Source organism: Leguminivora glycinivorella, chromosome 5, assembly GCF_023078275.1.
Source record: "Leguminivora glycinivorella isolate SPB_JAAS2020 chromosome 5, LegGlyc_1.1, whole genome shotgun sequence".
Taxonomy (NCBI): domain Eukaryota; kingdom Metazoa; phylum Arthropoda; class Insecta; order Lepidoptera; family Tortricidae; genus Leguminivora; species Leguminivora glycinivorella.
In genome coordinates this window covers 8,340,459-8,484,637 of record NC_062975.1, presented here as the reverse complement: position 1 = coordinate 8,484,637, position 144,179 = coordinate 8,340,459, and the positions used below count along the sequence as shown (strand labels likewise).

At 38.5% G+C, this 144,179-nt stretch overlaps 7 protein-coding genes, 2 long non-coding RNA genes and 1 other non-coding gene across 11 annotated transcripts; 2 read left to right on the top strand and 8 right to left on the bottom strand.

Moving 5' to 3' along the window:
* Positions 1 to 14,001: 14,001 nt before the first annotated feature.
* On the bottom strand, positions 14,002 to 15,410 carry LOC125226207. The gene is made up of 3 exons (XR_007177057.1): positions 15,242 to 15,410; positions 14,726 to 14,840; positions 14,002 to 14,525 (listed from the first exon to the last, which is right to left on the bottom strand). It is a non-coding gene; the product is annotated as an uncharacterized LOC125226207 (long non-coding RNA).
* A 16,898-nt stretch (positions 15,411 to 32,308) lies between these two features.
* On the bottom strand, positions 32,309 to 33,131 carry LOC125226206 (ubiquitin carboxyl-terminal hydrolase isozyme L3-like). The gene has a single exon (XM_048130125.1). It carries the CDS (start codon positions 33,028 to 33,030, stop codon positions 32,347 to 32,349), a length of 684 nt encoding a protein of 227 aa, XP_047986082.1. The 5' UTR covers positions 33,031 to 33,131; the 3' UTR covers positions 32,309 to 32,346.
* Positions 33,132 to 42,171: 9,040 nt separating this feature from the next.
* LOC125226208 lies at positions 42,172 to 45,608 on the bottom strand. The gene is made up of 4 exons (XR_007177058.1): positions 44,883 to 45,608; positions 44,557 to 44,627; positions 43,992 to 44,087; positions 42,172 to 42,357 (listed from the first exon to the last, which is right to left on the bottom strand). It is a non-coding gene; the product is annotated as an uncharacterized LOC125226208 (long non-coding RNA).
* Positions 45,609 to 59,220: 13,612 nt separating this feature from the next.
* Positions 59,221 to 80,204, bottom strand: LOC125226473 (dedicator of cytokinesis protein 4-like). Its single transcript, XM_048130458.1, has 22 exons — positions 80,106 to 80,204; positions 79,245 to 79,380; positions 78,566 to 78,813; positions 78,128 to 78,472; positions 76,980 to 77,141; positions 76,039 to 76,167; positions 73,349 to 73,493; positions 71,881 to 72,109; positions 70,638 to 70,794; positions 69,973 to 70,086; positions 69,352 to 69,480; positions 68,763 to 68,957; positions 67,421 to 67,562; positions 66,718 to 66,878; positions 65,399 to 65,506; positions 64,825 to 65,138; positions 64,275 to 64,364; positions 64,024 to 64,123; positions 63,328 to 63,506; positions 62,241 to 62,338; positions 60,630 to 60,797; positions 59,221 to 59,470 (listed from the first exon to the last, which is right to left on the bottom strand). The coding sequence occupies exons 1-22, from the start codon at positions 80,202 to 80,204 to the stop codon at positions 59,301 to 59,303; spliced, it is 3,618 nt and encodes a 1,205-aa protein (XP_047986415.1). The 3' UTR covers positions 59,221 to 59,300.
* On the bottom strand, positions 80,155 to 90,147 carry LOC125226472 (dedicator of cytokinesis protein 3-like). The gene is made up of 12 exons (XM_048130457.1): positions 90,109 to 90,147; positions 89,588 to 89,757; positions 89,171 to 89,291; positions 87,206 to 87,305; positions 86,231 to 86,466; positions 84,960 to 85,119; positions 84,073 to 84,196; positions 83,562 to 83,713; positions 82,215 to 82,383; positions 81,490 to 81,624; positions 80,972 to 81,218; positions 80,155 to 80,290 (listed from the first exon to the last, which is right to left on the bottom strand). Exons 1-12 carry the CDS (start codon positions 90,145 to 90,147, stop codon positions 80,249 to 80,251), a joined length of 1,695 nt encoding a protein of 564 aa, XP_047986414.1. The 3' UTR covers positions 80,155 to 80,248.
* LOC125226749 lies at positions 82,836 to 82,997 on the bottom strand. The gene has a single exon (XR_007177124.1). It is a non-coding gene; the product is annotated as a U1 spliceosomal RNA (small nuclear RNA).
* On the bottom strand, positions 89,549 to 109,947 carry LOC125226471. Its single transcript, XM_048130456.1, has 4 exons — positions 109,931 to 109,947; positions 97,581 to 97,695; positions 90,871 to 91,157; positions 89,549 to 89,757 (listed from the first exon to the last, which is right to left on the bottom strand). Exons 1-3 carry the CDS (start codon positions 109,945 to 109,947, stop codon positions 90,930 to 90,932), a joined length of 360 nt encoding a protein of 119 aa, XP_047986413.1. The 3' UTR covers positions 89,549 to 89,757; positions 90,871 to 90,929.
* Positions 104,907 to 130,727, top strand: LOC125226204 (innexin inx3). The gene is made up of 9 exons (XM_048130122.1): positions 104,907 to 105,176; positions 111,372 to 111,544; positions 122,663 to 122,877; positions 125,978 to 126,100; positions 126,559 to 126,654; positions 127,091 to 127,201; positions 127,541 to 127,677; positions 128,037 to 128,184; positions 128,938 to 130,727. The coding sequence occupies exons 2-9, from the start codon at positions 111,382 to 111,384 to the stop codon at positions 129,121 to 129,123; spliced, it is 1,179 nt and encodes a 392-aa protein (XP_047986079.1). The 5' UTR covers positions 104,907 to 105,176; positions 111,372 to 111,381; the 3' UTR covers positions 129,124 to 130,727.
* A 1,937-nt stretch (positions 130,728 to 132,664) lies between these two features.
* LOC125226470 (dedicator of cytokinesis protein 5-like) lies at positions 132,665 to 135,978 on the bottom strand. Its single transcript, XM_048130455.1, has 4 exons — positions 135,848 to 135,978; positions 134,541 to 134,624; positions 133,234 to 133,427; positions 132,665 to 132,688 (listed from the first exon to the last, which is right to left on the bottom strand). Exons 1-4 carry the CDS (start codon positions 135,882 to 135,884, stop codon positions 132,665 to 132,667), a joined length of 339 nt encoding a protein of 112 aa, XP_047986412.1. The 5' UTR covers positions 135,885 to 135,978.
* A 650-nt stretch (positions 135,979 to 136,628) lies between these two features.
* Positions 136,629 to 140,239, top strand: LOC125226664 (basic-leucine zipper transcription factor B-like). Of its 2 annotated transcripts, XR_007177102.1 has the most exons (3): positions 136,629 to 136,905; positions 137,859 to 137,978; positions 140,221 to 140,239. XR_007177102.1 is itself a non-coding variant. In XM_048130715.1 (2 exons), the coding sequence occupies exons 1-2, from the start codon at positions 136,726 to 136,728 to the stop codon at positions 137,964 to 137,966; spliced, it is 288 nt and encodes a 95-aa protein (XP_047986672.1). In that variant the 5' UTR covers positions 136,629 to 136,725; the 3' UTR covers positions 137,967 to 138,056. The 2 variants fall into 2 exon arrangements, 1 of the variants encoding a protein (XP_047986672.1); XM_048130715.1 differs by lacking the exon at positions 140,221 to 140,239 and having other exon boundaries at positions 137,859 to 138,056.
* The last annotated feature ends 3,940 nt before the right edge of the window (positions 140,240 to 144,179 follow it).

Genomic DNA, 144,179 nt, shown 5'->3' with positions numbered 1-144,179 from the left:
CTGTACCTACTTGTTTACAAATTGCATTTATGTTCTTAAATGGTGGTAAGACATATTCGATTAGCATAGGTCTTACTTGCAAGTGACTTGCGAGTTGCGTGGCTGAACATGCGACGCGCTCATCCCGCAGGTGACGCGGCGAGCGTGACCAGGTTTCCCAGTTTTTCCACAGATACTCGTAACCTGAAGTAGGATAACGTCAAAGCCCACACGTCTCTTTTATGCCGATAATACATATTTATTAACACCTGACTTGAAAAAACTTGTAAGCCTTTAAACGGCTATGGCACGACAGCACTAAAACCGTAATGAAGAAGAAGTTCTTTCGCACATGAATCAACGCATAAATCCTTTGCTTATCTTAACGACGTCAAATGCTAAGCTGAGAAAACCTCTTCCAGACTGGGCACATTAATTATAGTGAAATCATACATATGAGAAAATATGACATAAATTGTGACGAACTGCAGCTTTAAATCAATCAATAATAAAAATATGAATGTCTGTCATAACTGAGTCCCAATTAGGATCTCGTGCGGTTCATCTCGATGTTCGTAATTAATTTTAATAAATTAATTACAAAATATTAACTGAAACGAAGCGGAGATCGTGCCGTATCGAGAGCGCGTCGCAAAAAGGGGTATGCCGGAGTGGGTAATAAAAACGTAGTTCAGACAAATATGTAAGTGGCAGCAGGGTGAAAAACCCGGCTCGCTCGAGCGTCGTATTAACATGGTTAATTAATTTATTAATTAGCATCAATTAATCGTAATGCAGCGGCGGCGGTGATGCGCCCTCGATGCGCGCGGATAGTTTTTCCGGCGAAGGTTAGTTTTTAGACTGCAATTATGATGCTGCTAGAGGAAGCCATCTCAGAGAGCGCCGCACCGTCGCCGGCGTCTGATGCCGTTTGTTATATGGCTACTGATACCTGGAAAGTGCTATTAAAGCCATAAAGACCATTAAAACATGGCATATTGAGAAACTTTGGTTTCATCATCATTCTCCTTGCGTTATCCCGGCATTCGCCACGGCCCATGAGAGCCTGGGGTCCGAGAAACTTTGAGTTATTTTTGGTTAATCATAGGTTAAGTATGAATAAATATAACAAAACTTTAAAGTTCTAGTAGGTATAATGCTTTAAATGTGCTACACTTGTACTTATATTGAAATAATGTTGCAATAACCTGTTTCCTTCAAAGCCAGTTGAAGGGGTTGCTGTTACAACTAGGACCTCACGGATAAAAACGGTTTTTATTGAGAAAGTTGTTAATATGATGTATGATTGACTTGTGTATAATTACTGCAAGGAGGTTCGTAGTAAAAAAGGTGCTTACATTTGCGATAGCACAGGGTTATGAGGTAAGCACTAACTTTTATAATGGTGGTTAGCAAATTAAGTAATAAAGAAATGGGTATTTGTATTTTAATTGGGTTAGATATGATTAGATATGTAATAAAAGTTCTAGGAAAAAAGGTGCCTAAAAGGTAAAAGTGATTTGTTAATTTTTATATGTTATGTTATAGGATACCTACACACCTAAATAACTCAATTACTAAGGTACAAAGTAGGTAATAAAGTAACCATCTGTCTTATTACCTCACTCTATGCAGAAACGCCTGATACTTAACAAACATACAATTATTTTACATTAAAGAAAAAAAGTAAAAAATTAGGCTCGCTTTTAGGTAGTTAAACTTATGTACGTAGTACCTAGTTCTTACGAAAATGATTATCTAAGTACTCTAACACAATCTGACCATCCTGATTGACCTGATAGAGATTATCAATTTCACCATTCATTTTATACCGCACTATGCCACTATACGTCGTATATTATGACAACCTAGTAATCAAGTAATTTATTTGCTTTCATGTAATACATTGGGTGTTATACAATAAAAGTTTAATACATGGCAATTCTTTAAAGTAAATATTGAAGTAAAATATAAAAAGGTAGTACTTATACTACCTTACACTAATATTTTTGTTTTACACTAGGTTACCACTATAACATACTTATATATTATTATCTACACCGTGTTTCACTTAACACTAAAAACCTGAAAACAGTTTGTTCAGAATCGAGAGTAGAATCGAATGAGATATATCTTGATGGGGGTAATATTTTTATTTAAATTTGTATTATTAGTTATTTTTTACGTGCCTATTCTATTGTACTCGTAAGACAACATTGTGTATATCGCATTGCTAGAGGTTGTTTACCTTTTTCAGTATTTAGGGGTATTAATACTGGCTGGTTACTTGGACGATTATTTTTTCCGCTACGAGTTTGACGTTGTTTGTCAGTTTAATCTTAATGTTTATCATAAGTCACAACAAATTGAACTCGTACCTAATTACAACCTTGTCATTTTGGATATTGGGTTTAAATTTGCTTACTGCTACAAAGCTTTCAAGTGTTTTACAGTGACATCTTAGCTGTCTATTGGTAAGCCTTATGTCGTTGCAGTAACGTACACAAATAAATAGTTTTATGGTTTATGGTGGAAGTTAGCAATTATTTTATTGAGTGTAGAGCTAAAAGTCAAGTAGAACTGTACAGAAAATTAAAAATTCAATTAAAAAAAAAGTATTATTATTATGTTTGTTCTTTACATATCTCGGGACCATGGGGTCCCGGACCTTTGTAAGGCATACGTGGGGCCGAAGCCAACAGCGCAGAGGCCCTTTAGAACAATTTAATCTAAATGTAATGTGACACAAACCAGCGATTATCCCTGTCCACACTATAGTAATGCACCCAAGGACAAGCCCCGGTTAGTGTAGAACTATTGTAAGATAAAGATACAAAAAGAAACCGGGCTATTATGTTGAGTTGCTAGTGGATTCGTAACCGGTGCTATTGGAAAAACTATGGCACCTGCCTTACTCATATGTTACAAAACATGACAAAATAGGCAGGCGGTGACTCGCCAACTCACTATATGGGTCCCCGAAAACGGCCGCTCGCACGGAGCGACAAGGGGACAACATTTCGTGAGCGGCTCAGGGTGCGGAGAGGTGTGCGCCGCTTTCTACCCAGTCTGTACGAAACAGCCACTGTGCCAACTCGCGTCTTATGCATATTTCACTTCCACCCTGCAAGCATATAGCTCTGGCACCCCACTCTGGACGGCCGGTTAAGGCAAGCCAGAGGTGAGAGTCCTGCGACCCCTGCTCAGTGTTCACTCCGGCCGGCCAATGAAGGCAAGCCGGAGGGAGGGATCTGACCGACTCTCGGGGGCATGGGACCCAAGGGACGCCACTTCCCATTCAGCTCGCCACAAGCTGCCCTGGGGGCTTATTATTATTATTATTATTGTTTGTTATAGTGGGCCTTTGTGTGTCACGTCGACCAAGAGAGATCTATTGTGACGGCCCTTTGTGGTTATATATCCTTACTTATGCCCGTTGAATCCAGGAAATTCCAGATTCTTTGGGCTGTAAGGTCTTGTACCTCATAGGGTTGCAGTACCTGCCGCCCTAAGTAGATACTTCTCTTTGACATTAGTGGACCGCAGGAACAAAGGATGTGCATTGCAGTCTCCTCCGTTTCCTGGCAGAACCTGCATGTCGCCTCTTGTTTCAACCCCAATTGGAACATGTGTTTGTTCAGCTTGCAGTGTCCAGTCAATATTCTGGATACCGCGCAGATTTTGTGTCTTTTGAGCCCTATGAGCTCTTTAGCATATCTGCTGTTGAACGGTTTTATTAGGGCTTTCGAGTGTTCTTGTCCTCTCACGAACTTCCACCCATCGATTGCCCTTCTTTTTTCCAGGTTATTTAGCAGAGAATATGCTTCTCGTTTTGTGATTCCACAAAACGGTTCGGGGCCGATCAGGGGTGTGTCTGCGCCCTTTCTAGCAAGTTCGTCTGCTTCGTCGTTTCCGGTAATGTCGGAGTGCCCTGGTACCCATCTAAGTGTGACTTTGTTGGAGTTGGCCAGTGCGTTTAGGTTTGTTTTACAGTTCTGGACTAGCTTTGAGTTGGACTCTAGAGAATCTAGTGCCAGCAGAGCAGCTTGGCTGTCTGAGTTGATGTAGATATGTTGGTGTCTTAGGTTTCTATCCAGGTTAATCTCCACGCATCTGTTAATGGCGAAGACTTCTGCCTGGAAGATTGAGGCCTGTCTGCCCATGCTGACGCTGGCCCTGAGCTTGGGTCTCTCACCATAGATCCCACATCCTACATCATTTCCTTTTTTGGAACCATCCGTGTACCATATGTGGCTTCCTCTTCGACGTACATTTGGTCGTTAGTCCATTTGTCTCGAGGAGGTATTTCCACCGTGTACAGTTTGGTAAAGTTGCACTCTGTGTATGTGTCATCGGTGGGCATGCTAAGTGTTTTATTTGCAAATACCCAGGCCTTGAGTTTGGCTAGTGCTTGGGAGCGCCATTTTGGCCTATTTAGAGTGCATATCCTGTAGACACACTGCTTGGACTCCTTTTGCACTTGCAGGGGGAGTGGTAAAATGTCAAGCAGTGCATCGAGGGCCGCCCCCGGTGTCGAGGAGAAGGCACCTGTTGCTGTAATGCAAGCAGTGCGTTGCAGGCTGTTTAAAGCTTGTATTGCTGTCGTTTGGTTGGTTTTGTCCCACCATACTGCGGAGGCGTAGGTGATTATGGGCCTCACTACCGCTGTATATAACCACATAGCAATGTTGGGTCTTAAGCCCCATCTTGCTCCTGCCATTCGACAGCATGACCACAGGGCCATCTTTGCTTTTTGAGTGATGTTTCTCAGGTGAGGGTTCCAAGTCAGCTTTTGGTCGAAAGTGACCCCTAGATACTTGACCTCGACCGAGAATGGTATTATTTGTCCATTCAGTTTTGGTTCTTTTAGTTTTCCGAGGTCCCGTTTCCTTGTAAATGGAACGATTACTGTCTTGCTCGGATTAATGGACAAATCATTTTCTTTACACCATTTGATTATTGTGTTAAGAGCTCCTTGCATTAGATTTGATAATGTAGATAGACAGGGGCCTTTTATAATTATCACAAGGTCGTCGGCGTATCCTTGTGTGTCATAATGTTGGCCTGACAGTATTGCAAGAAGTTGGTCCACTGCTAGGGTCCATAGTAACGGAGACAAGACGCCTCCTTGCGGGCACCCTTTAGTGGTATGAAACTCATGCTCTACCGGGTTTAACGTCAGAGTTGCTACCCTGTTTGAGAGCATGCTGTGAACCCATCTGGTGGTGGTTTCGTCTACACCCTTTGATTTCATACCATTAAGTATGGTTTCTGTGGGCGTGTTGTCGAAAGCACCTTCTACATCAAGGAACGCACATAGAGCGGTTTGCTTGTCCTCTAGGGTTGACTGCACCTTGTCTACCAGGTCGAGTAGGGCAGTCTCCGTGGATTTTCCCTTTTGGTAAGCATGTTGGTTAACACTCAGCGGTCTATCCGCCAGGTATGCCGTCCTAATGTGCTGATCAATGATTCTTTCCATCGTTTTAAGTAGGAACGATGTTAGACTGATCGGTCTGAAGGATTTGGGCTGTGAGTAGTCCTTTTTCCCTGCTTTTGGTATAAAAAGTACCTTGACCTTAGTCCATTGATCTGGTATTATTCCCATTGCAAAACTTGCTCTGAATATTCTGGCCAGATGCGGGAGGAGGAGTTCTTGTCCGTGCTGCAGTAGCGCTGGGAACACTCCATCCATTCCTGCTGACTTAAATGGCTGGAACTTTCTAAGTGCCCATTTAATTTTGTTTGGTCTAAAAATGTTAGTTGCCAAATTCCAGTCTATATTTCGTGCCCTGTGTATTTGAATATTCCTTTGGGCGCATAATAGCTTGTTACTGGTTGTATACGAACCGGGGAAGTGTGTGGTTCTTAGTACTTCTAAGGTTTCCTCCTTTGTGTTCGTAAATGTGCCATCTGGTTTCCTAAGAAGACCGAGATAGTTTGTTGGTGCCTTGGAGAGTATCTTGTGGATTCTCGCTCCTTTATGAGTTTGGGCGATCTCCTCACAGAATTTCCTCCAGGACTTCCTTTTGCTTTCCTGATTTGTTTGTTATATTCAGTCAGAGCTTTACCATACCTTTTCCATTCCTCTGGCGTGGTCGAGTGATTGAATATGCGACGTGTAGATCTACGGAGGTTTTCTAGTTTTTTGTTCCACCACGTCGTTTTCCTGTTGCAGGTTGACTCCTTCACCGGGCAGTTTAGTTCGTAGGCCCTAATCATGCCTTTTGAGATTTGGTTGACCGCCATGTTGAGAGAGTCTGGTGTTTTGACATATTTTGGGACATCCTTTAGACTTGTTTCAAGGTCTGCCTTGTAGGCTTCCCATGAAGTGTCTTTTGGATTTCTTCGCATAAGTGGTACCGTGTCTATTGATCCTTTAACGCTGAACAAAATATGTCTGTGATCCGACATTGAGTTTTCGCTGCTGACGCGCCAATCGGCTAGGCAGTTTGCTGCCTTTTCAGTAGCGAAGGTAATATCTAATACTTCTTGTCTGGCCCTAGTTACAAAGGTTGGCGTGTTGCCATTATTTAACAAGTGCAGACAATTAGTAAAAATAAATTGGGATAGTAACTCACCTCTTTTGTTGATTCCTGTGCTCCCCAGATGGTGTGGTGGGCGTTGGCATCACATCCCACAATGAGTTCCGCCTTTTGTGCCTGAGCGTACTCGAGCACTTTAGTCAGTTCTTCTGTGGGATCTTGCTTCTCTCCGGGAAGGTAGGCGGAGCAGACTATTACCTTGAGTGCTCCTCTCCCTTTGAGATCGACATACGCGACTGATATGTCTTCATTGCATAGTTCTGTAACAGGCAAGAAGTTAATGTTTTTGTTAAATACGATGCAGGCTCTTGGTCGAACACCTTTTTCGTAGATTAGTACCTTTCCTGCTCTGTTGAGACCTGATGCCATGTGTTTGGTGTTGATCCATGGTTCTTGTATGAGGGCGATGTCCAGGCCATTTTCGCCAAATACTTTTTCAACGACCGCTGTGGCCGCTACGGCGTGGTGGAGGTTGGCCTGGAGGAATTTCACCCCCTACCCCTGCTGGCGTCGTCTTGCCTACTTGCCGCGGCGGTGGGCACCGCTGTGCCCCTGGTGGCCGCCTCTGCTCCCCTACCCCTTGGGCGGTTGTTGCCCCTGTTGCCTCCCCTGGTGGTGAGAAACCGCTGTAGCCCCGAAGGTCCCGGTGTTGGGTTGGCGGTGGTGGAGGTGGACGGAGCCGACCGTTTTGGGCCCGGAGGCACCTTTCGGGCGGGTGTTTGTGGGATGGGTGTTGCAGGGATTTCAGGCTGCGGTGGTGGGGTTTGGGTGTTTTGAGTTTCGGACTGTTGGGCCTGGGAGTGGCCCTTTAGCCGAAACTGGACCTCGCGGAAACCTAGGTTAGCCTTTAGGTCCTTTTTTTAAGGTTCTCCACAGATTCGTCGTCTAGAGAGAGTGTGACCATGACACCACTCTTGTCGACCTTGGTGTGGAGAATCTTCCACAACTCCGTGTGCAGACCCTGGTTCTGCGCATAGAGTAGAGAAAGGGACTGCTTGACATCTTGCGTCCCAGGAATGAACACCATCCCAATTTTTGGCTTGGGAAGCTCATTTTCGGGGATGACCCTGAGGTTGGCTTCCGGCCAAGGTTTTAGGGAGGGTGTTACTTCCTCAAGCCAGGTTTTGGATCTTTGATCGCTGCAAGTGATGAGCAACCAGCCTGGCTTGTAAGCGTATCCCTTAAACTTCGGTCCTGCGTCCATTTCCAAAGTCGCAATCTTTTGCAAGATGGTATTGCATAGGGACTCCTGTTGCGCGATACTCATCGGCTTGGAGTCCTTGATTCCGACTCGGACTTGGCTCAGGACCTCGTTGTAGGGTTGTGAAGGTTGGGGTTGGGTTGGGGGGGTCTCACTCACCCTTGGGTTCTTGTTGGAGTTACCCTGCGGTGAGGTCTCCTCCGAGCGTGGCCGTTTGGCCGATTTTGGCTCAGGTTTGGATTGTGAGGTCCCGAACTTATACCCCATCCTTTTAAGTTCCGCGAAGCTCTTCGTGGATAGTCGTAACGCTTCATCATGCGGTACGCCTAATCCTTTAAGAGCTTTGAAGCGGCCCTTCGCAGATCCCCCCAGTTGTTTGACGGATCTGGGTACATCAGGGTTGGAGGTCTCCGTTTGGTTGTTTGGGCAATGAGAATCGCTCCTTTCAACCGTTTCGGTACTCTCCACTCCCTCCATGGCATGCTCTGATGTTTGGGCAGAGTTATCCGCACCTTCCATCAGTGGCAAAAGTTCCTGGCATAGGTCTTCCAGGGTACCTTCATTATTTTTATTTTTGTCAACTTCCATACGAATCCCACGAGAAGCTAGGGAAAATACGTCCATTCCGACAGAGCCCCGCTTGCCAGAATAAGGCAATTACACCCTCGAGGTTGCCCGGTATCGAGGGGCACCGTTCGCGACTGAGCTCCCCCTCAGCCACGCATCTATCGGCACGGTGTGGACCATATATTAGATTGGGGTTTTTTTAAAGAGGTTGACTCCTCTTGGAATGGAAGAGGGAGAAAGGGAAGATGAGACAGGAGAAAGAGATAGGAGGTGAGTTGAAGGATCAAGGGAGTTTGTTTGAAGGAAATTAAAGGGTAAGGGAAAGGAACACCTGGCGGGTGGGGATGCCACGCTGTTAAGCGTGGCCCACACCAGGCGAGGCCCTCATACTTGGCTACTAGTGGTCCGGGGTATGTTGGTAAATATAGCGACGCCCGTACCGACCACTAGCATTGCCCAGGGGAGACGACCCACCCACCAATGGAGCCCTGGGTGGGCTCGAACCCGGTCCGCGGCGGCAGACCTAGGAACGACGGGGACGTGTATGATGGACTTGAGGTGCAGGCCAATAGCTTAACGTCGCATACCTAAGCGTACCTACTTCCTCCTCCCCCCCTAAAAAAAAAAAGTAACCATCAGATTAAAAGATGAATACTCTAGATGAGTTTAAAAAAATAAAAATCAGTTGGGGTGTCTGAGGTTTTTGAGTGTTACCGGAAACACGGTGTATAGTTGGTCATTTAAGTATTCTTTCACAGAATACGTTTTAGTTACTAGTATTTTTTTTTATTTATCTACAAATATATTAAATTTTACTTCTTTTTTAACCCCCGACGCAAAAACGACGGGGTGTTATAAGTTTGACGTGTCTGTCTGTCTGTCTGTAGGTATGTCTGTCTGTTTGTTTGTCTGTCTGTGTGTGTGTCTGTCTGTGGCATCGTAGCTCCCGAACGGATGAACCGATTTCGATTTAGTTTTTTTTGTTTGAAAGCTGAGTTAGTCGGGAGTGTTCTTAGCCATGTTTCATAAAAATCGGTCCACTATGTCGCGGTTGGAGGTTTTTTCAAAATTTTAATTTTACCTAAGCCAAATAATCCGGCAACTTGTTTTACGAGTTGACAAAGTCCTACAATAGATTTACAAGAAATAAACACCATTGCCAACTTTACCACCCAAAGAAAAAAAATACCGGATGCCACCACCGCATACATCCCAATCCAAAACCCAGTTGAAAATATTCGCAACCGATGATGCGTCCGTCGAAGTGGACATTGACAAATAAAGAGCTGTCAACACTGTCCGACGTCGGACGCCAGTGGCCTGTTATTAATAACCAGATTGGAGATGCTTATTTATTCGAGCTACCTGTGTTGGACGGCATGCTTCTATGATGATTATCAATTGAAGATTTGAAATATCTAATTACATTAATTTTAGAGTTCCTTATCTAAGGCACAGTCTGAGAGCTGAGGCGGGTTCGGTAAAGCTTTAGTGTTTGTTCTGAAAGAGAAAGAGAAGAGTTAGGTACAGAAGGTATAATAGGGCCCAATACATTTTACAATTCTTCTCTTTCCGAACAGACTTTAACAACTACGGAATTGGAAGAAATGAACTAATTTATTGCCTGTACCAACATACTTTGATAGAACTACCGTGGGTAGAGTAACCCGATAGATTCTAACCATGCCTTTTATGATGCCAACATTTTTTTATAATGGGTATAGAAGTGGAACTAGCAGGCGGATCGCCTAATGGTAAGCGACTACAGCCGCCCTTGGACATCCGCAACTTTTTTTCTTAAAGTTCGTATCGAATGTCAAATATTTTTCATTAACTTAGCTCTGTCAGTGGTTTTGTAAAAGCATATAAATAGTAGTAAATAACTATATAAAACAACAGAACCTGAGTTTAATTAGTTTGTTGGAAGAATACTAGAGTCCGCAATCAAAGCTTGTACTTATGTTTCATAATTATTAACATAAAAAATCTCGTTTTAGCTATACGTATGCCCACGGTATGCCAGCCATACCTTCACTCTAAAAAAAATTTGTTTGCTCCTATCAATATTTTGATCGTCGTAGTCAAGCATCTTGATTCCATACGAGCCTGATAAGATCTTAGACAAATGGAATAAGGTAATTTTGATTGCTCTTACTTTTGCAACGTAACTGAGACAATTAAGATCTTGTTCAATAATTACATGAAAAATAATTAGGCGAACTAAATTACCTTAGTAAGTTCAACTAAGCACTTGATAATTATTATCATGATACGTAACTGTATCAACTAACGCAAACCAGTTAGTTCAACTATGACGTTGCTCAATATTAACATGGAGAATGATTGTATTAATTATTTGACCTAAATAAATTCAACTAAGAACATGATTACATCTACTTACGAACCTTGTGAGTCTGAACTAAGATATTGGTCAATTTGAATATTAATTGTTTAATCAATTCAACTAAGACATCTGTCAATATTAACATGAAGCATTACTGTATTAACTATTTAATCCAATAAGTTCAACTAAGAACATGATTACATCTACTTACGCACCTTGTGAGACTGAACTAAGATATTTTTCTATTTGAACATGAATTGTTTAATCGATTCAACCAAGATGTAGGTCAATATTAACATGAGGCATTACTGTAGTAACCATTAAAACCAAATAAGTTCAATTAAGGACATGATTACATCGATATACACACTTTGTGAGAGTGAACTATGATATTGTTCAATTTGAATCTTTGTTTTGTTATACATTTCAACTGAGAAGCTTGTTCAGTACTATCATTCATGTTCAATTGTACTATGACTTACTTTGTCTCATTTACTAAGACAACAACCCCTTATTGATAATTGTCATAAAACACCACGGGACTGAATTAGACAAATTATGTTTTATACCTATTTACAAATACATACGTTAACTTGACAGATAACATAAAACGATTCATATCTAATTCAGGCTGGTGATGCGTTTATGAATAACGCCATAAATAAAACAAAAGTTATAAAAAAATGACATTTATTCATAATATACTTGGCACCTACTACTACTACCTACTTAGAATAAATAGTTTTTTTCTTGCGGCGGTTATCACATCACAGCTAACCTAACAACTTACAAGTTCAATGGAGGAAGAAATCGAAATTTTAAAAACATGGGAGTTGGAGAACTTAAGACGCTACAGGAGCGAAAATGCTAAAATGGAAAGGAGCCCCCCTTTCAATTTGGGAATTCAAATTTAATATACAAGTGTTATTAACTAGATTTATCGAAAAAAAATGTCCATTAAGAACTCAGTTAAAAAATATTGCGAAAAAAATCTTTAAAATCGAGGTTCCGCTCTCGACTGTTTCCCCTTCAAAATTAAGTCAATCGTAACTAAATTTGAGAATCTGAATAACAATGAAATAATCAGTGTCGGACCGTTCAGTTTTTGTGGCTAATTGTTACCAATTTTGAATACCACACCTTTTTTACGCCATAATCAATAACACCGTTTTTGAAAATTTTCGATGGGCTCTAGCGTCTTTAAAAATAAGAATCTCAAAAAATCAAAACGGTCCGACACAGATAAAAATTATTATAATCTGTCTTGAAAAAAATCATTGCTGTATCTTGAAAAACCAGGGAGGAAATAGTCGAGAGCGTTTGTATGGAGAATAGATCACTCCTGTATCGTCTTAATACCAGAGTTCACCAGTAAGTACAATGTATTATATTTTCATTGTATTATATATTTTGTAGCACGTATCTACTGCGTTCATAATGGACTGTCTTTCATAGATTATCGATCTGCTGACAACAACTAGAAATGATTCGATTTTTTCAAGAGACTCACCCACAACAATTATGTATGGCTGGCATGACAATCCTATTTTTTGAAGTGTGGCTATGCGAAGTTCTCTGGCTAATTTCTACACTAGAGCGGATATGCTTTATGAAACCTTCCCTTACTTCCATTTTACTGGGCTTCCAATTTTGACTTGCACCGGAACCTCGCTTCTTCTTTTGGCGGACTGCCGCAGTATTCAGCAAAAATGGAATGGTGAGAAATCCGGCTATATTCGTTGTTTCCTCATAGGGCGGTATAAAAATGGGACTAGTTAGTAAAATATTATTACAAACGATATAATATAAGGAAAGATCAATGCGGGTAAGTGAACAGTGGGGCAACTGAAACGAGCCACGAAGGGCACGAAGGTTAAACAAACTTTGCCACCGAGTGAAATACAAAATTTTACACTACACCGACACAAACAAAATATTAACTGTAAAACATCTAACTAAATCAAATCTATCAAGCTTGAGACATCCAGTTAAAATTTGTATGAAATTTCTTTGCACTCTTGTGGACAAAATGCAGTTTTGCTATCTGTTTTTGAAGACTAAAGAGAGCCTTTGCCAGTCGGTGTGGTGAAACTAACTATTTTAACATAGACAACATCTGCTTTATCAATTTTATCATATACTTACAATTGGTAAGTGCAGTAAGTTCGACTTTTTGTATTTCAGCTGTTCCTGAAGATTTATTTTCATTGATGGAAAATTTATAAACAAATTGTCCTAGTAAATTTCATGTGCTTTTGAAGTCGTTAAGCCGCTGGAATGATAAAACAAACAATTAAAAACAAAAAGTAAAAAGAAACGAATGCAGTATTCAGTTATACATATAATAATTATTTTAAAGTTACATAGTAAAAAGTGACTTAGCTAGTTAATGTTATTATATTTACCAAAGAATATCCTTGTGGTTTTTTGAGAGCAGAATATTTTCAAAATAGTGATGCAGAGTCCAATGACTTTTCCACAATCTGAAAAATATTTAGAAACTTTACTTTTCATTTGCCTCTTTAATTAATATAATTATAATACAATTAATTACAGTCATAACCTATACACTCACAGTATAATGTATCATAATAATAAATAAATTAATTAATGTAATAGGACATTCTTACACAGATTGACTGGGTCCCACAGTAAGCTCAAGAAGGCTTGTGATGTGGGTACTCAGACAACGATATAATTAATAAACAAATAATTATATAAATAAAAAACATCCATGACTCAGGATTTTCAGGAACATACCTGTGCTCATCACACAAATAAATGTCCTTACCGGGATTCGAACCCAGAACTGCGGCTTAGTAGGGACGGTCACTTAGTCACTACTCGCTAGGCCAGCCCGGTATCTTGCCTAACAATGCAGTTATATTAAAAATATTATTGTGATAAGATGAGTATGTTACTTCAAAAATGGTTGGAATAAAATCTCTCTCTGGTATGTTGGTCTGCCTATGCAGTATTCATTTATTGAATTGAAATTCTTATAATGTTTTTTACAATAAAATACAGAACCTCCTCCTTCTAGGTAAAGAAGTCTGTTAGAAACTGCTTACCCTGGAATTATAACTGGGCTCTGCTTTCTTCTCAGCAATTGCAGATGGCACATTTTCCTTTTCCGAGGACAAGTTTTCCTTTTCTGAAGTTTCTATAACTATTAGGTCTGTGCTTATGTTAAACTCAGAAAAATCCATCAGAGTCTGGAAATGAATGATACAATTAATATCACATACCATACTACAAAATTATGAACAGCGTGGAAAAATATTTGGCCCTAGAGGAACCGTATTACATCTTTTTTTAACTCAAAGTTAATATTTTTCAATATTGCTACAATATCTATAATTGGGGGCCATTATGCTAGCAGACAAGATTTAAAATTGAAACAACTCTTAAGGGCAAAAGGTAATTATTTCTCTGTTAATTAATCTATTACAAAGGACTCCACTGAGCCTTGCCTTATATTATGAAATTACTCTCTAATTTACTAAGTTTACAGAGCCGAGGGCTAGCTACACTTGAACATGAGACTAAGGTTTTAAATTATTTAAGGGAACAAACGTGGATCAGCGAACTCTTGAGTTAAAACTACGGGTAGAAACGGTGTACGGCGGATATTAAAATAAAAGGTATAGTAACACGGAGGGTGCCAGAACCATAATTATGCCGGTTCGATGATGTAGATAAGAGTGATTGGAAAGGTCTAACCTCAAACGTGCTACGTCAGCCGCCTCAGACCACCACGACTGCCACGTCAGCCGCCTCAGAGATGGTGTCGTGTGGATGACGGCAGCGTCAGCTTGCCGCCTGTAGGTTACCGGAACACAGCGGGGAATGCTGGCGACCGGCGCGAGGATTAGGCGACGCGGCGTGAACCCTGAAATGTGTATACCAGTCTTTAAGTAAAATTCCAAAGACGGCGTCCGTGAGACTTGGATCGCCCGTAGGACAGGGGAATTGCCCCGGAATTCGAATTCCGAACGTCAACGCGTTCTGTGAAACGACCTACTGCTAATTTGGAATTACACATAACCTAAGTGACAATTTGACAAGGTTTTTAAAGAATGTACAATTTACCGTTGGTGGACAAAAGGCGAGCGGAGAGCAGTTTTGCACTTATTTCAACACCCGGGCACGCTGGGCGTCGCCTATTACCATCGGAACATGGTTTTATTAGCGTCCGATTCCGGGGCTGGAAAATATGCAACGCTTTGTTAGAAACTATCCAACTATAAGAAAATACACAACAGAATCACTATCAAAACTCACTCAAACGGGCGATTGCGCCCGATTTTGACTCGGGCTAAAGATCCCCTCGCAATTCTCTCCCTGGCAAAAATAATTCCGGTCTCTCTCATTTTGACGGAACTATAGTTACCATACCAAGTCTAAATCGGCTCGCGCCGCGAAAGCACATGCCGGACGTTCAACGAAAATTGAGCCAACTTAAATGTGTATTTTATAGACAAGAAATTTAAATGTGTATTATTACGAGATTGCATCCATTATCGGCCGGGGCCGCAGCCCAGCAAGCTATTGGCCTCGTGTCATTAGCAACTTGACTAAATAATGAAAAAAATACATTGTACTTACTGGTGAATTTTCGTATTAAGTTCTCCAACTCCCATGTTTTTAAAGATTCGATCACTTACTCCATTGAACTTGTAAGTTGTTAGATCTGTGATGTGATAGATAACCGCAAAAAAATTAACACAAGACGCGTTGACAAATCACTTCGGCGTCAGTGTTGCCAACTCCGATTTTGAAAAACGCTAGGCTAATGTATAGAAGATGTCTAAAATAGGTTAACATTTTTTTTTAAATGAGTCTACCTCGAATTAAAGGCATAAAGGTACTTAAAATAAATGATTAAAAATAATTCATAAATGATTAAAAATAATTCAGTACCTATCTAAAATTGAAATGCCGTCAAATGATACCTAAATGTGCAGTAAAATTCACCTTTGTTATTTGGTTACGAGTCTGTTGTTTTTTAGCAATATATTTGATGGAATTTTTATTTTAACTAATATATAGTAATCAATAGTAAAGTAATCAATAGTAAATTACGATACAAGTGCGAAAAATGGGAAATTTGAAACGAGTTGTGATTAAAACACGAACGAAGAGAGTTTTTTAAATCGACAGGAGTAGTGAATTACCTATAATACTTATTCTATTCGTACATGTATCGTACAACGTTTTACAATACATACCATAATTATGTAATAGTACATTACGATACAAGTGCGAAAAGGTGGAAGTTCGAAACGAGTGGCAATAAATTAAAACACAACAGAAGGGAGTGTTCTAAATCAACACGAGTTACGAATTTCCTTTTCGCACGTGTATGGTACGACGTTTTTCAGTACAGATGGTCCTCCGAAGTTTCGACCTGACAAGAAATGAATCACTTTTCACACTAGTGCGTAAAAAACGCAACATCTGTACTGAAAACTATATTATAAGTCAATAAAAATATATATTAGCCCCAGTGTCAATATATTGTAAGTAATATATTATATGTTGCCCGTGTGGTGACGGGTTAAGAATTTCACAACCCCTTTCTTCCCGTGGGTGTCGTAGAAGGCGACTGTGGGATACCTATGGGTTAAATTGTGGCGTAGGCGAGAGGCTGGCAACCTGTCACTGCAATGTCACAGTTTCGTTTTCTTTCAATCCCTTATTTGCCAAGAGTGGCACTGAAACGAGTAGATTCATGTGCTACCCCTTCATGGGATACAGGCGTGATTGTATGTATGTATGTATGTATATTATAAGTCATAATTTATTGATTATTTCTCCTCATTTCCTCGCAAATTAGGACAAATTAAATAAATATACTAAAGCAATCTAAGCCTTGGAATGCTTGAATTTTCTGCCTTAACATGTACCTATATAATTATATGCTTAAAATCCTTGCACTTTAAGATGAAGCCTCACGCGCCACGCCGAGTCACGTGATCACGCGTATATATATAGCGTAACCGAAATTGCTCTAGTGTGGCTTCACCCTTTAGGGCTTCTAGATAGAACTTGCTACAGGCTCTGCGCTGCTTTATCCGGCACTGCGTCTGAGCTGAGCCAATTATAGCATTTTTTCTGGGAAGGGGTGGATCCGTTCCTGACTTGGATACTCATGAAGAATACAAAACTGAACCCATATCGAGTCCGGCTATGCTAACGCTGCAGCGTTTTTGATAACAGTGTGCAAGCGTTATTGCGATTATTAAATAACTTTAACGATTCTGACAACACTTTCATAGTGGGCTATCAAATATGAAAAGCATGGTTAGCTTAATAGGATCAGCATGGCAATCCGTAAATAACTCACCCTTCCATTTATTTTGAAAATTGTTATATTACATCGACGTCCGCCACACACGAAAATTCATAATAAAATTGAATACCATATGGCGATGACAAATATGGTTGCTTTCAAGTTGATGCCTTAGACCAAATATGTAAAAATATGTGCCCAATGCTAAATAAAAATTTTCGATGAAAGAGCCGTGAAAATATCCCAGATCTGGTATATTTTATTCCGAGTTGGCAACACTCGCACGCGCTGCGGGAGGGGCGCGGGCGGAAGGCGGATGTACAACAGTACAAACGCTTACCCCTACTATTCACTTGATTGATCAGATTACCAATTATTTAATTTCAATGTATGGATCTGACGTTGACATTTTTTAGAGCATGTGACGTTGACGTCACGGCGAACAAACGTGACATGTAACCTCAGCCGTGCCGGTTTATTTGTTCGGCTAGCCAGTGACCACCTCTTTCCAAAAAGTCCGAAGCCACTCTCGCATCAACGCTAAGCTAAACTCCACAAGGTCGGATTTTTTATTGCATTTTTACAGTCGATTAGCATAAAATTTTGCGCGTCTTGCCATTTCGTTTTTATTGTGTTAGGTACTTTATGTCTCGCGTTATAAATATTGGCAGTTTCATCCGCGCGAGCACCGCTTAGGAGCGATTAGGAGCTAGTGTCGCATTTTGTACTCATTTATGGCTCGTATTCTCGTTTTATCGACGCCACGCTCTAGATAACGGTATATTGATGGCTTTTAGATTAGGCTTTCGGTAGGAGAGCGTAATAAGGCAGTGGATGATCAATAAAATTAGCGCGCACAATGTCCGCGCCACGGCCGGCCCGTAAGTGCCTATTAGCTGCTCGGTTTATTCTCTCGCCGCCGGAATGCTCGAATGTCAATCGCACGTTTAATAAAATGGTGTTCAATAAAGTATGGAGGTTATGGTGGTGTGAGTGACCGCTCATCTGGCTACCGTCGCGTATCAGATTCGGTAGCCGCGGCTCTATCTCGACCATTACCTTATCGTCACTTATCGATGGCCCGTACGTTCCGAAGCGAACGTCCCCGACGTATCTGTCGATGTTTAAATATGATAGATAATCATGATGCTTTTATAGCCGGGCCCCAAAAAACAAACATTGCCCGTCTATCTCAATGATCTGTGTTGGGCTCCGTAACTAGAGGTTAGAATTCGAAGACTTCAAATAAAAAACATGGCATCGTTAAAGAAATTCTTTGCATGTTCTCGTTTGAGATATGGACACTCTGAATGTATTGAAATACGTTTGTGGCTTCTGAAACCCCTGAAGATGATAAGTTATTATTTCAATAAAAGTGAGCATCGTTCTTCTGTATGTATTACTAAAATCCATTCCTCTATAGTGTAGTTCCTAGATGAATAATGTTGTCTTAGGTATCCTAAGAACGCTGAAGACTGCTCTAGAGAATATGAGACTTCAGTGGACACAGTATACCATTTTCGTCTTTTTTACAAGTTCTCTTAAAAAAAACATTTTCAATCCAACTTTGTTCACAATTCACTAGACAGTTGACCGAGATAGACATGGATGTTTCTGGCTTTTTAAATATGTTTTTAATTATAATTGTCAGGTAATTATCATGCATTGGCTCAGTAATGGGGCGCGAGTGTCGCGGCCCGGGGGGCTGCGCGGGCGCTACCGGGGCGGCGCGGGAGCCCCGGGGGGCGCTCCCACGGTCCCATAACACCCACAACACTACAGGAATGTCCTTTTTTCAAACATTTCTTTCTAACTTACGGAAGTCCAAAAAATTATTAAGCAGCAAAAACAAAAGAATGATAAAACGGTGACAGCTCAGAAAAGTTATGATACTCTTAAAAATGTTCAAAGAACAAAAGGTTCATTGTGTTTTGTGGTCCTCCTCAATGATTTACCATTCTTAATTTAATAAATTATGTCACATAGAGGCTGCGCCCGTACGCATAGTAAATGCACAATACTGCGTAGAGGCGGTTCCCAGAACCTCGGGAGTAACGAGCCCGGGGGACGGGTCATCACTCATGGCTTTTCACTTATAATGATGTTAAAAATGTTACCTAACAGCCGTTCGTGTCCACCCATTGTAGCACTGCTCAATACCCAAACAACAAAAAAAGAGACACTTTTAAAAAATGACTCCCAATTTATTTGAAGTATAAAAAGTCACATTTCCCATGACACCGGCCTGGGCGATCGGCCCGTTGCGTCCGAGCGCCATCCTTCTTTATTATATTTATTTTCTTTGTCGTTTTTTATTTGAATCACTTTGACATTTTCGAGTCGGGTCACTTATTAAATTAGCCTTTGTATTTAAATGAACAATTAATTATTGCGTGAGGTGCTCCCGGGCTTCTGTCCTGTGGTAAGATTGTGCTATATGGCTATGTATTTACATTGCGTTACAGGCTTATGTTATGTAGTTATAAATGTATAAAGTGAGTGTGAATAAATCTGTGTATTGCCAACAGTATATCTTTGTTGAGATTAAGTACGGTTAAATCTACAAACTCTTGGGTTATCTTCTAGAGGCTTATTAGGTATGACATAGAATAAGACTTAGTGTTAAAGAAATCTACACAAATCAGATTTGATTCCAAAAACTCTTATTGATGTAGACATGTAGACATAGTATAGGTAGGTATGCATATTTGATAAATTTCCCTTTTACACACCGATACATAAAACATAAATATTTTATTTCAAGACGAATAAGACCAAGTTAAACTTTAAATATAATGATTGGCCAAGCTTTAACTCACAAAAACGCCACATATCAAAATCAAAGTGCTCAGTCACTCAGATCAGTTCCCATGACCGATCCCTCAATAGCACAACAATATAAACCATCGGGACAAACAGGTAAGTAACTGATGTCCGACATTAATCCTAATGTAGCAACCTACTGGTTAAACGACGTTTAATCTAAACAAAAATATTTCAATGCGCCCAATAAAACTATGAAGCGGAGAAAAAACCTCGGCCGACTGGGCCACGGTGCTCGTAAGGCATTCGATGAGTATGACTTCTGAGAAGCAGTGCCTGGCTGGGTACTGTCATATCACGGCGATAGGGCTGTCAAGCAGGTGTCGATAAAACCACACTCTACACATACCAGTGCTCAAACTAGCTACTAGTACGTACCTTAAATAGCTAATTAGATGTAAAACACTATTCCAGGCCTTCTGCAGCAAAAGAGCAGATCTATCAACAGATCTTTAGATGCGCCCCATCTAGATTGTAGTCGATGTTTATTGGCTGTGAAAAAAAATTGGCTGTGAAAGGACACGGTACTTAATACTTATTTGTCAAATAAACACCTATTCAGTCCAGAAAAGGCCAATACTGGTGAAGAACTGGAATACCAGCCTTTCTATGAATACGAGTACATAATAAGTACATAAATTACCTACTTAGCCTGTTGAAGTGTTACTTATATACGGGGCTGTCTTTCCTCGTACTTAGTATAAGATTGGCTCTCGAAGCTTTCCTTGACGACCTTGGAAGATTATGTTAAGATATTGAGGTACTTATGAACCAAGAAGGAGGAGAAAATTTGGATCCGTAACTATGACATTTCTTAACTTAAACAAATATCGACATCACCATAGATCGAGCACGACCCTAGCCGCGAGCGCGCGCGCACGACAGATGATCAGTCATGCGCCAGATGCTGCGCGATAAGCCCGCGGTAGCCGTTCATTAATCTACCCCCCCTCCCTCCCCCCGCCACTCACCAATTAACCTGACACGGCGATACGTACACAGATTCGAGGAATCTCCGGTCTTATCCGAAACTATTTTGTTTGGATTAACTGATCGGTAGTTAATATGCTTTAGATAGTATAATGTTAAAGTCGAAAGAGAAATCATATGTTGTGTATGCATAGAGGGAAGGCAGTGACCACGGATTTCCACTTGTTACGACAATTTACTATAATACCCATTGCAAGTTACATATTATCTGTAGGTAAAGAAATCCAATAAAATGCAGATTTTTATTGTTATTTTTAACAAAGCGGCTAAAGTCCATGTCGCGGTGTGATGTTAACGATTATTTGACTGATTTAAATAAAGGTATTTAACCGTAACGACTTCAATATTATGCAGATCGCGAACGAGTCAAAGGTGCCCAGAGCGCTGCATTCTCGAAGTGGTCCAGTAGCGAGTGTAGCGACCATTACGCGAACGTCGCCCGGTCGTTATTTGCCCAGTATGTATCAATCAAAAGCAGAGTTTATGAGTGCTGTCGAGCTAATGCAGTAAACGCAGTAAGTGCTGTTTGTTTTAAGAGGAATTAATTCGAGCTATAATTGGGGGAGCACTGCGGGAGGCCAGTCGTTGAAACACTATGTGCTTACTGTGTACCGCGTGGTGCCGCTACCGACCAAGTACCGACGGACTTCCGAAGTTTGTAGTCGCGATTCATGCACATTCATGAATAAAGTTAATATTACTAGTTAGAAGATGAAATATTATGTTTTATAGTTTTATGACATGCATGGTATGGCAATCCATAGGTAGAGTTGATAAAAATAACAAAGATTTTCCTGAGGTCGAATTTTTTTAACTATAAAATAATGATTCTCAGAATTAAAGTATTAGGTACATCTGCATGTAAAGGAAGGGAAAATAGTACGAGTAAGTAATCCCGTAATCCGTTTTATGACCCACGTAATTTCATAGCCTCGCAGGCTTCACGTGACACCACCTATAAAGAATTTAAGAAATGACCAGATGAAAAAACGTCATGATAACATTAAATCCAATCTCACGTCACGAGCGGACATCTACCTACATTTAATTTAGTCAATTTACCGTTTCCTCGTCGTGCCTTACCGCTGCCGTTCGTGGAAATCGTAAACGCAGCGCCGGCGCAAGATATCATCCCACTTCACTACTTCACGCACACACCGATCTATCTTCCCTTCAACGAGTTTCCAAATTTAAACACTGTATGTCAAGACAATGGGTTCCTTTCCTAACCATTTAGTCCGTTTATATACGAGGTTGCATAAGAAAACACTAGGCTTTCTATATACCAGTATATTCGGCAATGGAGAGGATGTTTTATTCATAAAGACGGTAATGTTCGTTGCGAATCCGCGATGTCGTACAACTATGATAAATTTAGCGACGATTTATAAACGTGGGCGAATTTCTGAGGTTTCGTTGGAAAAAGCTTAAGTAACAATAGAGTGAGATGGAAATTGTTGTACTGGCACTTCGACAAAGGGGAATTCTCAATAAAATCAGCATTTTCATATGTAAAAAACAAAAAGTGGCAAGACTGGCAAGTGCCACTAATGAGGAGGCACACTCAAAGGTTATGACAGATGGCGCCACCCTATTAGTCCATTGCACTTGCATTGCACAGATAAAGAATTTCATACGTGAGAGCGAGAAGATGACATATTTTTCTCTCTCTCACATATGAATGACAGTGACATGACTAGACACTTGCACAGGCGCCGCCTGGCGGGATAAAAATGTCAGTGTGCCTCCTCATTGGTCGCGTCGTCAGTTCTAGTCATTTGGCTTTGGCCACAACAGATATAAGAAGAAGGCAGTTCCCATTGTGGTACTAAATCTAGAACTCCTATCAACTTAGAATAAGTAGAAAGTTCACATAACTAATACTCCCCCATAATTGGAATCCATTCAACCACTCGCTCATTCAGACACCATGCCAGAAATCAATACACACTGCTTAAACGTTTCCTAGCCAAATGATTAGTATTACACCTAACCCCTAGAGAGATAAGAAACTACAATCATATGAAATCTAAACGTCTTTACTACTATTCTACACTGAAGAACGCCTCGAGCACAGACAGCTTATTAATACGCACTCGGTCAAAAGTTAACCGGGCTTAAGTCGCTCGCATCGCCCACGAAGATTCATCACAATCGTCATTATTCACACACAAATTATGTAATTTCAATAAATGGAGCTTATTGAATAGTGATGAGCGTCGGTAGGCCTGCGTAGACTCCCCGTCGAGAGCCTCGCGCTGGGCCCCTAGCGACTACCACAAGGAAAACACCTCCTGATTTCATTATATCCATTGCTTCTTCAAAACTGTTCTTAAATTTTTATTACCTTACGCGTCCGCCGTGGAAGACGTACAATTTAAAATGATTTGCAATTCAAGTCTCATATTTCAATGGTAGTTAACTCTCCCAATAAGCACTTAGATCCTCATTGTGGGTGTTGTGTCTAAAATAAATGTGTTTTGTTTGAATAAATCGAGCGGGTGCCGGCAGAGGTCGCGGCGAGTGTTAATGAATGCCCACTTTAGGTACTGACAAATATAAACTATGAAATGAACTATAGGTACTATCACAATATACGAGTCTCCCCTTTGTTTATTTTATGTAGAGAAATTTATTTCCTACGCTTTTTAATTTAGTAAAAAAACACGTTTTTAGGGTTCCGTAGTCAACTAAAAACACGGATAATCTCAGTAACCGTTAGCACTAGAAACCTGAAATTTGGTACCAATATGTATATCAATCACGCCAACAAAGTGCAAAAATAAAAAATGGAAAAATAGTTATTTGTTATACAAGGGGGCAAAGTTGTATTTTAACGCCGAGTGTGAAATTGAAAAACGAGCAAGTAAAAGGATTCTATAGTTGAACCACGAGCGAAGCGAGTGGTTCGAAAATAGAATCCTGAATTTGCGAGTTTTTTAACACACGAGAAGTAAAATACTTTTGCACCCGAGTGTAACACAAAACTTTTCCCCTCACTACAGCGAGGAAACTACAACGCAAAAAATGCGTTTATCACTGCTTCCAGTAGTTTCACAGGTGGGAAATCATCTTTATTACTAGATTCACCTACTTTTATCAATTTTAAAGCAGTTAATTTGACTTTATTCAAGGTCAAATTACTTTACCCACTAGTGGATAAAATGCGTTTTTACCCGCTGGTATTAAAGGACAAAACACGTGTTTCCGAGCTAGTGAGGGGAAAAGATAATATTAATATTTTTTTTAAAATACGATTAAAGAACTTTATAAAGAGAAAATATTTTTGTTGATAAAACTGCAGTTTCGATCATAGACAAAAGCGGTCAGCAGCATGAAGGGGAAAGGAATACAGCAATGGTAAAATTTTACAATTTAGTTTTTTTTCAGTTAGAAATAGCCTGCAAACGAACTATACTGAAGCGGGGTCTCTCTGATGATTATAGAATTTCCTTTTCTATGTCTTTTACAACAAAAATGACAACGAAAAATACCTAAGTAAAAATAAACTTTTGTAAATAAAGCAAATAATATTCTGTTCTCTCCTCGTTATGACTGATGATTGTGGCCAACATGGTTAAAGGTTGTGCTTGTTTTGCCCTTCTGTAATATTTAATACTCCATCTTCTTATACTTACCTACCTAACAGTGGCGGCTGGTGAAAATTTCTGTCAGGCAATACTGAGCAAAACATTTAAAGGTACTTTACTAGTAATCAATTTTAGGTAAGCCGGTGGGAATCGGCTTGTAATGGATCAGCCGCTGCTGCTACCTAAGTACCTACTTTTATTTTATAGGATGTTTGCTATGCATTGAGTTCTAGCTACCTACTTGAAAACACCATCAGATTTTTTTCCATTCGGAAATTATGTTTTGAAACTTACCGTGAAATTCTGCATTCATAGAATCCCATGGGCAATCTGAAGCAAATTTTGCACTTGTTAATTTCATTTTATTTCGCCTGTGTGGTGACGGGTTAAGAATTTCACCACCCCCTTTCTTCCCGTGGGTGTCGTAGAAGGCGACTATGGGATATGGGTTAAATTGTGGCGTAGGCGAGAGGCTGGCAACCTGTCACTGCAATGCCTCAGTTTCGTTTTCTTTTAACCCCTTATTTGCCAAGAGTGGCCCTGAAGCTTTAGTAGTTTCATGTGCTCTGCCTACCCCTTTATGGGATACAGGCGTGATTGTGTGTGTGTGTGTGTGTGTGTAATTTCATTTTATAACTGCCTCTAGGAACCAGTTCAGGAATTGTGGTTTTCAGAAATCTCATGGCCGCTGTACACATATGGCCAACGGTTCCACCAACCCCCTTAGCCAAGCGTGTAGAGGGCTACTTGGCCGTAAGTTGGCAGTTGGCGCTTGCGCTTGCCGGCCAACCGATTGGTGTCGGTTTTTTGTCCACACATCAAAGGATCTTGGCGCCAATGGCCAACTGCGTTTACACGTTGGCGCTTCATTCAGTTGGTCGTCAGCCGTCAGAGAGGACAGTAGTGAAATATTTACGAAAATAATAAGTTTATCTATGCCAATAATAGTGTAGATTTTAGGAAATAAAATAACCTTGCAAATGTTTAATGTATTTCCTAACTACGGAACCCTAAAAAACCGGCCAAGAGCGTAGTAGTTTTCCGTATTTTTCTCAAAAACTACGGAACCTATCAAGTTCAAAACAATTTTCCTAGAAAGTCTTTATAAAGTTCTATTTTTGTGATTTTTTTCATATTTTTTAAACATATGGTTCAAAAGTTAGAGGGGGGGGACGCACTTTTTTTTCCTTTAGGAGCGATTATTTCCGAAAATATTAATATTATCAAAAAACGATTTTAGTAAACCCTTATTAATTTTTAGGGTTCCGTACCTCAAAGAGGAAAAACGGAACCCTTATAGGATCACTCGTGTGTCTGTCTGTCCCTCTGTTATAGCCGATTTCTCCGAAACTACTAGACCGATTTACTTGAAATTTGGTACACATATGTAAACCTGTGGCCCAAAGACGGATATGTAATTTAATTAAATTAAATTTAATCATAGGGGTCACTTTTGGGGGGTAAACTTCAAAATTAAAAATCAAAGTTATTAAAACTATATTGTGTTATATATCAAATGAAAGAGCATTTTATGAGCATTTGAAATATATTTTTTTTTTAATTTTTTATTTTGGTACTTTAGAAGTAATTTAAGAAAATAGACAAAAAATGACCATTCCCCCCCCTTATCTCCGAAACTACTTAGCGTAAAATTTTCAAAAAAATACACGAGATAGCCCTCTACCTGTAGATTACAGGAAAACCTATTAGAAATCTACAGTCAAGCGTAAGTCGGACTTATGAGAAAAAAACTCAAATTAAGATTTTCACTCACTGACGCTGCAAGTAGTTACTAAACGTCTTAAAATTTTGTAAGCGTGATGGATAGGTAGAAAGAAATTCATTTCTGTCTTTTTATTTTTAGAAATTGTTCAATTTTTTTTTCATTTTCCAAAATGACTTAAGTTCCTACTAAAAAGGAGGCGCTTAAGACCGTTTGTAAGTGGACTGAGCAAAATTTTGTTCAAATCGGTCCAAAAAAAGGTCTCTGTTGACGAAAACATAGAATTTGTGCCACCGACAGCCCAAATCTGAGGTCCATTTCGTTTCCGAGATATATACGTAAAGTCTTGAAAGTGCGAAAAGTTAACTTTGCCATCACAGTCGTTCAGGCGCTCATGAGTTCTTTGTATGGAAAAGTCGAAAACCGACTCGCACTTGACCAATGTTCATAGAACGTTGTGGTTTTTTACGCGGGTCCGCGACTGACGACGTTCGAATGTTTTGTTCGGAAATGTTTGAGGGTGGTTTCTCTGAAACGTCGCCGGCGGCGGGTGGTTCGACGGGCGAAGGTCACACGCCGCACGCGACGGTCTGTATTCGTTTTGCACAATAGCAACGGACGGCGGGTGGCGTCTTGATATGGAAAATGACTGACTTCACTAAAGATAATGATGAACTAATGGATGAATTGTACTTCTGTGAACTGTTTTCGATATAATCGAATATATGATGTAAATTTTTCTTTACTACAATGCAAGTGTTTGAGTACCAAGTTAAAAATTTCACTTTCTTTTTGCCGGTTTCATACAAAAATATCGTTTGACTGTCTCTTTTTTTGGGTAAAATCAATATTTATATGGAAACGGATTAAGTCGCGTATAATCTTCTTCCTCTAAGAATTACAATGTAAGTATGTTTGCATTCATTTTGATCAGAGCACAACACAACAGTTCAAAAATCAGTCTACCAGAGCTTCTGAGTTCCGTCGCCGGCGACGGGTGACCAAGGGTCAGAAAACCCACGCACCCGCGACCGACGGCGTGTGGCAGAGCGGCACATGTGGCTCACATCCAGATCCAGACGCCGCCGGGCGCGTGTGACGGGCCAGAGAAACCAGGGCCTTAGGCCTAGGTGATTATCGCCGCGCCGCAGAGGACGCGCTGAGGGGGGGCGGTGCCTACAGCAGTTGTAGTTGTATGCATACCTAGCTCACGCACACAGACGCGTCCGCTGGCGCCGCCAGGGGCGGCTCACTCCGCTATCCTATCGCCGCGCTACAAGTATATCCTGGCGGCCGCGAGCTGTGGCCGCGAGTTCGCGGCCTACTCAGGGGTGGCGCACATTCTCACGGAATGCACGTTCGCACTTTCTATTGTTACTTTACGTCGCGAGGTTTTTTAAGCGATGTCCGCGGGTGGAATGGCTAATAATACTTAGTTAAATAGACATATTGTATAAAATAAATACCAAAAGATATTCTTATACAGATCTACTACTGATTAAGTCCCACGGAAAAGTTCAATAAGGCTTGTGATGTTGGAACCTTGAACAAAAATATATAAATACAGCGTATATACCTAGAAAGTACTCAAGACTTGAATATAATAATATAACATTTAATGTGAGTATTTATTCGTTTGGATCCATTGGTAACCCTATCACCGGACGCCGCGCACGTGCGGCTCGTTTCTTTGTAAGAATGTTGTAGGTATTTAAAAAGGCGGCATTTCGGAAACATCAAAGCAGTGGGCCTTCTTTACTTGTGCTATTATAATATATTCTGTGGCGCCGCGCCGGTGTCCGCGTGCGCTCTTTGCAGTGTGCGCTGCCGCTGCCACGAAACGTTTACCTACTCCGTGTAATACTGATAAAAGAAAGTATTGACATGAATTCACACGTTTCGGAAATGACTGTAGGTATTTTAAATATTTTAGCACAATATGTTTTTTGCCTCTTATTGCCTATTATATAATATATACATACCTACTATGGCAATTCTATCACAGCGCAGAATATGCAGAAGCCGTGCAGAAGCCACATGGTGGTCTGTAGCAGAAACTCAATATAGACATTTTTAGAGTTTTTAAAATAAGTACCTAAGTAGGTACGTGAAGTAACATGGTAAATTAAAAAAAATATCATTAGATACTTATTGCGAAGGTGTAAACAATTTCCTTCGTTTTGCCACATATCAATAATTACCTATCTATATTAAATTCATTAATCCGTATACATTACATTTTTACAGTACGGTAATACTTATAGAGCAGGCTCCAAGGGGATGTTCGTTTGCAAAAATAGCGCACCTCATTCTGACTTCAGGTATATATTTTATATATCCCGGACACCATATAAACACATGTTGCCAACCAGTTTTGTGGTCCCCTTCCCCGCACCCCGGCAATCAAAAATCGCATACAAAGAAAATTTTTTTTTTCATCAAACCATGCCGTGTGGGGTATCAAATAAAAGGGCTTACTGAGTAGTTCACGAATATATAGCATACTATAACATTTATTACACTTCCTCTAAGAATTTTTTTAAAGTTTACTAAAATGCTCGATTTTCGAGTTAACTTTAAACCACTATTGCTTGAGAAGTTATGAATCTATTTTAATCATTATTATTTTAAATAACTAACAATAGTCCATTGTATACAAAATAATAGTTAATACAGTCAAAAAGTTGCATGGGAGAGCGAGGGGAGCAATCAAAGATGGCGAGTTTCGATATTTCTCTCGTGGCCAAACGTTGTGTATAACTGTTGTTTTAGATATTTTTTCTACTCCCGAACTGTTATTCGTCATTTACAGGGTCGTGCACAGATCTTTAAAACCCTACATAAAGGTCTATTCCCCAAAGCCAGCGTCCGCCGGCTTTCCGCTCATGCGCGCAGTATCGAAAAAACTGAAAACGCATTGTTTGGCTCTGTAACCATGGCAACGCCTTATAACGACACTGCGGGCGTGCGCGGAAAGGCTTTGCGCAGCCGAGCTGACAGTACAAACCTTTGAGTCAAAATACAGGAAACAGTGTGAATTTCACGAAATTTATTCAAGAAAACTATTAAAAACTAAGTGCATGGTCGTAGAAAAAGTATTGTATGCAACGGTGTTTAACTGAGTCAAAAAATACTCGTGGCGTCTCAATAACAATTTTCGGCCTCGCCTCAAATTGTTACTCATGCCACTCGTCTTTTTTGACCTCCTTTAAACGCCTGTTGCATAAAATACTATTTTCTACTCCTGCTTTCCTCCTCCCACTTTAATCTGTCAATTATATTGTCCCGCAATCAAATTCCACTCAGAAACCGAATTTTAAGAACCATATTGAAACAAAAATTTTTGATTGCTCCCCCGCTCCTCCATGCAACTTTTTCACTGTACGAACTATTGGTTCGCAAACAATAGACTATTGTTAGTTATTTAAAATAATAGTGATTAAAATATATTCATAACTTCTCAAGCAATAGTGGTTTAAAGTTAACTCGAAAATCGAGCATTTTAGTAAACTTTCAAAAAAATTCTTAGAGGAAGTGTAATAAATGTTATAGTATGCTATATATTCGTGAACTACTCAGTAAGCCCTTTTATTTGATACCCCACACGGCATGGTTTTATAAAAATTTTTTTTTTCTTTGTATGCGATTTTTGATTGCCGGGGTGTGGGGAAGGGGACCACAAAACTGGTTGGCAACATGTGTTTATATGGTGTCCGGGATATATAAAATATATATCTGAAGTCAGAATGAGGTGCGCTATTTTTGCAAACGAACATCCCCTTGGAGCCTGCTCTATTACCCCGTTATTCATAAACGTACACTAAAGTTATCAAGCCGATAAAGTTCGTTTGTCCCTTTCCGACGTATTGGTGTGATAGAAAGGGACAAACGAACTTTATCGGCTGGATAACTTTAGTGTACGTTTATGAATAAAGGTGTTAAAATTTATAGCTACGAAATTTTACATAAAACACCTACTTTAAAATAAAATAAAAAATGTTGAATTTGGTTAACATTATAAAAGACCTCACGCAAGCTGTGCTAATTAGTTCGCAAATTCGTCGAGAGGTGGCGCTAAATACAATTATGCTCATTAGAGAACCTATACTTCTAGCCTAGCCCAGTCTTTAGACTTATGTGAGTAACGTAAAAGTACCTAATAGTTTTGTAGGTACGGAACCCTCGGTGGGCGAGTCCGACTCGCACTTGGCCGGTTTTTTAAATACCTATCCAACAATATATCACACGTTGGGGTTGGAATGAAAAAAAATATCAGCCCCCACTTTACATGTAGGGGGGGTACCCTAATAAAACATTTTTTTCAATTTTTTATTTTTGCACTTTGTCGGCGTGATTGATATACATATTGGTACCAAATTTCAGCTTTCTAGTGCTAACGGTTACTGAGATTATCCGCGGACGGACGGACGGACGGACGGACGGACGGACGGACGGACGGACGGACGGACGGACGGACGGACGGACGGACGGACGGACGGACGGACGGACGGACGGACGGACGGACGGACGGACGGACGGACGGACGGACAGACAGACATGGCGAAACTATAAGGGTTCCTAGTTGACTACGGAACCCTAAAAAGATAAATGTTCTTATCAGAATATTCAAAACATTGTTAATATTTCAAATAATTTAATTTTACTACGGGGTTATTATTTTTTAATCAAATTTTTCTGACAACGTCTATGACCTAGAATTTCCTAGACTTTTCCATTCCACGTCCATCTTTCATGAAGAGCCAATGCCAAGTGATTGGTTCGCCAATGTGTAAACAGCGGCTCTTATCTTGGCCAAGGGGTTTCATCATTTTAAGTATAGGAAACTAGCCTATTATGAATGACGGAAGTGCTCGGGTAACTTCGAAAGGGAAATTTTGATATGATGGAAATAATGGTGATTCTTATGCGACTTTTGAAATTAGACGACATTCGGAATTACCCTAATGCACCTTATATCCATGATATACCTAAGATGGTTGTGAAACTGCTCCGATTTTCTGTGAATTGTTAAGTCCATGAATTTTATATTAATAAAAATAAATACGAGCCATGTTCAAGGTGCAAGTGCCTCGAGGAATCCATCGAATTCCTCGCAGCAGCGGGCGCGTATCGATCACCGCTGTACGCGGAGTGTAAACGTCAACAAAACGTCGCGCGCCCCGGCCCCGGCCATCACACTTATCAAAACAGTACAAAACGCAGGTTGTTATCGATAGGGATCACCGCGACAAGCCTCTAAATCCGTTTTTTGTGGGTTGACATCGCGCTAATAATACTCATGAGAAAAATGCGCGCCGGACCCCCGTCATCCTCCTTTTGTTTTTAATTTCTACCTCAGTGGCACCGATTTAATTGGGCTCAACTCGAGCGAGCGCACCTCCGTATTTCACCTCGGCTCGCTTCATTTGAATATTTAAAGCATTTCGGGTCCCCGCCGTATTATTTTCTTTGGTTACACATATTTATATATTTATTTCAGACCCGGCGTCATTTATTTGGTGACGTGACTTACCGATGTCGCGTCCTTCCCAGTATCGACATAGTTAACGCGGTGAATTCTCTCGCGTTCCATTTAAAAGTTTGAAGTTCCCCGTAGTTTTTCTTTTTGTCGCGCCGGCTGTGGCTGCGGCTGCGGCTGCGGGACGGAGGCGCGGCGGCGCGGGCCGGCCGCGTGCGGCGCGCTGCTCTTCGTTGTTTTCTCGTTCTCGCCAGCCTTTATCTTCAACAAGATTGCTCGTTTTTAAATGAAGTTATATCGTCCCGATTGAACACCGGACCAAGAAGGCGAGGCGAATTTTTAATTAGTTTCCAAAGATAGAGAATTCTAAGGAGGAATGCGGGAGCCGTGTTGCGAGAGTGCGCCGATTTCTTAATTGAGACGTGAACATAGCGTTTCGAACAGCGAGAGGCGATTTGTTGAAAACAAGAAGATTAATTATGAATGGAAGTCTTAAATCGACGGCCGGTGCAAGCGGCCAAGTTGCGCGTATTCGCTAATGAAGAGAATTAATGAACGCCATTTTTCGTAGTGCCATATCGAAGAATCGCGTGACGCCGGCAAGCGCGCGTCACTGCCGACGATTATTTCATTAGCGATGATACTTTCATCGCAAAAGAGAAGAAAAAGGTTGGGTAATGGCATGGCTATCCTACGCTGAATAAAATTACGTTAAACTCATAATACGTGTAATTAGCGCGTTTAAATTATAATAATGCATTAAGGAAGAAAAAACGTAGGTAGTTTAACTGACAAACAAGTGCTATTAAAATATTACTGGGCTGGTACTAGAGCCACAACATTGAAGCCGATGTTGTCAGGTTCTCTTTTGATAAATTCACGGCAAACCTTAGCGGCATCCTCTAAGAGCCCTTCGGCAGTGGTGGGGCCGTGGTCGATGGGTCGATCTTTACGCCCGTCCAGCTCGTACAAGTGGCCGTCCTTATGAATGAAGGTGACGAAGTGGTAGTTAACAGGTTCTTCGGTCTGCTCAGTTTCGTGGCTAGTGCTACGAACTAAATCTTTGTACGCCTCAAGGATGGCGGTGGATCTCTCTAGCAGCTCACCTTTGGCCGCGGAGTTGAGGCCTTTGGCTTCGTCGATGTAACTCTTCAGGAGTCCGTCAACGAGTTGTATTTTATTGTCGTTGTTGGCGATGCTGTGTACGAGGGCAATCGTGCCGCACACGTTGCTTAGGACTTGTTTAAGGTGGAAGACGTTTTTAGGGAGCTCCTCCTGCGATGTTTTCAGTTCGGATTCCTCTATGGTGCGGTGCACTTCGTAAGCATCGGAGAGCGGGAACAGCAGGACGACGGCGAGCACAGGTCGCGGCACCCACCCCAGGGCCTCTTCTTCCAGTCCTATGACGTCCACCATCCGCCAGTTATCGGGCACCCCTAGCTTTTGTAGGTACTTGTTCATAGTGTCGGGGTTCGACTCCATTGGAAGTGCTTCCATTTTTATTTGGTATATGTTATCGTGAAATAGCAACCAAAATAGAAATTCTTTTTCCAGCAGTTTTAAATTGTCAATGTCAATCAATTAGTCTTTAGCCAAGATTATTTGAAGATTATAGATTTCTGTCTATGGTCTTCAATAGAAGCTGTCCGTCAGGTTATATATTTACAAATTTAAAAAAAATCAGCAAAAAGGTAACTATCGGCAACTATCGGTGATAAAAGTATGCACCATTTTATTGTTTTAATATATTTTAATCTACGATTAAGGACGATATATACTACCGGGACTGTCAGCCCATACAAAAAAGTGTAGGTACCTACCCTGAAATGTATGGGCCTTTTAGGGATAAAATTAGATGGCGCTGTCTCGCAGCCTGGAAGTGGAAAAATCATATTTTCCCTAAATATTCCTGCGTGTTTTTATTTTTTATAAGAACAAACGACATATTTCTTTATTTAATTTCTCTTCTATCGGCCCTGGGATCTTAGAACCTAATTGGATTCAATAAGTTTTTCATCCCTATATTTACAATCACAAAGAAACAACCTAGTCCAGGCAATTGTAAACCACTTTCTCTAATAACAATTCAGTCTTTATTTGCAATGCAATCAAGGCACTAATACTAGTTTTGGTTTGACCTAATGTTGACTAGCAGAGCATGCCTGAAGGGTTTAAGTCGTGTCAGAAAGTTTTACCCCCTTATTCATAAACGTTCACTAAAGTTATCAAGCCGATAAAGTTCGTTTGTCCCTTTCTATCACACCAATACGTCGGAAAGGGACAAATGAACTTTATCGGCTTGATAACTTTAGTGAACGTTTATGAATAAGGGGGTAAGTAAGTAAAAACAAATATAATTAAGTAGATACCTATTAATGGTGTGATATTTAACGCCATCAACGTAAACAAATACAATAAAAACTTACGGACAGCAAAACAAGCGTAGCGTCAACATAAAAAGGCAATAAAAATAATGAATTCAGAATCATTCCATTTTTTATAGCTGTGAGATGGCCTACAAGAACTGAAAACGCATTTCTAAGAAAACATATAAAACTAAATGGTTTGTGTAAATTACTATAACAAATAGCAGTCAACATTTCTTTATTTCTTCGACTTTGAGTAGCTTGCTTACTACACTAGGTACCTATTTACTAACACAGATACGTTAAGCATCGTATTTTCATCTTTTTCCTACGTGGATATTAGATATTAAAGTAGGCAAGTCATTATAACCGAGTAACAACGAATGGTACACACAAAAAGTACAAAAAAAAATCGCTCAATGCCTCCAAAATTAACAAAACCGAACTTTAGTCACTTACGGTTCACTGACCTACCAGTAGATACCGCAGGTAACACTATATACAGGGTGGGGCCTGTAACAAAAGCGAAAAATCAAACTGTAGGCTACACTCCTTAAACTGACCAACATTTGTTCAGTGACTTTTAAAAATTATGAAGTCTTTAAATTTTTAATATTTCATACAAAATAAATATTAGCTTCAATGTACGCCATTATTGTTGTCATTGACGTTGTCTGTCACACTTTAGACTTAACAGAATTCGCAATACATTACCTCTTAGAAAAAACTTTCAAGGGTGATAAAATTCTAAATACAAGTTATTTTTAAAAGTCGCTGAACAAATGTTGATCAGTATAAGGAGAATAGCCTACAGTTTAATTTTTTGCTTTTGTTACAGGCCCCACTCTGTATTTTTTTTCTAATGGGCAAAGGCCTCTCGACATTCTATTACCAAACAATTATTCCTTCCCCGTCGATAATCGCACTAGGTGTTCGAGTTCACGCGATCTCAGTAGATAGCGCATTGACGCGATCGTATCACCGTATTGACACCCGGCGTAATTGATATTAATTGCAAGATGCAGGTGCTTTTTGTCTCGTCACGTGCTCGACGGCTTATGATTGTAATTTCTTTTTTATTAATTCACTGTTATTATGAGTTCGACTTCTCAAATTAAAGTAGCACGTGCAGTTTCGAAGACAACTCGTAACTACAGTCTAAGAAAAAGTATAACAATTTGAAAATGCCAATACTGTAGCGTCATCCCTTTCAAAAATCAATGTAAGAAAATGAAACGACACTATAGTGTTGCCACAAGCTTTTATTTAATTTGTGTTGTTTTTTTTGTTACACTAAACATATTACCCGTGAGTGTAGGTATAGAATTGTACGCTTGGGTATATATTTTTCACTAATACAGCGCGTAGATCATATTTATTCATCAAAAACGTATGAGGCTTGACAATTCTTCATGGCATATCTCCTCCATGTTATAGGTAAGATTACTTATCACTAGGCTTAGGACTTTTTATGGCATACCGTGGTTCTAAAATCCGTGGAGTCGACATCTGAAAAATTTTCGAAGTCAAAGTCAAAGTCCAACAGTATGAAGTCATATTAAATATAAGTATTTATACATACTGTCACTAGTTAATTTTTTTTTAATACTACGTCGGTGGCAAACAAGCGTACGGTCCACCTGATGGAAAGCGGTCACCGTAACCTATGGACGCCTGCAACTCAAATAGTGTCACATGCGCGTGCCACCCCATTAGAAACTTGTACATTCCCTTTTGCTGTGTTAAATACACAGCAAAAAGGAATGTTACCTAGTTAATTTTAATCGAACGACCGAACGTGGTTAATATTAACTAATAATGTTATTTATTAGTAAATTTTATCATAATCGTATATAATAATACCAAAAAATTACTATTAAGATAAAATCAACCACGTTCGATTAAAATGAACTCAGTGACGATGTGACAGTGTGTATAAAATCATCAATTACTTGGGGTCGGCGCAGCATGTCTTTCTCTTCCATACATCTCTGTCACTCGTCATCTCATCATTAACTTGTTTTAGTTCCATATCATCACAGTCCATCCACCTCTTCTTCGGTTTTCCCCTCGTTACTTCCACCACCTTCCACATTCATTCGTAATAAATGCCTTTCATCCCTCCGCATTACATGTCCATACCATGCTAGTCGATTCGCTCTTACTTTTTCAACAGTGTGTATAAATATTTATATTTAATGTGACATCATACTTTTGGACTATGACTTTGACTTTAAAATTTTTTCATATGGCGACTCCACGGATTTTAGAACCACGGTATGCCATAAAAAGTCCTAAGCCTACTTATCACCCTTGAAGAACCGAGTCTGGGTCTGGGACAGAATTATTATACTGAATCGCACTTAAAGCAAGTACATATATATCTAAAGCAAATATAAAGTATCTATTGTGGCGGAGTACCTGATGATCTGGAGCAATAGTGTAAACATGCCATAAATACCCAACATCTTGATGATATTTATTAGATCCTGTTGTCCCTCATCAGGGGCATATGGCTCTTAGGGAGGATTTCCACTGTTTCCGGTCCGACGCGGCTTCCTCCAGGCGCGCTCAGCCCCACCCACAGAACACCCACCAAAAGCCAACCACCAAACCTATTGAACCTAAAATCTAGACGTGTAAAAAACATAGCTCCACAAAGCACACGATTATACGCGATACCTTACCCAAATCAATAGTGCTTAGCCCAGAAATAAGTATAAGTTGCACGTAACTCCGATTACATTACACCATGTTGTAACACCAGGTCAGAGCTTCTCTCTTATTAAGGCGTCACATTTTGTCAAACAACGTCCATTAGGGCAGCCGGGGCGGGGCTGCTGGTAATAGTGATCATTAGAGATAAGTTTGTAATAGAGACTGTTAATCTCCACGAACAAAGTGAGTGAGAGAGAGAGTTCTGCAACCAGAGTGCAGAAAGAGAGCCTGAAACTAAAGATTTTTTTTTCTAGAAGTGGTAAGTATGTGTGTACAATCTAATATTTTATTTAACAACATAAATCAATATTATTAATCGAGGCAGAATAGGTTAAAATCTATGTAAAAGTGGTACAGAGATTTCAGTATTACTATACTCGAAACGCCATCAAATTTTGTAATAGGGAACTTAACTGTTGTTAAAATAGAATATTTTATACCAAGCACGAAATAAAACATCAGATAATTATAAGAAAAACATGAACAAAAGTTATTTTTAAATCCAATTCCTATTTAATAAGTCAGGTAGAAATATATAAATAAAGTAACTGAGTTGACCGTGACGCCACTCAATATAATTTCATATAAATTCCATATTAGCAAGTCGTTTAAATTCGTTTTGACAGTTCTAAGAAGAAGCTGATTTGACTAGAAGGCAAGTAGCCTATTTGAACAGGCCAGTCTGAGTCATTCCGGAAAACCCCAGTGCACATGGCCTATGTAATCACGACCAGAAAAAATCATAGGTAATATCTATTACCTACACAAAATGGCGACACATACTAGTATTTCAACGTACTTTATTAGGAGTTCACATCGTAATAACAACGAAAACTGAATTAATAAAGAATATTAATCTTTTGTATCACTACCTAAAACGAACTACCTCGCAATCTTGGAAGATTAGCAGTCTTTATAATCAACTAGTCTCTAATCTCCATGTAAGAACAAAGGTCTGCAAGATGACTTACTTAAGTATACATCCAGGCTCCACTTAAAGAGCTTGTAGAGAAAATTATAATGTTTGAGTAGCATGTGAGTAGCCATTTACCCTTTTTCTGCAATTATAGTTATCGACGTTTTAAAACCTGTTTTTAGTTGAACTTATTTAAGTCTTAGCCTTTGGATAAGCAACGAATGATAATGAAAATAAGTTCTATTTAAGGTGGTTCGAAAAAAAAGTTTTGGTGTAAACGATTTTTTTATATATTCTGTCAAACAAAATAAAACTTATGGGTAAACCCTAAAGAAAAGAATGCATATAGTTTTTCTTTGTTCTTATTTACTTTTTTATATTCATTTAGCGCTAATAAATATTCGAAAGAAGATATATGAGCACAGTTTTATGAAATAACAGTGTTTAAGGACGTGATAAAACGCTTTTGTATGGAAAGCGAATCACCACCATAATGAACTTTTCAACATACTTGCTCGTAATAATCGTAAGGATGTTTTTGAACCGTTTTTAGGCGTTGACTTTTACTGTTTTAGCCAATTTGGGGACCCGGAGCACACTTTATTTTCAAGGAGCTGGCGAAGCGCCTCGTAGATGCTACGGGCACACCTCGGACACTGGCGGTTAAATATAAGAAAGAGGCGCGTTCCTAGCACACAGTCTAGGCTCGTGTAGGTGAACACGTACTATGCTTGTATGAGTGAAATATGACATGTCGACTGTTCGCGTTTTTGACAGGCGGTAACTCTGAGGTAACCGAGAGGGGGTGGGCGGCACTTTCAGCGGGGAGCTGAAGTGGCCATACTGTACGATAGTACTCTTTATTATACTGTGCTACGGGTGACCAGAGGGCTGGTTCGTTTCTTGCGGATAAGCAGCGCGGCAATGCTACTAGCCTTCTGGGCACCCTACCATCAGGCGCCGAGTTTATATTTATTCAGTGTTACGAGTATATTAAGTTTAGTACTTTAAGTTCTTTTTATGTTTTATACAACACAACACATGTACTAATTTTATTAATTAATATGCACATTTTGTTCTTTTCCTCGCAAGTGTGTTGAAAAGCATCGTGTGAAACACGTGTGCACTGTGTAACTAAAGCTCCCTCACCTTTACTTATTTACTTACTTGACTAACCAACAGTATAGCTAACCCCCCTTTAAATATACCCCGTAAATTTGGCCTTGTGATCGTCTAGCGTGAATAAGTAGAACCCTTCGATGTGAACCGCGATAACTTAGATCCTTTAATGAGTATCAGCTGTATTTTTGACTAATATTTAAATTTTTATTTATTTATATTTTAAAGAAGAATAAAAGTTATTGTAGCATAATAATGTAGTGTTATAGAAGAGTATTTTATCAGATTTAGGCCTAGAAAGTTATATGTGAGAAAATTAATGACGTGATGAAGAAATTTTAGAATAAAAGTTAGTGAGTGAAACATACATGAAATAAATATTAAAAAATATTTTGGTAATCATCCGCTACGCCTTATTAGTGATCCCGGCTTGGGCAAGGGCTTGCGATACGGTATGGGACCCCTGACCTGATCAAACCACTTTATCAGGATCCTAAGCAAGTAAGCCTGAAGGGCTATCTATCTAAAAACTAACCCCCTTTTTGTTTTGTCTCTTTTTCCCTAGCTAAACCCCCTTTCCCCAATACTGCTAATAGACCATAACTTCTCGATTTTTCTAATGTTTTATCGAAACACCGAGCAGTTGCTAACTTTTATAAGAACTAAGTCTACTAACTTTTCTAAGCTTTTGACTTTCCATCAGTGGACGGCGCTCGCATGCCACTGGGCCCTATAACAAACCTATGCTTTTTATTCCAAAGAATAGTTTGTTTCCCTAACCAACTTGATAGAATTTACCTTGAAAAACCAGTTAGCAACACTAAGTGTCCCGCAGCCACACCGAAAAATCAGAAATTGCTACCACAATTATTAATTTCACTCAAATAAATTAAGTAATAAGAGATTTTATAAATTACCAGTTTTACCACATATTTTAAGATAGTAAACACCACATTTAATTTCCATTTAAACCATATAAATAGTAGTAGTTAAATTATTTCTCCACAATACACGTTGACCAATTATATTCCAAAACCAATCATAAAAGAACTCTACTTTCATAGAAATAGTGTGTGACTCTACCCTAATCCTATCGTTTTCCCTACTCTAACATATCTGAAACACAGACCCTCACTTACCATAGATCTTGTGTTCAGAATATGTACAAGTGTATCCCTACTAGAACTGTACAGTTCAGCCAGCGAAGCTGAGATAGGCAACCTATAGGCTTGTGTTCTGATCCCCCCCTCTGCTCTTGCCCGCGGGCTAGGGTAGCAGAGAGTAGATCGCCCTATCCGTGTATATATCCAGTATTCTAGGACACACCAGTACCAGCCACATGGGAAACCCAGCTGCGATCAACTTTACTTAGATGTGGATCGATCACAACCTAAATCCCCAGCGACCAACGCCAGCATGGACTAGAGCACCGAGTAAATAAATATAAATATATATAGGACCCCAGCCTCAAATACTGCCGACTTCAGTGAGCAAGGATTACTCCTAATGTCTTTCGTCAATCGTGAAAGTCCTCACTTCCATCTAACAGTTGGACTCTTTGAGACCGGTGAGAAAGTACGCCTTTTGTAAGTAAATAAAGACGCCCAAGCCCTCCACTTGGAACAAAAAGACTCCTAAACGCCTTATGTTTAACAGCCGCAAGGTATAAAGCGCTTAGCCGGACAACAGTCTGTCACAAACAATGATCTGGCTTATAACTTTCACAAAATAACCCCATAGAAAATTACTAAATTCAATTTTACTGACCAACTAAACAAACGAATGAAGTTTCCTTTACGTGCTATAATCTAAGCTTAGTTTTGCAAGAATTTCTCCCTACAAAACCAAACACAGACTTATCTCCAAGCACCAGCCATACATCGACCCAGTCTTTGTATTGCTTGACGGCACTCACGAAACAAAGCACAGAAAACTTCACTATACACATCAATTTAAATGTAACACTACACTATAAATAGAACACTAAATTAACCCCACAACTGACAGTAAAGCAATTCCACCACAGGTCTAGGTTCAACTGTACGACGATATTGTCCCCGCACAATCAAACAGAGACACAATTTCAAAGTTTTCCTATCACTTAGAATAATTTCCAAGTAAAAACAAACAGAGAAATAATAGCAGAACAACTTCACTCACCAGTATAACACACGAAAGCCAGAGACACTGTTAGTCTTGTAGATATTTTAAGAATGACGCGCGTCGGCTCGCTCCGACCCTTTTATAGATCTTAATCGTGACATACCGTCGACTATCGACGTACCATCGACATACCGTCGACTATCGACACAGTATCGACACACAATCGACATAACATCGACATACTATCGACATACCATCGACTATCGACACAATATCGACATAACATCGACATACTATCGACTATCGACACAATATCGACATAACATCGACATACTATCGACTATCGACACAGTATCGACATAACATCGACATAACATCGACACAACATCGACTATCGACACAGTATCGACATAACATCGACATACTATCGACTATCGACACAGTATCGACATAACATCGACAGAAAGCCATTAACTTGCGCACATAAGAAAAAGATCACAAGTGCTTTGTTTACACTCATACGCTCTACGCAATAAAGTTCACGATCATCACGCGGATGTTTGCTTATTAACACGTGCAGATTGCAGCTGTTTTAGAGAGAGACAGAGCTATTGGTATTGATACCTATGTAGTCCAATAGTGGAGTGTTCCGTAAATATTTTTACGTAAATATTATTTTGTGAAAGATTGTTTAAATCAATTTAGTAAGTAACTTCGCAATGAAAGATCACACCTATTCCTAATTGTTACACTGAATGATATATTCAGGAAGTATAATAATCAATATTAGTCATTATTACCTCTCTGACTCGTAATTGGAACCAAGACATAATATCGGAACGCTATGCAGTTGACAACTGTCAGTGTCAGTATTTCGTCCATGTGAACGTAGTTTGTTGATAAATACGTTTTTCCAACCTGTTTTACATTTAATAATAGTGAATTTTATCAGTGATGACGTAACTAAACATGTGATTAACCATCAAAGATATTATTTGTTAAAATATTCAATGAAATCCCGAAGGAAATATGCACCAAAAAGTTGGTCAAGGAAAAGTTGATTCGCCGTAAGTTTTATATGTAATAACGAGTCCATTTCCTCGTCATAGACGCTTGTTCTGTTACAACTTATATATATTTAAAGGGGGGTTAGCTATACTGTTGGTTAGTCAAGTAAGTAAATAAGTAAAGGTGAGGGAGCTTTAGTTACATTTGGTGACGTGACCAAGGGATTTAAGATGTGCTCTATAGAACACATCTTGGATACCAAGGTTTACAAATAAATAATAGAAAGTAGCCTTGCCAGGCTACTTTTGGTGCCGAGTAACCAGAATTTTTAATAACCTTATTTTATTAGCCTTACCAGGCTACATTTGTTGCTGCGAAGACGAGTGGGTGTGCTGTATTTCTGACTTATTTCATCTCTAAATAAAACTCATATACCTAATATTTTTATTCAATCGCTATTTCATAAAAACTAAAATAACTTTATTGTTAATAAACACGTCTATAGTATTTTCTTCCATTGTTGGTTCTTGCCGCGTTCCGGGCGAAGTCGTGCATCAGTGGAGGATCAGTTATGTTTTCGTCTTCCTCTGGCATCTGGAAAAAAAAAATAACATTAAAATAGCGTAGTAAAGTTAGACAAAATCTATTTCTAGGAAATTAGCTCATAATCGTAGGGGTTGAACTAAACATCGTCCCGAATAGGCGATTTCAGCATCGCTCGGTTTGCATTGCTACGTAGTAATTGTTGGCATTGGTGCATCTTGACGTTCCCTTGCGCCTGTGCGTAGTACTATTATTTATTCTGTGTCTTAATGTATGTTTTTATGGCTGTTGTATAGGCGGGGCAAGTACTGGAAATACTAGGTACTTATATAGAAAAATACCCATGTATCTAAAATAATAGGAAGCGCGGAACTGTAGCACTTTAGAAGAGTTTGCCACCTAGTGACCGGAATTGGAAACATAAGTGTGTGAACTATGTACAATAGCAATAGAATTCCATGTTAAAACAAATAGTTCTCTATATGTCTAGTACATTTTCATAGCAGGTTCTGCCATCTTCAGGGCTATTTTGAAAGCTATACATCACGTTTGCGCTTTACATTGGAGATCGGATAGCTTCGATGCTGTCTTATATAGTCCATGAACACTCTCTGATGTTATGTATGTTCCTGGAAGGCGTCTGTTATACAGAATTTCATTTATAGGCAGGATAACTGCTAGTTAGGACAGTAAGTAGGTCGTTATCATAATCTAGGTGTAAGACTATATTATCTCAGATAACCTAGGATACCTAAGCCCTAGATTTAAGACCTAGTAATACAAGAAGATAGGCTCTAGTCTAATGGCTATGGGGGCGCGATTATTCATTGTCGCGCTGAAGTACAATATTATATGGGGCGTCCCGCCATTTTTCTATGAATACTGAATAGCTACACGTATGTTATACTATGACAGTACCTCATTCGATGGATGGTTTGTTTGCATTTCAGTTGTAACTCTATAATCTATGTATTGTCTCACAGGATTTCATACATCATACAATAAATTGACAAAGTCTTTATACTGAATATTTTCACTATGAGAACAAATGTCTGTCTGTTAGGTTATACGTATTAATCATGTTAGGACTAATTTAGTTCATTAGCTTATAAGTCATCATATATTTTCATATTACATCCGTAGTAAACAAGCATACGTCCCTCTTGATGGTGAGAGGTCACTGTAGCCTATATCTGCCAATTATTTCAATAAATTAAATGCACAGTGCGAATTTCAACTTTCTATAAGTATATATTTTTGCTATAGTACAAACAAGTATGTATGTATGAACAATATTTTCAACTGGTACACATGACATGTTATCTCACTTAGATTGTGTACACAGCTTTTATACGGAACCTTACACTGTCGCAATATTTCACGGATCAGGCATATGCTAACATACATATTTTATTAGTTAAGTTAAATAGCTACACAATCGTCACCAGATTTCCTACGAAATTACCAGCATCTGGGAGGTCGTACCTCGCCATACCTTAACTCCACCACTGCTTGATCATTGTCACAATTGCTTAATGAATTTCATGAAAATTGATTGAAATTTGTAATACTCTTGTTAAGTAGGCTTACTCGTAGATAATAAGCACTATCATCATTATAAAACCATATTTTACTGAGGTTCAGAAATAGTATGTATGTAGTATGCAGTAGGTATGTAAACTTACCTAACGTGACCGGGTCCAGTCTGATTGTCGGATTACTTTGTTGTTCAGTAACGTTGAACATGAGCTGGTAGTGCAGATCAGCGAGTCCTTAGTACACTGAAAGGAAATAGTCAGACATTAGAAATATTCATATACAAAGAGTAAGAAAAGGGTATTGTTTAGAGTGGGGTTCTGTCAAATTGGGTTCAATATTATTTCATTTATCTATTCACGGGGGCGCGTCGCTTAATTTTGGAACTAAGACACGGCCCTGAGAAATATTGTGTCAGAAAAAACAATGCATACAGCAAAATTTACAAAAAGGAAATTAAAAATAAAAAAGTTTGAGAACCCCTGCCTTGCAGTGCATATCTACACGAGTTAGGACATAAATGAGTTAGTAATAAGTTTGCTTAGCCAATAAAATGATGATGAGTCAGTTAAGTTTGATTTTTATCCGGTTGCTCATGCCTCGCCGTTTTGCTCTACGCTTCATTTCAATTTTTTAGATAAAATATTGATGCCATGAGCTGTTCACTTTTAAATTTAATAATTAGAACGTGTTATTATAATAAAACATAAGTACCTTTCATTTATATGAAGTCAGTAGATATATGGAAGACGGTCCAACCTGAAGCATGGCCTCTCGGGTAAAACCTGAAATTGTATATATGAAAAAAAAATTAGTTAAAAAAGGGTGTATGTATGTTTAAGGAATCTTATTTATAAATACGTATCATTAAGATTGTTTATATTTATCTAGGCCATTCATGGTTAAGAAAAAAAAAGAAGATCAACCATACTCATTTTTCTAAGTCATGTAAGATTTCCTGCCGAGTCGTTTTACTCACTAAGTAGAGTTAATTAAGTTTAAAAAGTAGCTGTTTAGTGGCAATGATTTTTTGTACTTACTTGAGGATAGTGCTAAGACGGAGTACAGTCCATAAAGGACACGCCGGAAAATTGTCCCGTTCAGCTTGCAACTAGTTGGAATTGTTTAGGTGTTGATTACCGATTAGATATACTGAAAATTAATACATACATTGTTTAAACCCATTGTAACAAGAACAATATTTATATTAAGTCTAGATTTTCAGTCTACATAATTTTATTTAAGTGTCCAATCCAACGTCAATCTTTATCTCTGAAAAATACAAAGTTTGTACAAGACTCAATGCTCATTTTTAAATGCCATAACATTTATTTGAAGGCCTACAAATATTACTTTCCATAATCAATAAGCTATTGCCTCAGAAAAATAATTAAGTCATTTCATTGTTTGGAACCGCAAAAATTTTATAAATTCCAAGTACAGTTAGGTAGCCTAGGTCAAGTAAATTAATCGAATATATATTTTTGATGTTTACTCTTTAAACGAGGTGTGTTCAGGAGTTTCGTGTTTCATGACAGATTGAAGAGTAAAAACAAAAGCTTACCTTTGCTGTAAAGTTAAGGATCCAGTTTATTTACGTCCATTGCACTAGGCTAGATTTTACTAGGTCTACTGTACACCTAACACTTATTGCAATGAATTAAAATAACGCGTTTTCGCCTGATTTCCTAACGAATTTATAGGTTATAAAAATTAAAACTGACTTAGTGACACAAACATATTTTACATTGATCTGAAAGTTTATTCTTCGGACCACATTTGAAATTTTAACACTTTCGCTACCAAGAACCCGACTGTCGGGCACACCGCTCGTAGAAGCGTAGCCGATTACATGGGTTTCCCCGTATGTAGCGAAAATGTCGTAGCGCCGCGTAGAGCCCGGTTTCGAAAGTGTTAAATGGAAAACATTTGTTTTAAGTTATTACAGATTCATGTTGTAGGCAGTATAGCGCTAAAATGGTCCAAACATAAATAGATCTGTCATTCTTTCGCGGACAAAGCGGTTTCGCGGTAAACAAGATAGATTGATAGATTAAAGAAAATAATTTAGCCACAGATAACATATATATACGCTTTTCCCCGCCAAAAGGTGTTCTATTGGCGACAATACTCAGCCTGTCATTGTTCTTAAGTTGGTATGGTTGATCGTCATACAATTTTGTAGCAGATGAGATTATGATCAAGGTGTCACATGTTGTCCAATGGTTTGCGGTTAGTAAATACTTTAAATAGTAATTACTTTATAAATGATGAATGTAGGACCTCTTATAAATAAAATAAAATTTTCTTTGTCTTCGAGCCAGGGTAGAGTAGGGTAAAATGGGATAGGTAAACTTTTAAAATTATTATCTAGTTTCTATTTCTATTTTTATTCTTTATTTTGATTACTTTTAAAAGCGCTGGCTTTCTGTAAACAATCGAGTGAAAGCGTAATTGAGGAGGAATGAACGAGTGTATGTGTATTGTGTATAAGTTAGAGGTGATGAATGCTTATAGATGTATGTTTGATAGATTGAATGGCTGGATATGACGGATGTAAGATATGAAAGTGTGTCTCGAATGTTTTATTTTATGGAATGAGTGGATTGATACAGACAGACAGCGCTGGAAAGTAGTCAAAACTAGTTTGGTCGGAATTTGCGGGGAACAAACAAGGGGGGGAATTTTGGGAACACATTAGTCATAAAATTCTTATTGGTTAGGTTAAAATCCAATGGATTCGACCCATTTCAAGGGTAGTTTTTTGTGACTACTACTACACAAGGTAATGAGACCCATACGAAAACCACACACCTCATCTTGAATGGGATGTATTTGACAATCGACATAATTAAGGGCCAAAATCGTCTAGTGAGAACGAGGCTCTTATCAATATTTGTTTCTCTCTTATATGTTCAAAGATGTGAAGTCTAGTAACATCAAATCATTTCTTTATTTGATCAAGGATGTGGTACCAAGTTGAGGTACATGCTTATGTCATTTAAGGTTTGTTTTATAAAAAAAAAAAAACACCCCAGCAAACTTTAAGTCAGTATATTTTATTCAAGTATGAGACATGCGCCAAAACATGTGGCTGGGAGTGATTAGGTAGAGAAATTGGTTTGAGTTCCGACAATGGAGATTGAAGGCTCTGGACTTATAATGAGAGCTCTAAAGGTTTCTTCGTAATTGCGTGGGAAGTTATTGTGAACTCGTTGAAATTATTACGGTAATTATTCCGGTCCAACAGTGTGGATGGAATGAATATTCGCCGCGACCGGGGAACGAGCTAGCAAGAATGGGTTAGTAGGACCTATCAGATTCACAACGGACTCTGAGAAAGGGGTTATCATGGTTCATTGTCGAGATTCTGATGAGCTGATTTCAAAACTGAGTCACTAGCAGTTGCATAGTATTGGAAAACACACCACACGATTAGAAATGGGGGGATATTTCCGACTGATCTAGAAATATTTTTCTTTTATTCTTTTATTCAATTTTATTGCTTCTTTTGCTAAGTGAGATTGGATTTTTTTACAAACCACTTTGTATTTTATAAAAGAAATCCAATCGGGGGCGAGTTGTAACAGAACAAGCGTCTATGACGAGGAAATGGACTCGTTATTACATATAAAACTTACGGCGAATCAACTTTTCCTTGACCAACTTTTTGGTGCATATTTCCTTCGGGATTTCATTGAATATTTTAACAAATAATATCTTTGATGGTTAATCACATGTTTAGTTACGTCATCACTGATAAAATTCACTATTATTAAATTTAAAACAGGTTGGAAAAACGTATTTATCAACAAACTACGTTCACATGGACGAAATACTGACACTGACAGTTGTCAACTGCATAGCGTTCCGATATTATGTCTTGGTTCCAATTACGAGTCAGAGAGGTAATAATGACTAATATTGATTATTATACTTCCTGAATATATCATTCAGTGTAACAATTAGGAATAGGTGTGATCTTTCATTGCGAAGTTACTTACTAAATTGATTTAAACAATCTTTCACAAAATAATATTTACGTAAAAATATTTACGGAACACTCCACTATTGGACTACATAGGTATCAATACCAATAGCTCTGTCTCTCTCTAAAACAGCTGCAATCTGCACGTGTTAATAAGCAAACATCCGCGTGATGATCGTGAACTTTATTGCGTAGAGCGTATGAGTGTAAACAAAGCACTTGTGATCTTTTTCTTATGTGCGCAAGTTAATGGCTTTCTGTCGATGTTATGTCGATACTGTGTCGATAGTCGATAGTATGTCGATGTTATGTCGATACTGTGTCGATAGTCGATGTTGTGTCGATGTTATGTCGATGTTATGTCGATACTGTGTCGATAGTCGATAGTATGTCGATGTTATGTCGATATTGTGTCGATAGTCGATAGTATGTCGATGTTATGTCGATATTGTGTCGATAGTCGATGGTATGTCGATAGTATGTCGATGTTATGTCGATTGTGTGTCGATACTGTGTCGATAGTCGACGGTATGTCGATGGTACGTCGATAGTCGACGGTATGTCACGATTAAGATCTATAAAAGGGTCGGAGCGAGCCGACGCGCGTCATTCTTAAAATATCTACAAGACTAACAGTGTCTCTGGCTTTCGTGTGTTATACTGGTGAGTGAAGTTGTTCTGCTATTATTTCTCTGTTTGTTTTTACTTGGAAATTATTCTAAGTGATAGGAAAACTTTGAAATTGTGTCTCTGTTTGATTGTGCGGGGACAATATCGTCGTACAGTTGAACCTAGACCTGTGGTGGAATTGCTTTACTGTCAGTTGTGGGGTTAATTTAGTGTTCTATTTATAGTGTAGTGTTACATTTAAATTGATGTGTATAGTGAAGTTTTCTGTGCTTTGTTTCGTGAGTGCCGTCAAGCAATACAAAGACTGGGTCGATGTATGGCTGGTGCTTGGAGATAAGTCTGTGTTTGGTTTTGTAGGGAGAAATTCTTGCAAAACTAAGCTTAGATTATAGCACGTAAAGGAAACTTCATTCGTTTGTTTAGTTGGTCAGTAAAATTGAATTTAGTAATTTTCTATGGGGTTATTTTGTGAAAGTTATAAGCCAGATCATTGTTTGTGACAGACTGTTGTCCGGCTAAGCGCTTTATACCTTGCGGCTGTTAAACATAAGGCGTTTAGGAGTCTTTTTGTTCCAAGTGGAGGGCTTGGGCGTCTTTATTTACTTACAAAAGGCGTACTTTCTCACCGGTCTCAAAGAGTCCAACTGTTAGATGGAAGTGAGGACTTTCACGATTGACGAAAGACATTAGGAGTAATCCTTGCTCACTGAAGTCGGCAGTATTTGAGGCTGGGGTCCTATATATATTTATATTTATTTACTCGGTGCTCTAGTCCATGCTGGCGTTGGTCGCTGGGGATTTAGGTTGTGATCGATCCACATCTAAGTAAAGTTGATCGCAGCTGGGTTTCCCATGTGGCTGGTACTGGTGTGTCCTAGAATACTGGATATATACACGGATAGGGCGATCTACTCTCTGCTACCCTAGCCCGCGGGCAAGAGCAGAGGGGGGGATCAGAACACAAGCCTATAGGTTGCCTATCTCAGCTTCGCTGGCTGAACTGTACAGTTCTAGTAGGGATACACTTGTACATATTCTGAACACAAGATCTATGGTAAGTGAGGGTCTGTGTTTCAGATATGTTAGAGTAGGGAAAACGATAGGATTAGGGTAGAGTCACACACTATTTCTATGAAAGTAGAGTTCTTTTATGATTGGTTTTGGAATATAATTGGTCAACGTGTATTGTGGAGAAATAATTTAACTACTACTATTTATATGGTTTAAATGGAAATTAAATGTGGTGTTTACTATCTTAAAATATGTGGTAAAACTGGTAATTTATAAAATCTCTTATTACTTAATTTATTTGAGTGAAATTAATAATTGTGGTAGCAATTTCTGATTTTTCGGTGTGGCTGCGGGACACTTAGTGTTGCTAACTGGTTTTTCAAGGTAAATTCTATCAAGTTGGTTAGGGAAACAAACTATTCTTTGGAATAAAAAGCATAGGTTTGTTATAGGGCCCAGTGGCATGCGAGCGCCGTCCACTGATGGAAAGTCAAAAGCTTAGAAAAGTTAGTAGACTTAGTTCTTATAAAAGTTAGCAACTGCTCGGTGTTTCGATAAAACATTAGAAAAATCGAGAAGTTATGGTCTATTAGCAGTATTGGGGAAAGGGGGGTTTAGCTAGGGAAAAAGAGACAAAACAAAAAGGGGGTTAGTTTTTAGATAGATAGCCCTTCAGGCTTACTTGCTTAGGATCCTGATAAAGTGGTTTGATCAGGTCAGGGGTCCCATACCGTATCGCAAGCCCTTGCCCAAGCCGGGATCACTAATAAGGCGTAGCGGATGATTACCAAAATATTTTTTAATATTTATTTCATGTATGTTTCACTCACTAACTTTTATTCTAAAATTTCTTCATCACGTCATTAATTTTCTCACATATAACTTTCTAGGCCTAAATCTGATAAAATACTCTTCTATAACACTACATTATTATGCTACAATAACTTTTATTCTTCTTTAAAATATAAATAAATAAAAATTTAAATATTAGTCAAAAATACAGCTGATACTCATTAAAGGATCTAAGTTATCGCGGTTCACATCGAAGGGTTCTACTTATTCACGCTAGACGATCACAAGGCCAAATTTACGGGGTATATTTAAAGGGGGGTTAGCTATACTGTTGGTTAGTCAAGTAAGTAAATAAGTAAAGGTGAGGGAGCTTTAGTTACAACTGGCAATGTTATGTAAGCTCTCGTGTGGCATTTGACCAACCTAGCACACTTTGTATCATAAATGTTATAACGTACCAACTGTTAATTTGAGTTAGCTCGGAAATATATGTAGCAGCATAACACTGATTTAAACTTCACGATTTTTACACATAATTATTTTTAAAATCGGGACTTAATCGCGTAGCTCCTACATTGGAGAAACTAAGTGCAACATAGAAGAAAGGGTAAAGGAGCATATCGCGGCTGTAAAAAATCGTCAGGTGAACAAGTCCGCCGTGGCTGAACATTTGTTAGAGTCAGGACCTAACCACTGGATCGAACTGCATGACCCTAAAGTCCTTTCCACGGAACGCCATTTCTACAGTAGAAAAATACGTGAAGCCATTGAAATAAAAAAAACATAGTAATTTCACTCGGGACGACGGTTCTAGGATCTCATCCACATGGAATCCTGTCATTAATAAGTGTAAGCGGAAAATAATATCGACAGTCGTTAAATCGAATATCGCCAGTGTTGTGTGTCGACAGAGTATCTAACATCCCTAGTGCGCAAACAGTTCAAGTTGATAATCAAAATCGAGTGCGGGTACTTCGAAAAACTCGCGCGGATGTCAGAAGGTGTTGATGTCATTTCAAGCCAGTCTTTTCCGAGACCACGGGGACAACGCCGAGACAACGCCGTCCCTGAAACTTTGGAGGTCAATTTAATATGTAGTCATACGCTATTAAGTCCCGATTTTAAAAATAATTATAGCAGCGTAAGGCTACATGCTGCCCATGTTATAGGGAATAAATACATACATACAATCACGCCTGTATCCCATAAAGGGGTAGGCAGAACAATAAATACTAAACTATTGTAATAATGTTAATAAAATCAAACAACTTCTACGATCCATTCTATATATTTATTTCGACCGTTTGAGTTACAAATGGCTACATGTCTTCACTATTTAATAATGTCCATTTAATTTAAGACTAAGCTTTGTACTTAACATTGCATTGGCCTCCACTAGACGCTAGTTTTACACCAACCACTCTATCCATATTCTACACCAATCATATAAACAGTGAAGTTCAAGAATAGCCAAACCAAATTTTATTATTTTATAAAATTCAATAATACTGATAGCGACTTACTTAAGTTATCGATTTTTTATGATAACTTAAGTAAGTCTTTATAAATGTATCGATAAGTAAATCAATCAAATTAGGTTATGTTGTCTTTATAAATGTATCGATAAGTAAATATCGATATTATTTAAATATACGGATGTAGTCAAGAAAATGAGCCATTTTTTTCAAAGTTGTCCACTTTACTTTTTTTGTAACATGGGTATTTTTTACGTCGACGATTAATACAGTTGGCGCGACGCGACGCTCGCGAGACGCTAGATCGCGAGGCGAGGTCTTTCGATCCTGATAGGAAGAAAAAAATGTCCCAAGATTTCCATACATTTTTTCGAACCTTCCATTCCGTTACCGCCATACAAAATGTATGAAAATATGGTAACAGAATGCGAAAAAACTTTGGGACACTTTTTTTTCTCCTATTAGAATTGAAAGAGCTCGCGATTCTGAGTGGAATCCACATAAAAAATTCCAAATAAAAAAAAAATGGGGTGGACAACTTTGAAAAAAAAAATGGCCCAAATATGTCACGACATATTAAGTTATATAGTCATCATCATCAAGTATGAATACTCACGATATATTAACGAGAGTACATCCGTAAATTTAAGTCTTTGAAAATGTCTCACGAAAGTTTAACGTCTTATCGACAGTGTTAATATTTCACCACCAAATAACACGGCCTATTTCGCAATATTGACAATTGTTGCCCGACAGTGACACTTCGCCGTACAGTCAACCGATTGGAACCCTAGGCCACTGTAGAACTATGTCATAGTGACATTATAAATCAGATTGTAAGAAATCTCTTACTGCTTATAATTTTGACATGGTTCCAATTGGTTGACTGTATATTGCCCGTTGAACAAGGAAATATTGACGCCGAGAAACAATGTTACATATCAGCGTAGAAATAGGTACAGAATAGGCTAGTTTCCTATACTTTAAATTAAAATATTTTATGCAGTGCACGAAATAAAGCACACACAGAAGAAAAATATGGACAGTAGTTATGTATAAACATAATTTCTATTTAATAAGTCAAAGAGAAAGATATAAAGTAAATGAATTGACCGTGACGTCACACCTCAGTATTTCATAGTAATTCCATATTAGCAAATCGTTTTGACAGTTCTTAAAAAAAGCTGATTTGACTAGTAGGAAACTAGCCTATTGTCAGTGTCACTGTGGTTGAAATAGTCCACTAGTATTAAAGTTAGTGTTTGATGATTCATAATTATGTCGCCTCGCTAGTTTAAACTACGTTGAAACATATTATTGATAATAAGAATAGTTAAGTGCACAATTCAATTAGTGTCATAAAAATAGTCGACAGGAAATTTGAAACAGTCTGAAATCTTAGTGGAAGACCGTAGCATCTATGCGAAATAATTTACATTCTAAAAGGAATCCAATGGATAGTTATCAATTTATCATTACAAAAATAGCCGAATGAATTTTTGGTTTAATTACGAATAAGGTTTTAGCTATATGGAATAATGACAATAGTCTATCCTAATGAGATAATACATTAAAGGAATACAATAATTACTGGTGTACATACAAACTATCAATAAGATCAGTCAAATTCTTTTCAACTTAGGTAACTTATCAATATTAAAAATGTTAAGCTTGACACTGTGCATAAAACCGTAAATATATATTTAAAAATTGAAATTTCATAGTACAATCGAGGAGTTGGACACTAAGCACTGTAAGTATGTTTTCGGTATTCAATATATTATTTAATTTCAAGTAATAACAGGCTTTCCCACCATGAGAAACAAATTATAATAATATGCCTGAATGTATTTATGAGTATAAACAAATTATGACTGCTTCAAGTTTGCTTTTAACGTAATAATGTTCCCCCTCAGCTTGGCCATTCATCCTGGCTTTTGATGATTTAATTAGACTATAGTTTAACAATTATCAAGTAGAAAATAACGGAATATATAGTACGGACTAAGTAAATATAGTTTACAGTACAATATATGTTTTTTTTCCTGCCCTAGTTCGTAATGGCATTACTTGCCATGTCGATACTTCAAAGGATGATAGGTATACTACACAACGTCGTATAAGATACATGCGATAACAGAAATCATAACGGAAATCGTGTCTTAAAACACACTCTTCGGTTATGTTTTAATTCATTGCCAATCGTTTCGTCCTTTTTCTTTTCTGCACTTGTATCGCTCTAAACTTATTGCTCCCTCACTTTCAAACTTTACCTGCTTAGTCAGCTCAGACAATACGGAACTTGACTGTAGTAAAAATAAAATATTTTATACCATGCACGAAATAAAGCATCAGAAAATTATAAGAAAAAACATGGACATAAGTTATTTTTAAATTCAATTTCTATTTAATAAGTCAGGTAGACATATAAAGTAACTGAGTTGACCGTGACGTCACTCAATTCGATTTCATATAAATTCCATATTAGCAAGTCGTTCAAATTCGTTTTGACAGTTCTTAAAAAGACGCTGATTGACTAGGAGGCAAGTAGCCTATTTTACTAGTTTTCTCAATAGTCTCACGAAGAGCTGTGAAATTTCGATCATAAAAGCAAACTTAAAACAATCAAATTTAGGAACACCTTTACTAATTGCTTATAATGCTGAATATCAAACAGTGACATTGCTTACTAACTATACCAACATGCATGAACTAACCAAGTTGTACGAGCTAAGTGTATAATAACATATGAATAAACATGTATATTGTTCGTTGAAAACGTCAACTTAACATCTAAGTCTTAGTATATGATAAAAAAACTACAGTATTAAATAGAAACGTATAAAAATATCACGTTTTCATGAAAACCTGTGTAAGAATAGTCGGAAACATGTGGTTCATATTTCAGTTTATAGAATGCCAAATTTTTTTTTTTGTATAAATGCGTTAGTTTAAAGACATCTCAAAGAGAATTTTACTAAACGAGATCTAAACTTAAAGCCAAGAAATTGAATGATAATATAATTAATTTAAAACTAAATCACTTTTAAATTTGGAATATCTCACATCAATGTAGTAAGCTAGCACATTTATTGTAAAAAGATCATATAAAATCTTCAAAACACTATGAGACGGTTCATGTACCTAAGTATGTAAAATAATAAAAACATTGCACCATATTGAGGTCTTGGTATATTGCGTCCATTTTCCATGCGTTTCATAGAACAATAGTTATTTGTTATACAAGGGGGCAAAGTTGTATTTTAACGCCGAGTGTGGAATTGAAAAACGAGCAAGTGAAAGTATTCTATAGTTGAACCACGAGCGAAGCGAGTGGTTCAAGAATAGAATCCTGAACTTGCGAGTTTTTTAACACACGAGAAGTAAAATACATTTGCACCCGAGTGTAACACAAAACTTTTCCCCTCACTATAGCGAGGAAACTACAACGCAAAAAATGCGTTTATCACAGTAGTTCCACAGATGGTAAATCATCTTTATTACTAGATTCACCTACTTTTATCAATTTTAAAGCAGTTAAATTGACTTTATTCAAGGTCAAATTACTTTACCCACTAGTGGATAAAATGCGTTTTTACCCGCTGGTATTAAAGGACAAAACACGTGTTTCCGAGGTAGTGAGGGGAAAAATACATTTTAACACTGGATCCTAGAGATCAAATGACAATCATTAAGCCTCAGATACACTTGTACGGTTTTTGTTTGTCTGTTGTTGATGTTTAACCTCCTAGGACCCACCATAGTTTACCCATAAAGAATTTGAACCTTGTTTCAAAAATCAATGTATCAATGGAAATTCTATTTTATTTGGTTCAAGAAAGATTCAAATTAGATTGCAACAATATGTACATTGTAATGTACATTGGGCCTTAAGAGGTTAAGTAAAGACAAAAAGTAGTTGGATATGTATATGTACTTACTTGTTGTGTCCTTAATTACGTAAGTAAAACCATAGAAGAAGAGAAGAAGTAAGGGAAGATTTGTAACATCAGTAAATGCAAGTTATTTGTAGTGACATCCAGCGTCATTCACGCGTCAATCACGCAACTACCGTAAATTATCAGTACCACTACTCGACACTAGGTGTCAACAGTGTCTCGTCTGCCAAAAATGTAATATTAAAACAGTTTACAACTTATATTACAAGCAGAAGTAATTGAAAACAGATTAGCTTAAAATCGTTGAGCATTAGACTTTCTGTTCGTCGGGGCATCTATTGACAAATAGCAGTACTGATAATTTACGCTAGTTGACGCGTGACTGACGCGTGAATGACGCTACAAATAACTTGCATTTACTGATGTATGGAGTTACAACTCTTCCCTTACTTATTCCTCTATGGTAAAACTTGTCATGCGCGGATCCAGAGGGGGGGGGGGGGGTCATGACCCCCCCCCTGGAGCCTAGGTTGGCCATACAAATAGACCACGTGGCCTGGGCCTTTATCACGTGACCCCCCCTGGGCACGAAGCTGGATCCTCGCTTGAAACTTGTACGTGTATTTGAGGCTTATTTGGACGTATAGAACAGATAAATCAATTTTCAAGCAAATGCTGTTGTATTTAAACCCTATTGTACATATACCTACATTTTAATGTTGCAATTTACAAATATGTATAAGTAATGTAGGAATATAAAACTTCATTATTGCTTATTATGATCAGATATAAAAAAGCGAAGATGTGAAGTGTATTGGGGCAATTTCGAAGCACAGAAATGTTCAGATAATTTCGAAATGGGAATTTTGATATGATGGAAATAATGGTGATTTTTATGTGACTTTCGAAATTAGACGACTTTCGAAATTATCCTAATGCACCCAATCGTATAAATTGAAATTGTGTTTTATGCAGCCTTAGTCAAAATAGACTGAAATTGGTTGAGCAGTATCGGAAGAACATTAAAATTATTTGATTGTATTGTCACAAAGTAAAATGTTCTTATAAATAACTTCCTACTTAACTGATTGGGCATTCATAATATCCAGGGAGCGTACTTTTCGTGCCGATGAAATCAATTTGACGTCACGTTCCATATAGGATGATCACAAATTGTTTTATTGTAAATTATTAATCATTAGTCATCAATCATTTTATAAGTTATGAATTTCTTTGCATGGTAATGAATGCAAGAAGGATGGTGTGCTTTACGTTAGAGAGGATTTTTTTTTCTACGTATTTATTGTAATGTGTTGTTAACAATATTATTTAATTAAATTTATGTATAAAAACAAATCATATAATTTTATTCAAGTTTCACATTTCAAGTAGGTATTATTTATGCCACATGTAAATGGACTACTGTATTTGAAGTAATTTCCACGATTAAAATGATTGACGACTAATGATTAATAATTTACAATAAAACTATTTGGGATCACCCTATATGGAGCGTGACGTCAGATTGATGTCATCGGCATGAAAAGTACGCTCCCTGATAATATCATATAAAAAGTTTATAGAAAAATCTACACTCAAATGTTTAATACCGTGAAACCTAGCAGCCAACTCTCTCAATGAAATACTCTCGTTTAGAGGGTACTTTAAAATATTAGTAAATTCTCATTTTATCGTTAAATATAAAGATGTAATAGATTGTAATAGATATACAGGGTGTCCCAAGACTATGGGACATGAACGTAAAGTACCTTAAATATCGTAGATAGGGTATTTTGCTAAAAGAAGACTTTATTTTATTTTTAAAATTAAGTAAAACTGCAATCATAGATTTTTAAATAATTACATGGTTAAACCGGGAATCAAACTCGCTACACGAGAAAAAAAAAACATCCTGTAATTTTGTCATACCGATCGATAGGTTTCATCATAAGGATTATTTTTCTCTAAATAACATAGTGTCGGACATAAAAAGAAGACCATGAATTTTAACATTTTACGTGGCATACTCCTTAGCCTTAAATTTTGTCCATACAATATTTCCAAAAAAAATTTAAAATTTTTGAATGCAGTTTTGCCAAGTTTTAAAAATAAAATAAAGTCTTCTTTCAGCAACATATCCTATCTGTGATATTTTAGGTACTTTCCCTTCATGTCCCATGGTCTTGGGACACCCTGTATAGTATCATAAACAGGCAGGAAACCATTTTATAGTAGATTTAATATGTAGTTACTATAAAATGTATCGATGTCGGCTGAAGTATCATTTACAGGTCTCACGGTGAACACGTAATCGATACAAAAAATAATATGAAAAATCTCCAAAAAATAAAAATACATTTTATATCAAATAAATTAAAATAATAGTATATATGCATAATATAGTGAGAAATCGAAACAATTCCATTACAAATCTCCATGTCATAATCTTATACCTATCTAATAAATTCTCAGAGCTACCATTAAAATAATTTTGTTTGCTACCGCAAAATAAAATGGAGGAATTTCGAGTATCTACATTAGTGGAGCAATTTAATCGATTTTCGCTACGCATCTGAGTTTTTATTTTATTTTTTATCACGTATCATATGGCCCCGGTTAAAAACTAAAGGTAGCACAAAGAAATCGTTACAAATCACTTCGTAGTTACACCTCTAAAATGAATGATATGCACGCCTAATTAAATAATACATTTATTAACTCTATATATCTAGCGAATACGATATCACCTAATAAAATGAAATATCTCATAATACAAGCTTAAAGTTAGGAATCGCAGTGACGGAATAAACTTGAGGAGCAATGATGCGCCGTAAAATCATTGCTATTTATTTTTCATAGGCGCTAATCGTTCTTAGGATTCTCACGGGAAGCAACTTTGAACTTTAATCTCGATGTCACGACTGTCACAGAATTTAATTTACAATAGTTTGGCAGGATACTTTAGACTAAAGCTTAAGCTGGAGTTCTAGCGTATTAGGGAAGAGCTAGCCTCGATTTGTTACGGTAGAATAGTTATAAGTTCTCCTAAGCAATATTGGAAAAAATTTGTTACCATCGTCACGTACAAACACATTTTTTCTTTTAAAAAAATGGCAGGTAAGTACAGAGAGGTGCAAAAGTACTTGGGCGAATTTATCAATGAATTCATTCATAATTTCTCCATCCCATTTCGCAGCTTACTGTACATACCAGTGGTCGCCCTGATCATAATTAATTGATGACAGCCTTCTGTCACATTTATTGACAATGATTTAAGATTTAAAGTGGCATCTCTAGGTCACTGTCGAGGACTGGTACTTTTACCTTATAAATTTTTTTCTGTCATAAGAACACAGTAAAATAATCATCGATTTGAATAAGCGTAAGTCGTATACGAAAAAACGTGCATTTGTACAGGACGGACACCTGTAAAGCACTGGTCCCACCGCGAGCTACTAAGCTATGAGCTATCGGCTATGAAAACGAACAAAAGATAGTCGCTCCCGTGCAAATAAAAGAGACACGGCGATGTTTATAGTTACTCGCCCAGCGGTGAGCTATCAAAATCGCCGTGTCTCTTTTATTTACATGGGAGTGCTTATCTTTTGTTCGTTTTTCTCGCCGTGATGGGACCAGTGCCTAGTGGCCTTACCCAGGTAGGGTTTAGCAGTTGGTCTCGCCGTTTTCATGATGGCCGGAGTCGAAGCTGCTGAGGTGGCCGAGCCCCTTGGGCGGGATGGGCGGCGGAGTCTCGCCCTCGTCCACGCGGAGAGGCTCCGACATCATTGAGATTATTTCCTCGTAGCGGAGGGATTCCACGGTCAGGTCGAAATCTGAAACTGAACACGTTCATTAGTTTCTTAAGTTTCATACACATACATACAAATATAGTCACGCCTCTAGCCCATAAAGGGGTAGGCAGAGCACATGAACTACTAAGTTTCAGTGCCACTCTTGGTAAAAAGGGGTTGAAAGAAATCCGAATTGTGACATTGCAGTGACAGGTTGCCAGCCTCTCACCTACGCCACAATTAAATTATTACGCTGAAGTTCCGAAATTTGAGATTTTAGCGTATATTCTTTGGTAGGAACAAAAACGGTTTGTGGTACGATCACGACTTTAAATACGGTCTCCGAACACAATCAAAAACATCTGAAACACTATTGCTATTGCCAAGGTGCTTGATTGTCGAGAGCAGTTTTCATATCTTAAGATGTAACTAGTGTAAGTAGACTGATGTATACGGGTATACACATCGAACGAAACATGTACGGTTCTCGGGAAAAACCAAGAGATGAAATCGCTTGACAACTCGAATACTGTGGTGTGTCAAAAAAATATTACGGCGAGCGTCCACCGCGTCACCGCAGGCTGCGGCTCCGTCTGAGCAGATTCAGGTCGAATCTGTGGCGACATGAGGTCAACACCTCAGCTAACAAAGGTACTACTGTGATGGCAGCGGTCCGCTTTCCGGCTTGGTTAATGATGTGCAAGTTGCGGAAACTTTCCAAAAACATCTTAAATTTCTTGAAAAATTCACGAAACTTTCACGAAGAATAAAAGGAATTTAAATTTATGAAATGGAAAATTTCCATCCATACAAGTATGGAAAGTTTCCGAAGTTTTCCCATGTGAAAATTTCAGAATTTTGGAAACTTTCCGTCGGCACATCAGTAGGCTTGGTTGGGGGCTCGGCACTTCAGGCTCGAGCTGTAGTTATAGCACAGTATAATAAAAAGTACTATAGTACAGTATGGCCACTCTCTGCTTCGAGCTGAAAATGCTGCCCACCCGCTCTCGGTTACCGCCTGTCAAGAACGCGACCAGTCGACAGGTCGACTTGTTTTATCTCACTCACACAAGCGCGATACGCGTTCGTCTACACGAGCTTAGACTGTGTGCGTAGGAACGCGTTTCTTTCATATATTGAAATGCCGCCATTGTGCCAGGTGTGGCTATAGCGACATGAGTGTGTGTAGTGTGGGTGGTACCGTGGTGGCGGCGGTGGTCCATGGAGTTGGTGTAGGGGTGGTCGGCGTGGCCGACGCTGACGCCGGAGTCGCGCGCGTCGTCGCCGCGAGCCTCGCCCGCGCGCGGGGGCTCGTCGCGCGCCCGCCGCGGGACTGCCGGTGGCGCCTCCGTCCATGATCGACCAGAACCTGAGACAATAATAAAATAAATAAGGTGAACTGGTTACGATTCGGGGACCTCTTCGGAGAAACCGAGGGTTTTGCCTGTGCAATTGCGGACGAAGTTATGATGACGAACAACTACCGGAAATATATCCTGAAGGACGGTACGGTCGACATTTGTCGGGCATGCCGCCGTCCCGGAGAGTCACTCAGGCATATCATTTCCGGTTGTTCTCATCTTGCTAACGGCGAGTACCTGCACAGACATAATCTCGTAGCCAGGATTATTCACCAGCAACTTGCTCTTCAATACGGCCTTGTGGACCGCGAAGTACCGTACTACAAGTACTTGCCTGCGCCAGTTCTTGAAAATGGTCGTGCCACGCTCTATTGGGATCGATCTATTATCACTGACAGGACTATTGTAGCCAATAAGCCTGACATTGTGATAATAGATCGACCGCAACGCCGGGCCGTGCTCGTTGACATCACCATCCCCCATGATGAGAATCTCGTGAAAGCCGAGAAGGACAAGTCCAGTAAGTACCTAGACTTGGCTCACGAGATAACCGCCATGTGGGATGTTGATTCAACGATCATTGTTCCGATAGTCGTTTCAGCGAACGGTCTCATAGCGAAGAGTCTCGATCAACATCTTAAGAGACTCTCGCTAGGTGGCTGGATCAAGGGCCAGATGCAGAAGGCGGTGATCTTGGACACGGCGCGGATAGTCCGACGGTTCCTCTCTCTGCAGCCCTAACCACCGGCAGCTTGGGCCCTGCCCCGCTGCTGGCGGCACCCTAGGTTAGGTTTTTTATAATGTGTTTATATGTTTTTTATATTGTTTTGTATGTGTTTTTGTATTTTACTTTTATATTCATATTATAAAAAGCTTAACCTAAGAAGCAAAATAAATAAATAAATAAATATTGGGGACACCTTACACAAATCAACTTAGCCCCAAACTAAGCAAAACTTGTACTATGGGTGCTAAGCGACGATATACATACTTAGATAAATACATACTTATATACATAGAAAACGTCCATGACTCAGGAACAAATATCTGTGCTCGTCACACAGATAAATGCCCTTACCGGGATTCGACCCGGGACCGCGGCTCAGCAGGCAGGGTCACTACCGACTGAACCAGACCGGTCGTCGAATAATTACTGTAAATAAGTACTATACAGTCAACCAAGAACCCTAGGCCACTCTAAGACCATGTCAAAATGACAAGCAGTAGATATTTCTTACAATCTGATTTATAACGTCACTATGACATAGTTCTACAGTGGCCTAGGGTTCCAATCGGTTGACTGTATAAACATTGACTAAACGCATTAGTTATTTACAGAACACATGGTGCTACTTTCCCACACTTTCTGCAATTCTCTTCAGTCGTGTTTTAATTTATCAACACTCGTTTCGAATTCGTCTTATCCGCAATTGTGTCGTAACTAACTGTACCTGAAACGCGTGGTGGTAATGGCGGCGCGTCGCCGGGCTCGCTCCACGACGCGCGGCTGTGGCGCCGGGTCTCCACCGCCTCGCCGTCCAGCGAGTCACTGAAATGATCGATTATTTTAATGAGTCATGTCATGTTTTTCGTAAAAATAAAATGCCATTAACTAGACACTTGAAGAGAACAAATACTGACAAAACCGGCCAAGTGCGAGTCGGGCTCGCGCACAAAGGGTTCCGTAGCAGCAAATATAATAAACTTATTATGTCAATTTATACACCTGCCAAAATTACAGTTAAATCAACCTATCTCAAAAACTATAAGAGATACTTTGATCAAACCAAAAATCGTTGAAAGAGTTAATTAGCATGCATCACCTCTATTTTTTTTAGAATTTTATACCCCGTAGTTATAAAAATAGAGGGGGGGGGACATACTTTTTACGACTTTGAGAGCTGATATCTCAAAAACCGTTCACTTTAAGAAAAATGTTTTTTAGAAAACTTTATATCATTTTAAAAGACCTTTCCATTGATACCCCACACGGGTATGTACATCGAAAAAAAAATTTTCATCCCTCAGTTACATGTATGGGGGCCCCACCCCCAATTCTTTTTTTTACTATTTAGTGTCATAATTTTGTAGCGGTTCATACAACACATATTCCCATCAAATTTCATCACTGTAGTACTTATAGTTTCCGAGTAAATCGGCTGTGACAGACGGACAGACGGACAGACGGACAGACGGACAGACGGACATGACGAAACTATAAGGGTTCCGTTTTTGCCATTTTGGCTACGGAACCCTAAAAAAGAAAAGCGTCAATGGCAAAAATGGCGCGGATTTGATCATCGAGTCATCGAGACTCAAAAACGCTAGTCTAGATGATCTAGTTAAGAAGGAGTTATTATCGATTAGACCTCGTTGGCAGCGGCGATGCGTACTTGAACAATTGAACGTGGAGTTGTCACCGTCCCTCTTTTCGCCGAACGATGGTAGTAGACTCATTAACATTCTGCTCTCTGTTCAATATTCGAAGTACTCCTCTAGTGTTATATTAGATGCTCTAAAATGAGGAGAAGTTATTACCGATACTTGTCAAGCGGAGGCCTGGTAGGACTCCTGGGGTCACCAGACTTGGGCCTCGTCGGTAGGGGAGGCGCGGACTTGATCATCGAGTCATCACCATCACTCTTTTCACCGCCCAGGGGTAGACTCGTTGACATTATGCTCTCCGTTCGCTGCTCGACGCAGTCTTCTAGCGAGTACTGAAATAAATCAAAACGATGAACTATGTCTAGATGACATAAGTTTGTACTGAGCTGAACTAAAAATGAGAAACGTTGATTAGGGTTCGTTTTAAACAATAGGCTATTTTCCAATACTTAAAATAAAGTATTTTATGCAGTGCACGAAGTAAAGCAAGAAAAATATGAACAGTAGTTATGTTTAAATATAATTTCTATTTAATATGTCAAAGAGAAAGATATAAAGTAAATTAATTGACCATGACGTCACTCCTCAGTATTTCATAGTAATTCCATATTAGCAAATCGTTTTGACAATTCTTAAAAAGAAGCTGCTTTGACTAGTAGGAAACTAGCCTATTGCTACTAGTAAATTACCTTTTTTTAGAGCTTAACGTGAGCTAACAACTGTTAAGACAATTTAGTCCAGTAGGTATAGGTATAATCCTGCACTACACCCGATTTTGAACTTGGTTTGAACATTAATAATAGAATGGATTGTGAGGCAATGAAGTGGTATCGCGTATAATTTACTTACGATAGGCTTGTTATAAAGATGACCATCTTCATAGAAGTTGTCATTCTGTTGTATACTCTGAGATCGTTTATCCATCTGCGGCACCGGAGGTAGCGGAGTGCTGAAATAAAAATATATACAAAGATTAGGTTCACTAGCTAAGCACATAATTTATTAATAATCAAATTTAGCAAGACATCGAAACTAACTGGCTAAGATGAGGTATTTTCTCAGTGGGAGTACGCAAATAGGCCAAGAAAAATTACACTTACTTAACAATGCTTTCCGACAGCTGCCGCCTTGCTCTGGCCAAGCCAGGGCCAAGGTTTTGCCTCAGTTGATTGAATCGTTCCACCAGTCGCCTGTAAAGAGAATTAATAATATAGTTATTTGTAAATTCATGCCCATACATGTCTGCCTACGCAACATCTATGACTGTAATTAGTGAGAAAACTGTGTAAAGGTTTCATCTTCACGTGTCAACCGCTCATGTAGGGTCAACCCCGCATCTACAACAGCCAACTGAGAAGCCACAAGGTATTTTAAAATTAGTTTAGGCACCCTCTCTCGGTGTCGCCGTCCTAGCGAATTTCGATGCGACGAAGTCTTGCTCGTATTTCTTGAGAACCTCACCTGTGCAAAGGTTTAACATCTTCAGGCGCCAGCCTTCCATGCAGAGTCAAGACAACCCTGCGTCAACAACAGCCAGTTGCGATGCCACTAGTCTCCTCAGTTTCGCCGCAGCCGCCGCTTCTCTAGGGGTGGCCGTCCTAGCGAACTCGGACGTTAGGAAGGCTTGCTCGTATTCGTTGAGAACCTCACCTGTGTAACGGCTTAACATCTTCAGGCGCCAGTCTTCCATGCAGAGCCAATCCAGCATCTACCACAGCCAACTGAGACGCCACTAGCCGTCTCAACTTAGCAGCCGCCGCTGCTTCTCTAGGGGTGGCCGTCCTCGCAAACTCTGACGTAAGGAAGGCCTGTTCATATTTAGTGATGCCGCCCTGCACGTTGGCATCGATGGTGCCCTGCAGGCGCATGGAGAAGGGGTTGAGGTTGCGCGCGGGGTCGGCGGTGTACTGTGATATAAGGCCTCGGAGTTCACGCTCGGTTGACTCCATGGTTTCGCAGGCGAACTGGAAAAATTAGCAAGATAAAGTGCATCCTATGTATAGAATTATAGTCACGGGTTATTTTAAAGAAGCAACCTCATAATGTACAGTTGGCACTGGCACTGCTCAGCTCAAAATTTTGTTCATTAATTCCGAGATAGTTTTCGTGAACCTGTTTTTATGCAGAACGCACAATTTAAGAATTTATGGAGCATAAAACCCAATAACGTGGGGATCTTGGACGTGAATATAGGGATAGGTAATACATTTCAAGTCTGACTTACTTCAACAGGTGGAATTTCTTCAACTGATCTTGATACAACTTCAGACCATCTCAATATGCCGGGAAGCGTGTTTTCGGTCACCAGCGTCGTCCTTTCAATCCAAAGACTCTGCAAACAAAGGCGCAAATATGAAATATTATTTGAGAGAGTACTGAAGAGAAATCAATCCATACAGTACTGGACAAAATTCTTCATACACCGACATATAAAATAAACTTTCTATCATAATTTCTTTACCCTTAAACTTAACATCACAGTTGTATTGGAAAACTTTTAACTAATTTCATGGCGTACAACATACAGACAATAACATATCAATGATCGTACAATTATTTTTTTACATGAGTATAAATAATCAGTACTTTTGGCTCTGGACGAATTTGATCATACAGTAATTAAAATACGAATGAAATGCAATGTAGTAGTGTGTATGGCTGTCATCTGCTTTAGATATCGCTGATTGTCTCGGAGGAACATTTTATGTTAGAAACTGAAAGTATTTATCTAACCCAAGCTTTTTCCTGTGTGTCTACTGAAGTAGGCAAAGTGGGTATAATTCAGAATGACATTTGATATTTTCTTTATTTTTCCAAAAACTTCCTTAAATTTTGGCTTGGATTGATTACATGAGACTATGTTAGCCATTCAAGCTATTCATTCCTATTAATCATAACAAACGCATGAGATATACATACTGGTATTATCTTTCAGCCATCGCCCGTCTGAATATATATGAAAAGATGACTGAAAGAAAATACTAGTATGTCTATTTCATGCGTTCGTTGTGATTCATAGGATTAAGTAGCTTCAATGGCTGACATAGTCTCATGTTATCAATCCTAGCCAAAATTTAAGGAAGTTTTTGGAAAAACAAAGAAAATATCAAATGTTATTCTGAATTATACCCACTTTGCCTACTTTAGTAGGCACACAGGAAAAAGCTTGGGTTAGATAAATACCTTCAGTTTGTACCTGAAAATGTTCCTCCGAGACAAGCAGCCATATCTAAAGCAGATGAAAGCCATACACACTAATACATTGCATTTCATTCGTATTTTTCATATAAGGGGAAAGTTCTTCTGTAATGAAGTGATTAGATATTGATGGAAAGTGACAGGTTAAAACCTCAGATGGAACCTAACCAATCAGTAGTATCTTACTTCAAAGAGGTCATATTTCTCTAGGTAAACAGATAGACAGACATTTGCGAGTAGATTAAATGGAGCGCAGATATGAAATCATTTTTTGCAGCTTTTATGTTTTAAATTTTTTCATCGGTACAAGTTTTAATAATGGAATATGAGAAAAGAGCCAGGAACCTTGAACTCATTGTCCTTGTCTATGGGCGGCTTGTGCAGTGGCCGGTCGCACAGGAATGTGTTGACGTCGTTGCAGGCGTAGAACCGGCGCGCTTGCTCGGGCGCGCCTGCGCCCCACTGCCGCCGCGCTGCCACGGGCTTCACGTTGCAGATCTGGATGTCTGCAAGTTGAACACGTGATGAGCTAGCCAGACATTGCATACACGTACGGATTTGTCCGTCGGATCTGCCTGACAGATGTGTCTGGCGGACTCATCCGTCCATGTGTGTCGAGAAATAGACACAGATTTGTCCGCTGGGTACCTGTCCGCGCACGTCCAGCCCACGCTCCCGTTCAGGGTGCATGAAAAACTATGTGACAATTATACAACGATAAATATGTAGTTCATTAGATGTGGAATATCGGCTGAGCAAATTAATAGTAGGTACCTAATAATTGATGGTACCAAAGTAATCTATTGAAGTATGAACAATGTATAATTTAAATTCACTTTTGGAAAATTTGAGGTATTATTCTGAGAATTGCATGATCTTCAACTAAGTGACGAAGGACTTTTGGACACTTACACTGTGAGTCGTTGGCGATGATGAAATCGTCGGGCTGTGTTTTACGCATCATGATAATTGCTACGACGTATTCCGAGCGTAGACGCTGCGTAATGTTTCACATTTCACTGAACTGTAAACATTATGTGCTACTTACATTGCGAGTCGTTAGCGATGATGGAGTCATCGGGAGGTGTGTTGCGCATCATAATATGTGCAGCGACGTATTCCGACTGCAAGCGTTGCGTAAACGCGCCGATTCGTTCGTAATCGTAGCCGCGATACACGAATTGCTTATTCTGTAAAGAAAAAAATAATGAGAAAAATAATACGTTTGAAAACTCACAAAAATGCTTCGTATCTATTCTTATGACGTTGTCACGGTAACAAATATAACTTACCCATTCCAAACATAGTAGCAACACAACTGAGTAAAAGGAGGTTGCATAGCCCCGAACGAAATTAGCGACACACATGTAGTTTAAGTTCAAAGACCAAAATAGGTATATCTGTCGTGGTGTCACCAAATGAGCCCAACGGAAGATCAGCGCTGGCCACAAGGGTAGCATTATGCTGAGTTGGGTCCATTTCATGATGAACACGTTTTGTTCGTGATGAACACTTTTTATATCTTTTTGTTCTTCGTTGTTTTATGTGTGATGTCTGTACATGTCCGTACATGTTAAGAGATCGTCATGTCTTTTATCTTATCTTATACCGTATAGGCATGACTCACCCTCACAAACAGAGGGCATCCTTTCCCGTAAAACCCGACTACTGAAGTTACTCCGTATAGACAGATAAAGTTCTAAGAAAAAACGTACCTCGGAACCATATAGAAAAAGGTACGGTGGCCTAGATGGAGTTACACCTTTGGGGGACGCTCGGCTAGATGGCACTAATATTAATATTTGACATTTTAACACATATCAAACTAAGAATATGGGCCAAATCAAATACTATATAAACTCGTGCGTGCAGCTTCTGACGTTTCCCATACAATTGAGCGGCAACAATTTTACTAGCGCCATCTAGCGGTTCAAGTTGATCAAAGTAGTTGTTCAGACTTTTATTTGAGTAAATTAAAATAGAAAATGCTATTACTTGATCTACTTTAACATTTTTAGACGGAATAAAACAAAAAAATAAGAATTTGTAATTTTTTTTAATTTTATGCTGTATGAAACTAAACTATTTTGATCAACTCATGCCGTTGCATGTTGCCAACTTTGGCACCGAGCTGCACGTATTAACTCGTAGAGTTTACATAGTATTTGGCCAAATTGTCAAAACTGAGGTTCAAAAGTTTTAAGCCTCTGTCGAGAGATGGCAGTCTACGCACTGTGATTACACATTTTACTTTGAGAGTAACTCGATCGACTTTGGTTAGTATGGAGTCGAAGAAAGTCGCATGGGTTCGGAGGCAGTGAGCCAGGCGAGCGTAGCCGCATAGCTTCTATTCTCAGTAGGTTGCCACGGTAACTAACAAAATAACTCACCCTCACAAACAGCGGACATCCTTTTCCATAGAACCCGACTCTGAAATACTCTGGTTCCGGGCGTAGTTGGGTCAGTATGGAGTCGAGGAAAGTCGCATGGGTGCGGAGGCAGTGAGCCAGACGAGCGTAGTCGCAGAGTTTCTGTTCGTAGAGGTTTGCTAGCTCTCGCAGAAGTGGTAGACCTTTTTCCCAGCACTGAAAAATGAACATATTTTATGATATTCATTTAGAGAAGTAGTGTTGATTAAAGTGGCTATACAACAGACGATTACAGTGTTTTAGGCAGGATTTGATACGGCGATTAACGTAAGGGAGACGACGAACCATGTGTAATTGTGTAGGCGTTTAATATAAGAAACAACTTAGAATCAATCTTGTCAAGGCGCCATGAACTTATTCAAGACCCATGACAATACGAGTTGGCTAAGATTTCCAGAACCGATAGCATGGTCGCGCGGTAAACGATATAACGTCAGGACGTCTTTTCGCACTATTTGTAAGTGCGATAGGGACGACCTGATGTTTTATCATTTATCGCGCGACCAATCTTGCCTGTCAGTTAACTTATGATGAAATATGATAGATTTACCTTTCCGCGATCAAAGTATTGTAAGACTTGATTGTATAGAGCTTCCTTTCGCTTCCATTCTGGTGTTTCAGGATATTCTGGGTCAACTCCAACTTGGTCGCTCTCCCAACTCAATGTTTCTGCGTATAGCTGCAAAATGAAAATGGGTTAAATATGTAAAGTTTAGGTACTTAGAAACTCCTGTAAAAAAAACGCTTAAAAGTCTAAGTAGAACATTATGTGACAGATGTGATTCTAAACTTTTTTGCTCTTTATAAAGTGACTAGCTCTTGGCCGCGGCTTCGCTCGCATTAGAAAGAGACAAAAATAGCTTATGTCACTCTCCATCCCTTCAACTATCTCCTCTTAAAAAATCACGTCAATTCGTCGCTCCGTTTTTCTGTGAAGGACGGACAAACAAACAGACACACACACTTTCCCATTTATAATATTAGTATGGATATTTACAGAAAAGTACCACTTTAACTGGAATGATGGCGCTACCAGTCGCATGTTTAAAAATGTAACTGTATTTTTAATATATGTATTTTTCTAAGTTTTGCAAAACAATGTATGTATATCCGATTTTTATATTAGGCACCTATTAGGAATATATTTCTAGAAAATGTGCAGTAAACTTACCAAGAGCGTGCACCCGGCTTCAACAAAGTTATCCGACGCGATGTGCAGATCGTGCAGTTTGTACACGTAGCGTAAGTACATTTCCTTGCGGTCGATCTCGTTTTTGTAAAAACTCTGTAGCATAAATTATAAAGAGCAATATTATAACTGGCGAAAAATAATGCGTAAAGACGTGAGATTGCCACATTTTTCAATAGAGCTTCTGTAGAATACTTGTTTTTAATTCCAAAGAGCGGCCATAGATGGCGCTAGTAGTATCATCTAACACATACTAAACGACAAAGTGTTTTGAAAAGAAAGCTAGCGTTTCGTAATGTTTTGTTGTTACATTGACCCTGTGTCTCTAAAATCTGCTCAGTGTCTACCAGTGGCGGGGCGTGAAAATTTTCGTTGGTAAAGCCGGAGGGGTTTTTGGCATCTGTTTTGTATGGACTTGTACAGATACTAGAGAATTTTAGGGAACCCGTTGGGAATCGAGTTGTATCGACGCTCTGCCACTGGTGTCTACATACATTTAGCAAAATTATAGTAAAGGCTGAGTGAATATCTTATTAAAATACTCTTGGCACGGTTTTCGGAGTCTCGGTAGCCAAGCAGCCTTCCTAGTAAGCGCATCACGCAGCCTACGGATGCCATGCCTAGTAACGACCATATTTACTACTCACAAGAAGGTTGACGGTAGCGGCCATTCTCTTGTCGCGGTGTTCGGCGCCCTGCATGACGGCTCGGTAGTCGAGCAACCGCTCCAGTAAGCGAGTCACGCAGCCTACGAACGCCGCACCAGCCTCGCGCCAACCCTCGGTTGAGACGCGCTCCATAAGTCTGATAATGATATCAATAAAACAGTTGTCATTATTGTAGTTCAAGTAATATGGCTATATTCATAATGTTACATTTCATCAGAACATGGTCAATACTTACACAGAACTTAGATGCTCCCTGCGTTCAATAATGTAGCATGTAGAATGAATATTTATGAAATATTAAATGTAACGAGTCATATACAATAAAACATGTCGACTATGTTAAAATGGATAAAGTTACTGTTTAGCAGTGGCGGAGCGTCGATACAACTCGATTCCCAACGGGTTCCCTAAAATTCTCTAGTATCTGTAGAATAGAAGTCCATACGAAACACATTCCAAAAACCCCTCCGGCTTTACCAACGAAAATTTTCACGCCCCGCCACTGCTGTTTAGTATTGTCGGCAAGACTTTATTATTCATAGAAAACACAGAGTGAAAGAACACATTTTAGTATCAAATTGAATCATCAGTATGCTGCACTTATTTAGATGCTTATGAAATTATTATTAACCCTTAAATTTTAGGCCTTGTAACTCATTATTCTCATTAATGATTAATTTTATGAAGTTGTCCGTGTTACTAGACTACGGATAGTGGCCGTACTTCGTACCTAGCAACTAGAGTACGAGTATCTACCTTGTCACCAAGATGTTCAAAATCTCACCCACAGGATAAGATCCAGTGAGTCAAGCTTGTCAATAAGCGCAGCTCCGTGCGGCGAGCTGATCCGGTTGTTCTCCATCAATACTTACAGTCAAACAGCCGTCCAATCAGTGAGTCGAGTTTATCAACGAGTGCGACCTCTGTGCGTCATGCTGACCCGTTGACTTTTCGTTGCATCACTATGAGTGATACTATAGCGCCTAGGGCGGCGCGACGCAGCTCGCCCACCAGACCAGAGTGATCTCTAGAAGGGCGCCGATCGTGCCAGGTACAGTCAACCAATTGGAACCTTAGGCCACTCTACAACCATGTCAAAATAACAAGCAGTAAGAGATTTCTAACAATCTGATTACAACGTCACTATGACATAGTTCTACAGTGGCCTAGGGTTCCAATTGGTTGACTGTACAAGGTGCAGTTGTGCTTTGTAAACACTCACACGCAGTCGAACAATCTCCGGTAGTGGTCATCCGCCTTGTTGTCAGCGACAAGTGAGTCGAGTTTGTCGACGAGTGCAGCCTCGGTTCGTCGTGCTGAGCCGGTAGCTTCTCGCTCCATGGCCATGAGTGACACTAGAGCGCCTAGGGCGGCACGGCGGAGCTCGCCAACTAGAGTGATCTCTAGAAGGGCGCCGACTGCGCCTGGTACAAGGTGCAGTTGTGCTTTGCCTGAAAAATGATAACATTTTAATTTTTCACGTAACGTTGGCTTCACAAATATCGGATGGAAGTGCAAGAACAGTCACGCGTGACTCGTTTCGGTCTAGTATAAGATCGATCGCAGATTTGTTGGATCATTACCATCTGAGATTCAGACCAATAAAACCCGCTATCAATAGGGATGTGCAAATAAGTACACGAGCTTATCGATATTTTTCTATCTGCGACGGGATTGTATTGTACCGCGCTAGTTCAAATAGCGTACGCTGCTAAACTGTGCGAATGCTTAGACTATCCCTTCCGAGCTGCTCAACATTCACCAGGTGTAGCATAAAGGGGCGACTACTTATTTATGAGTTCTAAGTTGTAGGCCGATAGTACACTATCATATATCTAAATATATAAAAGAAGAAACTGACTGACTGACATATCAACGCACAGCCGAAATCGCTGATCCTAGAGATTTCAAATTCGGCACGTAGGTTCCTTAAATGGCGTAGAGGAGTACTAAGAAAAAATTTTTCAAAATTCCCTTCCTAAGTGGGTGAAATGGGGGTCCAAAGTTTGTATGGGAAAACAAGATTACTTTGACTATTTTATTCGAAATTTCACAGGAGGATTCCTAAAGACATTCGAGTAAACGTGTTTCACGTTTTTTGGAAATTTAACCCCTATAAGGGGGAAGGGGGTGATAAAGTCAAAAATGCAACATGGGTATCGTTTTTATGGTTTATTGAATAAGGTTACTTTTATTACGCGGGCGAAAGCGCGGGAAAACCTAGTCTTATCATATATCTGATCATAGGTCTGTATGCCTCCCTTTTTCTCCAACGTGAAGAAAAAGGTCGGCACGTCTTCTATGAGCATATTAGTATGATAGTGTAATATCGGGAGTAGTGTAGAGTCATAAATTAAATATAACAAGATCATACCATCCCATACATTAAAATGCGACCGCCTACGAATGCGCTTACACTCCACCGCACATAGATGGCGCCACAAAAATGCCTTGTTGCCACCGATTATTTGTAGATTGGCATTAAGTGTCAATTCCGAGCCGTAAATCTATGTCAAAAGTGACACTTAACGCCATCTACAAGTATAATCGAAAGCTACAAGGCATTTTTTGTGGCGCCATCTATGTGTGGTGGGGTGTAAGCGCGTTCGTAGGCGGTCGCATTTTAATGTATGGGATGGTATGATCTTGTTATATTTAATTTATGGTAGAGTGGAGAGTGGAGTGGTTACCGAGGCGGCCCCACACGGCGAGCACCTGCAGGCCGGCGGCGGCGCGCATGCGCGGGCGCTCGGGCCCGCGCCCCGCCCAGCGCTCCGGCGTCAGCGCGCCCGACGTCACCAGCGCCACGCCCAGCTCCATGTACCCCGACCACAGCTGGGAACGTGACCACTTTCATAAACCGCTAACGTCTCAGCCGCGACATCGGTCTAACGGCCCAGCCACGACATTGGTCTGAGCGCGACAGCGGTGAACGGCAGTCATACGTGCGAATGAAAAGTCCCATCGCTATGTCTCGCTCCAATGTATGGCCGCCGCTCACCGCTGTCGCGCTTAGACCGATGCCGTGGCTGAGCCGTAAGCGCGACAGCGCGGTGAGCGGCGGCCATATGTGTCGCTTAACTTCAAAACTGGGTAAATCCATTCTGCTATAAGGTTGATTATCTTTCAGATCATATTGTATTTTTTTATATATTCAACCTGAATGGATTTACCGAGGTTTTAAGTTAAGCGACTCATATATTGGAGCGAGACACGGCAATGAAACTTTTCATTCGCACGTATGGTTGCCGCCCACCGCTGTCGCGCTTAGACCGATGTCGGGGCTGGGCTGTAACGGGCACTGTCGGTGGCTTCCTTAGCGCGTTTTCACATTATCCGATCCAATATCGGATGTCGAACCGATATCCCATATATTTACGCCGCCATCTTTGATTTTTTCTTTTGAAATCCTTCCTACATCCGATATCGGATCGGATAATGTGTAAACGTACTTAAGTGAAAGACTTGAGTGCACGCTTATATTGGGCGTGCGAGAGACATTCAAGTGTCCCTGAATCGACACTGCATAGCGTGCGCACAGACCTGGGGCCCGTTTCTCGAAAGGTACAAGCCTTGTATTACAAGTGCGCGAACTGTCAAATCGTATGGGTTGTCATGGAAACACACTTGTAATACAAGGCTTGTACCTTTCGAGAAACGGGCCCCAGGGGCCCATTTCTCAAAACTGAAAGTTACAAGTGACAAGCGGAAATCTCTTTCCAACTTGCCATATTAGACATTGACAACCACTTGTAAATTGTAACTTGTAGCTTCGAGAAATGGGCCCCAGGGGCCCGTTTCTCGAAAGGTACAAGCCTGGTATTACAAGTGTGTTTCCATGACAACCCATACGATTTGACAGTTCGCGCACTTGTAATACAAGGCTTGTACCTTTCGAGAAACGGGCCCCAGCCCGCCCGCTGCAAGCCCCGCCGACCGAGCGTCCACTCAGGTCTTACACTAATTGAAAGTGCCATTGAAAACATTAGAAAGCATAGTCACACCTCGGACACTGGCGATTAAATATATGAAAGAGGCGCGTTCCTAGCACACAGTCTAAGCTCGTGTAGGTGAACGCGTACTATGCTTGTATGAGTGACATATGACAGGTCGACTGTTCGCGTTTTTGACAGGCGGTAACTGTGAGGTAACTGAGAGGGGGTGGGCGGCACTTTCAGCGGGGAGCGGGAGTGGCCATACTGTATGATAATACTCTTTATTATACTGTGGCATAGTGCTGCCTAGTGAAACGCCAAATTTCACAGTCATAACAGGCTACTAGACTCATATCAAAATTGGCACAATAAATAATTATTTTCTGTGAAATTTGACCACTCGACCCTTAACGACAAACTTATTAATTTTTTCTACTCCAGCACTTAAATCTGTCAATTAGATTATTGTCAGCGGTATCCAAATTAAGTTCATTTGAGTAATGATGAGAAAGTCTATTTGTCTATAGGTTCATAGGATTACTGCTAGCAGTAATCATATGAATATAGGAGTTCTGTTAATTTTTTTTTAAAAGCACAACTTCCATTTATCAGGTATGTTTTCATTTACAGTAATAAGTAACTTTTAATAAATAATATAATATTTAGGTTCATAATTTAAATCAAGATGAAAAAATAAACTTAAATGCGTTTTACATATTAGATATTGCAAAACAAAGGTAAAAATCATAAGTTTATCTAATAATTTTACATTCGACATTTAAATATTCTTGAACGCAACCACATTTTTCGTAATTGAAAACCGGCTTATTTTCTATTTCTCTTGTCTATGGTATGTTTGACATTTGTAAACTTATCACGAAACTATTTGAACTATTTCGGTGGTGTGTAGTTTGTTTTAATTCGACGTTATTGTGCAAAAACATAAGTAATTATGAGTGATTCTGGTGAAAAATGCACTTCCGAAGAAATCAAGGCTATGGGCGCTCAAAGTGACTGACAATTTGTTACATGAAAAGTCGGATAAAGCGTACCAAAAATGTTATGATTGTTTTGACATGGAAATTGCAAAAAAATGTTTCAACTTTCTCTGAAACGGCGTTGTTGGCATATTTTGAAGAATTGTGCAACAAGTTCTCGCCATCAACATTGTGGACAGAATACTCAATGCTACGACGATCCACACAAATATTCCCATTCATTACATCAAGTAAGTAACTAACCCATTTTATTATTCTCGAATAGGTATGTATGTGGCTGTCGTAGAAAAAGTATAGTATACAATCGTAACATTATGAAGGCTATAAAAGTCTCGTACCTTACTTAGGCCACTCGGCAAGCCTTCGTGGCCTAACCGCGGTACTCAACTTTTATAGCCTTCATAACGTTACCGTTATATAATATACTATAAAAGTTTTATGACTTACCTGAGAATCGAATTGAGGAGGTTCGTCACCCAAGAACCTCTCCAATAAAGGCTTAGCCAAATCTTGCAATGCGGATAGCAGTACTTTGCAGCTTTGTACTCGCAACACCATCCAGTCGGCCGGGAAAACCTACAAGACAATACGACATTGTGAATTGTGACAAAATACCTTTTCACAATACTTAAAAGTTAGTTCCATAGGGCGGCCATAGATGGAGTTAGTGATGGCTGTTTGAAGATTTTACACGAGCGTATGGTTCGTCTTCGAGACAATAGGCTAGTTTCCTACTAGTCAAATCAGCTTCTTTTTAAGAACTGTCAAAACGATTTGCTAATATGGAATTACTATGAAATACTTTCTTCTAATTATGTGGTGCTTTATTTTGTGCACTGCATACAATATTTTATCTTAAGTATAGGAAACTAGCCTATTTGAGTGTAGAAAAAACTAAGAATAATTTAATAAACATGGTTTCAACAACTGAAAACAGATGGCGTTAGCAAGCCTTGAAAGCAATTAACTATTTTTTGAATGGAATCGACAAAAACGTGGTTTCAATATGACTGTGATTTCGATATTTCTCATTTCAGATGAGTACAAAAAAGTTTTTTGTAAAAAACAGTACGATACAACTTTATTACAGTACTCTAAACAATTAAACTCCAGCTAGCGGCCTAAAATAAATAATTTGTTATTGTCCAATAATAATGTCTGGTAAGTTTGTAAGAGTATAAACTTTAAATGATAAATGTATATAAAAAATGTAGATATGTATTAAATATGAAATAAACGATATTATTTCATTTAATTAATTTTCATAATAGTGTACAATGAGATCGCATGTCGTTTACCAATACCTTTATTTTTGAAACATGATCATAGATGGCGCTAGTTGGCCTAAAATTTCAACACGGAAAAATATAAGGGTTAAGTTGACTTACATCCTGTTCAATAAGATGTCGGAACACCAGAAAGGCACGCATGAGGAAATCTTTGAGCGGCTTTCGGTCCTGCGGGTGTGGCGCTAGATGGCTCCACAGTCTCTGGTAGTGGGCTGGCTTCAGTAGTTCCATACAGCCGAGTAGACCGGCTACCATTGACCCCTGGAATAATAAGCATAATGTGTAAATGGTGCTGGAAACAGTGGGACAAGGTAACTTTTACTTTAAATAAATAAGGGAATAACTATTTATACAAGCACTACCTTTTGTGCCCCCGGCGTCGCTCGCGTTATATGCGGAATGCTCCATATAACCCCCCCCCCACACACATTTTAGGAAAGTGGGGGTTAGAAAGAGACAAAAAGTAGCCTATGTCACTCTCCATCCCTTCAACTATCTCCGCTTAAAAAATGACGTCTATTCGTCGCTCCGCTTTGCCGTGAAAGACGGACAAACAAACAGACACACACACTTTCCCATTTAATAACATTTATATTTTATTTTTAACATTTTATAGCATTAAATAAGTCATCATCATCCTCCTTGCGATATCCAGGCATTTGCCACGACTCATGGGAGCCTGGGGTCCGCTTTGACAACTAATCCCAAGATTTGGCGTAGGCACTAGTATTACAAAAGCGACTGCCATCTGACCTTCCAACCAGAAGGGTAATTAGGCCTTATTGGGATTAGTCCGGTTTCCTCGCGATGTTTTGCCTTCACCGAAAAGCAACATAAAATAAGTATGGATATAATTAAGTGCAGTAGTTTCCAAAAACACATCCAGGGTGTTCAGATAGCACATTCACATCCGGATCCAGTTCGTCCGGATCCACCGCCTCGTCCGACTCTTCCTTCTTCCATAGTAGTGAGACTAGTTCGCCGAGCATTTCGGCTACCAGAATATCGTAGCAAGATAGTGATGGATAAGAGCAAAGTATACAAACCAGTACTGGCGAATTTCCACCAATCAAATGCAGCACAGTCTCCACAAGCACATCCAGCGTGTTCAGACACAGCACATCCACGTCCGGATCTAACTCGTCCGGATCCACCGCCTCGTCCGGCAGGGAGACCAGTTCGCCGAGCATTTCGGTTAGCAGACTATCGTAGCAACATATTGATGGATAAGAGCAAAGTACACAAACCAGTACTGGCGAATTTCCACCAATCAAATGCAGCACCGTCTCCACAAGCACATCCAGCGTGTTCAGACACAGCACATCCACGTCCGGATCTAACTCGTCCGGATCCACCGCCTCGTCCGGATCTTCCTTCTTCCACAGCAGGGAGACCAGTTCGCCGAGCATTTCAGTTAGCAGACTATCGTAGCAACATATTGATGGATAAGAGCAAAGTACACAAACCAGTACTGGCGAATTTCCACCAATCAAATGCAACACCGTCTCCACAAGCACATCCAGCGTGTTCAGACACAGCACATCCACGTCCGGATCTAACTCGTCCGGATCCACCGCCTCGTCCGGATCTTCCTCATTCCATAGTAGTGAGTCTAGTTCGCCGAGCATTTAGGTTTGGAGCCTATTGTAGCAAAATAATGAAGGAAATAAGAAAGGTATACAAACCAGTACTGGCGAGTTTCCACCAATCAAATGCAGCACCGTCTCCACAAGCACATCCAGCGTGTTCAGACACAGCACATCCACGTCCGGATCTAACTCGTCCGGATCCACCGCCTCGTCCGGATCTTCCTTCTTCCACAGCAGGGAGACCAGTTCGCCGAGCATTTCGGCGCATTGAGACAGTTCGTCGCGCCGCGCCAGGTGCACGCGGAGGTGGTGGCATGCTGTTGTTAGCACTATGTTGCGGGCCTCTGAAAAATTAAGAGTACAGGTATGACTTTTCTAATTTTCTAATTCTAATCTAATACTCGGAGCCAAACTTGGCAGATTTTGTACGTCCTTACCTCAGAATTCGTAAAAAATGTCAAACTAGTAAATAGTATCTTTTTGTAACAAACATAAATCTCAAAATAAATAAGAATAACATGGGTATTTTACTCATTCAAATCCCGTTAAGTCATTTCATGCCATGCCATTCGACCTATCCCAAGAACCGACGCATCCCAGCGGACTCATTAATATGTGGTCAACTGTGGTAGAGTGGAGCATTGGCGAGTGACAGCGGGAAGTCATGCGAAGAGTACATTGTCATCAATGGCGTCATGCGAGCCTTCAACGCTCATTTCTTTATCCAAACCTCATGCCAAAATGTAGAGAGAATAGCAACTTTTTAAGACCATACCGGGATCTTGTTCAAGCGGTCCCTTGAGTATCTCCTTAGCTGCTTCAAGTCTAGCCTTGGCGAGCGTCGGTGTATAGTGTCTGCAGCGAGTGCATGCCACCAACAGCTTGCGCTCCTCGACGACGTCCAGAATAAGCTGCACGGTAAAATATCGGGTTCTGCCGTGGTAAGGCTTTGAAACTAGTTCTGACAGAGAAATATCGACATAGGAACTAGAGGAATCATACCGGGTTCTTGTTTGTACAAAATTTGTTTCTATGAGTTTTATATCGCAATAGTATATTATATAACGGTAACGTTATGAAGGCTATAAAAGTTGAGTACCGCGGTTAGGCCACGAAGGCTTGCCGAGTGGCCTAAGTAAGGTACGAGACTTTTATAGCCTTCATAATGTTACGATTGTATACTATACTTTTTCTACGACAGCCACATACATACCTATTCGAGAATAATAAAATGGGTTAGTTACTTACTTCATGTAATGAATGGGAATATTTGTGTGGATCGTCGTAGCATTATGACGACCGGTCTGGCGCAGTTGGTAGTGACCCTGCCTGCTGCGCCGCGGTCCCGGGTTCGAATCCCGGTAAGGGCATTTAGCCTGCTAGCTTAACATTGACGCTGTCACACGGGCCGCTTCCACTGGTCCGAGGGCTGATGCTATTACTTTTTGATACACTAACTAGTTGAGATTTGGCTAGCGCCGGTGGTGAGCGTCTGAGATGCGGTAGCGTCCAGCATGGATGCAGTGACGCGGGCCGCTTCCACCGGCCCGAGGGCTGAAGCTACTACTTGCCCATACGCTGGTTTATGTTCACAACACCTTTACAAGTTACTGTATAGGTAACATTAGTAACTTACCAGGATCCTGTCCAAGCGGTCCTTGAGTATCTCCTGGGCCGCAGCTAGTCGAGCTTTGGCTAGCGCCGGTGGTGAGTTGGCCGCGGGTGCGTCCAGCATGGATGCCGTCACGCGGGCCGCTTCTACCGGCCCGAGAGCTGAAGCTACTTCTTGGCTACGCTTGCCCATGATGTCATTAGGGCCACCTAAAAAAATATGTATAGGTAAAACATAGTATAATTTCTTTCATATTCCGGAAATATGCTCACTACTACAGAATTGCCCATACATCACTCCTAAATCTGTTTCCTACTGTACTGTCCGCCCGTAACCCGAGCTAAACGTTATCAAGAGTGGACTTGTTATCCTGCCACTGCTGTTGCTGCCTATATAATTTGTACAGAAATCTAATGAGTATGTACTTGGTGCTAAATGGTCTCTATGTGGATGCTGCGTCAATGCCTTGAGCGCATGTAAGGCCACCCCAACATCTCTCCTAAAGCTATCGGCATACTTGACCGGTAGCCCTCGCGAACAGTCGTCGGAAGCGCATGGCCAGTTGGAACACCGCGCCGAGAGAGCGGACACACTTCCCGATTGGTTCCGATCAGATATCTAATACATCATCAACCAGTCTAGTCTAGTGTAATACCTGTGCAGGAGCTAGATGGTCTCTATGTGGATGCTGCGCACAACGCCTTAAGCGCATGTAAGGCAGCCCGCACATCCCGTCTAAAGCTATCTTCATATTGGCCGCAGGCAGCTCTTGCGAACAGTCGTCGGGAGCGCACGGCCAGTCGGAACACCGCGCCGAAATAGCGGACACACTTCCCGATTGGTTCCGATCAGATATCTAGTATATCGACCAATCTAGTCTAGTGTAATACCTGTGCAGGCGCTAAATGATCTCTATGTGGATGCTGAGCTAATGCCTTAAGCGCATGTAAGGCCGCCCGCACATCTCTTCTAAAGCTATCTTCATACTGTCCGCCGGTAGCTCTCGCGAACAGTCGACGGGAGCGCACGGCAAGTCGGAATACCGCGCCAAGGGAGCGAAGACACTTCCTGATTGGTTCCTGGCCTTCGGCGCCGGCCGCCCATTCGGCACAGTGCTGTACTGAGGATAGGAGGCCTCTGTGGAAATAGGAACCGGTAAAGTACTTGAGACTGTCATGATAGTATGCAAAACTAGATACTTTCCCCCTTATTCATTAACGGTCACTAAAGTTATCAAGCCGATAAAGTTCGTTTGTCCCTTTCTATCACACCCATACGTCGGAAAGGAACGTTTATGAATAAGGGGGTAAATAAATAAATAGCATAATTAATCATTATGGAACACTGTTAGAGAAAGGATACATATACAATTATACTACATAGTATAAAAACAATATAATTCACTTACTTGTACACTAAAGCAGCTGAGAAGTGCTCTTCAATGTAAACATCCAGCACAGGCTTGAAATGCTGGAAACGGCTCTCGTCCAACAGACTGCAGATCGAAACTAGCACCAAGAACACAGTTCCTGAGTGAGGTGTACTGAAAAAAAAAAAGAAAAATAAATATTTTTACGTATCTAATTTTAAACACAGACTAAATATAATTCATCTATACATACTTTATTATACATTTATTGCTAATTTAGACTGGACTCCTGGATTTCTTAGTTTACTCGAGGAATTATCTAATGTTGCCTACGACACACCAAGTTTTTGATCTAATATCGGCAATGTAGTCGGATGGTGGACCAAAGCGACGACAACCGTATTAGAGACAAGTTTTTTTTTCTGCATGACATAGATTTAGGTGTAAAGTTTTGATGAAATCAATAGACAAGATACTAAATTACTATTACTGTGCACGACAGCATTTACAGTACATATGACGCTATATTACCGCACTTGTTAAGTAACGAGTTCATTACACAACTATATGTCAAAAATTGAAATGGCCATATGTACTGTAAAACGCACGATACATGTGCGAATAAGTAATTCGAAACTCGCGTTGATATAAAACAAACTTTACGTTCGTGAACACATTCTATTTTCACATTTTTATTACAATATTCCGCTCATCAGCGTTTCTTAACCCATCCTTCGTAATAGTGAGCTCTCTGTCACACGTACCTGTTCCCATCTTCGGTGGAAAAGAGCGCAAACAGCGCGTCAAGTACGTCTCGAAGGAATTTGATAAGTTCTTCGCAACTGAGTCCATCGCCCAGTCGAAGTACCCGAAGAAGCGTTTCTTGTACTTTTTCTGGACGCGCCCGCCATTGTAAAAGTGCCAGTAGGTCTTCTGCAAAATTTAAATAACATGACTGTAAATAATTTATGGACGTCGACTGCAAAAAAGTTCAATCAAACTTTCTTGAATCATATACCAGCAAAACTAAAAAGTAAGACTCACTTCACTTTAAAAAATACTATATAATAACCTAAACACAAAATTAAAATTTTGAAAAAACCCCCGACTGCGACATAGTAGACTGATTTTCATAAAACATGCATGGCTAAGAGCACTCCCGACTAACTCAGCTTTCAGACAAATAAAACTAAATCTAATTTAACGTAACGAAATGTAAGTGGCCAATTCGTTTTTTTTTTTTACAAAAACTATAAAGTTTAGGGTGCTCAAATTTTGCATTTTTTTGCTAAAAAACTAGTATAGTAATGTCCTTCAACATTCACAACAGGTTAGTAACACCCTCTAAAATATAGATAGAAATTTAAACTTTTTAAATTATTACGGGGGGACAGCGCGTACGCAGTCCCCACTACCAAAAATTACGCATCCGAGTTATCCACATTAGGGATAATCGCAAGGGTCAACCCAACCGCAGTGCAATGGAAGGGTCTCGCCCTGGGGGAACCGCCTTTTTGATCACGGTATCCCCTATGCCAGGTAAGTATGAATTCACTACGTTAGGCGAGGGACGTCACTAACGCAGGAAAAATCTTAACACCGCGAAGTAGGATTTGAAGCGGGCAGTACAGCGACATCTACCGTCGAATGTTGGAACTAAATGCGACTTAGGAAATTCAAGAATGTGCTGACTCGTAAATGATAATAAACAAAATAGCATTGTCACTGGGGTTTTGAAATTATTATTTTCCTTTTTATGATAATTTGATTGCATTATTTTTTTGTACAATGTGCTCAATAGATAAGAACCTCTTTATATGGAAACAGCTTTTATGACAAGAACTACTTTTAGTGGTGTAGTCTTATCCTTTTTTTTTATTTATTTTGTAGCTGTTTGTTCTATATTCTGGAACTAAAAGCTATAAATTATTTTATTTATAATCTTGTAATAAAATAAACAAGCGCATGTACTAAACGTTTTTTTATTCACTAAATAATTTTCTGGAATTTATATTTTATAGCTATAAATAAATCCTTCCTTATATGTATTGTATTGTGATGGTACAAATTACGAAAAATAAAGAAAATATAACAGCAAATTAATGACTTACCATTTTGTGTCAATTTAGTTGAGCAGAGAAGCGTGCTAATAGTACAGTTTTCTTTGGAACTTCTTTGGAAAGACACCACGACGCCGTTGGTCGGTGTGCGGGCTGCGTCAGTGCTACACGACGGAAGCGACAGGTAGCTCGCTGTTGCTAGTCTGAAACAGTGTTATAGTAAAAATCTTATCTAAAGGGGAAAAACAGGGTGCGGAGGAAGAAGGATCCTTCCAGTGTCACGAGATGGCGCTAGTAGTCTTTAAAACTCTTGACCTGGAACTTATTTTTTTTGTACTAAATTCGGCTATAATTACAGTCTAACCAAAAGAGTACAAATTAAAAAGTGGCAGAATCGTAGTGTCGTCCCGTTTTCTCACACATATTGATTTGAAAGGGATCCAATAAAACCTAGATGTGAGTAAATTAAAAAAAAAAAAAAAACAATACTCGTCAGTAAACGAGAAAGAGAATTTACTCATATAAGAATTGGACCTATAATAAAAAAATGAAAATAAATTACTTGCTGGGATCATCGCATTTATAAACGTAGAGCTCATGAGCGCCATCTCTTAGCGTCGCGCCGCTCGCCTCCATCAGACGTGCGAAAGAGAACCCGAATAGTTTTCGCTCATTCTTATCACGTGCTGCAATTTAAAATAGTACATTAGGATACAGAGGCGATAAAAGAAGTTCGAAACGAGTGTTAATAAATTAAAACACGACCGAAGGGAGTGATTATCACGAGTTATGAATTTCATTTCGCACGTGTAATTATCGTACGACGTTTTTCAGTACAGAAGGCCCTCCGAAGTGACCACCTGACAAGAAATGAACCACTTCTCGCACTAGTACGTAAAAAAGCACCATCTGTACTGAAGAAAATATAATATTATGAAAAGGGTGCTGTTAGGGTTGAGTTAATGTTTGGTTATATGACAAAGACAGAAGTAAACGTATGTGTATGTACACAGCTAAATAAGAAGTACAGTGTCGTCGGTATAGTAATATCAGAGCGTTCGTTTTGTACTGAAAGTGTGTGAAACATATTTCGATATTTATTTTGGATAAACCAGTTTAAAAAGTCTTATTAAAAGAACTTGTTATTTCTCATCCTAATCTAGCCATAGTTAAAATATTAACGAAAAACGTATGACAACACCTGCACCTCCTGCAGGGTTATCACATGATTGGCGCGAGAGTATGTCGCCGCGAGATATATGTATATGCACATACTACCCATCTTTATGTCTATAATACAATTAGAAAAAAAAAAAACATGTACTCTATATCGCGGCGACAAAATCATGTGCTAGGCCTACTGTGGCATGATATTGTGTACTTTGGTTTTTGTCTTTCACAATATTTCATCTATTTTCAGTCAAAGAGCAGACATCCAGAATCACTTACTTGAACAATGTCTAAACTCGATTCGAACGTGCGCCAGTGTGAAGGTTTCTAGCGGCACTGTGAGGCGAAGTTGCTCGCCCCACGCTGGACTGTTGTTGTGGTACAGTACGAGGGACTCGTACAGTGTCGCTCCACTACCGCTTGCTCCCCATACGCAATCCTAGAATAATAGTAACTAGTATATAAAAAGTAAGGAAAATAAAGTTATACATAATAAACAACTTGAAACACGCCCTTACAATTTTGGCTACTAATGTGTTAACGGACTTGGTTAGCCTGGGGTCTTCCTAAAACCTCAATGTCTTAAAAAAAAATAGACACACTACGCAAAGAGGCAAACAGCAGCTGCCCACGAACAAACTTGCATCAAATGTTGGGACTACTAGCGCCATCTGTTGACGAGCTTGGAAAAACTGATTTTGTTGCAACATAGTGTCTTTTAGCAAAATTTCGTTATGGAAAATAAAATCAAACTTATGTCTATATACATATATTAATGAAAGTGATTTCCATGCTCAGACAAGCTGTAAAGATTTACTTTGTCAAATTTTAAAATCAAATTATGAAGTACAACAAATGTATCCGATCTTGCTTCAGAAATTAGCAACTACTAGCGCCATCTATTGACGGACTGGTTTAATCTTATGTTTGGTTTAAATTGCGTCTTTTTTTAGTAACCATCAAAGAGGATCGAGTATTAAGAGCGTTACTGTCAAAGCAAAATGTGTAATCACAGTGCATAGACTGCCATCTCTCCACACAGGCTTAAAACTTTTGAACCTCAGTTTTGACAATTTGGCCCATATTCTGAGCTTGATATGTTTTAAAATGTCAAATTTTAATATTAGCGCCATCTAGCTGAGCCTACCCCAAAGGTGTAACGCCATCTAGGTCACCACTGCTTTATCTATATGGTACTGAGGTACGTTTTTTTCTTAGACTTTATCCGTCTAGATGGAGTTATATAGGTCTTTGGTAACCATCTAAGAAATCTTGCTGTATTTTGACGATACTAAAACCTCTGATTGACTGCTTCCATTATAACGGAATAATAATGAATAAGACTACTCACACTAATGGTCCAGTATTATCATGCACTGTGACTGTAGCGAGCACATTTTTCGCTGTACTTTTTCATCCTGTTTAAAACTCAGCCTTTTCCAAAGTCAGGTAAAGATCGTTCCGGACATCTCCGGGCATGATGACGTCAGGGAAGTCCCTTTTTGCCAATTACTGTCACTCCAAAATGCATAAAATAATATTTTACTTACACTGATAGTCTGTCCCGTATTATCATGCACTGTGACAGTAGCGAGCACATTTTTCGCTGTACTCTTCCCTCCTCTTTCAAATTCGGCCTTTTCTAAAGTCAGGTAAAGATCGTTCCTGACATCTCCGGGCATAATGACGTCAGGGAAGCCCCGTTTCGCTGTGACCGTCGCGCCTGAAGCGACAGCTTCGTTGATGCTACCGGCGTTGGTTAGTAGTCGTATTGCTACTACTATGCCTGGAAATTAAAGTTAATTAAGTTACAACAATATCCAAACTTGCTGTGTTGTTTTGTGTGTTTAGAACAGAATGATTGCTCAAGTGTCAGTCCGGGTTTGAACCTGTTACCCCCGGACTGAAAGTACCACGCCTATTCAGTAATTTTTACTTGAATTTGGTGGTTCTTCCGAAATAAAGCGTTTTCCTACATTACAAGATAAAATGTCTTCTGACTAATTACATCAGTATCTTTTTAAGCAAAGGGGCCAATAATTAAGGTAGAGCTTTAGGGCGTATTTTATACACGGTGCGCGAACTTGCATACGATTTTAGTTACATTGCGGATTGTTGACGTTAGATACTTTTTGCACACCTATCAGTTATCACAAATACCGCAATATACTGAAACTCGTTCATGAGTTCTCATACCGTAATATAGGCCCTAAAACTCACAACTCACAGCACAGAGTGTTAGCAAAGAGGATCGAGTATTATAGAGGGTTACTGTCGAAGTAAAATGTGTAATCACAGTGCATAGACTGCCAATCTTGACACAGACTTAAAACTTTTGAACCTCAGTTTTAACAATTTGGTCCATATTCTTAGCTCGATATGTGTGAAAATGTCAAATATATATTAGCGCCATCTAGCTGAGCGTACCCCAAAGGTGTAATGCCATTTAGTCCACCGTACCTTTTTATATTACGTTTTTTTTTATACTTTATCTGTCTATACGGAGTTATATATGAAATACGTACCATAATTTGGTTGTCCCGGTAAAACATTACATTTGTTGGTCTGCTTCCGAATGAGCATGTCGTGTAATTGATGAAAGTCTTTTTCTTCGCTTTGGTATACCTGAAAGCGATAAAGAATTCATGAGACAAATTTTCAAAGAAACTTTTTTCATAGAATCAGAGAGAAAACTACAGTCAACTAATAGGAACCCTAGGCCACTCTAGAACTATGTCACAGTGACGGTATAAATCAGATTACAAGAAATCTCTTACAGCTTGTCAGTTTGACATGGTTGTAGAGTGGCCTAGGGCTCAATTGGTTGACTGTACATTACGATACAAGTGCGGAAAAACAGAAATTTGCGAATTACGTCTTTGCACGTGTATTGCACGACCTTTTACAGTACATAATATGTTGCTATTGTTGCTCTTTGACGATTCAAAATAGGCATATAAAATACTGCTTTGCGCACTAGTGCGAGAAAGTATGCATGTAAAGTAATGTTGTAAAGCGCGTGTTTCTTTCATGAGACAAACGTAGCGTTGAAAATGTGTTGCGATTAACGAAATGTACGAAAACTGACAATGCGCTCACATTTGTCTATTGGGGACACCTTACACAGATCAACTTAGCCCAAAACTAAGCAAAGCTTCTTATATATAAATACTTATATAGATAAATACACATACTTATATACATAGAAAACATCCATGAATCAGGAACAAATATCTGTGCTCATCACACAAATAAATACCGGGATTCGAGGCCAGGACCGCAGCTTAGCAGGCAGGGTCACCACCGACTGAGCCAGACCGTCTATAGCGCAGTTACAATAACTATGGTCATTAAAACTCATTAGCTTATCCGACTTAAAATTGTATACGGCAAACGCAGCGTTAAAGCGTTTTCGTATTAAAACTACGCACTTTATACTATAATACCACGAGGTCACGTAACCATAGCAACATACCACGAGGCAGCGTTGATTGACCCTAATAAAATCGGCGCAAGATGTTCTTTATTATCTTTGACAGTCAGTGCGGTCATATTCATACAGGTCGATAATAGATTTCGTCACTGCTCATTTGTGAAGCATGTGTGAATTGTGTGACGATGGTGATGAAATGTGTAGGTAAGTGATTATTGGTAGACCTTTTTCTTTTACAATAGGGTTGACTAAATGGAAGTTACGTGTATGGAATACTAGCCATTGCCCGCGGCTTCGCTTGAGTTAAATTTGAAAATACGGAATGCTCCATACAAAATTCCACCCCCCTTTTTAGTGGGGAGTCAGAAAGAGACAAAAAGTAGCCTATGTCACTCTCCATACCTTCAACTATCTCCACATAAAAAAATCACATCAATTCGTCGCTCCGTTTTGCCGTGAAAGACGGACAAACAAACAGACACACACACTTTCCCATTTATAATATTAGTGTGGGTAAATAGAACCTGTAGGTAATAGCTTCCTATAGTTGATGATAGTGAATATACTTACGATCCGCGCTTCACTCTCATTACATGTGCGAATAGCGAGCGCACCTTGAAAGTGTAACCTTACGGCTCAGCCACGACATTGGTCTAAGCGCGACAGCGGTGAGCGGCAGCCATACATTGGAGCGAGACACAGCGATGGGACTTTTCAGTCGCAACTCACCGCTGTCGCGCTTAGACCAATGTCGTGGCTGGGCCGTTTCAGTCGAACCTTGCAATTGCTTCAGGAACTCTGTCAGCGGTGACACGCCAGTACTGAGCGTTAACTCACAAGGAGTATGTTTGCCCCTGCTAACCTCACAAGTCACAACTCACAAGCACCCATCTTACTGCTTATGCCAACGACGTCCACAGGGCCGCGCCGCTTGCCGGTACGCTACCACACAGCGACCAGTGTGTAGGACCAGCCACCAGTGTGTAGAAACACAGACGCGGACTACCCACGCGACTATAGCTACTACTACTACCTCACTACCTACAATAAATCTCACCTTGAAAGTGTATTCTTTCTCCGTCGATCCCTGCACCGGTTGCCTCAGGAACTCGGTCAGCGGTAACACGCCAGCGCCAAGCGGGCGCCTAGCCACGGGGCCGCGCCGCTCGCCGGTGCCGCTACCATTTTACATAACGTCCAACGCGACTATAGCTACTTCCTCTCTACCTATGCGAAAATCTCACCTTGAAAGTGTATTCTTTCTCCGTCGATCCCTGCACCGGTTGCCTCAGGAACTCGGTCAGCGGTAACACGCCAGCGCCAAGCGGGCGCCTAGCCACGGGGCCGCGCCGCTCGCCGGTGCCGCTACCATTTTACATAACGTCCAACGCGACTATAGCTACTTCCTCTCTACCTATGCAAAAATCTCACCTTGAAAGTGTATTCTTTCTCCGTCGATCCCTGCACCGGTTGCCTCAGGAACTCGGTCAGAGGTAACACGCCAGCGCCAAGCGGGCGCCTAGCCACGGGGCCGCGCCGCTCGCCAGTGCCGCTGCCGCTTCCACCAGCGCCTGCCCAGCGCCCGACGCGGACTACCCACGCCACCAGCCATAGTTCGCGGGAGAGATCCGTCGTTGACAGGTCCTGGGGATTTAAGATGTTGCAGTGTATTTACTCTGTGTTTATACTCTTTACTTTTAGTTACTTGAAATAACGTAAACAAATAATTTGTACATTTTCGGATAGTCACAAAATTTGTCGGTTAACCAACCAAATATTGTACAAAACCAATAGGATTTCTCACTGAGCTGCCTATCTTTAACCTACTTATATGACTGTGTAATGTTTTCATTACCCTCTAGTGGCTTAAGGAGCCTTTTGAGGGAGGATTTTGCTTACATATACTTAAACACCTAAATATACAGACGGATCGATTAAAGAAATATGCTTGTTGAAAAAATACTTTAACTTGAGATAAGGATACTTAATTGATACCCATGTTTTTTGCTGCATAACTGAATCTAAAGCATTCATATTCATATTCTTTAGGAATAATAATTTAGGCACATGTGGCTACTCGTACTAATAGCCTTTACCAGTCAACCATTTGGAACCCCTAATATAAACGTCACTATGCCATAGTTCTACAGTGGCCTAGGGTTCCAATTGGTTGACTGTACATATTTGTATAACAAATATTTTATAACAAACATTGGATACCATTTGCAACAATTAATTTATTTACTTTTCCTCAATAACTGAGCTTCCACTAAGATGTTATTCCCATTTCACGTCAATGGCTGCTCGTAATGCAAAAGAGATTTGCCTTAACCACAAATAAAATTTGCATGACACTGTACCTACAATTCAATTCAGAAATGCAATCATTTATTAAATTAGTGTTTTTTTTTCAGATGTTCAGTTTAGAACTATTTTTAATGCGGAAAACTATAGATATTCATGAAAGCTGTCCACGAAGATTGTCGCCATCAGTTATCAATGTCTCTCATGCTAACATGAGATGACTCTAGACTGTGATAAGCGAAAACCATTTTACAGCCTGTCCAATTAGTTCAAAAATCCATCCCTCGCTATCCGAACTCTGAACTTCTGCATCCCTCATTGCATCATGTAACCATAGTAACAGCTCTGCCTCGTCCCCACGGGCCGTGTGACCGAAGTTTTTCAACCTAACATGAGATCGCTCTAGTCTATAATAAGGTACAGTACGGTAAGGTAGGTATCTAAAATACTTACAGCAAATAAGGTGCTATTCGCATGCAGCCTGTCCACATAGTTCGAAAATCCATCTCTCGCTATTCGAACTCTGAACCTCTCAGACAGAGGCTGTCCTCTTCTCGCGTCATGTAACCATAGCAACAACTCTGCCTCGTCCCCGCCTGCTGTATGCCAAAGTCCCTCATACTGCACATGAGGTGGTGACTTTGGACGGTGGTGATGCCGTTGGTGAGACTCGTGTTTGTGAGGGTTCCGGAGTTGAAGCTGCTGCCTGATCCGCCGGCGCGGCGGAGGGTCCCACGCCACTGTAAACAGTAACCGATTATAAAATTTAAAAAAATAGTAAAAAATTACTGCTTGATACAATTATATAGATATAACGAATAAGCATCTTGTATCATCTCCAGCACTACCTAGCGGCCCGTTAGTGGACCTTATTGCAAAGGCATAGGATCCACTGATGGTCAGCTGAGGGTGTTGTTATTTATTTGGTTCGTAGTTGTAGTTTAGTTTAATATGTAAGTAGATGGGGGTATACTCATCACACACTTGTTTTTGTTATTTTAGAGCGCATTATTCGCCAAGAAACTAACTGTCCACAGTTTGGCGAAAATATTTGTGTACTACCACTTAAGGTTTCTTTTGTTATAAATAAAAAAAAAAAAAGATTTTTAACATTTTAGCACCTACGTCAAAATTTGCAAAGACAAATGAAATTTTGAAGGTAAATCCTCTCGATATAGGCCTCTTGGCTGTTTAGAAAAAAGTTGAATTTTATTATAATTAGGTATTTTTTTTTCTTTTAAACTAAGTCAGTGGCAAACAAGCATATGGTCCGTCTGATGGAAAGCGGTCACCGTAACTGGACGCCTGCAAATCAAGAAGTGTCACATGCGCGTTGCCAACCCATTAGAAACTTGTTGCGTCCCTGTTTCGCTAATATGTTTGTAATTACGACCGAAATGCCCTATGTAAATAGAGACCACATTAGACCTGAGTAATATGGTCGCGCGATAGACGATAAAATATGAGACCGTCCCTATCGCACTTACAAATAGTGCGATAGGGACGGCCTGCTATTTTTTCACTTATCGCGCGACCATAATTGCCTGCCTGAGTAATATTTTAGGGCCATGTATAAATTTGTACCTAAGTGCATGCGAATGGGTAGGTAAGTAGGTATGTAGTAAATGATCCGATGTACCTACAAAGAAATAATAACTAGACATATAATAGTCACAACTGTCACAAGTACTAGGTACGTAGATATGTAAGTTCGAGCACAAAAGGATTTATCCTTGCCTGTATGTGCGCATCCGTTGTGCATGTACCAATGAATTCACAAGCGACTTGCCGAGACAATGACATGTCTTAACGAATCTGCATGATTTAAACAATTGCCTATCTAAATATTTTGTCACAAAACATTTCAGGTGTATTTTATTCATGTGTTGAGAGGTCTATTATTCTGTTAAGCAATAGATAAAACAAATACTACATGATGATTTTAGTAACAAGCCCCTTCAAACCACTTTGCATGTTCAAGTAGTTAGGTACAGTCAACCAATTTGAATCCTAGGCCACTGTAGAACCTTTGCACAGACGCACGGCTTTTGTATCCAGTTAATATTGCAAGCAGAGTTCAGAGTGCCCATGTTCCTGTCCGGAAGTGGTACTTAAACGAACTTACGTCTAAATATATAAAAGAAGAAGCTGACTGACTGACTGACTGACTGACTGACATATCAACGCACAGCCGAAACCGCTGGTCCTAGAGATTTCAAATTTGGCACGTAGGTTTCTTATATAGTGTAGAGGAGCACTAAGAAAGGATTTCCCAAAATTCACCTCCTAAGGGGGTCAAATGGGGGTTCAAAGTTTGTATGGGGAAACAAGATTAGTTTGACTATTTTATTCGAAACTTCACAGGAAGATTCCTTACGACATATGACTGAATACGTGTTTCAGGTTTTTTGAAAATTTAACCCCTAAAAGGGTGAAAAGGGGGTGATAAAGTAAAAAAATCAATATGGGTATCGTTTTTATAGTTTATCGGGTCGCTGATCACGATAAATACAACGTTTTTAAAATCTAACGAGGCGGAAGTGAAATACCTTCTCCCCTGTTGTGGTGCAATGGGGTTTAAATATCAAAAAAATATATAAATAAAAGAAGATATTGACTGACTGACTGACATATCAACGCACAGCCGAAACCGCTGGTCCTAGAGATGTCGAATTTGGCACGTAGGTTCCTTATATAGTGTAGAGGAGCACTAAGAAAGGATTTTTCAAAATTCGTCTCCTAAGGGGGTTAAATGGGGGTTCAAAGTTTGTATGGGGAAACAATGTTAGTTTCACTGTTTTATTCGAAACTTCACAAGAGGGATCCTAAAAACATATGACTAAAGACGTGTTTCAGGTTTTTTGAAATCTAACCCCTGAAAGGGTGAAAAGGGGGTGATAAAGTCGAAAAACTAATATGGGTATCGTTTTTACGGTTTATTGGGTCGCTGATCACGATAAATACAACGTTTTTAAAATCTAACGAAGCGGAAGTGAAATACCTTCTCCCCTGTTGTAGTGCAATGGGGTTTAAATATCAAAAAATATATAAAAGAAGAAACTGACTGCCTGACTAACTGACATAATATATCAACACACAGCCGAAACATAGGTTCCTTATATGGCGTAGAGAAGCACTAAGAAAGGATTTTTCAAAATTCTCCTCTTAAAAGGGTGAAATGGGGGTTCAAAGTTTGTATGGGGAAACAAGATTAGTTTGACTATTTTATTCGAAACTTCATAGGAGGATTCCTAAAGACATATGACTAAATACATTTTTCAGGTTTTTTGAAAATTTTACCCCTAAAGGGGTGAAAAGGGGGTAAAGTCAAAAACACAATATGGGTATCGTTTTTATGGTTTATCGGGTCGCTGAACACGATAAATAGGTACAACGATTTTAAAATCTAATGAGGTGGAAAAGAAATTTTCTCCCCTGTTGTTGTGCAATGGGCTTAAAATATCCAAAATAGCCATTAGTTGCATATATGTATATTATGTATATATCTTTATAATTATTAAGTTGACTTAGTTTAATTTAGATTTGTTTTTTTTAATTGTATTTTATTTGTCTTAAGTTAACTACTAATATGTACTTTTTATGTTAATTTTGTTAATAAGTTATAGAATAAAATAAAATATGGTACTTACTTAAATAAAATATAACATAATCCAAAATAGCCATAAGTATAGGTTTAGTTTTTATCTTTACTTCTGGTTCAAGAGATTTCAAATTGACACGGAAGTTCCTTAGAGGACCACTAAGAAAGGATTTTTCAAAGTTCACCTCCTAGCATGATAATTTGACAGGGACAGGGACAGGGACAGGTACAGGGACAGGAACGGGATAGGGTTAGGGTTAGGGTTAGGGATAGGAATAGGGATAGGGATAGGGATAGGGATAGGGATTGGGATTGGGATTGGGATTGGGATTGGGATTGGGATTGGGATTGGGATTGGGATTGGGATTGGGATTGGGATTGGGATTGGGATTGGGATTGGGATTGGGATTGGGATTGGGATTGGCATTGGGATTGGGATTGGGATTGGGATTGGGATTGGGACGGGGACAAGGATAGAGATAGGGACGAGGATAAGAATAGGGATTGGGGTCGGACTAATCGGTGGGTAATCGATATCTAGGCAGTGTAAAATGCAGGTGGCTCAGTGCGAAGGGATTAGTAAGTAGGCATCGGCGAGTATCCTGCATCCGTAATAACTATTACATTCAATGTGCTGTAAGAAGATCGTTGTTTGCTTGCCTTTTTAACCGACTTCAAAAAAGGAGGAGGTTCTCAATTCAATCGAATGTTTTTTTTTTTGTATGTATGTTACTCGATATCTCCGAGGATTGTGGAGCGATTTTCAAATATTTTTTTTTGATCGAACGGGTATAACTCAGAGATGGTCCCATTGGCACCAAGTCGGGGTCTGATGATGGGATCTTGGAGAAATCGAGGGAACTCTTCAAATGTTATAGGCACATGTAATGTTCTTAGTATATTTTTTAAAGGTACACCAGTATTTACGCCTCATCATCATCATTTCCTTGCCCTTTTCCCATTATTTGGGGTCGGCGCAGCAGATCATCTTCCTCCATTTAAGTCCGATAGTCATACTGCAAAAGGTTTTGGCATTTAGTTTTTACTACCGGCCGCCCGCCTGACGTCAACCCTCCAGTAACCAGTATTTACGCCTGATGGTAATAATTTTATGTGGCTGAGCTGATGATGGAAGGTCAACTCCTCAACGGTTAGGAGTTAAAGGATAATTCTTTCACTACTGTACATATATATTCGGACTGATACATATAATATCACTAGGAACCACTAAAAATCAACAAATAAATTAACTTTTTAACAAAAAATAAAACCGCCTTCAAAAAAAGCGTGTTACAAAACACGGAGAAACTAAAAAGCCAAAAATAATAAACCTTCGAATTCAGATTTCTTATCGGATTGCAATAATCTAAACATCCAAATTATAAACAAATCAATTATTTTTGGAGTCGGGGCCAGCCTGCGTATGGTTGGGTGGGGCAAACAGGAAATAGCAAGGCGACGAACAGGTCTGGTACCGACTACAAAAATAATTGATTTTTTTATAATTTGGATGTTTGCAATCCGATAAGAAATATGAATTCGAAGGTTTATTATTTTTGGCTTTTTAGTTTCTCCGTGTTTTGTAACACGCTTTTTTTGAAGGCGGTTTTATTTTTTATATGTTTACGTTTGCAATAAGTACCTATAAGCAAAATGGAAAAAATTGTAAGCGATAATGCAATGAAGTACTTTTTACCCTACCGACCATAGCGTCGAGATACTGGTTATGTGGGTTGTATGAAGTTTCCCCAGTATAAATATTTATATAGGTAAAATACAAACATATTCGTACCTACTACCTACGCTGTGGTCGCTGTGTAACAATTCTACAATAATTGCAAGAATTTCTTTTAAAACAATAGTAATATGTGTAAGGTACAGTCAGCCAAAAAAGTGGTTTACCACTTTTCGATCAATAGAGTCGAAAAGTGGTAAACCACTTTCTTGGCTGACCGTACAGCAAATAGATCAGTTACAATGGCCCCCCAGTCGAGAATTGCCCCGCTTACCTACAAAGAAACCTACGGATCCAAATGAAAATCTTATTTTTTGTAAACGTTTCAATAAGAATACTTTTATTACGCGGGCGAAGCCGCGGGTAAAAGCTAGTGTTAAATAAATGTGCATTACACGTAAAATTGTAAACCAAAAAAACACGAACCGGAATTCCATCAGGCTGATTTTCGCCGGCTCCATTTATGCCGCACTGCACCGTAGCAAGAAATCCAGGCCCAGTTTCCTATAAGTTGTACGAGTAGTAAATGGCCTGTGGTTTGACTGTGATTCGTCAGTTTTGCGTTTTCTAGGCATGTCGCGAAGATCTACAGCTCCCAGAGCCCCTAGTAATACAAGCAATTGATGTAAGAAAACCAAGATCTCCATTTTACCTTTCTTTTATTTATTTATTTATTGGAAAACCAACAGCACATGAAACATGTTAATAGAAACAATAGAAAAAATATAGTTTGAAATATACGGTAGACTCCGGTTACAACGACGCTCAAGGGACCGCTGATATTACGTCGTACTAACCGGATATCGTACAAAACGAATTTCATTTCTTTTAATTAAAAGTAATATCTACATCTCTATTATTAAAACATTTCACTATTGATTGAAATGTTTTAATTACAGGGTTTATTTACAGGGTATTATTATCATAGTATTAATACCTTATTTTATTGTGAAAAAGTCATTTTTAGTATGCGTGCTTGCTCATCATTTGTAAGTAAAGCTAGTTTATACGCAAGCGAAACATACAAATTGTGTTCTATTTAGCTTATAAGATTAGACCCGAGGCGAACAAATTGTTAAAATTTTAAAAGCAATACTCCAAAAAGTTACATGCCCACAATGTAATCTTGCTACTTGTTGTAGGCAAGACAGGGGGCCGGTGCTTGGGTGGAAGTAGCTTTGTTTCCTCAATTTACTAGTAAAACTAAAAACGATGTCGCTCGTCGTTGCAACCAGACGATGGATGGATTCTGTGTAAAATGTGTCGTAAAAAGCGGCTGGTCGTTAAAATCGGAGTCGTAATAAACGGATGTACTTTCATACTATCACATACGAAAACCAAATAAATACCTGTGCTTATGTCGTTGTAAGAGGTGCGACGTTAGGTCTATGCGGAGTCGTAATATACTAACCGGACTCTACTGTATTGTATAAAATGTATACTCGGTAGTATACTCGGGACTAATTTTTAAAATAAAATCATTACAGATAATAATTTTGTCAATGAAAAGTAATCAATAAATCTTTATTATTACAAAAAATTTAATAATTACGTATTTTGGAACTTTTTTATGCTTAATTTTCCAAATTTTGAGAAATAAATACAGTTTCGGTTATTAACCGGTTAGAGACTATAAAAACCGGTTTTTAACAGAGGCCAAAAAGTCTCGGTTAACCGGTTTTTCGGTTAACCGGTTTGCACACCCTAGTATAGACCTAGGAAAACGAACCGCAGAGGCTCATATCTTTTGGCTCTACAGCAACTGCTCCCCGCCGTGGTACCAGCTCCATGTCTCCTAGAAGACTATGTAGACCAGGGAATACTAACCGCAGCGGCTCGCTCTGCACTTTCCACGTGTACCCTGTACAGTTCCACCAGGCTCATATCCTCAGGCTCCACAGCCGCTGCTCCGCGCCTTGGTACCAGCTCCAGGCCCAGTTTCCTGTAACAAGTAGAATAAAAACTATAAAACATGGGTTTTACGTTATGTGGATGTAGCTGATGGAGCGATATATTGGTATCACGATGAGTATCCAATACTATATAAATAAGTAATAAATAAATAAATATTGGGACACCTTACACAGATCAACTTAGCCCCAAACTAAGCAAAGCTTGTACTACGGGTGCTAGGCGACGATATACATACTTAAATAGATAAATACATAGAAAACATCCATGACTCAGGAACAAATATCTGTGCTCATCACACAAATAAATGCCCTTACCGGGATTCGAACCCAGGACCGCGGCTTAGCAGGCAGGGTCACTACCGACTGAGCCAGACCGGTCGTCAAAATATGACGGAGAGTTTAAAATTACCCTACACAATAGCTCGTTTTACAATATAGTACCTATGCTTTTTAAAACAACAGGTACGGACGAGTTTAGCACCAGGTGTTTGACTCACTGAGACTTTCAAGGTCAAAAAGAACCCTTTGTCGAAGATTTTCCAGTTATGAGCATTAGATCGCCTTTAAGCCGTTTTCACATTATCCGATCCGATTTCGGATGTCGGAAGGATTTCAATGGAAAAAATCCAAGATGGCGCCTGTAATGTATCGGATATCAGTCCGACATCCGATATCGGATCGGATAATGTGAAAACGCACTTAGGAGACACTCCTTTGCTAAAATATCGGACACTATCGGCCGGTGGTAATATGGACTGTCGTTTATAGACATGGTATTTTTACGTTACGTAATATGAATAGCCATTCATTTGACGTATACCCTTCCGCAAAGTCGTCCAGTGTTCCCTTGTTGATCTCTATTTATAAATACAACGAACAACTGTCCTTCGCTCAGCGTGTAAATAATAACATGATGCTTGAGTCTCTTGGCGTAATAGACCATAAAATAAATTGAAAAATGATAAGCATTTTCCTGCAAGTTGGCCCTTATCCGGTTCGTCACCGTCAGTTCGAACTGGGCAACGGATTGTCAATCTTACTCAAACAAATTAAATTGTAATTTTGGAGGGTCACGAGCATTAAAATGTACCTTACTCAGATAAGGGTTAATGCAATAAATGGATGGGTCAGTCGAGACAAGACACAGCGGAAATGGCTTTGGCCGGTCAAAAGATTTTACAGAAGCCGCCAGCATAGGTTTTACCTGTTAATGTCAATACTACAAAATAGTGTTGTGTATCAAACTGTCAAGTGAGACGAGACTCAATTTCTCTAATAAACTGTATGATCTGTATATTACTGTGCTATGTTCCACTTTGAGATTATCTCAAATTAAATTCACTATACACTAGGTACTATCGTATGGGGAATAACACCAAAAAGATCAGCGAGTCAACTCGAATCTGCATAAAATCAAGCAAGTGTCCCCATTATATCTCATGTAGGAAGCTGGTGACATTCGTGACCAAATCGTAGGCGAATGTATTAGGTAACCGTTTCTAATGTACTTAAGTAATATCTATAACTCGGGATTTCTGAACCTAATGTTTGGTTAAAGAAAAATAAACATAATGCAAAAGTGATTCACTTGGTATACCAACGTGTAATCCCTAGCATTCATTCACCGTGGTCTGGGAAGCCCAAATGCGCTTACTTAACGAGGAAAAAGCAGGTCAAATACCTAGTATTTATTTCACTTGCCTTATGAAGCTTTGAATGTTTTCCTTTAAAGGAAACCAGAGTTAAAAGCTTTAAACGCAAATTTTTTTAAATGGATCATATTACGGCAAAACTCGATCCAAAAGAAACGTTATGCGTTGAATTTGAATATGTGTAAATGTAGCTCCGCGCTGGACAGCATTCAAATACCAATTTGATATGCAAAAGCGGTCGTATCGAAATTCTTTGTAAAAAAAACCGCAATGTAACCTGTCTACGAAAAGGCTGTGAGAGCGTAATGAATCACTCGACAAAGTCTCGAAGAATTATTAAACCGGATACCGCTTTAGGCTGGGCCAATAAAAAAAGAGAGGGTAAATATTTAAACACTACGTTGTTAGCTTATCGAATGGTATTTATCGCGAATATTGGTATTTTTGCCGGAGAAAAAGGTATAATGGATTTTAATAATTTCATTAGAAATCAGTATTCCTAGTCCTGTTTTAAATATATACCAGTATACCTATGTGGTATTGCTAATTGAATATCTATTCGTGTCACACCCATAGGCTGCTTGCTTGTTAAACTACGGATAGTGACCAAAGTTATGTAATTTATGTTAAATTACGACCTTTGTGATTTATGAGGCAAAATTCTTGTAAGATGACTAAAAAGTAGTACGTGACAGTCCCTGCATTGCAATGCGTTGGTTTCTGCAGATCACTTCAGTATGACTCTACGCTGGGTCATCAATTATCATATTACGTTGCTAGTATTTAAAAGGCAATATATTTTTAATTACCAAAACTGATTTTATACTTTATACAGTTTACTTACAGGTATAATAACGTAAAGTGTTAAGTGCAAGTTTAGTCTAGCAAACCAATTTTTAGAAATAAGTTATTACTTATTAAGAATTAGCACAATAGTGTTGATCAAGGAATGCCTCCAATTTTTATTAATCTTCCTGTCCATTCTCCAATACAAAAAGACTATGCGCCTAAAATCGCCAAATAATTTAAGAAAAACTATTTTAAAAGCCAAATGAGAGGATAATCGGTCACGTAACCGACGTCGTAGTTCGAGCTTTCAATCAACTCGCATATTGGTTGGCACACCGAACCCTCCTTTACACCACGCCACACAAAAACCTATCGCAAAGAAATACAGTCCATTATAGACGGCACCATCAATTCATTGAAAAGGGCGCTGCAACAGGCGAATACCAGTCTTAAACCTTTCACGTTTAAACTAACATTTGAGTAGACCCTTTAATTAACCGTGTTTTATGTGAAATCGTGGAATTATTAAATGTGATTTCGAGAAAGGACGTTAAATATTCATTTTGTTGAGAGTCAATTTACACTAAATTGGCTGCAGTCTTGCGGAGACACTGAGAATGAACACTAATTGGTATCATGTTCATGATTTCTTAATCGCATAATCAAGGCGACAATTAATGAAGTCACGCTTGTTCCCACGTAAATACGCGTGTAACAAAAACCAAGTAGATGACTCCTTTCGGCTGTCAGATCACAAAAGCCAATGACCCAATGCAAAAAATAAGAGGTATAAACGGACTTGTAATACGCGAATACGCAAGAACTTCAAATTTCCGTGGAACACTAGACCGCGATGGAGGGCAAATATTTGCTAATTATGTGCTCCACTAACTCGGCGGTGTTCATGCAATATTATCGGAGCCTTTTCGTCGTCTAGACACGCCAACTTAGACCTGTTTGGCCATATTTAGCCAAAAACTTGAAATATCGAATCGTGATGATGCAACCTTTCTGTTGAATTCCAACGAATTAAATAAGGGCGCTTGTGGCTTAGCATGAAAACTTTTCATTGAAAAGTAATACTTGCGGTTTATTTGTTTTAGCTACTCATCATGACGAAGAACCGAGTTGCAAAAACCCCTTCCCACACCTCAGCAAAATATCCCGAACCAAGATGAAAAATCTGTGATTCGAGTCATTTCAAGATCTTCAATTATCACCCCAGGTTATTTGCTGAAACGTTAAATTACGGAATCCACAATCATACATTCCTGTTAAAAATATATATTGCAGCTATGAGTAATACTGAGATTAAGACTAATTGTCTCGTGGCATGGGACCGATCGGTGTGCAGCGGAAAGGTCGCCAAACCAGTTAGTCAAGCGACACTGGACTGGGAGATGTCTGGCAAAGCTGGCGGCATACTTGCCAGTCTTGCCACCCAATCTAAGTATTGTATATCAATACGTAACTATAGTTCTTGAACTTGGTATTATGTAAACGTGAGGAATACGAAGTAAGGGGAAGGCATGATGAAATGATTTTACATGTTATTCTACTTATTCTGAACAGCGGACAATCTTTCCGCCGTGACCGTGACACATATTTTTTTGCAATGGCATATTTACGAACATAGCTTCATTCTGAAATTTCTGGATTAGATGATCTATTACGCTTAAATTTTTCAATGCTACCGGCTTCTGTTCTTCTACCAGCGGAGCCGTAGCTGACGTCCACTAGGGTTCATTTCACACTATTCTATAACCCAATAATTCCGAGTAATCATGGTTGGTCATACAATTCTTTTCCCGATATACTTTAAATTTACACCTGCAAATGTTATGTTTAAATGTTGGTTTATAAATTCAGGTCTTGTTGTAGTTGTTGCTAATACATTTTAGTCAGTTTACTACAAGTGTCATCCAAAATTCAAAGAACGGACAGGAATAAAAATCTTATCTGTACTAGATACCAAATGTTTAAATTTCAAGTTAATATATGCCTATGAGGTGTCGCCAATCATCGTAAAATCAACTTTACGACTTTATGTACGCAGTGAATCAGTGATTTGTAAACGTAAACCGTTAACACATTATTAAGTAAGGTGGATGTACCACTGCTCGACAGGTTAAGGGAAAATATTTATGTGTTTCGTGATATTACGATAATTTACCCATCTATACAAAACATATCCATCTTTTTTGGGAGATGTGACCTTTAACTTTGTTAAATGCAATTAGTTTCATACAGTGATAATATAAAAAAATCTCAAAATTAAATAAAACGTAAGTCAATACGCTTGTCCGAATAACTGACAGGTGCTTTTGCTGGCAGTCCTAATAGGTGACATCTAAGTATGATTCAGGAAAAACAGTAAAAAACAAGTGTTTTGGGTTAAAATTTACTACAAAATTAAATAATTTAATAAAAAAAAACGTATTCTGTTGATAACATTTACTTTTTACGTGTTACATTTATGTAATAAAATAGAATAAGTCGGCTCCGCATTTTGAGCAAAATAAATTATGTATTAACTTTATTGGACAAGGTTGCTCGAGGGATACCAAATTTCTTTGCTGCCGAGGCGATGGACGAACCCCTTAACACATCTTCTATGGCCTTTTCTAAATCTTTTGAGAATATCTCTTCCACTGACCTTTATCAGGCGGCATTTCTGAAAATATACCCAAAGTTTTGTGAAAAATGACATGTCAAGCACTACCCAAAGAAATTATACAGATTTCACTACATTTAACGAGAAAACATATCAATAAAACCGAAAAAGATATACAAAAAACTGTCTATGTGCATGTAATTTGTTTTTTTCAGTAAAGTTAATGTGACTTACAGAAAAATATGCTGATAATATGAAACTGTAAACGATTCGTTTTGGCTACTTTAATCGTGATATCCTGAAAAAACAGCTCGACAAACATTGGGACTTGGAAAATAACGTAACAGTCCCAATAAATGCCAGCCGTGTCGAGTTTTAGACTTGCGACGGTTTTCAGTCCTAATAAATGACACGCTTGTTTATCACAGTAACAATGAACGAAATCGACATTTAATTACTTAAATATCTTCCCGCACATTCTAGCACCAACACAATTATAGAATATCTTCACAACTTACCGTGAAAGTATTTTAAATAAGTCAGCAAATACGAGCAAAGCTTAACCAAATCGCTAACAAAATTGAGAGATTGATTGCTCATGACAATGTCATCACATATATTATTCATTAATTGAAAAAAGTTTCTATATTTTATAATATGGCGTATGGAATGTGAAGGCTACAAACATTTCTCATCTAATAAATCTAATTGCGATCAATGTAACGGTAATCTTATCTTATTAATCGCTATTTAAACCATGGGTGACGAGTACTAGTACCGCGTCGAGCACTAGTACATCCACCTTACCTGTTTGTAACTTAGAAATTAGGAAGTGAAGATAGTTTTTAATTTCGCGTTAATTCTTGCGTCTTATTTCTAAAAACAACCCTTCTAAAGGTACAGCGATTACTACTACAAAAATATATGAAGAAATCTAAAAAAAGCAAGCCGATTCGATTTTTTTTTGTTTTGCTTTCCGATTCCCACCGGCTTGCCTATAAGTGATTACTAATAGTAAAGTACCTAATGTTAAGATAGGTTTCTTTTTGCTCAGTGTTGCCTTGCAGAAATTTTCACCAGCCGCCACTGATAGGTAGGTACTATCTCAACAGGGTATGCTATATCCAGTTTGGCAAAACATGTACTAAAATAAAATACTTGTTATTTGTTTGTCTAGCTAGATCTTATTGTTAAGCCTCCGGGCTAGAAAATAAGGTAAGGTGGAAAAAGATTTAAGAGCTTTTCTCGAGGGGTAAGATGAAATATGTTCCGTATAATGAGGCGCCTCGGGCGACTTTCCATCTTACCCCCAAGAAAAATCCTTCCATCTTCTCCCACCTTACCTTAATCGTAAGGAATTTGTAACACTTGCAACAAAGGGACAAGGTGAACAAGGTGCACTTAGGTCGTCGAGCTTTCATTAATTAATAAATACCTATAATATTTACGATACCGGCATTTTGCGGGAATAACTTGTCATGAGAAATATTATTTGAAAGAAAGTCAAAACCTCATAATATTTTTTATAAAACTTTTATTTCGTTGAAAACAAAGTCCCGATTCCTCTCTCTTCTTTTGTAAAAGACTTTTTTATGTGACCGATCGGAAGTCACGGTTTTTTGAACATGTGGTCAGATGCCTATCCAATGACATGGTGCCACAGCAGAGCAGACCCACATATTTGGTGCAAGATGGAAGTTGAAATATGTACAATTAAAAAAAAAGTAATAATTTGAAGGATGATAATAAAATAATGCTTAGCAATGTACCTATTTTTATTATATTTCCGAGGATTTAATATTTTTATCGGGGAAAAGAAGACATGTATGTATTGTATGTTCATCAATAAGTAGGTCTTCTAGCACGTAAGATGGAAGTCAAACGGTTCATCGGGACAATCAATAGCCCAGGGCAATTACAAGTCTCCAAACCGGTAATCAAAGTCTCATCTAAAAAATGGCATAATGAAACTTCCGACATATTGCTCGTGGAGAAAACGCAAGTACGGCGCGCGGCGCGGCCCAACGCTCGACAGAACTGGTTCAGAGCTACTGACTACTGTACTACGGTTTTGTTTCAGACAGAGCGCGCGCGACGGTCGCGAGCCGCGAGTGACAAGGACAGGCAGCGTGGCTGCGCATACGCAAGTTCGGTAGTGAAAAGGCAGGAGGCCGGCGGACCGATTGCACTGATCCCCCAGTCAGTGTCTCGACCCGCGTGCAGCTGGTGTGCGAGCCAGCCGCCCGGACCACCCGTTTTACTTAACTCATTTTAAATCGTTCCGTTATGAAATACTACGAATCTAACCAACCAGTGTTCAATTAATATGAGAACGTGATATTTAAATCAAATGTGAGACCGTATTTTAGTGTTGTGGTTAAACTTTAAACGTGAAATTGTAAGTTTTGAGAAACCGGAGGTGGCGCTAGAAAAATAACTGTTAGGTTTAAAACAGGTAAGTTGTGTCACAAAAGCTTGGTTTTAGGGACGGATCAAGACGCGTAGCTCCTGTCTTCGATGCGAGGAATGCAGTTTGACAGCATAATGGACATATGCGGGAACAAAAGCCTTGTGCATAGTCATCCCTGGTCTTTTTTTTCGCTCGCTTTCTTGTGTTTGAGGAATGTTGTACGACAGTGAGTAATATGGAACCGATATGCCGTGTTTATGGAATGATAGGAGTAATGCTGCGAAATGAGCATAATCTGACTTGTCAGGATGAAGTTTCTCGCAGGTAGCGGCGCTGTCCCCATTTACCTGTGCGGCAAGCGAAGGGGAAGGGACGCAGCTCCCTTTACCGGGAATATTTGTTTGTATAGAATAGACAAAGCAACTCTAACTTTAAGTAATGAATGTGTTTCACACCTTGGCCGACAAAATCATAAAGTCAAAGATCATTGTTCTCGTAAAAAGGGATGTGGATACAAAACTAACTTCTCACGGCGACGATTATCGATAAATCGCCCACATGCCCCAAACAGGTAGACACTTGAATTTGTGGCAGCACGTGAATTGTCACGGTCCACGGGTCTTTATTGAAGATGTTCCGGCCAAGGACAAGCTAAACAACACATAAAGTGGTCAATGTTCTGTACCTGCCCATTCATAGTTGACCACCCGGATATTACCGAGACTACTTAATATTAAAAATTTGTGAAATAAGTATGAAACGATGAAATAACAGATGTACACCTACCTACTATACAAAATACTTAAATCATTATTGTAGCAATAAAGTTTAGTTATCTTCTAAAACTAGGTCCTATTTGCTGTTCTTAATTAAAGATCATAATGAGATATTACTATCTTTGTTTCAAGGGCAATCACACGCTAGTTTTATGTCAAGGAAAATAATAGAAGTGTTAGAAGTTGCCGAAAACGATCATCAAATTTTGACAGTTCACTTGAAATTTATACTTAAGAGTAGGCATGAACGTATAAGCTAAATATAGTCTCAAAAACCTGCATTTTGAGCAGCAACACATTTAAAATTCAAATGACAGCCAGTGGCGTAGGAATTCGTTTCCCACCGCGCAGTGTGCGAGGTTCTCATCGCCCTGGACAAAGCATCTTTAACAGGTCACAGTCATTGGACTCATGTCACGGAGCTTGCACCACGCTACCTGCATAACCAATTATTTCGGCGCCTGGTGATAACCCCTCGTTAAATTTAACTGCCCCATTTTACCCACGAATTCGCAGTTTAGTATTCAATCTGGTACGCATGGTATTTACTATAGACATTTCGTTGTATCCACTATGGGACCGGCAAGAAACTCGGCGGGCAACTTCTTTTCAAAACATTACATCTTATAATTAACATGCATTAAATAACAACATACAATTTAACATGCAAAAGTATTCATCAAAGAATATGAACAGACTAGGTACTCTATGGAAATCAATTTCAATAAATTATATTATTGCTTAATAATACGTCGTTCTTCTTCAGAGAAAACATATCAAATTGTCATAGAAGAAAAAGATAATATGAATCTCAATATCATACATAATACAATTATTTTAATTGCTATTCGTTTTTTGTAGTTTCTGGTTCGGGCCATGCATGTTTGTCTGTCAAATAGTCCTCGACTCTGTAATAAGCCTTTAACATCAATGATTTTTTTAAGTAGTTCTTAAGAGCTGGGAGGGGTAATCTCAAAGCAGTGTCAGGTAACTTATTATAAAAATGAATGCATTGCCCAACAAATGACTTCTGTACTTTACGGACACGAAACTTCTTTATGGCAAGCTTATTTTTGTTTCTAGTGTTATAATTATGGATATCAGAATTCTTAGTGAAACAGTCTAAATTCTTAACAACATAAATTATACTATCATAAATGTATTGGGAAGCTACAGTTAAGATATTAATTTCTTTGAAGAGTTCTCTTACTGATTCACGTGTTCCTAAGTTGTAAATAGAACGAATGGCTCTCTTTTGTAATACAAAGATAGTCTGTATGTCAGCTGCTTTGCCCCAAACCAGAATACCGTATGACATTACACTGTGAAAATAACTATGATACACTAGGCGAGCTGTCTCAACATTAGTCAGTTGCCTGATTCTCCTAACGGCGTATGCGGCTGAACTTAATTTGCTTGCTAGTTTCTTTATATGAGGACTCCATTGTAGATTTTTGTCCAATGTTAAACCAAGAAACAGTGTTGTATCTACCATCTCTAAGCATTCATCATTCAAAAGTATTTTTGTATCGATTGGTTTAACATTCGGCAGAGAAAATCGAATACATTTGGTTTTCTTAGAATTAAGAAGTAAATTGTTGACAGTAAACCACTGCAGTACATCAGCTAACGTGCTATTAATTACATTGTAATCCGTAGATTTTCGGTCAACATTAAAAAGCAGTGATGTATCATCAGCAAAAAGTACTATTTCACAAAAGTTTTTCACTATACATGGCAAATCATTTATATAAACCAAAAACAGGAATGGACCTAAAATTGAGCCTTGTGGCACTCCTAATTGGACTACAGTCCCGCTAGAGCGAGTTTTGTTAACAACTACTGTTTGTGTTCTATTGCTAAGGTAAGAAGACATAAAGTTTAGGGCATTTATAGACAAACCATAGTGTTCTAATTTCAAAATGAGCGTTCCATGATCCACACAATCAAAGGCTTTTGAAAGATCACAAAATATGCCAATTGCATCACAAGAATTTTCCCAAAAATTATATATATGTTTAATGAGTACCGAAGCAGCATCGGTCGTGGAACGGCCCCTTGTGAAACCGAACTGTTTGCTTGTAAGTAATCTATGTCTGTTGAAGTGTCCCAGGTGAGTGCGGGTCTCATCGATAATGGTAAGTATACAGATAAGAGTCTCCTCATTTCGTACGCAACACATGCGATATCAATTATCCCGCATGTTCCACAATGTATGCGTTTGTTTGCAACCTTATGCCACTTTGACCTTCTTGATAACAATTATCTTTTTCATGACATACTGTAAAAGCTTGTTTGGTACAGTAACTTTATATAAGACGTCAATATGAAGCCTTATGATGTGGTTTATGATTGACTGAGCACCCAATCTCCTTGTATGACACAAGCTTCATCGAGCTATCGCAACCGCAGAGTACTTATCTATCATTTCTGTACAGCTCCATATACGTAAGCTTATGACGAAAAACAGGCGTATTCCGTACGTAGAATTCAACAACGGATGCGGTAGAATTGATATCGGGTAAGCTTATCTTAAACATAGCTACGAATGGATAGAGGGACCCAAACATAACTCAAGTTCCCATATGAAGCGTGTGATACTAAACGCACGTGATTTTCTACGAGGTAAACAACGAAGGAGTAACCGGAACAAGCATACGCCGACAACACAGTTAATTGTACTCGACGTCACTGACGACGACCCCAACGGAGCGAAGCGTCACACTGCCACTGTCATTCAAACTTTGACGACAGTAATAACGCTTTAAGAGATTAAAGGAGTGATCGTGATCACAGTTACGCATGCATTTCAACAGAATTGTGACTTCTCCATTCACTTGGAACGCGCAAATCTTCAGGTTGCTCAATAATTTCAACCGACCTCGTCGTTCCTGTCATTAGTCACGCTTTTACCGCTCTCTTATTAAGCCTGCAGCTTAAATAGCCCGTTATTGTCCGAGGAGTATCGATATTGTGTTTTGTCGGCGAGTGACTCCGAGATTCCTTTCCCACGTACGAGTTGTCCATATTGTGTGAGACTGTAGACGTGTGATGCTTGCTCGGTCGGACGCTCTCATCTGCCGCAATTAGTGTCCATTCAGCGGCGAGTCGACGCGTGCCGGCGCTCTTATATAAGTACAGCAGCTGATTACTTTAACTGGTTATCATTTTGTTAACTCAGCAGTAAGTTGGGTTGCTTGCGCCGTGAAGGTGCTCTGAGGGTATCACTATCAGTTTATATTTAAACATGAAGTCGGTATTACTGATATGAATATATTGGATATCGCAAAATGCTTCGGTGAACTGCGAACGAGATAGTACACTTGAGATTTATTGAGCTTGAATAACGAGCATATGAATAACGACGATATGTTACAAGTGACAAAGCAGGTTCAGGGATGGAGCCTACCGGCAGCGAGTGCGCCTGTGCCTGTCATAAACGATGGAATGCTCCCGCACCCCGCGCCCGCGCTGCGCCCGCCCTGTGGCCCTATTATCGGTCACCGCGTTAGCAAACAATGTTCATTTAGGAGTTTAGGGCAAGTCCGTCGATACATTCAGAGATATTTTCTCGAAGAAGTTGACAGAAAGGTATAAAATAACTGTTCTTTTTTTCTGGTTTTGGACTTAAGTTAGAGCTGACTCACGCTACGCTGCGGACTGTGAAGAATTTCCGAAAACTAATCGATTGGCAGATCGCGCCGTGCGAACCGGGCAACTTTTGTCGCCGCGCAAACTGGTTTTCGCGTAAAATTCGCGTTGCCACGCGGTGCATCAGCACAGGGTCAGGAGAGTAGGCAGGGATGAGGGGGAGGGGGCGGTTGGAAACGCAGGAGGCGCATGAGCAGCGGCCGGTCGACGACCCGCCGCATGCCCTGCGCCGGCGCAACATTCGCCTCTATCGCCGACTATTCTAACACGAACACGACCACGACGTTGGCGAAATTTTTTACAGGAACGACTGGCATGACTGTACTGCCTATACATGATTCAAAAAGCAAAATGTTCTTAGAGGTAACAAACCTTCCCGACAGCACCATAAAGAGACAAAACAAAATTTTAATTAAGTCGCAAAAAACCTACATAAAAGCGAGGTCACGAAATCTGATAAAGTTATTTGTTGCTGATGATTATTTCCTACCACTTACTACCACGCTTACGCAAGACGTTTAATTATAATCTTATTCTATAACGAGGCAAGCAATGATATTCAATTTCAATTGTCCATTAGCCTATGCCCCCTAGTAAACGACCTAAATAGTTTAAAGTGCTGGACATGCGATATAGCACAGGAACAGGCATGCCAAGGTTGGACCCATTAGGCACAAATTGTCTCATAGACGTATTCATTTATGGACTTATCTCAGAAGTAATACAAGAAGACGTAACGGGCGTATTCTAAATAAGTAATGATCGAAATGATGATGCTTAAGGTGTTCGGGCCGGGCCGAAAATATTAGTTTATAAAAAGCGATAGACCCCGAGCGCCTAATGTGAAGCGTGGGCGAGAGGTAGCCGCATCGTTAAATAATGCTGAGAGGTCATTGATTGGGAGACGGCCGTGGAAGCTGCACCTATGTGAGCTACAACTACATACAAACAGTAACTTACGATTTCTAATGGACTTTTGTTTTTATGTCCAAATACTTTCAATTCAACAGAGTAACTTTAATAGATTGTAAGTTAAATATGTATAAGATCAAGCTAACAATGAATGACGCTACAGCTGTTTAACACATTGATCCCAATCATATCGGACGGAGTATTTACCGTTTAAAGTTCTAATTTAGTATGGGTAGCGCATGGCACTTGTCACGACGAGGATGCTATAGCGGCGTTAATTTATTTATAGGTCCCTTTTACTACTGTATTTGTTTATATGATTTGTTATTGTCTTACAACTTGTAAATATAAATTAAAAAGGAATTTCTCAGACAACCGTCCTTGATACTTTAGCTTAGGTTTGTTAAAATTAATATTTAAGAATTCATACCGAATAAAAATACTTCATAACAAAAGCTACATGGGATATTTTGAAGTAGAATGTCGACTACTATTAATATTTAATGAACTATAAATTATATTCAATTAAAACAATAAATAATTTATTTCAAGGTCATATACATAGTCATAGTATATATAACATAATTTGATCAAATAATTTGATAATAACCTAATTTGATCAAATAACTCCGACTTCTTGCAGGTTATGTTGATTTTTAGGTATTACTGTCGTTAGATATATTTCCGATATTGTACCTGATGAATTGATGATAGATCAGTTTTAAAACTCACGTTTTTAAAAATCCTTCTTTCCGCACTTGCAAATGAGTATAATATCCTATTCGAAATCGGGCAGTTGGTAGTTAATTAATTATTCATGTTAAATATATTCCTGTTTCTTTAACTGGGTAATTTTTGTGGTTAATTATTTTTATGTATTAATTAATTTAATTTGTTCCAGCTGATTCAAGATGGCGGTCCTCGGCATGGTGTCGGCGGTGGCGGGCTTCGTCAAAGTCCGCTACCTGATCGACAAGGCCGTGATCGACAACATGGTCTTCAGAATGCACTATCGCATCACGTCCGCCATGCTGTTTCTCTTCTGTATACTCGTCACAGCTAATAATTTAATTGGTGAGTTTTCTTTTTTTACACGACGAAGTTCACAATTCTTTTTTAGTCAGAGAAAGATTATCATAAGTTGCGATCTTCAGTGCTTTCGGTAGTACTATAGTTATGAAACTGCGGGTGTGTCCCACAGGAATATGGTACCCCTTCCTAAAATTTAGGGAGTAGGTAGTAGTAACTGAAACAAATGAAGGAGTATTCCTTCATTCTTTTCTGTCACTGGACTTTGGTATTTACGGTAGGCCCATTTTTCTGTCATTCAAATCACACTTGATCCTAAAAGAGAAAGATTCTCGCAAGTCTTCGGTGTTCATGGTAGTTCATAGGTATGAAACTGGGGGCGTGTCCCATAGGAATACCCCTTCCTAAAATTTAGGGGCTCACCTATTCTTTGACCTAGTTAGGAAATTTGGGGTCGCTGGTTCAAACCCCGACTGTTAGTTAGACTTTTTTTGTGATTGGAATGAAAATTTATTTAGGATTATATTGAAAATTATTGCCAAATCATACACTAATTATTACTACTATTGCTAACCTTAAACATAATAACAGTGTGACGTATTTAGGAAGAGAGGTACCTAAGTAGTTACTATTGCGTATTTATCTATTTCCGTTATTGTTGGTAGCTTCACAAGAAGTTGAACTTATCTATTTTAAGCAAACAGCTTGAATTCCTCGTGATTTAAAGCGACCCCTTAACCTCAATGAGGTATCGACATATAACAGTTACATTTTAACCAACACCGCAAGTAAAACATTAAAGAGAATATGTGAAAGTCGAGACGTCAACACGCTTCAGTAACCCTACTTTCGCAATAACCAGATATATAGTGAAAGTAATCAGTCCTACACAAATCGCAAATCTATTGACCCAATGAACTAGACACAACAAAGAGTCCACTCATGAAAGATAACAGTTCGTTGTAAGATGAGTCATTTTCAGGTCATTCAGTAGGCGGAAACGTACGTAACAGTAACCAAATTGATACGTCATCGACAAATTGCTTTTACAAACAAAACATGGACGTTCAAATACCGGTATGGTTCGAATTCTGATATTCGTCAAGAATTAGCTCTATGATACATACATACATACATACATACAATCACGCCTGTATCCCATGAAGGGGTAGGCAGAGCACATGAAACTACTCAAGTTTCAGTGCCACTCTTGGCAAATAAGGGGTTGACAGAAAACGAAACTGTGACATTGAGCTCTATGATATGGATCGGATATGTTAGTGGCAAAAGAGACGCTTCTGTTTGAAGAAATTTAATGTTACTTTTGACACCCATCCCTTCGTATCTATACGGGACGCGGGGAATGATTATACGTTTGATAGATCACTTATGTAGGGAAACTGTTCATGTCAATTTTTTGGACATTTGTAGTGTACATCAGTACATTTTTTATTTTATTTTAAAAGTAGCAATTAAGTACTTACCTAACAAAAGTTAGATACTGTGAAAACCTAAAATAAGTTTTTGAATCAATTTTAAACAACAGTGCATTATGGAAACCGTCATATAAGTCATCACTAACCAGTCCCTACGTCATAATTATATAGTGCAATTTTTTGGCGTATATTAAATTTGGAATCACGCAGTAGTGGCAGTACTAATGGAGTAGTCACTGGAGCGAATCGGGTCAGTGAACTGCAGCTAGTTAAGGATTTGTCGTGCACCGTCTCAAGTAGCAGGTGCTATTGTTTTGAATAAAATTATTTCGTGATAATCCGAGATATGGCAACATTTTAGTGTCATCCTTTCCTTACTATATTAGTTTGAAAGGGACGACATTACAGTGTTGCCACTTTATAATTGTTGCGGAAACTTGAGATACCTGATCATTCACTGTAACGATTGTATTGTAAATTAATCGTAACAATTATGAAAATATTCCCTTCATAAATATTAATAAGATGTCTTGTTTGTTAATGATAACTGCATTGCGCATAATCAAGTTGGATAGGTACATACTTGTTTTTTATAAATATAGTGGCTTTTTGCAATGTTTGTCGTTCGTGTAACGATTTTCCGGTGATATGATAGCGTAAGCAGGTAATGCATTCAAATAGTAAAGAAAGCTCTAAAAATCTAATACCGCTTTAATACAATGTTAGGTATAGTGAAAAAAAAAAAAAAAAAAAACAATCTAGTTGGGGATGCAAAATCTTGTGTCATAATACGTTAAGATTTAAATTTTAAAAACGGCTTCATAACTATAAAATAATATATTAGCCAGATTACTACTTTATCAATGCCTACACAACTACGAAATTAGACAAATCCGTATCAATAATATCAAAGCTAAGCACGTTCAAGTGGATCTACCCGCTAGCTACTCATAATTATGCAGGTTTCAGTTTCAACAAAAAGGTACCACATTGTCACTCACCATATGGACTAAATTCGCTCGTAACTTATACGAAATACCTGTTAGTGTCCTTATGCTTAAGCAACAATGTGGTAGTTTTGGCTTGAGATCGACACAATTAGAGGTCGATTGGATCAGCTGATCTAGCAGAAGTGACAATCGACGACGCTACTTTGCGATCGAAAAGCCATCTCGCTCTCTCGCACGACAGAAGAGCGATTAGAACTACGTAAGCGAAGCGTATAGATCGTTTTACGAAACTGGCATTAACAAAACTTTGATTGTATGAATGACATCTGTATCGAAATACAGTCGTAACTGTCAAGAGCTACCATCTTATTGCATGCATATTTTCATTCACACATTCGTTCCATTCGTGCCAGGGGGGCGATTTTTGAATCTCGCATACGGGATTTTGTCACTAAAATACCGGTTGAAAACGGTGACTTGCTTATTATTTTCAGTGACTATTTTCTTAATTCGAACGCGTGAGACTCAAAAATCGGCCCGCAGCTCTTGTGAATTGTCCTGTAAGCGATTGCTACGTTGGCTAAGCCCTGTAGTGAAGTGGCAACAAAGGCGGGAACTGGAGTATGTGTTTACGTTCGCGTTATCGCATGCCCCTCGTCGATGTAAACAGATTCGGTAATGGCCACTTATGAAATACTATATTGTAGTGTTATTGTTTTTAACACTTGTGTACTTGACGGTCTTGTAAGTTATGGCTGTCTTTTTGATTACTAGAGAAAAATTAACAAACATTTCATACAAGGTACCTATGTATTTGTACACTGTATTGAATGAAATTGACCCATGTACATTGTACATCTAATTTATTTTAGAAACAAAAATATAGTAATACATAAATAAACGAAATTATTTCAATCATTGATTGAAACATTATGGTACCAGTAGTATTCACCAAGAAAACAATATTTGATAATATTTAACCGATTCATACCGTTTTTGTATAAAAAATATGGATTTGCAATACCTTATTCCAATTACATAATAGGTACCTACCTAAAGTACAATCAACCAATTGGAACCCTAGGCCACTCTACAACCATGTCATAATGACAAGCAATAAGAGATTTCTTACAATCTTATTTATAACGTCACTGTGACATAGTTCTATAGCCACTAGGCCTAGGGTTCCAATTGGTTGACTGTACCTACTTAATTATGAAAAAGAGTGCGTCGCCGACTACATAATATGTTTAAGTTCGAAATCATCAATATCATCATACGGAAACTAATAGCAAACACCAATCAAAATTAGCAGGACAAGTCGTTCAAAGCTTACTATTAAATAATTACCTAATTTAGAAAATAGCATGAATTTGCCGTGCAATTTAGATTGATAACAGGCTCGCCATCCGCCATTTATCTCTAAGTGACTGTTAATTAACCTGGCTACTCGAGTTGACTCCATCCACTCGAAGATTAAGAAGAAGAAGATTACTTTAGTGACGCTCTCGAGGCTCGCTTGACATTGTAAAGTTTGAACAGGGGCCCATTTCTCGAATCTACAAGTTAAGTACTTGTCAATGTCTAATATGACAAGTTCGAAAGAGACTTCCGCTTGTAACTTCTAACTTTCAATTTTGAAAAATGGGCCCCAGGTACTTTCACAAGCGGGCCATTTTAAGATATATGCCTATGGCTATGCAATATGTCTCCGAAATTTGTAAGATGGGAAACGTATCGTACAAATTTACTTCCTTCTACGTTATCATGTGTTTTAGGTACACACCAAGCACATGTAAATAAGGGAAGGGATTGACATTTTTGGTACAAACACAACCAACTGCATGTACGGTCAACCAATTTGAATCATGGGCCACTGTAGAACCTTTGCACAGTAAACGTCAATGTGACTTTCTAAGGGGAATAAAACACGGCTTAAATGAGACAGGGTTCTAGAGTGACCTAGGATTCAAATTGGTTGACTGTACTACATATCCCAACCCAACACTACCCTATCAAATCGCTTTTCTGTAGCTTCCAGAATAAAGTAGGTATAAATGAGATTATGGAGATACAAAGACTATCAGGGTAACATAATGCCGGTATGCTTTTGCTCCTTTTAAAAGTACGCTTACTTATTAAAACACTAACCTACTTGTGCAATATGCAACAACAACATTCACTTTTTAACGACAGTAGACAATTTCTTTTAAATGTAATACATTTATACCTCCAAGTGCCACTTCAGTTAGCAACACAATGTTTAGAATACTTTGCCCTTACAAGATAGCAACGTTTTAATTCGTGATCTCTGCCATAACATAGGTATAAACATGCACATTTGTGCTCCAGGTGTTAATAATCAAAACATTGATATCATGTGCGTCAACCGTTGCTAGGTCGCCTAGATTTTACTGGTAAGCCAAACTGACTACCTAATCTGTTTTTGCATCGAAAGATAAAGGTAGCGACATTTATATTAATAAACTGTTTGAAATATGTATAGGCATTATCGATCTTACCAATTTTGGAAATATCAATCCACAATGGCTGAAAATAAGTGTTTAAAACTACACATAACAATAAAATTCATAAGTTATTATGAATGAGGTTTATTTCAAAAATTGACAATGAAGATGTTGCAACATTCAACAGTAAAACAACCATTCTTCCATTGTTACCTGATGACCTGGATTAATCAAGTACAAGGTAGAAGTTTTTCGTATAAAATAGTCGATTTTCAGAATTACTTTGGTGTTATATTAAATCCCAAGAAACAGACTACGATTTCCTGTTTATATACCAGTAGCTTTATTCAATTTTACTACCTTCCTCATATAAGGTACTGTTTAGTCATAGGTTTTTTAAGATGAATAAGAATGCTTAATAAAATTCCCAACGTTACTAGTAGAAGACGATGATGATATTGATGATGCGGCACACATCATTTATCGCGTCGTTAAGTTTGTTTTGCATTACAGGTAGATAAAACGTGTTTCTTGCATGGTCACGTAGCAACAGAAACATTTAATCCATTCGTATAGCTGGTAATAAGATTATGGTCATGATCAATCTACAAAATAATTCCCTTTAACCTTTTTAGGGTTTCGTAGTCAACTAGGGACCCTTATAGTTTCGCCATGTCTGTCTGTCCGTCCGTCCGTCCGTCCGTCCGCGGATAATCTCAGTAACCGTAAGCACTAGAAAGCTGAAATTTGGTACCAATATGTATATCAATCACGCCCATAAAGTGCAAAAATAAAAAATGAAAAAATATGTTTTATTAGGGTACCCCCCCTACATGTAAAGTGGGGGCTGATATTTTTTTTTCATTCCAACCCCAATGTGTGATATATTGTTGGATAGGTATTTAAAAATGAATAAGGGTTTACTAAGATCGTTTTTTGATAATATTAATATTTTCGGAAATAATCGCTCCTAAAGGAAAAAAAGTGCGTCCCCCCTCTAACTCGGTTTTTTAAAATCTAAAACACCGGTTAGAATCGTTCTGTGCGTTTAGCAGAAAAGCCGCACGACAAGTAGGTATAGACTAGCATTTTTTTTCTAAGAGTATTTACTTCAGAAAGTTTAGAATAGCAGAATACGTAATCTATCTCACGCGCGACATAAAGCGCGGCGCCCGATTGAAGCACCGATACAAGTTTCTAAATGATCTTAATCTTTATATAGCCTTAGCAACATAAAATGATGAAGTTGCCAATAAATTTCATACGTCGCAAAGTTCTCCATGACCCAGTAACAGGCTGCAGCTGTGCAACCTGCGAGCGGTCACCTACAGCGATTAAAGCCCTTATCTCGCGTTTTATGTACACAGACGGTGCAATTACCATAACAAGAATAACCTGAATCGATTGCAGTGCTGAAGGGATGTTATTGGAAACATATTGTGAAGTAGGACATGTCTGGCTGGTGTTACCTTGCCTGTTATACAGGCTGGTGCCCGTTCGTGGACGCTATCAGACTCAAAACTCAGAAGACGATGCCCGCGAACGTGTTTTAATAGCAATAATTATAAAGCTACGGTTGAGTAAGCTGTTTAGATAAGATCGCTCGAAAAAGATGTAGACATCAATGTACCAACTACTAAAGTAAACTCTTAATTAACTAATAAACATTAAGGATGTGGGACTAGCTTAATACACATGAGGGTACGTCGTAAAATATTAGATTCAATAACTTCACTTCGAAATATTGAATCACTAGCTTTTGTCCGCGGCTTCGCTCGCGTTAGAAAGAGACAAAAAGTAGCCTATGTCACTCTCCATCCCTTCAACTATCTCCACCTAAAAAACCACGTCGATTCGTCGCTCCGTTTTGCCGTGAAAGACGGACAAACAAACAGACATACACCACTTTCCCATTTATAATATTAGTATAGATTGCATATTTCGAAATAGTCGAGTTTGCTATATACGTAATGATGAACAGAGTTTTCGTAATGTCGCTATCGTATTACTTTCAGAAAACTACGAAAACGATTCAAGCCAATACCTAGAAATTACACATGACCGGTTCGCATTCTGTGCACGTGTAATAGTCTCAAACACTGCCTTAGAAACTGTCATAAGCGCTGATATCTACACCGTGGTTTTATTGAATTCCGTTAACTTTAAGGGAAGATTCTTTAGGTAAATTACAATAAATATCTCTAAGAACAACACTAGTGTTTTAACTCTTACTGTTATCGAGTTATCTGAAAAATTCATTTAATGGCTCAATTAGTGTAGTGGGACCTTTTATAACTTCTTATTATTATTTATGTGTCAATTACTTGACACTAACTTAAATATTATTCTTAAGGGTCTCTCACACCTATTAATTGACTTATTATGGAAAGGTTTTCGAATTTAACAATAAGCGGTATACAGGGTGATTCCTGGTAATGAACCTAACTTCTATCAATCTTGCTCGCACTTATACGTGAGCACGAACAAGAAGCATTGAAAGTATCGTAGACGCTATAGAATATATCTGTAGTATCGGTACAAAGCTACAGGCGCCATACCCACCTTGAAATAACTGTAAACCTTACTATTATCTCATAATGATTGTAAGCTTCAGCGTAACACCGAAGTCGAGCACTCGAGATAATAAATAGCGAGCGCTCGTGATAAATGCTCTAACTAATGCCCTAAATGCTCGTTATTGCTCAATCAACGCGAGGCGAGTCAGTCAAATTCACACCTAGGCTGTTATTAGTGAGTCATAATGGGCTAAGACATTGTTTTGAATGTTTCTTGGGCTTTCCTTGTGTGGGATTAAATTCGTATTAAACTTAAGACATGGGGTTCAAAATGTTTTTTTTTTCCTTAGTAAGAGTAAGAGTAATCTAGCAATCGAAAAATATGATCATATCCTTTTGTTGCTTGTGTCCTTTTTAGAGATGGGTAGTGAGTAAATACCAAGAGTTTCGAGTAAATACTCAGTATTTACTCAAAATACCCGTATTTATCGTTTTTACTCAAATTAGTATAAACTATTTAGCGTGCTGAAATGGAAATACAAATTAGAAATATTGGTGTATTTTGTTATCGACTACTAAGTTAAGTAATCAAATTTATAAATTTTATTTTAAAGACGTGCTCTCCATACATGTAACTATTTTTCACAAAAATAAAATTCAGAGATACCAGTTTTATACATCATCTGATAGTCTTTAAAAAAAGAATGTTTCTAAAAAAGTTTTTTAATAATATGAACAGTTTTGGAATAAAACGGTTAATGTTTATACCTTTATAACTTTCGAATTCGTTGTTGGAAAAATATCCAGAAACGTCAAATTATTGGCCATAATACAAAACACAAAACTAGTACTTTAAACGTCACCAGCTGACTTTCTTTGCAGGTCGTAATGCCACATTAACAATCACTTCCGAACGTCATGCCGTTATCTAGAAAAATTTCATTGAAGTTTACTTTTACTGTAAATACCTGTTAAAACAAAACTGCTAACTAAACATTATCACTATGATTACCTTTTTTTTCGACAAACTAAGACTCCCATAAGCTTCTAATAATATAAATCTCATTTAAACATGTCCACACAGTTAAAATAAACACGATAAGTACTTAAATCTCATTTTTTAAATTATTTTTAGGTAACAGTTTATTCACCCAAATGAGTTAGATTTACTCGGTGTTTGACATGTATTTACTCACCCCTACCCATCTCTATTCATCGATCTTTCTAGTACCTAGCCACTATTATGACCAAGAAATAAATAAAAGCTGTGTTCGCTTGCTGAGATTTTTATATCCAGAAAAGGCAGACAGGTTAGTTCAGCAACCGCAATCGCGACAACTTTCTGCAGGCATGACCTGCCCATAAAAACGTTTATAGCGTTGAGAACCAGAGATCAATGAACTCGCTAAGAAATTACAACTTTATTTGGAGTTAGAACTTGTTTGACATGATATTCTGTTTTTAACGCCGCAGTATATGGAAAACAAATGAATACCATCAAATTAATAAACGTGAACATTGACAAACATAACCCCTACTAAGTGTGTTCGATGGTTCATAAATGTTCACTAAAGTTATCAAGCCGATAAAGTTCGTTTGTCCCTTTCCGACGTATTAGTGTGATAGAAAGGGACAAACGAACCTTATCGGCTTGATAACTTTAGTGAACGTTTATGAACAAAATAATACATCACTCGATAGCCTATTTTTCTCAGAAAATGACATTATTTATATGGAAAAACTGAACAGCGCCCCCAAACTGTTACTTACTAGAACCAACATTTTCATACATTTTCCTTAACGTTTACTCTATCGAGTAACATATTCTTACAAGTGAAAAAATCATGGTAAGAACTCATATTGTCGATCGACCTCGTAAATATTGGTCACTCTTTGCCGCAGGGCGACGCAAAGAACCCACATGTTGAGCACATTTATCATAATGTGGCATTTAACTTACAGCCGCTTGACACCATTCTTGGAAACTGACGCTGCCGTATTTTCAATACTGTGTAAGCGTTGCTGGTTTACCGCGTTGTATAATGTTTTAAAAAATATTCGTATCGTATTTTTTTATGACAATTGGGTAGTCGAGTCGGGTCAGGCGTTACGTTCCGTCAAAATGGGTGCAGAGTCTTGACAACAGTCTCAAACGGCAATGAATGAATTATCCTGTCTGAAAATACAAGTTCTAAGCGCATTTCCCGCCGACTGGACATAAACGTTATATTTATAAATTTACGTGCATTCTATAAATACCATGGTAACCCCAGCGGGCAAGGTGATCGAGTCACGGGCGGTGCGGCAGGGCAGTGCAGTCATTACAGTAACACTGCCATCCGCCGGTGCAATGTCGAGGTCGGAGGATATCATAATTGCAAGCACTATTGCACTGTAGGAAATACCTACAAACTATTAAATACTATAGACCATTCAGTGATTTACCCCAGATAAATGCGGTATGCTTTATGAAGTGTTATAACTATTTACTATAATGAAGACGGTGAGGAAAACGCATCTAATGACGTCATCAGTGCAAAGATCAAGACTTCTGTGCTAGTTTTTGCTCCTTTTAAAATTCTTCGAATGCGCCAATGCAGTTTAAGGTCTTATGATGATGTGCCTTTGGTGTATAATTTAACTTGCAATTAGCATGTGTTTTTAATAAAATAGGAAACTAGTTTTTTCCACAGTATGCAGACCGACAAATTAGTAAATCATATCTAAAATTGCATATTATGTAAATAATTTGTATACCCAGCCACCCGTAAAGATCGACCGATTTAATACGCTTTAATTACGTACCAAACTAGTTTCAAGTAAATTGTAAGGAGCTCAATGAAATAAAAGCGTTTAATCATAATTGTACAATGTTGAGGTCATCAAACATAATGATTGCAATGTTTGCAATCTTCACGACTGCATTTATTTGTGTCCATTCACAGACTTCTATTAATATTCTATGTTGCTGTTTTTCTCATTATAGTTCACATACTTTAACGACACGAAGCATAAAAGGAGCTACTTTTAGTGACTTCTTTGTTTAGCGAGCCACGGATATTATTCTTCCTGTCCATATAAGTAAACCATAATTTAAATTTAGTTCCACATATCCTATTTACTTAGCCATAAAAGGTAGAACAGTGCTTTCAATTGCTTTCTGCTAGTGACAAGTCACAAAATACAGGTGTATACTTCCTTTTCGGGAATGAACATAAACTTTCTGTCGTCTGACCCGTTTGTCTAGTCGCCGCAACCCCGAGCACGTAGATATTCGTTAGGTCTAGAGTTGACCTTTGTAAAGTGGTATAACTAGTACTAAGACTTGCACGTCGTGTGATGCGTTATGACCCACATTATGTAATTACAGCTAAAGTCGTTACAACGTCTCATAAATTGTTTGTTACGTAGGTATCCTTATAGATTTAGGTACAATATTAGGATTACTAGTTCGTATTTTAGTAAAAACATACCTAATTGTCATTTCATGACCAGGGGCCTATAATGCATAACAATTTACAACTCATATTAACCAGCAGTAGTCCCCATCCAATTCCTTTTAGGTATAAGAAAGACAGTGCCACTTGTAATACAAATTATTATTCAATAGGCCCCAGATATCCAAAGAATTAATGATAACATTGATAACTAATAGTTAGAATGCCTACTTAAAATGTCCACCGTAATTTTTAAGTTTTGAGGAATGACTAGAAACAAAGATTCATTAAGAGCTTAAGTTACCATGCCTATAACACGAGAATTATTACAATTTACGATGTATTCTTTCTTCCAGGTGACCCAATTTCCTGCATCACGGAAGGCTCGATACCGCAGCACGTGATAAACAACTTCTGCTGGATCACCTATACTTTCACGCTCCCCTACAGCCCAGCGGTCGAGCACGCTCACCCCGGCGTCAACAATCTTGGCAACGAACACACACACGGAGTTGAGGACAAACGCATTCATGCTTACTACCAATGGGTGCCGTTCATGCTTTTCTTCCAGGTAAGAAAATAACAATGTTTTTATCAATAGTCCCATTTACTTGGGGTCGGCGCGGCGCGGCGTTGCATTTATTTCCATACTTATTTCTGTATCGGACGTAATCTCATCATTCATCTCATATCAATTCTCACAACCACCTATATTACCTACTAGAAGACATTTATCAGTATGTTGACTGTACTTGGTGCAAACGGCCCTAATAGTGAGACAATGTCAAGCATTACCACATTTATTTATAAGTAAACCAGCTCAATAGTATATTATATAACGGTAACGTTATGAAGGCTATAAAAGTTGAGTACCGCGGTTAGGCCACGAAGGCTTGCCGAGTGGCCTAAGTAAGGTATACTATACTTTTTCTACGACAGCCACATACATACCTATTCGAGAATAATAAAATGGGTTAGTTACTTACTTCATGTAATGAATGGGAATATTTGTGTGGATCGTCGTAGCATTGAGTATTCTGTCCACAATGTTGATGGCGAGAACTTGTTGCACAATTCTTCAAAATATGCCAACAACGCCGTTTCAGAGAAAGTTGAAACATTTTTTTGCAATTTCCATGCCAAAACAATCATAAAATTTTTGGTACGCTTTATCTGACTTTTCATGTAAGAAATTGTCAGTCACTTTGAGCGCCCATAGCCTTGATTTCTTCGGAAGTGCATTTTTCACCAGAATCACTCATAATTACTTATGTTTTTGCACAATAACGTCGAATTAAAACAAACTACACACCACCGAAATAGTTCAAATAGTTTCGTGATAAGTTTACAAATGTCAAACATACCATAGACAAGAGACATAGAAAATAAGCCGGTTTTCAATTACGAAAAATGTGGTTGCGTTCAAGAATATTTAAATGTCGAATGTAAAATTATTCGATAAACTTATGATTTTTACCTTTGTTTTGCAATATCTAATATGTAAAACGCATTTAAGTTTATTTTTTCATCTTGATTTAAATTATGAACCTAAATATTATATTATTTATTAAAAGTTACTTATTACTGTAAATGAAAACATACCTGATAAATGGAAGTTGTGCTTTTAAAAAAAAATTAACAGAACTCCTATATTCATATGATTACTGCTAGCAGTAATCCTATGAACCTATAGACAAATAGACTTTCTCATCGTTACTCAAATGAACTTAATTTGGATACCGCTGACAATAATCTAATTGACAGATTTAAGTGCTGGAGTAGAAAAATTATATTATTTATTAAAAGTTACTTATTACTGTAAATGAAAACATACCTGATAAATGGAAGTTGTGCTTTTAAAAAAAAATTAACAGAACTCCTATATTCATATGATTACTGCTAGCAGTAATCCTATGAACCTATAGACAAATAGACTTTCTCATCGTTACTCAAATGAACTTAATTTGGATACCGCTGACAATAATCTAATTGACAGATTTAAGTGCTGGAGTAGAAAAAATACCTAATTTCAAGCATGGCCTCAAAATAACTGTTTACTTACATAGTTTAACCTTTGATCGCAAACTGCCAATAAAGCTAAGTAGTTAAATATTTTTAGAAGTCCCGAAAATCCATAATACCTATGCTTATATATGTTATTCTGGTTGTAACACTGTAATAAAGAGTATATAAATTGTTTATGAACTGTATTACACATTGTAATGTACAAATTTTTGTTGACCTGTAAATTTGGTTATAAATTTACCAATAAAGAAATCTAAATCTAAATCTAAATCAGAAGGTTTACCTACATTACGTATACACGAGAATTATGCATTGTTACGCTACATTATCTCAAGTATAAAAATATACATTGTGTATTGCTTTTTCATTTGAAATTTAATAACTATAAAAGTGTATACCTAATACATTATTAAGTACCTACCCACTGTGTATGGGTCAAATATGAGATGACGTGTTTTCGAAAATGATCATAGATATAGGTACAGTCAACCAATTGGAACCCTAGGCCACTCTAAAACCGTGTCAAAATGACAAGCAGTAAGAGATTTCTTACAATCAGATTTATAAGTTTTATAACGTCACTATGACATAGTTCCACAGTGGCCTAGGGTTCCAATTGGTTGACTGTACATCTCACATACTTTACAACAAATATGAAAATATTGAATAAACATAAACCACGGAGTCAAAGGTTCATTGACAAATGTCACAAAAAGATAAAACTTAGTTTCAGTAAACTTACCCCAAAACCATACAGAAAAAGTTCTAGATGTCTGAATATTCAGCTGTATTCAAAAAGATAATGGCCTATGCACTGTGATTACACATTTTACTTTGACAGTCATTCTCTATAATACTCGATCCTCTTTGGTTCATGTCTGAATATTCATGTATTCAAGATAACCGGCATGTACCTAATGGCCAACTCGTGTCAATATGTGCATAACAAGTTTAGTCATCTGCTATCGAATGACTAATGAATATTTTCATATCATGCATTTTGCCCATGAAGGGTTTGAATCCCATTAAGCCCTTAATTGTTATTGGAGTGATGACAAGACCTTTGCGTTATGGCTTTTCTGTGTAGGCAGGTATTTGATTACCTACCCATATAGAAATTACGAAGACTGACCAGATAAGTATGACTATTGTCAGGAGGGCACCTTTATTCTGATGTAGGGAATCACAATTCAGTTTAGTAAGAAGAAAATAGTTCTAATTAACACAAGTTAAATTATAATCTATTGAAAATATTTCAACTTGTGCTATCTTAAAGTAGTCACACCACTATATACTCGTATATAAATTAAAACCACCAGAGGCACCAGAGGCCTTGGTCATTTTTTCTTACATATGTGTAATTTATTTCGGTTTTAATAAAATATAGTTCTAATGAAATTCCGCGTAGTCATATATATTATTTCTGGCAGGCAAGTATGGCCGCGCGATAAATGATAAAAACATCTGGCCATCCCTATCGCACTATTTGTAAGTACGATAGGGACGGCCATTTATCGCGCGACCATACTTGCCTGCCTAGTCAGGCTTCATATCGTGGTTCACGACACAACCGTACTGTAGGAAAGTAATAACCTAATCCTAGTCCTAATAATATAATGTCCTAATTATATTAATTTGTTTGTCAGGGTCTCCTGTTTTACATCCCTCACTGGATCTGGAAGAACTGGGAGGAGGGCAAAGTTCGCATGATCTCCGATGGCATCCGTGGCACGGTAGCCAACATCTCCGATGATAGGAACAAACGACAGGTATTTACCTTAGTAATATTATAAATGGGAAAGTGTGTGTGTCTGTTATTGTTACTGTTGCTGTTGTTAATTTTGGAGACAATATTATAGTCTTCTGACCGCATCATTTATATCATTTATAATAGGTATACCTACTTCTGATGCCTCATTAGTAGATCCGTAATGAATAGAAACATAAAATTAAACTGCATCAAATTCCCAAAATTGATATGAACCCTTTGTATTATCTATTGCTCTGACATTATAACCGTTTATCTAAATGACGAACTTTCAATAAAAACAAAACAAACGAACACGATTTAGATTTGGCTTTGTTATTTAACCCACGTGTTTAGTAAAACACAAATTCGTTATTGTTTTAGCGATTGTGTTTCGCCTTGGCCCGTATTTTAAACACTATTGTTATCACGACTAAACAAATATGAAATAATGTTAAACAAATAATTATCTACTTTCAGAACCGACTCGTCGAATACCTTTTAGACACGTTGAACATGCACAACACCTATTCCTTTGGGTATTTCTTCTGTGAAGCCTTGAACTTTATCAATGTTGTAAGTATGGACCATTCATTTATCTAGTACTTATTGTAGTAGTACCGTAACTAAAATTACTGGACAGTTTACTGCTTTGTAACACCGACATTCAGATGGTTACATATGTCGTTAAATTACTCGTAACATTTAACTTCGTTTTTCGTTGCAATATTTTGTATTGAGCCTCTTTCCTTTTCAAATTAAACGCGGTGAATTGACACAATAAAGTGAATAAGTAATTATATTAAACCCCGTACTATATTCTGTCAAACAAGTTTGTGAGTTCTAAACCTAAGAAAACTATAGGTAACCTTTTCTCTAGCACATTTCAAACAAAAAAAGGATGCATATAGTTTTCTTTGTTCTTATTTACTGACAGACTTGGTTGACAGAGTAAATCTAAATTGATAACGAACTAAAAGTACTAACATATTTTTATGTACTTTAATTTCAGGTTGGCAACATCTTCTTCCTAGACAAATTCCTCAACGGCGCCTTCTTGACATACGGAACTGATGTAGTGAGGTTTTCGAACATGAACCAAGAGCACAGGACAGACCCTATGGTAACATTTAAAAACTACTATCCCTATAGAACCCATAGACCAATGATATTATGCATGATTGTGTTATGCTTCAACTACAACTTCTAACTTCTAAATAAGTGATCAATACCGACATGGTTCGCGAGTTTTCATTCAAAAGGAAAACCGATTAGACAGGCTAATTCGTTTTTACCTACAATTGACAATCTTTTAGTGAATTTTTATGGAGTACTTACAACATGTAACTTTTTAATGAGTATTAAATAACCTAGCTGACAGTGATTCTAGATAACTAATCTTGTAAAGTGAATTCTCGATTATATTTTACAATGTTAACATTGGTGTTGATGTTAATTTCAGATCGAGGTCTTCCCCAGATTGACAAAGTGCACATTCCACAAATATGGTGCCTCCGGTTCGATTCAGAAACACGACTCGCTATGCGTTCTTGCCCTGAACATCCTGAACGAGAAGATATTCATCTTCCTCTGGTTTTGGTGAGTATATTTCTTAACCCTTTTATCAACGAAGACGTCAACTATCAAACGCGGCTACTGCCGAATAGCCTGTAACCTTATTGTATTCCGACAAGGCTAAAAATGAGACGCGGAAAGAAGCATGGCGGTCCTTATGTCAGATCCACTTCAGGCAGGCTAGCACAGGCGTGTGATGAACGATATAACGTCAGGCCGTCCTTTTCGAGTGGTTCGTATACCTAAGTGCGATAGGGAGGGACGCACCAATGCGATAAAGTGTGTGGTACTGGTGTGCTACGCCCGCCCGCGCGACAGTAGTGAGTTAGTAGTACGAGTATAAAGACCTAATGTCACTAAATGTCTCCTTTGACATGTTTCAGGTTCATCATCCTATCGGTAGTCACGGGTCTGGCGCTAGTGTACTCTGCGGCTGTGATCCTCCTGCCCAGCACTCGTGAGCAGATCCTGAAACGTCGCTTCCGCTTTGGAACGCCGAAGGGAGTCGAGAATCTCGTCAGAAAGACGCAGGTATTTACATCGAGTCTTTATATATATTTAAAGGAGTTTCTTGTCTAGCCGCTCATCCATTTCATCAATGCAATGTTACTGCAATGTTTTGCCGCAGGCCAAGCATTAGAACAGAACGTAATAACTTATCTTATACCATAGACAATTTTCTCAGGTTATTTGTAAGGAATATAACGTAATGACATTGAAGCATAAATGGGCTTATTGTTTGTGGTTACAAAGTCATTTCACTAGCATCACCTGACTTATATTAATAAAATATAGAAAAAAACATCCTCTGTTTTGCCTTATGCATGCAATACTGTACTTTTTACATGCAGTTTTTTAGGTTTTTTGATTGTTCTATTGATCACGCAAACACGTTTACTAATAGTCTGGCAAATACTGCATTTTGTTAGTCAGTAAGCACTAAGAAAATCAGTCTCGACCCTTCATTGTGGATGGTAAATAGGACAAAAGACAGCATATTATCTCCATCTGTGTTTCAAATGAGACATATCCGGGGCCAAACTACGTAAAAACATTGATTGTAAACTTTTGTCACACCTCGGACAATGGCGATCAAATATATGAAAGACGCGCGTTCCTACGCACACAGTCTATGCTCGTGTAGGTGAACGCGTACAATGCTTGTATGAGTGAGATATGGCAGGTCGACTGTGAGGTAACCGAGTGCGGGTGGGCGGCACTTTCAGCGGGGAGCGGGAGTACGGTATAGTACTCTTTATTATACTGTGCTTTTGTTTTATACAGGTGGGTGACTTCCTGCTTCTGCACTTGCTCGGACAAAACATGTCTATGCGGGTATTCGGCGAGGTCCTGGACGAGCTGTCCCGACGGCTCCACATGGGCTCCAACCCCCCCTCCGCGCCCTCCACCATCGAGATGGCCCCCATATACCCCAATATAGACAAGTTCTCCAAGGAAACGGAGACGTAAGCGACCATTGCTTTAAAGTAGTACACAATTTTGTCCAGACCTACTGGCATGAGTTGCGTGAATACTATATTGCCGAACTTCAAGTATGCGTGAACGTAACTCATGCCAGAAGGTCAGTAGTCATTTGATAATTGGCATAGTGCCTCTATTAGACTATCAAAAGGGCAGGGAAAGATATTCTTATCTAAATCTTGGTAAAGAGGCATTCGAAGGAAATGTGTATTACTTTACAATGTAACTGGGTTTATTAATTTAAACCCCTAGATATTCCAGGTAACGAAAATAGACGGTTCATGACATTCCTTTTTATTAGAATAGAGAAGACGAAAACGTTGACTACGCATTGATAAGAACTAAGCCTCGGTTTGCCTTTTTTCTAAGCTTAAGCTTTAACTTTGGGTCTCAATGAAATAAATTAGTGTAAAATATTTTTTCAAAATTGTACGTTGATATTTTGTGAATAAAATAGCTAGTAAATCGAATTTTATAGTGTGAACGGATAGTTGTAAGGAGTGATCTAATTGTTACGATATTTTAATTAGTGTGAGACTGTCGCGTAAAGGTCGTTGATGATATATGTGAACTAACACAATGAAATTATCGAATTCTAGTAGTTAGAAATTGTCGTTACAAAACAAAACTGTTTGTTAAATTTGTGTCTAAGAAAAAACTCAAGAATGATGACTTTGATAACATAAACGGAAACTCACAGGGACGACCTCTTACAGGGGGGTTAGACGAAACACGTGAGATATATTATTCTAGTTCAAAAAATAAAATAACTCCTTTTTAGTTTTAAAATAAGCATATGAAGACTTGTTCTTAGATGCAATTAGTGGTATAACTAATGCTTTTATCTCAATACTTTTACACTTTAAGCTAACGATGAATTCCGTATTTTAACATTTTACACCTAACTGACGATATTATAGACTTAAATTTACACAAAAAGACGAATACACATATCACCAGCATGAAATGATAGAATATTACTTTTTACTAGTAATAGGTACAAATTAATTACTTAAGTGGTAGGATTTCGGTGCAAATTATAAGGTACTAAACGCGTAGAGAATATTTTTGTACTCAAGTAAGTTACTCGAAATATTGTGCCATTGTAACAAACCTTGTTATGCCTTTTTGGATGAAATTGGACACCAGATTTGCATTTTCTGACTTCCTACGATACTTTGTACAATTTTCCTTTTTATTGTCTCGAATGTTTTATGCAAATGATATACTTAGTTATAGTTTATAAATTACTTTCAGTCATTTTAGCCATATTCTTAAGAGTAAGTTATCAATCATTTCGATAGAAACTTCCTACATCTCCACTTGAATTTTCCATATTGGATAAAGAATAGAATAAGTAGTAAGACGTTACTATTTCAGTTTTAGCAGTATGCCTGTGACATTAACTATATTATTTTACTTTACTACTTAGACAAGATTTTGTTTTTATTCCTAAAATATGGTAAATGCCGTAGCCGATCATTGCGTACAATTATGTAAGAAAGACTGCTACTGTGAATCTGTTTGCACATTTTCACGTAGTTTCTATGTAATTTGGTTATATTTTCTTTCAAATAAACGAATTAAAAGTTTTCATGTTATTTATTTCCTTGTTTTTCCCAATACACCACCACCGATTATTAATAGTGAACCATGGTGTTTACTTAAGATTGTCTTTTAGCAAGCGGTAGTAAGTGGTAGTTAACAATCTAGATTCCATCGTTCTCTCATATATTGAATTGTATAAAGAAGCGAACAGAATATAAGGGACATAAAGAATACAAAACACTTGAAGTAACTAAAAAAATGAACGCGAAAAATGAATATCGAAAAAATATTCAAGGTGACACCCTAGTCTTGAAGCAAAAAATCACTTACCGATTCCCCCAGTCGAGTTTAGCGACGAGCTTCAACCGCAGAAGTCTGGTCCTGTGTTAAAGTCCCAGCCATCCCGGCGGCCGCTGAGCAGTTCTCTCATCACTTTTGCAACAGTGCTGAGCCATTTAGAATCTCCCTTGGTAAGGGTCTACCTTGTAAAGAAGCCTCTAGTGACTATGCTATAAAAGTGAGAACCTGTTTCAGCTGCCAGGAACCGTAAAGTAATGTAGAATCTCCCTTGAAGGGTCACAGAATAAAGAGAGAAAGAGGCCTCTAGTGACTCCTTAGTCCTAAAGCAAAGCATCACTTACCGATTCCCCGTTCCTGTTAAAACCAAATTCCCATTTTAACCTATGGTATTTAAATTTAGCAGGTATCCAGCAAATGAAATAAAGTTTTGTAAGTATGTATACCTCTAAATAAGCACAACAACTACGGCCGGTTGTCGAAAAAACTCTTTCGAATATTGTCTATCTATGGCATTTGCATCTTTTGAAAACTCTCATGTGGTGTCCCAACAACGTTTGATTTTATGCCTGCATTTGGACTGAATAAAGTTTATGGCGCCATCTAGATCATTGCAAGGAAACTACTATGACATAGTTTCCGCTCTATAGTGCTCTGCAGATCTACATTTCTGCTCAGTGACAAATTATGACTCATACAAGAACAAAGCAACAGAATAAGTTAAAATGACTAAGTAAGTAATTATAAAAAAAAACACATCTAAAAAGGAATGTTTCATCCGGTGAGGCTTTCGCAATATTGCCTCAGAGTAGCAAAAAGACGACACTTTTACGAAGTTTTTTCTGCCATTAGAAACAACTCACGCCTGACCGGTTCTTACTATTTCTTTTTAATGGGTTATTTTTCTTTGTTACTTTACAGTAGATTACTTAAATAGGTTTATTAAATTGCACCCACTAGAAATCGTTAGTATAAAAGTTATGTTCATCATATTTTATTGATTTTGAGAACACATAGGTAACATAACATAATACGTTTAAGGTAATTTTTAGGTGTAGGTAGGTATCTTTCGGTTTGTTTAGGTTTATTCGGTGTACTCGTTTTTCTTTTCAACATTATTGGAAAGCTTTTTTCGTTTTTCGTTTTTTTTTTTAAATAGCCCCACTGCTGGGCAAAGGCCTCCCCTGTTTTCTGCCACTCGTCACGGCTCCGTGCATGCTCTCGCCAGCCGCCACAAAATGAGTTCAGGTCTTTCCGCCATCTCATCTTTGGTCTACCTCGGCCTCTGGTAGTTTTTCGTTATATAACATTGAAATTCGGATTAACCCCTCGAATGCCTTGTTCGTATCCGTCACTGACATTTTGGACTTTAATTAACAAATTAAAGGTCATTAATTCAGTAGCAAATTTTTGGCATCGGCGTTCCAGGAAAGATACATTAAAGGAGCGTTTAGTTTTTTTTTTAAATTTGAGTTGTCATTCAAAATGTAAATAACCTAAGCTACATTGTTATCTAATGAGCATGTTTCAGATAAACAAATACTAATAGAATATGCAAATAGATCTAGCAAGTCATGTCTTTTGTTCATTTTTGTCGTGCATAATCACATGCTAAGGTCATGAATAAATTATGTGTTCAAAGAGGCTTAGTTGGCGATTTCGGGTTTGACTTGAATTTGTAGGTTTAGTTGTCGGTAGAAATATCGTTCTACAATTACATGATGATTAGTAGGTAATTGCAATCACCTGTTATTATTCTTCAAAGGCCACACCTTTATAGCACAGGGTCAGACATACACCACATAGAGGTATGGTATGAATTTTCTGAGATGAACTTTTAGCTTTAGCCGTAACCTGTTAAACAAAGGCCTTTGTGTCTGTTGTTCACGGCGGCTAGCTCCCGTTTAAACGGCACGTGCTATAGTCTCAGTGTAGTTAAAAAGCAACTATCATGATAGTAATAAGGTTCAAATCCATAAAAAGCCCTTTCGGAGATAACACGTTTTGTCATCTTCAAAAAAAGTTAACTGCATACTGCAAACTGTTTAATAAATTTGAACCTTATTGCTATCATGATAGTTGCTTTTTAACTACACTGAAACTTTAGCACGTGCTGTGGAACGGGAGCTAGCCGCCGTCAATAATAGAAACAAAGGCCTTTGTTTAACAGATTACAGCAAAAGCGAAACGTTCATCTCAGAAAATTCATACTATAAAAAATCCCCATCTTTAAATGACTGAAAGCATACTCACCACATATAGTTTCTTCCATAATCTCGCCCATTCTCTCAGCACAACAGCAATCTCTCGAACTAGAGGGTCGTCCTTTAGTTCGGCTATGGCCGTGGGCCCGGAACCCTTTACGGTGCAGGGCCGGACTGACACCACACAGAGGGGAAATATGCCCCATGCCGATCTGTCCTTCGTGCTGAAGCCGCGGCACCATCCTGGAAATAAGTAACATAGATGTCATTACATGTGATATTACGATACAGAGGAATCTAACAGAAGGACACGCTGCGCTGACCCCAAATAAATATAATAAATATTGGGCGACATTTTACACAGATGGTTGATCTAGACTAGACTCAAACTAAGTTTCATGTAGCTTGTACAATACTATGGCAGCAATTCCCGTCAACTTTGTACAATGCCACGTCAGCAAATTTTAATTGATCCTATTTTGTTACCAACATTTAGTAATATAATTCGACTTTCGTAAGATATATACAGGATAATTGTTATAATTAAGAAAATATAGATACTAGAGAACCTTAATGACGAAATAAAACGTAATAAAATCTCAATTCATCAACAAAATCTTGGTAACAAAATAGGAATTAATAAAAACAAATTTAACTTTTCCCTTAATTTTTGTACAAAGTTGACGGGAATTGCTGATGGACGAAATGAAAATCGAATATGTACCTAAATTCGATTTTCAAAACCAATGTGATTGCTGAAGGTTAACAAGTTCTTTGTTTCAAGTTATTATGTTTAAAATACACATATATTTAATTTAAAATGGGCATTTTTAGAATTTGGGACTTTGGGGAATTAGCATAAGTTGTTAACAAAAATTAACTCGCTGTCAGTTTTGTGACAACAATTAAGCATTAAATCTGTCTAAAAATTTACTTTTTTCACATTCTGAATGTAGATTATTGCTTAAAGTTTAAACACAAAAACAATATTTTTATAGAAATTTCATGCTTAATTATTCTCACAAAACTGACAGTGAGTTAATTTTTGTTAACAACTTACGCTACTTGCCCCCCAAATTCTGAAAATGCCCAAATACAAATCAGCGTTTTAATTTTAATCCCTTTTATAATTTATAAGTCGAAAACTGATACAGATGAAACTGCTGAAGTGTATAGAATAATTTGGAGGACCTAGATCTCAACTGAACAAAGCAAGCTTGTACAATGAGTACTTGTTGACAACATAATACTTATGGAAAACATTCATACACAAATAACCAGAAACCAGAACACTATGTTTGATTGGTCAATATAAGGTCTTTATTCAAATTGTGAGCTTTATAGTGAATTATTTACCTGAGTGCTCCTCTAGTATTTGCACAGTTTCTCCTATTTCCAATGGCAACCCGGACCGAACATCTCCCTTCCAGTTGTAAACAGCTGTAAAAAGGGTTTATTTTACTTTAATAAATACAACAAGCAGTTAATAAACCAATTTTTGTACACAATGAAAGTAATTAAAAATGTTTTCTAAAACTAAGCAAAATTCAAACATAGATTGTTAATTCTCATAAAGGTCATAAATTTTGTTGGAAACTTTGTGTTTCTCGTTTTATACTTAAGTGAAGCCTTCAGCCTACAAGTTGAGTAAGGATACAATAAAAAAAAATTATAGGACATTCTTACACAGATTGACCGAGTCCCAAGCTAAGCTCAAGAAGGCTTGTGCTGTGGGCACTCAGACAACGATGTATATAATATACAAATACTTATATACATAGAAAACGTCCATGACTCTGGAACAAATATCTGTACTCATCACACAAATAAATGCCCTTACCGGGATTCGAACCCGGGACCGCGGCTTAGCAGGCACAATCCGATAATATTTATAATTTACCAACAGATGTTAGGTCATTTAATTAGGTAAAACTTATGACTGCTAAAACAGTATCTTGCTTCTAACTTCTAAGATAAATTATCTGCTTTTCTAACTGTAGGGGGTTAGGGTAATCAATTATCAATTTTGTACTTGAAATTAGTCATTCGTCTTGAAACCATGGCTACAATGAATCGGCTGATTCATTAGTTTCTATGATTTATTATTTAGAATTGCAAGTATTATAAAGGTTCATATAATTGTGGATCCTATTAATGAAAATAAAATGGTAAGAAGTGTTACAACTTGTAATATATTTTGTGATCCAATATAAAAACCTATCATAGGGATTTAATATTGGATGTGACTCAGAAAATGAGGTACAAGTATTAAGCATATATTGCAACTATCACAAGTTATATAACTTAAAAACAAGTTATTAATTTCACTGAAAACTTTTACTATAGGTACCAATATTTCTTTGTCAGGACTTTGACATCTAAAGTTCAGTAACCTGATTTAAAAATAAATCTTGATACATCATTATTCAGAATGCATGATTTAATATTGCCAAGTAATTTCTTTAATTGTTATAATTGATATTACTACTAAAAAAAAAATCCGGTAAATAATAGAGATAAACGTAAACAATATATGTATGACCATATCTCATGTATCTCGTCGTATAAACAAGAATAATTCACACATATTTTTTACGTTTCCGCTGCAATTCCGGACAGGATGTATTATATTGCCGACGGAATACATAAAAGGTTTGTCTTACCGACTGCTAATTTAGGAGACTTAGTCGGCACCCACATCCTGTGCCGCCAGAATATTAAACTTGTTCAGTTTTAAAATTTCACAGAAACATCGTAAATAGATTATTGTTTAATCAAGAATAATAAATCCCAAATATATTATTTGTCTCGGGAAAGGACAATCGAATCGACTAATAGATTTGACAAGTATATTCTGCGTGTTGCTACCATTAAAAAAGTGTATGGCTTCAATAATATACACATAAGAAAATAGATTGATTAGCAGTGCCTTAAATAGTTTGCACCACAGATAAAAACCACAACCCTAGCAGGAGAAGCACCTAACGCACGTAAGTAATGTTTAATAACTATGTAATACTGTAGTACCAATACAATAGCAAAAATATCAATTGAACTCCGATACTACACAAATAAATGCGTTATCGGGATTAAAACCAAGAACAGAGGCTTAGCAGGCAGGGTCTTCAAAATCAATCGCAAGTTTTTTTAATCAAATACCATGAAACCTTCACACCCCTATTTTCAATAAATTTTAAGTGTTATGGCTCGTGGATGATTCTACTAACGTCAAGGCTTAGGAAGCCACGCGTTTCATGAAGATAATTGGCCGGTGAACCCTACATTTTTCAAAGTTGTGCCTTTTTTACTGCCAATTTTGTTTAGTTCGGTTGGCTATATCACACCTTCCAAACTCAATGAAAATTTTTTTGTCCGTTGTAGCTGTGTTGGACTGCTGTCAACTCAGTTGTCAATTCGATCTGTCAGACTGTCATTGTCAAGCGAAGTGTCAGTAAAGCGTAGTGTTCAATTTTTATGTTTGGCTTGGTAAAACAATTTGCTTCTATTATTTCCACATTTTAAACAAATTTTTACTATAATCATGTCCGACGATTTTATACCTTTTAACCAGAGCACGCCTTTGCAAGGGAAATGGCAAGACAGGAAACAAAACCAAAGTCAACCAAGATATCAAAATAACCGATTTCAGAACGGGAATAGAAGAGGAAACAATCATAATAACAGATGGGGCAATAATTCCCAAAGGAATAGTAGTTTCGGGGTATGTAGCAGCTTTATCTATATCTTGTACCAGCTAGTACAAGAGATACAGTTGTGGGCGAAGTATGGCCCGTGGGCCACGTCCGGCCCGCAAAAGGACTTTATCCGGCCCTCTATAGGTCCTTAAAAATAGTGTGTGATATGGCCAGCACAATAGTAAAATACATTTTTGGTGTAAATCCTTCAAACTTCTCTAAAATTCCTTCAAACTTTGGCCCCAATTGAAAGATGTTTGCCCACCATTAACCTTGCTCATCCTCCTGAGCTGTGGCATCCTATATGAACTACATGGGCCCTAATTAACTCCATCTGCTTTTAGCCCTTTTTACATTAGCAAATTTTGCAACCAGTTTTTAAGTATTATAATCCTAAGATGACCGGTTGGGCCTAGTTGGTAGTGACTGTGCATGCTAAGCTGATGACCTGGGATCAAATTCTGGTAACACAGATTTGTTCCTGAGTCCTGCAAGGTGCGTTCGGGTAATTCCGAATGACATAAATGCTTGGGTAATTTCAAAAGGGGAATCTTGATATGATGGAAATAATGGTGATTTTTATGTGACTATCGGGTTTATGCCTCAATCTCATTGTGGAAAACGCACCGCAAAGCCGGTTTTGGGTTTTATCCCTAATGAGGACACCCTTCTGGCGATATTAATGCCCTTGTGGCGAAAAGTTGAAAGGCTCACCCTAATGCACCTTATGTATTTATCTATTTAACTATGTATATTGTGACTTAGCACTCATAGTACAAGCTTTGCTTAGTTTGGGGCTAAGTTGATCTGTGTAAGATGTCCCCAATATTTATTTATTTATATAAGTATGTATTTATCTATACAAGTATGTATATTGTCACCTAGCATGCATATACAAGTTTTGTTTAGTTTGGGGCTAAGTTGACCTCCAAGTTCTCTCCTGTAAGTTTGTCCTCCAATATTTTTTTTATTGTTTCAGAGTGACAGTAACAGCAGTTTTGGCAGAGATAAAAGCAATATTGATGCATATTTGCACCCTGCAATGCTAAAAGACCCTTGGGAGCACCTTCGGCAAGCTAGTCAATAAGTTTTATTTAATGTATGTTAATACTGTACCTACCTAACTTTTATTAATTAGACATAAATTATGCTTTGTAATAAAAATCTTAATAATGTATTATATTTGCATTACCACATTTTTTACCATTCTATAGATTTAGTCACCTTTGCAAAAGGAAGCCCAGAGTTACTTAGGCAGATTATCTCTAGTTGTTCTCATTTTGCTAATCATGATTATGTGCACAGACTAGGCCAAATCTCATAGCGTCGCTGCGCGTGCAAATTTCGCTATGTGTTTTTAACCTACTTTACAGGAGACACAAAAAACTGTTTATTTCGGCAATTATTGAACATAAATAAATCAATATTTTTATGGAATAAGTATTTTCACTTTTGCATACATTAAGAAATTACTTGAAATTATATTTTAGTTATTATAAGGTTAAAAAAATATTTTTTCAAAAATATGTTACATAGCGATTATAATTTGAGTCGTAAATAACCGGTATGTGTATTATACTGTGACAGTACACTTGAGTATAGGGTTTTTCCGAAATAAAGAATATTGACAAATAGATAAACGGATTGACAAGAAAGTACATAATTGTATAAGGGTTCCATTTTTCCCTTTTGATTCGAAAAAGATTTCGAAATGATTTATTTTTAACAAATATTAAAAAATAACTATTCGGTCAGAGTGAGTACTTTCAGACATAGTCTCAATAAAAAGGGAAACTAGACTCTCTGTCTCATTTATAGAGGTTATACTTGACGACAAACCCACCTACCATACACCATTTAAACAAGTTTTAAGAGAGTAGGCTAGATTTTTATAAGAAAAGCCTGCTATGTGACGCAAAACACACGATCTGGAAACATTCACGATTTCTACAAATAGTACAAAATTATCGCTATGTATGAGATTGTAAAAATCGGGCACAAACATCTAACACATCTTTTTATACAATATTTCCAAAAATATAGCTATGTGTCATAATTCACATAGCAGGCGCAATTTCAAAACTGCTGTTATAAGAAGATAATGTAGTTATGTGATTTATTGCAGTTAGCGATTATAAGAAGAACATTCAATGTATGGGCATCACATACCTACTTTTGATAAAACCTGTAATACTGAAATGAGCTCGACGCTGTTTTTGGAGCATATGTATTTAGAAATAAGGTTTAAAATGGCATTGAAAACGAAAAATCGTTAAAAATCACATAGCGAATTTTGCACGCGCAGCGACGATAGGCAGAATTATTTATAACTAGTATTGTGGACTGCAAAGAGCTTTCAGTATTTTAGTTTACTATTTTGTAGTAGCTTATAGCTATAGCTAATTATATTACCTCTATGTATTCATGGTATATCTGTAGAGGATACCACATGCTTTAGTATGAAGTTGAAGTGTCATTGCACATGTTTAAGCGACATGTTTAGTTCAGGCCACAAGATGGCACATCCTCTAATATGTACAGTCAACCAATTGGAACCCTAGGCCACTCTACAACCATGTCAAAATGACAAGCAGTAAGAGATTTCTAACAATCTGATTTATAACGTCACTATGACATAGTTCTACAGTGGCCTAGGGTTCCAATTGGTTGACTGTACGACCCCTAAAAGTGTTCCCAAAAAGTTTGTACATTTGGATCACGTCTCCGATTTTGGTAGGCTGGCATAAAAATTGGTAGGCTGATAGAGTCCATGATGCTGAGCAAGATCCACTATGTTTCCCAAAATGTCCTAGATTGTATGAAACCTTCCTTTTTTGTTACCAGATTTCTATACATTTTCGGTAACAAAAAAGGAAAATTTCATACAAACAACCTAGGATATTTTGGGAAACTTAGTGGATCTTGCTCAGCATCATGGACGACTCTATCAGTCTACCAATTTTTATCAAAATCGGAGACGTGATCCAAATGTACAGTCAACCAATTGGAAGCCTAGGCCACTGTAGAACTATGTCATAGTGACGTTATAAATCAGATTGTAAGAAATCTCTTACTGCTTGTCACTTTGACATGGTTGTAGAGTGGCCTAGGGTTCCAATTGGTTGACTGTACTAACTTTTCGGGAATTGCTGATTTATGGAACCCTTCACTTACTATCACTTCATTACCAAATATTACAAGACTTGATTACTTGCAAAAACAACATTTTTACCTTCAGAATAAATTCCAAGATAAAACAGATATAATAAATACCCTTCTAAGACTCAGTGCACAATACAATATTATAGGTAAATCCAAATAAAGTTGTTTTTACTATAAAGGACAAAGGAGGTAAACGAGCAACGGAACGGACCGCCTGATAGTAAGCGATTACCGCCGCCCAAGGAGACACGCATCACCAGAGGAGTTACAAGGTGCGTCGCAGTACGTTATTTTATTGAAGGTTTGAAAGTCATTTAGAACTTTTCATGAATATCTTGTCTTTATTTGTTTGTATGATAAACTCAAAAACTAAAACGTGCGGTTTTGACGTGTGAAGAGAGGGTTCGTATGAAGGATTAGTGTACGTAAGTACGTATAAATTTGTAAAAATTTGTATGATTATTTGAAAATTTGCTAATCATGGAGAAAATCACGCTGTCTAAAAGCGTTACTCGAAAACACTGCCCAATTAAGAGATACAATGGCTATAGAAGATTTTTTTATACTTTAAGTCCCGTGCAAAGCCGAGACAGGTCGCAAGCACAAATTTAAAATTTTGAAAAACCCTCTGACCGACGCTACGTAGCGTAGCCATGTTTCATGAAAATCGGTCCACCATGTCGCGGTCGCGGAGTGTTCTTACATTCCCGACTTTCTTTAAAAAAAAAAACTAAATCTAAATCGGTTCATCCGTTCGGGGTTCCGGAGCTACGATTCCAAAGACAGACACACACACAAACAGACAGACAGACACGTCAAACTTATAACTCCCCGTCGTTTTTGCGTTGGGGTTTAAAAATAAGAAAAAAAAGAAAGATGCGCATTAGGATCATACCAATGTCACTTGTTTTGCGTAGTGGGCCAAATCACATCTGTCACCTTGAACTACACATAAGTAGGTGTTAATTTTATTATGGTTATGACGCGCTTTTATGTGGGTACTGGTACTAAGCATACCATAATAGGTATGGTACGGACTTCCCAAGTTCCCACTGATGTTATCAGTGAGAATTTGCCAGCCGTCTTACTCATTGTCTTCTTCAACTATTTGTCATAATTCATTTAGAGTTTTTACTGACTTCAGATACAGGTGGCTGAAAAATACGTTGAATATTTTTCAGAATTTTTCCAAGATGGTGGAAGATCCTACTTAACGTACATTTGTATAATAGAGATAGATGTTAACATATTTAATTTAAAAAAGTAAAGTTTGTGCGACACGAGACCAAAGCTACATTTCGTGACTTTTGTGTACCTCACTACGCTCAAGATTATATAGAATCTTTCGCGTCCTCGGGATTCAAATTTGTCTCTCAATGGGAATATATCAACTTTGCGCTCTTGTTGCACAAATAACTATTATAATAACATTTTTAGACTCCCTAAAACCCGTGACAATAAAAAGTTTGACGTCCAACTTAACGGAACTATACATTTGGTATCTAATATATTTTATCAACGGGTATTTGGGTCAATGTCACATAAAAAAATATCCAGACCTTGTGATACACAAACAGACTCTGCCATTAAACTGAATAGATAAACCACACTGCTTGTATTATGCTCCAATCCAGATAAATCGCAAGTTTGATAACCTCTTCTGCAAATAGCGTCATACTGATTACTCATTTTACGCTTATTATAATAATCATGTGAAGAAGCATATGTTTCCCAAACTAGACTTTGTGACGCTGATCTTAAGATCCGTGGAAATCGCATCATCTTAAAACTACACAGTTATAATTAATGCTTACCTACTAAAAATACTTCACGCAACCAGTACAAGTATGATCTTCATTTCCGAAGAGTTTATATAAATGTGGAGGTCAAGTAATACTAGTCGATTAGCATCTAGACGAGATATTTTTTTATGAATTCGTTACAGTACTAATAAGATCCGTACTTATTGAATAGGATGTGGAAAACATCGTCATTCATTTGTTAGTAACGCTTGTACGTCTCACAACATAAGGTGGTTCCATTAAAAATAAAGATGAAGACCTGTGTTTTGGTGTTTGTGGTTTGTGCCAACTTGTGTGCAAGTATGGCAGCGCCAGCAGCTGAATCAAATCTTATAGCAGGTACGTAATTAATGTATTTTACCTATAAAACTAACATTTAATTAATACTAGTAATAATAATAAGACTAATTAGTTTTGTCGTCTTGACATATATATAGGTAATGAGGTAGGTAACTGAGCAGATTCAAATTATTTACCTATTTAATAATATATCTATATCTAGGTAGGTACTAGTACTTTGTAGGTACATGATTTATGGGATAGGTATTCTAGAGGGTATCGTCAATATCGTCATTTGTTTTCATTATGTATACCAATATTTAGTACATTAGTGTCCCGTGTATTGACAGATTAAAAATTTCGCCACCCCTTTTCCTCCCGTGGGTGTCGTAGAAGTCGACTGTGGGTTTCATAACATAACTCACAATTCACAATCATTGTGGTGTGGGCTATGGGCTTGCAAACTGTCACTGCAATATTATAAGTATATGGCACTAAAACATGGGCAATTTGGGCAGTTTCATGTGTTCTGTCTACCTCTTTTGGGGATACTTATAGTCGTGAGTTTATGTTGGCTACGTTTAGCATGTTATTAAATTATTGCTGGCTGTATTTGTCGCTTGCAGGAGATGTCTATTCTGCTTACGGTTAATAGTTTAGGCACAGTATAATAAAGAGTACTATCGTACAGTATGGCCACTCCTGCTCCCCGCTGGAAGTGCCGCCCACCCCCTCTCGGCTACCTCACAGTTACCGCCTGTGAAAAACGCGAACAGTCGGCCTGTCATATCTCACTCATACAAGCATAGTACGCGTTCACCTACACGAGCTTAGACCGTGTGCTAGAACGCGCCTCTTTCATATATTTGATCGCCAGTGTCCGAGATGTGGTTTAGGTTTAGATTCAGGAGGGCGATTTTTAAATCTCGCATACGGGATTTTGTCACTAAAATACCGGTTGAAAACTGTGACTTGCTTATTATTTTCAGTGACAGTTTTCTGAATTCGAACGCGTGAGACTCAAAAATCGGCCCGCAGGTATAAAAAATTCACGCCTTTTCGCACAATTAATGAACCCAATTAATATTATTGTGTTACGTGTAATTTGTTATAGTAGAGTGACTTTGTTGCTTATTTTTTCTCCAATTAGGTAAACCGGCTATATAATACAATAGTCACGAATTGGTTAGATCATAGCCGACATAGTCAACCACGTAGTTAGCTACAGGAAGTATTAGGATTTCCCTAACAAGTATGGAAACACTAGCGTTCATCTTTCTCAGGGTAAACGCAAGGTGCACTTGTCCTACGTCCGTATTCGAACAATGTTTTTTTAGATCTGAATGAGATATCGCTGCGATATGACACCGTTATGCCTGGGGTGCGCTTTGCGGGTGCGGTGCGAGCCGGGGTTCGAACCCGCGACCTCCGGAACGAAAGTCGCACGTACTTACCGCTAGGCAGCGCTTCTTATCAAGTTACCCACGTTTTATACAAAAACGTTCAATGAATCAATATAAAATAAATAAATAAATAAATATTGGGGGACACCTTACACAGATCAACTTAGCCCCAAACTAAGCAAAGCTTGTACTATGAGTGCTAAGCGACGATAAATACATACTTATATACATAGAAAACTTCCATGACTCAGGAACAAATATCTGTGCTCATCACACAAATAAATGACCTTACCGGGATTCGAACCCAGGACCGCGGCTCAGCAGGCAGGGTCACTACCGACTGAGCCAGACCGGTCGTCAAATCTAGATCGTATCGTATCTAGATCTAATATTTGACTAGATATGCAACATTTCGAATCGGGCCGCTCTAGTCGCGTTCATTAGCTACAATATTTAATAACACGAGTAGAGACGTACATTGTTTATCTTGAAGTGTGGGTAGACATGTTACGAGTCTCGCATGCAAGAGGAAATTTAAAACAAACAAGGTTAAAATACCTATTATTATCTGGGTATAACTGAAAGTCAAGATGTTTGTATTGTCATTATTAACGAATGAAGATCTCTTACTAAGTTGTTATATTTTATATTGGG

What these genes read in the sequence shown, in the direction of transcription:
- LOC125226206 (XM_048130125.1), bottom strand. Translation starts at nt 33,030, where the DNA reads ATGGAAGCACTTCCAATGGAGTCGAACCCCGACACTATGAACAAGTAC.
- LOC125226473 (XM_048130458.1), bottom strand. Translation starts at nt 80,204, where the DNA reads ATGCTGGACGCACCCGCGGCCAACTCACCACCGGCGCTAGCCAAAGCT. An exon ending in ACCGCTTGAACAAGATCCCG is followed by an intron (nt 78,814 to 79,244) that starts GTATGGTCTTAA and finishes TTAATTTTTCAG; the next exon opens with AGGCCCGCAACATAGTGCTA. An exon ending in ATCTTTATAACAAGCCTATC is followed by an intron (nt 63,507 to 64,023) that starts GTAAGTAAATTA and finishes GATTTATTTCAG; the next exon opens with TACTCGCTAGAAGACTGCGT.
- LOC125226472 (XM_048130457.1), bottom strand. Translation starts at nt 90,147, where the DNA reads ATGAATGCTTTAGATTCAGTTATGCAGCAAAAAACATGG. An exon ending in CCTCTGACCGAGTTCCTGAG is followed by an intron (nt 89,292 to 89,587) that starts GCAACCGGTGCA and finishes GTAAAATGGTAG; the next exon opens with CGGCACCGGCGAGCGGCGCG. An exon ending in AAATGCGATGATCCCAGCAA is followed by an intron (nt 83,714 to 84,072) that starts GTAATTTATTTT and finishes ACACTGTTTCAG; the next exon opens with ACTAGCAACAGCGAGCTACC.
- LOC125226471 (XM_048130456.1), bottom strand. An exon ending in GTGCAGAGCGAGCCGCTGCG is followed by an intron (nt 91,158 to 97,580) that starts GTTAGTATTCCC and finishes TACTGTTTACAG; the next exon opens with TGGCGTGGGACCCTCCGCCG.
- LOC125226204 (XM_048130122.1), top strand. Translation starts at nt 111,382, where the DNA reads ATGGCGGTCCTCGGCATGGTGTCGGCGGTGGCGGGCTTCGTCAAAGTC. An exon ending in CACAGCTAATAATTTAATTG is followed by an intron (nt 111,545 to 122,662) that starts GTGAGTTTTCTT and finishes TCTTTCTTCCAG; the next exon opens with GTGACCCAATTTCCTGCATC. An exon ending in CCTTGAACTTTATCAATGTT is followed by an intron (nt 126,655 to 127,090) that starts GTAAGTATGGAC and finishes CTTTAATTTCAG; the next exon opens with GTTGGCAACATCTTCTTCCT.
- LOC125226470 (XM_048130455.1), bottom strand. Translation starts at nt 135,884, where the DNA reads ATGTGGGTGCCGACTAAGTCTCCTAAATTAGCAGTCG. An exon ending in AATACTAGAGGAGCACTCAG is followed by an intron (nt 133,428 to 134,540) that starts GTAAATAATTCA and finishes ACTTATTTCCAG; the next exon opens with GATGGTGCCGCGGCTTCAGC. An exon ending in TATGGAAGAAACTATATGTG is followed by an intron (nt 132,689 to 133,233) that starts GTGAGTATGCTT and finishes ATGTAATTGTAG; the next exon opens with AACGATATTTCTACCGACAA.
- LOC125226664 (XM_048130715.1), top strand. Translation starts at nt 136,726, where the DNA reads ATGTCCGACGATTTTATACCTTTTAACCAGAGCACGCCTTTGCAAGGG. An exon ending in AAAGGAATAGTAGTTTCGGG is followed by an intron (nt 136,906 to 137,858) that starts GTATGTAGCAGC and finishes TTATTGTTTCAG; the next exon opens with AGTGACAGTAACAGCAGTTT.